At 47.0% G+C, this 142,588-nt stretch overlaps 7 protein-coding genes and 1 non-coding gene across 12 annotated transcripts; 6 read left to right on the plus strand and 2 right to left on the minus strand.

Annotated features, from left to right (window-relative positions):
* The first annotated feature begins 548 nt into the window (after window positions 1–548).
* On the plus strand, window positions 549–621 carry TRNAT-UGU (transfer RNA threonine (anticodon UGU)). Its single transcript has one exon. It is a non-coding gene; the product is annotated as a tRNA-Thr (tRNA).
* A 2,134-nt stretch (window positions 622–2,755) lies between these two features.
* Window positions 2,756–14,892, plus strand: ASTL (astacin like metalloendopeptidase). Of its 2 annotated transcripts, none has more exons than XM_032952146.2 (12): window positions 2,756–3,450; window positions 5,242–5,340; window positions 5,666–5,727; window positions 6,127–6,220; window positions 6,505–6,622; window positions 7,063–7,238; window positions 8,149–8,230; window positions 9,849–9,988; window positions 10,397–11,347; window positions 12,606–12,731; window positions 14,114–14,247; window positions 14,388–14,892. In XM_032952146.2, the coding sequence occupies exons 1-12, from the start codon at window positions 3,375–3,377 to the stop codon at window positions 14,529–14,531; spliced, it is 2,202 nt and encodes a 733-aa protein (XP_032808037.1). In that variant the 5' UTR covers window positions 2,756–3,374; the 3' UTR covers window positions 14,532–14,892. The 2 variants fall into 2 exon arrangements, with proteins under 2 accessions (XP_032808037.1, XP_032808036.1); XM_032952145.2 differs by having other exon boundaries at window positions 2,762–3,450; window positions 10,385–11,347.
* Window positions 14,893–16,039: 1,147 nt separating this feature from the next.
* Window positions 16,040–26,588, plus strand: LOC116941273 (gamma-glutamyl hydrolase-like). Its single transcript, XM_032952142.2, has 10 exons — window positions 16,040–16,222; window positions 17,890–18,007; window positions 18,769–18,880; window positions 19,493–19,543; window positions 20,060–20,144; window positions 22,105–22,243; window positions 22,853–22,959; window positions 24,423–24,516; window positions 25,177–25,314; window positions 26,194–26,588. The coding sequence occupies exons 1-10, from the start codon at window positions 16,217–16,219 to the stop codon at window positions 26,340–26,342; spliced, it is 999 nt and encodes a 332-aa protein (XP_032808033.1). The 5' UTR covers window positions 16,040–16,216; the 3' UTR covers window positions 26,343–26,588.
* Window positions 26,589–28,353: 1,765 nt separating this feature from the next.
* SFR1 (SWI5 dependent homologous recombination repair protein 1) lies at window positions 28,354–34,023 on the minus strand. Its single transcript, XM_076066344.1, has 4 exons — window positions 33,928–34,023; window positions 31,239–31,539; window positions 30,634–30,803; window positions 28,354–30,117 (listed from the first exon to the last, which is right to left on the minus strand). Exons 2-4 carry the CDS (start codon window positions 31,534–31,536, stop codon window positions 29,935–29,937), a joined length of 651 nt encoding a protein of 216 aa, XP_075922459.1. The 5' UTR covers window positions 31,537–31,539; window positions 33,928–34,023; the 3' UTR covers window positions 28,354–29,934.
* Window positions 34,024–34,497: 474 nt separating this feature from the next.
* NCAPH (non-SMC condensin I complex subunit H) lies at window positions 34,498–59,964 on the plus strand. Its single transcript, XM_032952141.2, has 18 exons — window positions 34,498–34,601; window positions 36,480–36,805; window positions 38,539–38,629; window positions 39,861–39,953; window positions 40,127–40,256; window positions 40,798–40,928; window positions 41,427–41,616; window positions 43,434–43,528; window positions 44,501–44,712; window positions 45,546–45,694; window positions 46,472–46,578; window positions 47,358–47,480; window positions 47,684–47,791; window positions 48,116–48,289; window positions 48,822–48,926; window positions 56,917–56,996; window positions 57,161–57,236; window positions 57,678–59,964. Exons 2-18 carry the CDS (start codon window positions 36,492–36,494, stop codon window positions 57,738–57,740), a joined length of 2,241 nt encoding a protein of 746 aa, XP_032808032.1. The 5' UTR covers window positions 34,498–34,601; window positions 36,480–36,491; the 3' UTR covers window positions 57,741–59,964.
* Window positions 59,965–66,816: 6,852 nt separating this feature from the next.
* Window positions 66,817–120,776, plus strand: COL17A1 (collagen type XVII alpha 1 chain). 4 transcript variants are annotated; one of them, XM_032952140.2, is made up of 54 exons: window positions 66,817–67,026; window positions 68,923–69,040; window positions 69,775–69,843; window positions 71,569–71,640; window positions 75,675–75,752; window positions 77,397–77,435; window positions 77,871–78,062; window positions 79,417–79,620; window positions 80,128–80,175; window positions 80,967–80,993; window positions 82,159–82,206; window positions 83,170–83,382; window positions 84,340–84,582; window positions 85,743–85,814; window positions 86,484–86,549; window positions 87,079–87,165; window positions 87,563–87,631; window positions 87,923–87,961; window positions 88,781–88,975; window positions 89,577–89,816; window positions 90,967–91,014; window positions 92,359–92,412; window positions 92,819–92,863; window positions 93,139–93,210; window positions 93,696–93,800; window positions 94,486–94,548; window positions 96,039–96,074; window positions 96,664–96,717; window positions 97,229–97,264; window positions 97,418–97,453; window positions 97,789–97,851; window positions 98,947–98,982; window positions 99,416–99,487; window positions 101,343–101,369; window positions 102,304–102,357; window positions 102,854–102,892; window positions 103,081–103,161; window positions 103,721–103,756; window positions 104,274–104,357; window positions 105,184–105,273; window positions 105,495–105,554; window positions 106,967–107,017; window positions 107,799–107,864; window positions 108,826–108,885; window positions 109,817–109,870; window positions 110,298–110,348; window positions 111,024–111,167; window positions 112,819–112,878; window positions 114,279–114,572; window positions 115,012–115,134; window positions 116,286–116,375; window positions 117,381–117,407; window positions 118,340–118,393; window positions 118,859–120,776. In XM_032952140.2, the coding sequence occupies exons 2-54, from the start codon at window positions 69,016–69,018 to the stop codon at window positions 118,900–118,902; spliced, it is 4,335 nt and encodes a 1,444-aa protein (XP_032808031.2). In that variant the 5' UTR covers window positions 66,817–67,026; window positions 68,923–69,015; the 3' UTR covers window positions 118,903–120,776. The 4 variants fall into 4 exon arrangements, with proteins under 4 accessions (XP_032808031.2, XP_032808028.2, XP_032808029.2 ...); XM_032952137.2 differs by having other exon boundaries at window positions 66,818–67,026; window positions 111,021–111,167; XM_032952138.2 differs by lacking the exon at window positions 66,817–67,026 and adding an exon at window positions 67,042–67,195 and having other exon boundaries at window positions 111,021–111,167.
* Window positions 120,777–122,643: 1,867 nt separating this feature from the next.
* Window positions 122,644–133,476, plus strand: LOC116941269 (retinol-binding protein 4). Its single transcript, XM_032952136.2, has 6 exons — window positions 122,644–122,800; window positions 125,280–125,401; window positions 129,093–129,226; window positions 130,280–130,386; window positions 131,760–131,972; window positions 133,075–133,476. The coding sequence occupies exons 2-6, from the start codon at window positions 125,282–125,284 to the stop codon at window positions 133,086–133,088; spliced, it is 588 nt and encodes a 195-aa protein (XP_032808027.1). The 5' UTR covers window positions 122,644–122,800; window positions 125,280–125,281; the 3' UTR covers window positions 133,089–133,476.
* On the minus strand, window positions 133,143–139,171 carry LOC116941268 (free fatty acid receptor 4-like). Its single transcript, XM_032952135.2, has 2 exons — window positions 138,977–139,171; window positions 133,143–137,014 (listed from the first exon to the last, which is right to left on the minus strand). Exons 1-2 carry the CDS (start codon window positions 139,157–139,159, stop codon window positions 136,520–136,522), a joined length of 678 nt encoding a protein of 225 aa, XP_032808026.1. The 5' UTR covers window positions 139,160–139,171; the 3' UTR covers window positions 133,143–136,519.
* Window positions 139,172–142,588: the final 3,417 nt, after the last annotated feature.

The raw sequence follows: 142,588 nt of genomic DNA on the forward strand, positions 1-142,588 counted from the left end.
GCGGACGACGGAGCAAATCAATCGTCGTCGGCTCGATCGTGCTCGGGAGCACGTGGATCGTTGCACCGCAGGGCCGTGAGAGATGACGACAGCTTTGGAGGGCCCGCCTTCATCCAGCAGTGGGTAAACCATAGCTGATGATGATTTTTTTAAGCCAAGCTCAGAGCGAGCTTGATTTCTGTAGGGGTTGCAATGCGTGTCATCTGAATGGATTTGATTGTATGGCCCCAAATTACGTTGAGATGTCAAGTGAACATTTTAACATTCCATAGTTACAGTCCCTCTATCGAGGGGCGTCCCACGCGGTATCTGCCATAGGGGTTGCTTGACCATACTTCACCACGCTGGTCAGTGCGGATTTATGAAGGGGGTGGGTGTGTGTGCCCCCCACCACCCACCGCGCTCCCCACGGGACCGATTCTGATATAATTTTGCCACTGACGTTAGCCGTGGCCCTAAAAGATAAATTATATGTATCGCTCAATGTAATGTTTTCTTTTGTGTGCTGCTGGTAGTGTGTTTTTGTAGAGGGATAAGACTCACAAGAGGGCTCCTTAGCTCAGGGGTTAGAGCACTGGTCTTGTAAACCAGGGGTCGCGAGTTCAAATCTCGCAGGGGCCTTGGGTATTTTTTTCAAATACAAACATCGCGTTCAATTAAATTTTCCATTCCGTTTAACGACTACGACCGTGTGATGTAACGGTAGAACATTGGCTGTCCGATTGAAACCCAGTATAGACATTCGACGAGGTTTAATTTGTCTGCTTTTAATACTTGCCTGAGCGTTACACAATGAACGTGAAATGATACATGCCAATTGCGCAACAGCGAACGTGTATTGTAAACCCTGTCCGTGTCATCTCTTGCGCGTTCAAGCACCGGGCTTCCGCTAGATGGCAGCATTGCACCGCTCGGTGTGGATTACCGTAATCTTAGTTTTGTTGGGGGAGGGGAGAGAGAGAAACAACGCAGACGTCCAGAATGCACGCCTCGTTTGTAGTTTAGTGTATGCTGAAGTTCTTTCGCACCGTACGTCGCCAACCATGCTCATCGATTTGATACCCCAAACATCGCAACCTCTTTGGCCTTGACACTCCGCCCCCCTCCTCGAAGAAGAAGAAGACACTGGTTTGTTTAATTTTGTTTGTTTGTTTCATTTATTAGGTATAGCCCTGTGAGCAATACGGCTCTTGACTCAGGTGCAACCGCAACAAACAAAAACATGAACAAAGAACATCTTGAGGTGACTACGCGCAACATAAAATCCAGGAAAAAACAGCAAAGTCTTTTAGAAAAAAAAAACACGCAGTGTGCAAAAATCCCAGTGGGATGCAAGTCAAACAATAACAACCATAAGACCATTTAGATTAAAGTTGTCAGGCTAACTCTGTACTTCAAACAAATTTAGCTAAACCATACGTTTTCGAATCACCAAAATAAAACTATAAAACAATGTAACAGTAATCATAGGAACTGTGATTCAAATGTAACAATAAACGATATACATAACATGTACGACCTAACTTTGTAGCCATAGCTGGTGGTGGAACCATCAACCGCATGGGGACATCGACAGGCCGATGCCCACATCTCCTTCGTGCGCGTGAATTTAAAGCCACAATCCAGTGTTGCGACTCTGGCTATTCAACCCAAGCTATTGAACCACAGTACAGCAGTGTTTACTCATTGTCAGGGGGGGGGGAAGGGGGGCCGATGAGATATCGTCAGTGTGAGTGCCGCCACACATTTGAAACCATTGGGGTTTGACAGCAGCACGCTGGTGACGGGGATGGTGTTGTCACGTGTTGTGTATTGTGGGGGGGGGGGCACGTCAGTGGCCCACGGGGCCTTGCTGCAATGAAGAACGCTGCCATTGTAAAACCACTCGACTCTGCGCTCTTTCAACGGAGGAGGAGAGACATCAAAATTGCACCAACTCTGTCTCTCCTGAAGCCCTCTCATCGCTGCTAGCAGACATCGATATTGTCATTTTGCTTTCTGAACATCTTGCCGTATTTTTCGAATTACGCAAGCTTTATTTTGATAGCGGGAACAACTTTTGTAATTCGTATTATTACTTTCGATGATGAAGGATTTGCGATTTGATTAAATAATCGATTGACAGCGGTGACCGAGAAATCGAACCCAGGTCTCCGGGTTCATAATGCAGCGCACTAATCACTGCGAAACTTCCGGGAGCGAAATATCACAATCTAGTATTGGCATCCAATTGTGCCAGTGTCTTCACTTTTCACAGATATGTGGCAAGATAGATCCTGCTATGCCAGCGTTTCCCAAAACGCCGGACCTCGCAACCCACCGCCACCACGCTCCATCTCACCAATTTATTCATCCCATTCTAATTATCTCGTTCTACGCTGCACGCGCCCGATGATTGCTAAATACGTCCCACGTGGCGCTTTAAGCAATTGACGCTGTTTGCGTCAAACTGAACACGTGTACACGCACACACCTGCAACACGTGTAAACACACACACACCTGCAACACGTGTAAACACACACACACCTGCAACACGTGTACACACACCTGCAACACGTGTACACGCACACACCTGCAACACGTGTACACACGCACACACCAATGTATCACCTTTCAAGTACAACGTAATTTTTGTACACGCTGCACACACCTCATGATTAATTCTCAAACGCGTCCTACGCGGCGTGCAGAGCGCCAACTGATAACAATCAGCACCTTCCTCGTCACACGGGGCGCACACGCACACAATGAATTTATCTGCATTCGATTCGGTGCTCATTGCATCACGTAGAACAAAGACATACACGCACAAGTATCTTAATTCGAGTTGGAGATCTCTCCGGCACGTGCAACGTGTTTAGCAAAGAACCATCAAATACGGGTGAACACGTGGCGTCGTTGAATTTGTGTATTTTTTTAGAGGAGGTAACATTAGTTTGGTTGTGAGGACTGGCGTTGGGTTGCAAGCCGCTCGCTGATATTTTTTTAAAACGACAAGAGACACAAAACACACGAACATTCTAAACGCGGATCGAGAGAGATTCCAGGAGCAGCACCACATTGCTCGCCGCCCGAACTTTGTTTGAGCTCTCATCTGCGCGCCTCCGGTGCCCGATGCATCGCACCGCCGTGGAACAAAACGCCATAAACGCCTCTTAAAAAAACGTGACGCGCGCGCGCGCGAACAAAAATCTAACTTGTAGATCGTCAGCCAAATTTCGTCTGCGAGTCCTGCATTAGGGGAGCTGTGAGCGTGGTTAACGCGGAATGCACGGTCCTGTGCCGGGCGTTTCTGAGCTTTTGGCACGTTTAATGGGGTACACCTGTTGAGACCTCCTGCGAAGCTCTCTGGATCGCCTCGTCGCCTCGGTTCATGATGACGGGCGGGAGGAGTGTGAAGGTTGCGGCGTCTCCCCTGGTGCTCGCCCTGCTCGCTCTGCTTGCACAAGGTCGGTGGCGTTAACGGATTGGCCGTTTTCTTTTGTACCGACTACGCCGAGTCCTGCTACGTTAGTTGCTGAGCAGTCGGCAATTCTTGCTTTTTTATGAAATCTTCTAACGCTGTGTAGGAAAGGAGAACGACTTTTTAAGGCAAGTTCTGGTAATGGCCCAGTCGACGAACGTTGACCCCCCCCCCCTCCGCCCGTCCAACGTTGTCGGAATAACGTTGGGCCAACGTTGGCTCGACGTCCCATGTTTACCGAAGTTGTGCTGTGGTCGATTTGATGGTTGGTTTTAATGAAATCTTTTTCAAAATCTTAGTACTGCACTGATCCGTATTGAGATGCTCGAGGTTAAATTCATTTTTATAAAATGAAGTCCTTCTGAAACGGTACATTTATTTACGCTGGAGGAATCCGATGAGCTGGAAAGGGCAGGCGCCGATCTATAATATGACCTCAAACTAAAGCCGCACTCTTGTACATAAACTCCATGAACGTTAAATTTTGATTTAAAGCTTCGTGACTGCAGTAATTCATATTCTTAGCTCTTTCGGTAAAGTCACGTTGAAGGGAAACAATAAAATAATAATATATAGAATTGTTCCATGTATTTTATTATTTTATTATATTAAATTGTTTTATGTATATTTTATTATTTTATTGTTTCCCTTCAACGTGACTTTACCGATGGAGCTAAGAATATCCATGAACGTTGTCTCAAACATCTGGGCGAAAAGCCCTCCAGACGAGCTCCGTCTATCGAGCAGTGGTTCTTCTTGACCTGGGGTGCGCGCACCCTCTGCGGGTGCGAGATGCCGTTTCTGGGGGTGCGAGACATGGCCAGGTTTGTTTTAGAATCATCAAAACACAAATTATACACGGGCACTTAAGTGTACAATAACCTTGTTTCATCAAACCTATGTATTTGTTAACAATTTTTTTGACGTATTCTTAGTTTTTTCGGTAAAGTCACGTTGAAGAGAAACAACAAAATAACAAAATATATATAAAACAATAAAAAATTCTCACGTCGTGAGAAATTCTCACGTCGTGAGAAATTCACGTCGTGAGAAATTATGAATTACTGCAGTCACGAAAGCTTTAAATCAAAATTTTTTTAACGATTGAAAACCAAAGCGATGCAAGGCTGTAGTAAAGGTTGTCAGTGTGGTCCGCGACGATCCCCCAGGTGAGTCCAAGTGGGGCTGTGATGCAAACGCATCTTGATGCGGACAATAAAGACTGGTTCTACCTTATTGTTTCGGACATTGCATTAGCATTTTACTTCTGATATTTTATTTTAAAATTAAGTTTGGTAAACTACTACCATAACCCTAAGATCTAAATTCCTGCCTCCCCCTCAAAATAGTATCGCTACGTCAAAACCCACGTTTTTTATGTTCTGGTAATATGAATAATGTAGTTCTGGTATTTAGGGAGCAGTGAATGCGTTTTGTCACCTGGGGTGAGAGGGCTGAGTGGTCCGCGGGCAAAAAATGAGAAAAACCGCTCTTCGATTTGAGGCCCTTTTTCCAAGAGTGGCGTGGCAAGCAGTTGCAGGGGCTGCGCTATTGACCTTTTGTCATACTCTGCGGAGCATTGTTTTATGTACGTTGAACTTGTTTCGCACCGTACACGGCCAGCCGTGCTAATGGGAGGCGTGTGGGAGGGTACAACACACTAAGCAGACCTAAAAAAATTGTTGCCAATGGATAAACACACACACACACACGCGCGCGTGCGCGGTACGGAAATAATGTTGTACTTGAGTATTAATCTAGCGTGGCTGCGACCTAGGACTTGCCCAGGTGCCGTCTGTAGGGAACCGGCGTCTGGAGAGAGTCCTGCACGAGAAGCGAAGCGCAGAGCTGGACACGATCTTTGAAATCAACAAACGTGAGTCCCTCGTGTGTATGGGGTGAGGATGAGGGGGGGGGGGGCAGTGAGGCCCCCCCACCCCCTCTACCCCCCCTCACCCCCGCTTGAAACTCTGACATTGGGTATGTTATTGGTATCTACCAGAAATAAATACGTGCTTGACATGTCGAGACTGCCCTGGGATCCCTTGAACGGCTCTGGATCTGCCCTTGTAATGCATAATAATGAATGGTACTGCTGGTTGAAGGCATTTTCTTAAAAAAGTAAATTAAAATGTAGTATATGTATTGCTTGCATGTACGGGGAAGACCCCTTATTGTTGAATGTTCCACTGTCGCCTCAGCGTTAATCTTCAATGAGTATTCCCGTGCAACGTTCCTGGTGGAAGCGGACATCATGAGCCCGGTAAGGACAAAGAGGGCGTCCGTGGCCTTTTAACTGCGACCTAGTGAGCTCTCCGTCGGCTTTAGCGACTTGCTCATCTTTGTAGCTGTTGGGCACTACGATAGTCTTTCTGTTCGTGATAATTGTGGCAAATCGCCTGATGAAGCTGGGTTGTAACCACCAGCGGAAACGTCGTACTGAAATTGTAAATGTTTTGCGTTTTGCTCGCCAACTCACCGGCGTGCTGAAGCAGTAACCAATTGGTACGTTTTGTTCACGTGACAAACCTGTGTCGGGTGGTCGTGGGTTAACGACACTTGTATTTACGCGATTTAGCACAAAATCCTTTATGAATAATATTTGTCGCAAATGCCTACGTGTTAAGCTGACAGTCTTTCTAATTGTGTGCGTGCGTCACAGCTCACGAGGAACGCGATCGCGAATTTAGGCTTTAAGTGGGCAAAATCGGAAGACGGAAATGTCTACATCCCTTACGAGATGTACAACCGCTACGGTGAGCGACCCTTCCGTGCGTACGGTGGTAGGGTGTCGCGGTAGTGCCCTGTGGCCCGTTCTCCGACGGTGCCATTTCGGGCCGTACCCGCGTGCCTGGCACGTTTTTGGATTCGCTATGAAGAGGCCCACTGACCCCCCCCGCCCCCCGGCACTGTCAGAAGTTCTTGATGCATGAGAGTGGTTTCTTATCCGCACGCAGGCAGCACATGCCCACGCTGTCCGTCCCAAGCTTAAATGAGTTTGAGACCTTGGTGGGGTGGTGTGCGGTCTTTCTCTGTGCAGAACCGGAGCAGCAGAGGGTAATACAAGAGGCCATGAATGAGTTTAATTATCGAACGTGCGTCAGATTTGTGCCACGTGACAATGAAGCCGACTACCTGGCATTCTATCCCGTCATGGGGTAAGTTGGTGTGTATGTGGATGTTTGATTTAAGGCTCTCACCCCCCACACCTCGTTGTGTTTTCATCTGAGTCTGTAAACCAGCTAGGCGAGTCATTCAATTTTATAGGCCGAGTTTAAGTCCAAACTCTGTGGGGAAATTACAAATGTGATCGGAGTAAAACGTGTTTAAATATTTTATTACCTCTAATGTGTACGCTTCATTGCTTATTTACGCTCTCAGTTGGCATTTGAGTCCCATATTCTGCAGCCGCAAAGATTCATCCTCGCCGGCCCATTTAGTAATTTTTTTGTACCAGTCCAAATGGGCCAATTTAGATCTCACGGTAATTTGGGCCCGTTGTGTTTTACAAATGCCTGGGCCCGATTTTCTGTTTAGTCCCAGTCCATCACTGATTTGTGGATGATCATCTGTGGACGACGTGGGTGGTGGGGGACAGATGCTACTCGCTGATGGGGCACCACAGGGGCATGCAGATCGTGTCTCTGGACGAGCGCTGCCTGCAAAAGGGCATCATCCAGCACGAACTGCTGCACTCGCTGGGCTTCTGGCACGAGCAGGCGCGCAGCGACCGCGACCAGTTCGTGTCCGTGCAGTGGGACGACATCATTCCAGGTCGGCACAACCTCGCCCATTCGTGTAGGACCCCCCCCGTTTTAGACCCGAAAAATGTGGCTGCACCGGTAACCCCCCACACACGCCTCCGAGGTGGCAACTGCTTCCACCGATGCTTTTTCTTTTTGGCATTTAATCTCCTAGGTCACAAGGTCGTGTGGTAGCAAGATCAAGGTGGTATATTTTTTTGTTAAATATATACAGCATGTAAGAATTTGTTATCGAATGGGTACCCCCATAGTACAGTGTGTAATAGAAGAAAATAATGTCATGTCATTTGAAAAACCCACGGAATATGTGTGCGTGTATATGAAATAGTTGATATGTTACACTCCACTATCTGTTGTCCATGGTGGATGGATACTGCCTGTGGGTGGGGGATACTAGCAAGTAGCATTCGTCTCCCCAGGTGGTACTCACCCAACCCCCCCCCCTCCCCCCCCGGCTCATGGGCTTCTATTTATGGCTACCTCGTCTACATACTCTTCTTGCTCCGTTTCTTCACACTGTTGTCGTCATCGGCAGCCACGTTCTAGCCACTGCTGGATGGATGTCTCCGGCAAAGTAGTTCTTCAATCCGACGATTTCCTACAGCGGCTGCCGCGTACTGTCCGATCTCATCCCACGGTGCCCACGGTGGACCCGGCCTCCTTTTAGATGCGGTCCTCTCCGTTGGGTGCAGACGCCGTCGTGGGTCACAAACCACACAACTAGCCCCTCTCACCCCCTTCTCGTGATGTGTCCCGGGCCAAGCCCCATCTGTACGATTAGTACGGTTGGCTGCGTACGGTGCGAAAGACGTTCAACATACATTTTACGTACGTTACAAAGCTTGAACGCTGTCGCGAAAATACGGGGTGCGAATCTCGCGTCGTACCCTTTTCGGCCTTCGTCGCGTGTCGTCGCGCAGGATATGAGCACAACTTCAACAAGGAGCAGACCAACAACCTGGACACGCCCTACGACTACGGCTCTCTACTCCACTACAACCGGTACGGGTGGCGGTGGCGGCGACCCCATGCTCCGTTGCCTGGTATACAGGAGGTCATTGGTTCGATCCTGACGCCTGTATGCTTAGTTTGCGTGCTCTCCCCGTGGTCACGTGGATTTTTCTCCCTGGTCCTCTACATTTCGAATCGACATGCGTTTAGAGAATTTGGCTGCTAAAAATGTAAGCCACTTTGAGCTGTCAATTGTGGCCATGTCGCTTCTGAAAATAGCTACATAGATCAGTGGGCTTTATCTCTGGTAAAATATAGGTTTCTATTTCAGTATTTAGCTCTTGCACGCAAACCTCCAGTGCCGCCCCATAAGCTCCAGCATCATGCCGCATACGATATTCGTTATTGTGGTACAATGTGTGTATTTTGCATTTTATTTGTCATACTTCTGCGTTGGGAATATATAGCTGTTTAATTTCATTGAAATGTCCGATTGGGCCAAGGGGGGTGGATTTGATTGCCTTGTTCTCTCACGAGAACAAACCTTCCCACAATGCAATGTTGCCAGCAACACTTTATAATGTACTTTTAATATGCTTAATTGGTTTGTCCATTACACCAGCTACCATTAAATAACTATGCATATGCCACTTTAAATACTGGCCATCAGAATTGTTTTTATGCAATTACTCATCAGGCCCTGTGGTATTAAGCACAGTCTCAAACACTTGTCTATCTCTACGGCCTTTCTGTACAATTTAAGAAGCGCTTTTTCCTGGACCATTGTCTATTATGTTTTTTAAGGTCGATTGATGTTTAATGATTTACTACACTGGTGCAGCTTGTACGAAATGAAGCACTCGGCACAATACTTGAAGCATTGCAGAACTTTCGGCACAGTGGTTCAACGCGCACTGCACTATGAACGTAGTTAACACAAGTTAAATTCCTGTCGGTGGCTGATATCTGTAGCGATAACCGAATCGTCTGGTCCGGGGGATCCATGTCGGGAGTTTTCGAGATTTAAATGCGTAGGGTTTTGCGGCAAGACATGTTAGAGCCTTTTGTAATAAAATGTTGCTTCCTCCTATAATTATCCTATTTCGGTGGGGTATCTATAAATGGATCCGCCTGTACACTGCAACTTTAAAATGCCCTTTTCAGACGACACTCGGAAACCTGTACAAAGGGCACTCCTCGGCCCTTGTGCATTACTGAAAACCCATGAACATTTGCTGAACTGCATTGTGGTTGCCATGGAATCAATTTGAGCAAATGTAACGCCGAGATGGACAACGGTAGAGCGGGTATCGTCCTTGTTAGGACTCGTCGGTAAGGTACCTCCGATTTAGCATGGTTGGCTTTGTACGGCGAAAAAAGTTCTACACACACACAGGAAGTCACACTAGTGTTAACGTCTGCAAAGGTTTATCTAACTGCACCATCGGTCGGTCACGATTGTTCAAATTAATTTGATGGTGACCTAAGACAGAGGACCACAATGCAGTTCTTCAGGAATTGTTTTTTGCATAATGCACAAAAGCTTTCTAGTATTCGTTTGTGTTTGACACTTATGGTTTTGTGGCCTGCACTGGGGTTTTTGTTAAGATCATGCGCTTTCTTGTCACGTACATATTTTTATTCAAATGCCATCGCTTTCCGACCGCAGATTTGCGTTCACGAAAAACAGAAGGCCAACGCTCGTACCGACCCCCGAGACGAACGTGACCCTGGGACAGCGCGAGAAGCTCAGTGACCAGGACGTCTACAAAGTGAACCGGTTTTATGCATGCAGAAAACACCTCGAAGGTACGCGGTTCTCTGTGCAGTCAAGATGTCCGGCTGCGTTCATGTAGAGTGCGTGTATGGACTGTGACCAAATCGCTTGGAATGAAAGGCCCCATCTCATCCGATCTCAAGCTTGGCAGGATTTGAGCCTGGATAGGTGCTTGTATTGGGCAACCATTGTGCATAAAAACACGTCGTAGACTCGTGCAACGAGTGTTCATCGTGTGCCACGCAAACCAAAATGTTAAAGTATCGGAGCTGGAATGTATTGTGCAGTCATTTGTGACTAGGCAGAGGGGAACCCAGTTGAGAAAATCGGTGGCTGAAACCTGGATACTAAAAATATACTCGCCTTTCAAGTGTCTGAAATTTGTGGCAGTGCCCTCTAATTCTCCTTTACTTAATTTACTCCACGAGGTGCCATTCCAGAAAACAAGATGGACAAAAACGTGACGACATCAACGTCAAATTCCTCTTCATCTCACATTGAAATAACCATTGGCAACGACAATGCCGCTCTAACCACGCCACCTCGAAACGTTTCCGATTCTACCGGCTCTTCTGTGAGCGACAGCGTTGGCTCTTCTGCACTTCCAGTGAACGTGGCGACTTCCGAATACGCTTCGCAACCTTTGAGTCCTCCTGGAGGCACTCCATCGCAAGTACTTTTGTCGTCGACCATGATTACGTCTTTAACCACGATCCCGTCTTCAGCCACAATCCCGTCGTCAACCACTGCCGGATTGGACGAGAGTGCCGCTACGGAGACTACGTGTTCTCAAGATGTCACGAGCCTCCCCGTGCCTGCTGGACACGTAACTGGAACCGCCACGGCAAAAAATACGACTGCCATGATTACATCCAGTGCCAGTAAAATATCTCTTTCAGATCCCTCTCCATCGACGAGAAGTGCCCACGATACAGCCTCGCAAAGCGCTGTGCCTCAAACTACAGAATTGCCCGGAGTGGAGGACACGGCCAAACCGGACGCTACTATGCTGCCCGTCGATAGCTTTGGGTCAACCGACTACGCAACAGGACGGACAACCTTAAAATCGCATCCGATCGCTCGCCCAGCAACAACAACGTCTGGTGATCAGCAGCCACTGACCACCAACGGTCGGACACAACCGACTACTCCGCCCGGCCATCGGGTGACCGGCAGGACCAGAAACTTCTCTCTGCGGCACTTGCTGCCAAGAAGCGCCCCGCTCGCCGTGCTGGATGAGGCTCTCTGTGAGTTCGAGACGAGCTCGCAGTGCCCGTGGGCGCAGTCCATCGCAGACGACTTCGACTGGATGCTGGCGTTGGGCAGCACTCCGTCGTGGAACACTGGGCCTCGTGCCGACCACACGCTCGGCCGGTGTGGAACCAGGACCGGTGAGGAGTGCCGACCCAGCCCTGTCGTTGCGACCCCTTTGCTTTTAACACTTTCCCGTTCCGCGACATCTGTAGGTTGCAGGATGGGTCCCGTTCACCGCTGAATCTCGGAATGCGCAAGCAGTTCAGCTTCTATTGCATTTAGAGGCAAAGCGCCGTTGTTTTTAAAGACCAATGTACTCGCCACAGAACGGTAGCGACACGACCACACTATGATAGCTGGCGCCAAACTGCCAAACCCCCTCCCACATGGGCTTGTGGTAGCCTTGGTACCGATAAAGTTATTTTATTTAAAACTGATGTACACGTACGTCATCGGAACGGGAAAGTGTTCAATGGGGCGTACAAAATCTCGGCCGGCATACGCGACAAGGTCGACATTTAAACCGGCTGTTAATGAATGTTTAAATGCCAAATTTAGATTTGAAACGATGCAATCTGCACTAGCTCTCACGCTTTTATCTATTTGGGGAAAGGCTATGATGCCCGTTGCTTTATTTGCTATCCGTTTTAAATGTACCAATATTTTGAAGCTACGGGGCTGAGGTAGATGGTTTGTGATGGCCGGTGCCAGGGTTTCTAACTACTCGCTGAATTTTTTTCCAGGTCTCCAGGTAGACTGGAAGTTGGCACGAGACTAGTAACTTTCCAGACCGGTTATTATCAAGCCGCATTTGTTCAAGCAAGTAAACTCTGAACCATTTTTGGCCTTCTCTGGGTCTTGTCATCAGAATCAAGCTTGTTAAACATACACTGCTGGGGTATCAGATGTTATTGTCGAGAGCCCTCCATGTATGTGGAGACAACTGTGGGGAGCGGTAGCACAATGGTTAGCGTGCTACGCTTCGAACCCGGCTACCCGCTTGCGGCCAACACCAGGTGACGATTATCTGAATTGATCCGGGGCCTCCCCAAGGTCGACTTGGACTCAAACGAGTAACCTGGTGCAGTGTGTAAATATCACCACTGGGGAGACAAAGGCAGCCGGACTTGGTCCTGGCGACCCACCCTCGTGTGTGTCGTGCCGGCCTTCAATAGGTGCTCGCTAACAGCACTTGCGCCCCCCTCCCCCACAGTCTGCTATGGCTATACGGGGGGGGGGGGGTCTTTGTCTTTTATATGCTTTACCCAAAATGTTCCAAGGCAAAGCAGTCGCGAGGTTTGTATAAATACATAGGACATCGATGCGGTGTTTGCACCTTTAGAATCTATTCAACGGCTTCTTCGTTCGTCTGTTCTTTCTGGCGAGTGTCATCAGGGCATTACTTGTACACGGAGGCCTCTTATCCTCGGGAAGACGGTCAGACGGCGGTACTCACGAGCCCCCTCTTCCGAGGGCCCAAGTGCATGACCTTCTGGTACCACATGAGGGGCGCGAGCATGGGTAAGTGAAACGGCAAAGGTACAAGTATAACCACAAACGCATGACAATATAACAATAGGTTTTACCCTTTCTGGCCATAAAACAGGCGTCAACATGTTACAACACCGAACAGAAACATTTTGCAAGGAATCATGACGGTTTATTGCGTGCATTTGCGTCTTTTTATGAATAAAAAAAATATGTACGTTTTATTCCAGAAATTTTTAAATTATGTTGTGTGCGTTGCGCTCCGACACTTGTTTCAATTCACCGTTCTCGTAGAGCTTCGTGCACTATCTTGTGGTGTTGTAGAATAGCCCACATAAGATGACGTTATTGAAACTTTGAGGGAGGAGTTGGGGAGGGGGGAATATTGGGAAGGCCGTCTTCCTGACGATGGTGTTAATGATGCCGTGACATCTCCAACCACTTGAGTGGGAAATAATTGATGGATTCGGATTCTGAATCATGATTTGTCGGCTTCCATTTTGGAGAAGGGGGCTGAATCCTTCCCTCCAATAGTCCATATCTGCAAATATGTTCTTGATTCACCAATTTAATGGAACAATGTGGGAGTCCAGAATAAATGCTTCAACCGAGACCCAAACAACGCTCACCCTCCTAATTTTGACATTCCTCCTCAAAGGCACAGCTGTAAAAGCATTTGCCACGTGCACATTGGCCTCGTGATGTTCTCATCTTCTTTCATGAATGGAAAATAACACATTCCTGCGGAGGGAGCTAGTAAGAACGTTGGGTTGCTCGGTCAATGGCCAGGGTCAACGGCAGCGTGGTGTATTCCGCAAATATGTCCGACTGAGGGCGGGCACAAGCTGGCGTGGGTAGGTTAAACGTTGAGTTTTATAAGGGCACCACGGGGTGACCAGCCCCTCCCCATCCTCCCCTCTCCACCCAGCCCCACCCCTCCCATTTTCGGATGCACGACGGACAGACGGACACAATAATCCCCTGTGGGCTGGTGTAACCAGAAGGTTCGTACCAGTAAAATAAAAGCCTACAGACAACTGGCCATGCAACCCAAACTATGGAACATATGTAGTCCCTGCTCCTTCAATGGATGAGGAACAGAAAAACTACAACTTTTTCTGTTCCTCATCCACACGTAGGTTTTCACAACCAATATCAACACACCCAGTGTGCTGTACTAATAACGAATTGGCATGTTTTGTTTACGTGACAAACTTTACCAATTGTCTGTCGGGTGGTGACGTGTTTAACGACACTTATATTTACGCGATCTAAACAAAACAAAAAACCTGTTATACACCAACTCTCTCTCCTGAAGCCCTCTTGTCGTGGCTAGCAGACCTCGACGGTTGGAATTTATATTTCAGCTATAAGGTGCACAAGAAATGTAATTCACCGCTTGTGTTTGTTTCCAGGAACACTGAGTGTACGTCTTGAGTCCACCGATGGCACCGATAGGCCAGTCCTGTGGTCCGCCAGCGGTGACCGCGGCAATGCATGGCTCTACGCAGAGTTGGGCATTTTTGTTCCACCACGCCAGCTGTTCAAGGTAAGCGGCCATTTGTCTATCATAGGTGCTGCTCGAAAAACGGTACCTGCCCCAAAAGTGTGTTTTAAGACTATACAGGTGGGGGTGGGGGGTTGGGAGGATCTTTGTCTGTGTGTGTTAATGAGCTTTTGTTGTTTCAGCTGCACCTGGAAGGTGTCCTCGGGAGCGGTTTCCAAGGGGACGCGGCAGTGGACGATGTGCTGGTGTCGTGCGGGAGCTGCGGCAAGGCGCGGCAGTGGCAGCAGCAGCGCCGCCCGGGTTGTGACGGTGATTCGAGGCCATAGCAGCCGCCAGGGCGAGAGCGGCCACGGAAGGAATTTCCGCAGCCAAATTGCGCGAAACCCGCTCCTGAATGGTGCCGAATGTGAGAGCGCTTTTCCAGTGCAAGGTTTTTAATAAAACGTGCGGATCTCTCTCATTGTGGTGGGCTGCGACTGATGCCACCGCACAAGAATAATAATCCGGATGAGATGGTGGATCCCCGTATAAAATGTGGTGTTTGAAGCGATCTTTTGTTTGTTTTTTACGTCCAGGTTGGATGATTTATAATGGATAGTAAATGCACGCGTGTACTTTAATTGTCCTCTTCCAAAAAAAAGTGTTTAAATGTCTTGCAGAAATCAAATAAAATTATATTGATGTGTGGATAAGCTTAATAGTGATATTTAATTCGCTCTGCTGGCAATTCTCAAACACGAAATGAAGACTATTCACTGTTTAATCTTCCTTGGCATAGTGTCCTACTGTACCTGCTCAAGTTTATAATTGCATCAAGGTCTGCCCTGCCCACTGCATTATTATCTTTGGGCGCCCTCCAGTCTCTTGTCACACAATGAGCTCGCTTCCAGAAGGTTGCGGCGAGACGTGCCGAGGAGTAAGTCGAGAGCCACATCTCCCATTGTTCAACTCATCCAGTGAGGCACGAGAAGCCCTCTTTTTATATTTCGTGCCACGCGCATAGCGGTGCTGGCCCGTGGTGAAATGGTGACCACGGCTGAACTTGCAATTCTGAGATCGCCGGTTTGATTATTTAACAAGTTGGTACAAAAGGTTAAAGGGTGATTGGCGGTGGCAGATCGCTCGTAATGGTGCGGTAAAGCGTGGGTACTCCCCCTTTATTGCAAGACGCACCACAATTCCCCTGGCTCCCAGCCCCACAAATACTCATCGTGTACTGTTTGTTGAACTTTTGCACCGTACGTAGCCAGTCGTGCTAGGTGCGGGGGAAGGACAAAATAAACGCAAAAAGCAATTTTCAAGAAATTAGTTTTGAACCGAAGAGCTTTAAAAGTGCATAGATCCAATTGCTTTCTGTGGCGAGGTGAAAGTTGACGATCACACCCCTGGCTTCCCTCCGGTGTCAGTTTTGGCTGGTGGGGAACAGTTTTAGGAGTGTATTGCATGATAGGGCTTCCTCAAAGGCAATCTACCGGCTATAAAAAGGGGGGCAACAAATAAAGGGGGGTATGGGGGCCACCGACTTGGGAAGGGGGAGAGAAGCACAGCAGGATCCAACCACCGGCAAGAAGGCCCCTGATCTACTGTCGGAGTGGAGGAACCACACCGAGTATGGCAATAGTCTCAAGCAGTGCTGCCCCAGAAGCTGCTAAAGCTGTACCCTGCCGCTGGAGGGTGGACACCACATGGAGGGAGCCACCAGTGCTCTACCTACTGCTAGACTGGGGGTGGTGGTGGTGGCGGTGTGGGTGGTGGTGGCCACGTGCCCTCGTCAACACGCCCGCGCACTGCCGGCTGCGGACGCAAGGGGGGGCTCGTGTCGCGGACATTGTTTCTCTCGCTCACGTCCGTCGAGAGAGAGAGAGACGGGGAGAGACACGGGGAAGGGGGTTGCTTTGCCGGCGACGAGCACTTAAGGGAGAAGAGACCCCGACTCTACCCACACACACAGCGAGACGCGAGACGGACGGTGTCTCATCGTCGTCGGCAGAATCGTCGGTTCTCTTGGACGATGCACGTGAGTGGAACCACGCCGAGGACGACGACGACGACGTTTGTTTGTTGGCGTCGTCGTCCAGCGACGAGCGAGCGTTGTGTGTCGGTGTTGCTCGCCGTCGGCTTCCGCGAACGCACTCCTTATCCCTTTGGCGTCAATGATTTCGTAACGCAGTCATTCTCCAGTGTATCAGTGTGTTTGTGTGTCAGTGTCAGTGTGTGTTTGTTAGTGTGTGTCAGTGTGTTTGTTAGTGTGTGTCAGTGTCAGTGTGTGTGTGTCAGTGTGTGTCTCTCACGGCCAACACCAGTGACGATTGTCTGAACCGGTCCCGGGCCTCCCCTAGGTCGACTCAGCCTCAAATCAGTACCTGGTGCGGTGTGTAAACATCGCCACTAGGGAGACAAAGGCGGTCGGGCATGGTGCTGGCCACCCACCCCCTCGTGTGCCGTTCCGGCCTTCAGCACTTGCCCCTACAGTCTGTTAAGGCTATACGGGGCATCTTTGTCTTTGTGTACGTGCAGGTGAGCGTTGTCGCACTGCGCTACGATCCCGATCAATGAGCCTCGGTTCGAATCCCGCCCACGGCGATACCGTAAGTGGGCGACTGATTATAATGCGGCACTTTGTACAATCGTACCGAAACAGCGTAGTGAAGTATGGAGCAATGAGGCCCACGACCGACGCAACGTGGACACAGATCCTCGTCCAGCAGTGGATTGGCAAGGGGCTGTGAGCTACCGTCGTAGTGGACCGATTATTTGAACCGGTCCTGGGCCTCCCCCTAGGTCGACTCAGCCTGAAAACATCGCCACCTGGGAGACAAAGGCGGCCGGGCGTGGTGCTGGCCACCCACCCCCTCGTGTACCTTTCCTGCCTTCATAGGTGCTCGCTAATAGCACTTGCCCCTACAGTCTGTTACAGGTTATGTGGGGGATGTCTCTCTCTGTTTGTGTCTGCACTGCGTCAGGAACCAGGCGAGGCATTCGATTGCTTACATCAGTGGCGAATATGTGAACCTCGCTCGACTCGGCCTTAAATAAGTATTGTGTATTATTGGCCCTATTGAGCGAGGCAGCTCTTTTCCAAGGACGATCGCATACCTGTCAAACCCCTATCAGTGCCCCACCTTGTTACAGAGCAATTCAGAGACCTAATTCATCCTACAAAGTCCCATCACAAGGGAGAAACGCAAACAAATAGACAAAACATAAATTGTGCCCGTATTGAAACGGCTGTACGCCGTATGGACCTTGAAAATTAATTTCCCTGTACAAGAATACGGGGTAAACCGTGTGGGTTGACAGATATATCCGATCGCAGCCCGAGGCCAAGTTGCTAGTTACAGGACGCTGCACGGAGAGGATGTGCAAAAACGAACACCGTTCTCACAAAGAAACTTACCGCCAACAGGATAACGAATACGAGTGCTCAAATGCATCATCAAAAACAGTATGAAAAACACACTAAGGTATAACAAATAAATGGCTGCAACAATTTTTAAAAAACGTACAAAATTACGGGGACACCTTTTATATGGCCGTGTGCGTGTACGCAAACTCGCCACGTATAATGGAACTGACGCACACCTAGGCTCACGTTGGTTCATTTAAAAAAATACACTTTGGTGCGTTCGTTTGACACAGCGTGTTTTTTTTTTGCGCACGCGTCTGTGCGTTTTGTTCACGCAGGACAAAAGCGTGGCCCGCTCTGCCGTGCTGTTCTCGGCGCTCGCCGCGCTCCTCTCGGCCGTTCTCAGCGCTCCGACTGGCCCCGCACGAAAGGGCGTCAATGACAGACCCATCATCGGCAAGTGCTTGCACTACCCATCACCATCGGCGTCAGCAGCAGCGTCGTCGTTGTCTGTCCGCTGCCGGATGGAGGATGTCATCGCCATCCCTCACGGCCCTACACAGTTAGTCGATCGCCGGATCGTACGTAGGTGGTTGGGGCAGCAGTGTGAGTGCGCCTAAACCTCTATCCGGGACGTCGAGCCAGTGTGGAAGAGTAGGCCAAATATCCTCCAGAGGGTGGACCTCGAGAGAGCTGCCTCTAGTGGAGTCCCTTCCGCCAGCAGTGGCGTGAGCGCGCAATTGCAGGGCTGCGCCTTTGCATTTTAGGTTGTACAGTTCAGCTTTAGTCACGCCGCTTGAATGCCACGTCACTTTCATTTTAGAAAACATTTTAATCTGCAAATGCCGTTGAAAGTCACCATTTCACCCAATTTATGGTTTAGCCGAGACAAAAAAAAGAATAGGAGCTTTACAGAATTGCGTATTTAACATAACTACTCCCGCTGCATTATCATATACACATAGATGACTGAGTGCATGTATGTATGTATGTTGAACTCTGTACGCGCCGTTGGGACGTCACCGACACTTCGTGGCGAATGGCGGTTGTTGCTGCTGAACTTCTTTCAGAGCATACGTACCCAACTGTGCTCATCGGAGGTGCGGGAGTGAGTGCGTGAGTGCTCGTAGCACAGTGCGCTTGAGTTTTGCACACCATTACATCTACGTGTGATTCAAAGTCGGTGAAGTCCGTCGGACTCTGTTTCTGCCGTGCAGGTGTTCTCTCTCAAGCTGTGTTCCCGGTTAGCAAGCAGTTTGGAGAGTCCTACATCGCGGCTTCATACGTCAAGTACCTAGAGTCTGCCGGCGCCCGGGTCGTGCCCATTCGGTGAGGATCTCGTTGTCGTCACCATCATCATCAGGCATGCTCTATCCATTGTTGGATGAAGAGGCCCCCACTAGAGAGGGCTCTAGACAGCCCCTCCGGCAGAGGGCATTTTTTGCCGACAAACTTGGTACTGCGTCTTGGTATCCTATCGCCGTGGTCACCACCACCATCATCAGGCATGCTCTATCCATTGTTGCATGAAGAGGCCTCCACTAGAGAGGGCCCTAGACAGCCCCTCTCTAGAAGAGGGAATTTTGGCCTATAACTGGCATTGCTGGACAGACGTCTTACTAGAGATGGTTTTGTATAATAACTCATTAGTCCATGTCCCAGGTCTGATAGCCGAAGTACAGCCTCGGGGTAAGCTGAATGAATCTCATCAGTGCCTCCGCTGAATTTCAACGAGGTACACAATGTTTTGCAATGTCCCATTCAAGTCAAGTTTATTTCTTGTAACCAGGTGAAAACTCGAGGACAGGATGAGTCTCATTATCAAGAGTGACCAGAGTCACCCTGTGGTCCATGGTCTGGTCAGGTTCTTAAACAGTCACATGCCGTTTGCTGTTTTCTTTCACATGACCTGTCAATGTTTATGTTTTTTCCCCCATCCAGGAACGACTTATCTGATGCAGAGCTGAAAACACTGTTCGGCTACCTCAACGGGTAATCATTACACTTCAGTTTTAAAGCAACTAAATTCCGGATCACGTGTGTTTCAGATTCTATCTGTAAGGTTTCTTTGGTGTTGGCAAATTCAAGGCCTGCAACAAATCATACACCAGTGATTAGATGAATCGTCACAATTAAAATCAGGAAGTGATTAGTTTCATTTCGTTTTTACGATGCCAATTGTGTTTATTATGCTTTTCTCTCTCTCTCTGTGCAGTTTAGTTTGCTCGATTAACACATATAACACGATCATATAATGAGTACAATAGTAAACAATCCGATCTTAAACGCACAGTTCACTGCGTATGTCGTGAGCGTAACATTCTGTTATTTTTGTAAGCTCTGCAGAAATTGACTCGTTTGTTACGACAGGGTAGCGTGTGTGTGGATTACAAGCAGCGCTTGGGAGTGCCGTGTCTGTGGTTTCAACCAACACATCTCAGACTCGAATAGCTTCGAGCAGTATATATAAAATAATTAATTTACCAATGTGTGATTTGCATTTCAAAGGGTGCTTTTCCCTGGTGGAGGTGTTGACCTGAAAACGTCTGGTTATGCAAAAGCTGCCAGGCTTTTATTTGATCTTGCACTCAAGGTGGGTCACGCGGTGCGCATGTGTCTTTGTGTATCACTCGGGGGAGCGGCAGTGTAGCGGTTAGCGCACTGAGCTACGAATCCAACAACCCAAGAGTTCGATTCCGGTTCATGACCACCAACAACAACCACCACTCAAGTGCAATGAAAATCCTACGAGTGCCGTAACGGCGCTCATAAAACACCCACAGTTGCCTATTCCGTGTTGTGATAAATGTTACAGACCAGATTCACGCGCTCTTGAAATGACCAAAACTCCTGCAATGACATTTGTATTTATTGCCGCTTGAACGACTTCTCGCCTGTGCCTGTAAACGAGACCGCATCACCCCCAGTAGCCAGATCCCTTCCACAGGCTCCCAACATGGTCCCGGATCAATTTCAAGATCGCAACTCGGCATCCCTTTCGCAATCTGCAACGTTGCCTCGCCCCTGTCTTAACTCTCCTCTGGAATCTCACTCAGTTCGCCTTCATGCACTCCATGCTCCGGCAACCAAAGGCTTTCTATCGAATTCCCCAGTCAACCTTCGTCCAGTGGGAGGTCACTCATTCGTCCAGTGGGAGATTGGTTAGGGGCCATCCATTTAGTACGTACACATGGAGGGGGGAGGGGGGGTTAACCCAAATGCGTACGCTTGCGTATGGGGGGGGGTCTTCTGACAATGTACGTACGCATAGGAAACGGGGGGGGGGGTGAAGCCTCGATATAAATTTGTCTACATTGGCCTTAAAATGAGCCACAGTTCAGTGTCTTCAGCTGTCAGACACGTACTACCGGGAGAAGTAGGCCCGTGGGAGAGGTGTCACTTGTATGCCACCGTACAAATCTAGATCAAATCTAGATTTCCACCGTACCCCTGACTGCGAGCTATCACGCAGCTCAGCAGTGAGTCTGACATAGTCTGGGGGCCTGCCGCATGGATGATTACACATCCTTCAATCTGGCCTCACTGCAGACTTCCGCTGGCTCCGGATTTTAGCTGCCGCGGTGTTCGTGCTGCTGCTGCTGCTGCCCCCCGGAATTCAGTACTAACACTGGTCTACTGCTACAGCAGATGTTCAGTCGACGAACTTTATATAGAGACTAGTTCACCGAGTTTTAATTGTGTCTTTAAGGTCATAATAGACTTGTTTTTGACTAACCAGTCAGGATGGATAACACAGTCAAGTATAACTGTTTGTACAAAGCTGTGCGTAAAACTAGGCCGCAAGCTAGTAAACAAGAACAACAAAAAATAATTCGGGGGGGGGGTGCGTCAAGCGTACGTACACAGGTGGGGGGGGGGGGGGGGGGTAAAAAGTACACGTGCGTACAGGAGGAGGGGGAGGGGTCAAGTTTTGATGTTTTCTGCATACGTACTAAATGGAGGGCCCCTTAAGAGTATTCGGCTACTACAAATTTCCATACGATAATCAGCCACTTTGTTGGGCACTCATTTGTGGATAGGTCGCTTCTGAAAAAGAGCTATATAGCTCAGTGGGCCTTGCCTGGTAAAATAAAAAAAAATCGTTTCTTAGTTTAGCTTATATAAGTGAAACTTTGAGCATTCTCCTCTGCTGCCCCCAATGTCTGGGACGTCCGTCCCACTCCCCATTCATGCTGCACACTCTCCCCTATTCAAGGGGCGGACTCAGAGACCTGCATTCTCTTCTCTGCATCTGACCGACTGCCTCTCTCAATAAAATAAATATACCTACTGTCCGGGACCACACTTTTCGTAAAGTATGTGACCAAACAAGGCCTCTCACTTCACAATGCTACAAACCCCCTTCCTGCACTGTACTTATATGTTTCCCACCTTAACAAACCTACACCAACCAGCATGGTGAAGCATGGTCAAAATAACTTCCGAGACGCAGGGAGGCCCTCATCCAGCGATGGATTGATGGGACTGCACGTGTAGATACTAGTCATAGTACCCGTGTGTGATTCATGTTTGTGTGGGTGTGTGTGTAACAGGCAAATGATAACAATGACTACTTTCCTATTTGGGGAACGTGCTTGGGGTTTGAGGAACTGACCGTCCTTATCAGTGGAGAAAACCTGCTGACGCACACCAACACGAGCAACATCGCCATGCCATTGGTCTTCACCAAAGGTGAGGCCCACAGACCGACACAGACAGAGATCCTCCTGTAGCCATACAGACTGTTGAGGCAAAGTACCATTTAGTGAGCACCTATTAAGCCGGGCGGCGGTGGCCCATGCCTGCAATCCAGCACGGTGGAGGCGAGGGTTGGTGGATCGCACGGATGTTGCGAACATCCCTTACCGTGGGCGTTGAGGTGCCAAACCGTGGCTCTCCAGGAGAAGAGCGGCACAGCAAAGTGTAGACTATTATCATCTGTTCCATCTTTATGAGATAGAATGTGACCCCCTTGCAGGCGTGGGTTTTCTCCTGGTGCTCCGGTTTTCTGTCAAACGTATGAACAATTATTAATTGGCTGAAAATATCTTAATTTGTCGAGGACTGCAGTGCTTGGGAAATTGTTGGCACCGACTCACCGCCTGGTTGCCTTCGCGCTTGTCTGTGGTTACTCGGTGATCGCGAGAAGCAATTTGCGTGAACGATCTAATATGGTGCCGCAGTCGCTTCGCGAATGCAACGTGGCGATGTCTGTGTATTAGCAGAACAAAGTTCGGAAGCGACGATAGCACGATGACAGTAATTGACCCGTCATTTTTTTTTTCGTACCATCTTGCACAGATGCAAAGGAGAGCCGTTTATTCCGGAATTTTCCCACGGAAGTGATGCACGCACTCAAAACGAAATCCATCACAGCCAACTTCCATAACTGGTCCCTCTCGACGAAGGTAAGTGGTGCAACATTTAGTTCCGCGTGTTTCCCAATGCGTAACTTTGCTGGCGACTCCGTGTGACGAGAATGTATGACGTCACTTCCCGTGACGCCATCAACCCCTGGGAGGCGAGCGTGACGTCATGTCCGCGACTACTCCTCTACAGAATGAAGGAAAGAAGAGAGGCGGTGCAGGATATGATGGGATGGAAAGAGAAGGAAAGGGTGGTAGCAAGGCCAGGTTCATCAGCATCATCAGCCATGTTCAGTCCACTGCTGGATGAAGGCCTCCCCAAGCCAACGCCTCCTCTCACGAACCCGCGATGTAACAACCCACCTTGCACCTGCATGCGAGCTGATTTCATTGCTCCATCACCTCCAACTTCCCCTCAGAACTCTGATTAGCACGGTTGGCTACGTGTTGTGCGGAAGAAGTTCAACATACGTACATACAGACACATTCCATTCCTGGGCCACCAATGATTTATTCTTGACCATTTCGTGGGTAAAGAATAATCATTGTAAAATCCCTTTTAGTGATGTATCCTGCCCAAGCCCACTCACATTTCTTCACGGTTTGAATGATGAAATTAACCTGCTTGTGATCTCAAATCCATGCATTCCTCTCTTTGTCTCGTGGTATAATGTCAATCATGCAAGCATTTGTTAAAATCAAGTGAATATTATTCGTTTAAACGGTTTGAATTATCTCATTAACCTATGTATATTATCCAATCCATGTGTTGCTATATGAATCAAGTCAATTTAATTCTAAGAATATTACTCATGTTACTATATTGTAAAAAAATAAGTTTTGCTGGCTGGCTCGCGAGCAGGCAGGCAAGTGCGTGGTAGTGACGTCATCACACACATCTGGGTGATGACCTTTCGCCTGCATCCCGGCAAATGCACAGGCAGTGCTAGTCACGCTGAACATGTATTATTATCCTGTCTAACTCAAAAATCTTTATTATGAATAATATTTGTCGCCAAATCCTACATGTTAAAACACATTCCTGCGGAGCGAGCTGGTAGGAACGTTGGGTTGCTCGGTCACTGGCCAGGGTCAACGGCGGCACCACGTGGTGTATTCCGCAAATATGCCCGACTGTGAGGGCGGGCACAAGCCGGCGTTAGTAGGTTAAATGTTGAGTTTTATAAGGGCACCACAGGGTGACCAGCCCCTCCCCACCCAGCCCCACCATCCCCACCCAGCCCCTCCCCCCCACCCAGCCCCTCCCCACCCTCCCCACCCAGCCCCTCCCCACTCTCCCCTCTCCACCCAGCCCCACCCCGCCCCACCCATTTTTGTATGCACGACGGACGGACACAATAATCCCCTGTGGGCTGATGTAACCAGGAGGTTCCTACCATTATTAAACAGAAGTTTTGACAAAAAAATATATCGGTACAGCAAATAACTATGTTGTTCAATATGTGTATAGGCAGCTAACCATTGTGGCATTTACTCTCATGCAGAACTTCACAGCCAATGAGAAGCTCAAGTCGTTTTACCGTGTGATCTCGGTGAACACCGATTCCACCGGTGTCGAATTTATCTCCACAATGGAAGGTAAACGTGCATCTCCGCGTGCAGCAACCGCAGGACCTGGCAGATGGCAGGAAGTGTTGTTTGTATGTGTGTATGTATGTTGGACTTCTTCCGCACCGTAAGTAGCCAACCGTGCTAATCAGATGTGCGTTGCTTGGCGAGGTATGGTGGCATCAACGGTTTTGGCCACGATGAACAATCATGGGGGATTGTTTGACCATATTTCACCACGCTGGTCATTATAGGTTGGTGAATTGGGGGTGGGAGCAGGACCGGTTCAGATATCACTCGTCGCTGATGTTAACCGTGGCTGGGAATCAAACTCAGGTCACTGGGCTCATAGCGCAGTGAGTTCATCACGTCATCACAGCACCACCGCATATCCCTATGCCTTTACAAGCCCCAGAGTGAATCATTAATACAACCAAAGGCTTCTCCATTAACCACTCATCCGTTCATCACATGCTAGGAAGCTAATGAGTGCCAGAGTTTTAGCAGCATAGGTTGTGAATGAGGAGGGTGATGAGATCCGGAGTTTAGCTGTACCGGTTGAGAAGGAGGGTAGTGATGAGTTCTTGAATTGGATGGGAAGACTTGCATCTGAATTCCAGGCTTGGGCTGCGACGTGACAGCAATGCTGCACCCACTGTGTTGCGCTGACCCCTGTTACGTTGTGTACAGCCTTCAAGTATCCGGTGTATGGAGTGCAGTGGCACCCAGAGAAAAACCCCTTTGAGTGGAGCATCAAGGTGCAGAACCCCCACTCGATAGACGCTATTCGCGCTGCCTTCTACATGGGGGACTTCTTTGTGAATGAAGGTGCGTCTGCCTGCCTTTTTCCTCCGCGTCGCTAAATTATATACGGCACTTATAGGTTGTACCAAACAACGGTGAGAATTACAGATCCATTATCCTCTTATCCCATGTAAATACATTGTTTAACGGAGATAATTGGTGAGAGAATAAGATTGTGCGTGTCAGAATTTATCATTTACAGTTTCTGCATATTTTAGTTGGTTCGTATGACACGTGCAGCCATTAGAGGTGCTACGTTCGCCAGTAAAAAATATATACTTGAGTCGAGTTCACAATGAATCGTGATCGTTAAATGCTAAGAATTGTTTGAGCTGGACAAATTAGCGTTTGAAAGCTCTTGGATCAATATGAAAGACATTTGACTTACCCTCTACTTTGAACAACCTGTTTTAGATAAGGGAGATACCTTGAGTTATTTAAAACTGCAACAAAGATGAGCTGCACGCAACTAGATGCTTGTTACAGTTTAAACGACATTTTCCCTTGGGCTGAAATGCCAGCCGAGTGTGATAACACTCAAGGCACATTGCTTGGGTTTTTTGTGTTTTCGACAATTTATCGTACAACTCACACATGAGTTGCAGCCCAGTATAAATGTCAACATGCGCCTGCAGTGCAAACTTGCTTAGCGATGAGTTGAACATTTTCCACACCCCGGCTGTATTCGAGTTGATAAAGGCAACCTCTTTTCACCATAGAATGGGTAGTTTAAAATATTAGTTGTACACGCAACCCATGATGGTAATATAGCAGTCACAATGTGATTACCTTTCTTCAATCGTTGATGATCTTTCTTTTTTGCCTCTTCAGCATCGTTTTTCTCGGGTTGACGCGGCAGTATTGGTTTAGGCTCATCGCGTGTTTTGGTTTTGAAATCTGCAGCTCGCAAGAACTTCCACAAATTCCCAACTGAGGCGATGGAATCAAAGGCTCTCATCTACAACTATAATGCTGTCTACACAGGGAACATATCCACCTTCTCGCAGAAGTATTTTTTCAATCATAGCGAACCTCACCAGCTGCTCTTGTAACAGCACACGCAGCGAAATGCAGGTGTATTTTTTTGGGTGCATTAGCATATTGTTGAGAATGGATCTTAATATAAAGAAACTGCTTCGTGTTCGTATTTTAATTATTTTAATTTCTTGAATACTTTAAATTACTTTACATGATTAAAGAATGTTACCTGATTGTCCATGACTGTATGTTCATCTTCAGTCTGTAGTTTGAAGTTCTATGTACATTTTTATTTCAAAAATAAAACACAAATAAACAGAGCCCTTGGGATGTGTATAATTATGAGTGAATTTTGTGACAACTTTCATAATCTACTTTTACCATTCGACAAAAAGAACAGTATGTTATAGAATGCTTTTGGATGCCATAAAACAGCACCACATAATGAACCCAGATGAGGCAAAGTGAAAGCTGATTTGCTGCTAGATACTAAAACTCCATAACATCATGGCTCATCATCAACTTCAGGCCAAGGGATCTTGTTTTCTCATGTGTGACCATTTCAAAACATGGACGTTTCTTCCTCGTCATGTCTTGGATATGCAAGACATTACATAGGAGAAACGTACCAAGCCCACTCCAGCACTGAAGAAGATCCAATCAGGGAATCCATCAAGCAAGGACAAGCTGTGAAGGAATGAGTCTACTGCCTGGACTGCACGTGTAGCCACATCTAGGTTGTGTTGTGTCAAAGTATCAACACTGGATTTGGCTTGCCAATACCTGACAAATAGGCTGTGGCTGAGCACACACACCAGGGCACCGGCTGTGGGTCAACTTCAACAAAGACATGGTTCTGGTAAGACCAGCAACATTTTATCAGTGTGTCATCCAGGAAGTAATAAAAAAAAGACTTCTCGCAATTTCAAGAGAGTTAAGCAATATCTGGAAAGCTGTGCTGAAGGGTTTATGAATAACGTAACCTCCTAAACCCGCAGCGCTGTAAAGTCTTGGCCAGGATATGGCAGGATAATAAGTTTGTGAATCCATCTGTTTAGCGAACGAATGTTGAGATTTCGGTTTCCTTCCAAATTAAGCATAGCATTCATTAGCCGGCCTACGTCAGAGTCGAGCCAGTCGGCATCAAGAACCGGCAACACCATGAGCAGCAGCAGGCAATGCTATATGATCGAGGGAGAAGTGAGCTGCTCAATTCAGTTCCTGAAAAAACTTTCAGCATGTGGAGTGAAATGTCAGCCATCATGCCAAACAACACACGGTACAAGCTGAAAAAACATCGGAGGACAATACAGCACAATTGTAAAAACCTACGCTGTATGCCTCAATTGGCTGGATCACCTAAATGTGAGCGGTGCATTACCCTTTATGGGTATCTTCACCAACTCGTACTCACCAATGTGGTGAATAACTGTATATCGTCCCCCAATGATAATGCAGCCTGAAGCCTGGTCCTCAATCACTTTCAAATCTAATTTCATCATTCTTGATGACAGCAGAGTAGGTGTCAGCAGTGTTGGGCATCACTAAATAACAGACCTTTTTTGATTTGACCATTGATACATTGTGCAGACTTTTATCTTAATAATGAAACCTTGTTGAATTGTGGACATTAAAATAAGTAATGGGACATAGTTGGTCTTAGCAATAAGGAAATAGAATTCCATTTATGAAGAGCGGCAACCTGTTTTATAATTTAGGGAGAGATTATGTTCATGAGGGAGTGATATTATTAGTAGACATTAAGTTTTGGAGATTCTGACCACACTGATAGAAGTAAACTCTGCCCTTGAGTATGCAAAAGGGGAAACTCCTAGAACCAGAGAGTATAGCAATAGATATCACCCAGAGCCAGATGACCCAAAACAAAGTGAATGTGTGCCGCCTATGACTAAAACCTTACAAGTAGATTTTAAAATAGGAATTCTAAGAGTCCCTGCAATATAAACTGAATTGAAATGTGCTCCACAGAGACACACATTTTGGAATATACATTTGCTTCTCAAAACACCTTATGAAAACGGTGACTCAGCGTTAACATACCTTGGTTCAACCAATCTTGGAATGGGCATTCTCATTGTTTCTTTATTGTTCTTTTCAGCAATTAAATTACAACGACAAGCATCAGATTAACTTCCAAAGTCTTTACAAATAATACATGCAATGCTCTCTTAACTCGCATATCGCCTCGAACACAGCAATAATATACAAATGTGAATTAGACTTCTAAAAGTGCAAACAAAATTTGTTTTCATCAAGAGAGCATTATCTCAATTCAATTAATGTTGGAATACCACAATACACCTCATTTTACACAATAGTTGCAGGACTCAAGTCCAATGAGATCAGCAATAAATGAAAACCTATACATTCACAATGTCACTCACAAACACAAGACCATCTTTGGATAGAACAACCTAAGCCAGGGGAACGCCAACCGGCGGCTCCGGAGCCGCATGCGGCTCATTAAAGAGTGCTTCGTGACATTATTTATTAAGGACCGCTGTCTCGTATTCACCACATGCGCAAAATTGCGGCTCTTGAAATATTATTTTTACCGAATTCGAAAAACAAGGCTCGTTGTTTTGGTTGCCGACCCCTACCCTAGTGCAATTCATCAGTTAAAATTTTTTGTTCTTTATTATGCTCGTGAAAAGTGGTATAGGTGTATATTTTTAGGTTAGGAGTAGAGTTAGAATGACTGTCTGAAATACATCTCTTAAGTTTTTGCACGATATAAATGGGGGGGGGGAAAAGCAATTCCAATTTACGAATTTTGTTTTGCACATGTTTGTTAAAGAATGCGTCCCTTTCTCAAATCGAGGTTTACCTGTACAGTATTACTTTTTTTGTCATAGCCAATAGCATCATCGCTCTCTACTGACAGACTAATGCCCACTTGCCAGCCAGTGCTGCGTCACCTTGTGCCATCAGTAAAAAAGAAATCTATAGCTGGCCTATGGAATCATTGAAATTGGGTGAAATATGAGGTGCTTTGAGATGCTGGGGCATTTAAGTACCCAATTAATGCAAATCCCCATAACCCAAATAAAGCCAGCTTCATCCACATTTCTAATACTATAACTATGCCACCATAAGCATAATAAATGTAGCCATGTTGGACACAGCCATTTGTAACCCATGACAACCGCATGAACCTGTCCAACCAATCGAATAATTTTCTGAGTGCAACAATAATTGGAAGTTGCAGATTTTGTGCAACTTCATTTCCCTAGAGTTCTGTCTCATATTAAATGGAGCAACACAAACATTGATTTATATAACATTAATAATGTAGGAATACTGAACCGTTTAAGTTCAGCCTGAAACAGGGAGAGGAATATATTGATTTGCGACTGCATTTCATGAAACTGACAAATTAATAACAGGCTGTAAATGATGATTTTCTATAAATGCAAGCATCTTAGCTGCAATAATCAGTTACTAGAGGGGAATATTTTCACCCTTGAAACACTGTTTAAATTTTTTTACATGCTCCGTCACCTGAAAGGTAAGCCGTACATATTTTCCACTTTAAAAAAATCATAGTGCAAGTTTAAATGTCAAAAACATACGCTACAGCAAATGGACTTGCAAACAAGGCATACTCTGGGTTCAGGACTCTCAGCTTGCTCTGTGCTTCACTTTTTAGGTGAAGCAGTCCTCGGTGGAGTTGTATTGCAGAAGATCAGGGTCCAGGCCCATTCCAGCAATTATCTGACCCAGGCTGTAAACTTTGTCGGACGTGGCTTCCTGCTGCAGGTCACACAGAAGGCTCTGGCAGGCGCTCCTCCACTTTAAAATCAGCCTTTGCAACTCCTCCAGGTTATTCTGAACACAATGAGAGGCTTGGATGAGCTTTGCAGTGATCAATTGGGATACCATAATTTTATTTCAAATCTTTATCTTTTCTCGGTGATATTACATTGCTTTGTGTAACAGCACTACATCCCAAACAATAGCCTCTAGAAGATAACATCACATAACTACTTGGGATGTCCCTTCATTTAATCCTCAAGGGGAAACTCATGGTGCACCTTCTCATATGCCATACTATAGTGGTTTGATACATGACAAACCAACTTGCTTTCGTCCTCACAGCGGGAATATGCGGGTTTAAGTGGCAAACCAAAAATAATGTTTTTATTATGCAATAATTGGTCAGTAGGTTCATGTCCATGTACAATCACATAATATGCACTTTAGTTTCTACCATTTAGCCTCACGAACAAATTGCAATATACTCGAATACATTGATTTTAATTTTCTGGACCACACCTAAGAAAAAACAATACTGCTCAGCTTCACAAATGGGGAAATGTAGATGGCACAGCTCCATGCAGTTACCTTACTCCTGTAGCTCGAGACCAATCGGAGTCTGCGCAACAATTCCTCTTTTGTTCCAAGCGCTCTTTTCATATCCTCAAGCTCCTTCGCCATCTGTTGGATAGTAGTGGCCTGGCTCTCCGATAGGGCTTTTCCTGATCCAGGAGTCCACATCACACCAGTGCTGCTGCCTGCAGAGGTCAATTGTATTAAAATATATTGTACAGTTTAAGAAAAAATGCTTTTCATTGTTTTAATCACATTTCTTGACGATTGTACCTCTTTTGTATATTCCAAAGTGCCGTCGATTAAGCTTTGTCAAAGGTGCTACGTAAGCTTATTATTGCTACTAATAAATATTACGAAAAAATAGCAAACTGTAATTTTCAACACATGCAGTTCCTACATCGATACGTCTCACCTTTACTAATCCGCATTGACCAGTCTGGTAAATGTAGTAAAATGCTCCCGACAACCCACATGGCATGGGGAGACCCTCATTCAGCAGAAGATTGACAAACGGCTGCACTTCGTACAAAGGTATTGTTCTAAAATGCTCAAAATTATTAACATTCATACGATCAACAATGATGTACTATAGCTGAAAATGACTCGATTAGTTTTACCTGTACTAATATTCAAGCTGGACGCAGGCGTACGCTTCAAGTCCGACTCTCCCGGTGATGTGGTTGGAGCACATCCCTCCGGTGTGCTTAACCCCAATTCGGTGTTGCGTTCAGTGGCACCACGATCGGGCGACAGCACGCGGACATCCTCCTCCAGGCCCTGGCTGGGTTGCTCAAGCGATAGGACTGTTTCAGACGCCGGCTCCTCGGTGCTGCTCGCAAAGCACCGTCTCTTGGGGTGGGTCAGTTCGAAGGACCGCCGCGACTTTATGAGTCTCTGTCGCAGCATGGAACTCATGCGCTGTTGCAAAACAATCACAGGGTTTCCACGTTTAGTTATCTGTTTGAATAAGTGATGTTTATTAAATTAAACATTGTTTGGAAGAAACAAATGGATAGGCCAGATAAAAAATATACGCCATGATTATTATCAGGAAGAAAATGTACGTGTACTCTATATACAGCATTTCAAATGAATACATTTTGGCCAGTTAGTCTGAGCTCAGACCAGATATTTAATTTGTGATTTATTTGCAACAGGGCAGGAGTTCCATGCTGCACCTGAGGTAGCATAACTTAAAGTGGTTCCAATTTTTTAAGTGACCAATGACAGTAAATTATGTAATAAACACTTGAAATTAGTGGGATATCAAATGATGCAATCTTTCATTTTTTGGCATATACAGTGAATACATTTGTATTATTAGAGTTTTTATACCTTAGGTGATACCAATCTATGTTCTGGCCCAAGGACTAAGTGAAAGAGAAAGGTATAAGGTACACAAGACTAATTCCATAGAGTCAGTGTTAATTACTATACTCTTCTACGCTGTAAACAATGCGTACGCCATATAATACCAACGCCAATGGGTTTGTGTACAATTCACTGCGAGATGGGGGCCTCCCCCACTCCGTGACAGCCGTGGCGGTTATATGATCACACTTCATCAGGCTGGGTCGTTTGGGTTGCGAAAGATCAGACCAAAGATCTGAGAGAAGAACACATTTGGTCCAACAAATTAAGTTTACTGGTCTAGCTGCTCCCTGCTGAACACAATGAAGTAGACGGTTGGGGAACAACACTTTGCTCAGTTCTGCAATTAATTTGAAAAATGGGAAGTATTCCACTTACACGAATACGTGTACAAATTTGGAACAAAATGAGTAGAAATGTTCTGCTTATGCTTTTGGTCTTTCGGTAAAGTCACGTAGATAAGTTCAAAGAAAATAACAAAAAACTACGACGTTTAGATCGCAACACAAGCGGTCGTCATCAGGAAAAGGGGGTTAGCTTCTAAAGGCAAACTGTTTATAAAGGTTTGAAATGGGCATAGGCCAAATGTCAGCAGCCAATATTAATGTAAGTGGTGGGCAGCCCACCACTTACATTAACATTTAAAACCTTTATAAGCAGTTTGTCTTTAGAAGCTAACCCCCTTTCCCTGATGACGACCACTTGTGTTGCGATCGAAACGTCGTAGTTTTTTGTTATTTTCTTTGAACCTATCTACGCGACTGTACCAAAAGACCCAAAGAATATGAATTCCTGCAGTCACGAAAGCCTTAAGTCAAGGTTCTTACTTCTTCATTGCAATTAAGTAAAAAGTGCGTTAAGAAATCATGTCTAGCTATTATACTTCAATTGCGTTACCTTTTAAGCTAAAAAGAATAAGGTCCGATGGTCTTCACGAGTAATTTAAGTAAAATAATGTACTTTAACTTCGTCGTGATATTATAATTCTGGGTACAACAAACTATATCAAATAAAGTATCAACTGAGTTACAATGTGATCTCCAACTATAAATTGTATAAGACTTCTGTTAATAATAAAATAGCCGGAAGCAACGCGCTTTTGATTCCCTTAGAATCTTAAGATGAATATTGGTCACATAAAATATAGCACGGAATATCACGGGCTAAACAAAGTTGATTAATGCAACGGTAGATAATTAACCTTACATATTCTTTGGGTCTTTGGTAAAGTCACGTAGATAGGTTCAAAGAATTTAGATTTAAAGCTTTCGTGACTGCAAGGATTCATCTTCTTGGTTGTTTCGGTAAAGTCACGTCGAATGAGAATAAAACAATAAAACAAAATAAGACAATAAACGTCGTGAGAATTGTATTGTCTTATTTTGTTTTATTGTTTCAAAGAAAATAACAAAAAATAACCTGTCTACGTGACTTTAGCGAAAGACCCAAAGAATATGAATTCCTGCAGTCACGAAAGCTTTAAGTCAAGAACTAACCTTACCACCCACAGGATAAGTCAAGTTCTGCCACCTTAAGGATTCGTGTTTTAATTCAATAACTGCAAGTATCTTTTGTGAATTTTGATACTTGGGTGGTTCAAAGTGTGATAACAATAATAATAAACAGCCCTTTGTAAGTTGTTATTTAGAATTTACAGCGAGACGTGAGGGGGGGAGATATGAAGTTGGGATTACTTCACGTGATCCCAACACGAAGTACTGGATGTGAAAAATAGCTTTTTAGCTCATCGTATTCCTCCAGTATAAACAGTGATTAATGTGATATATTTTTTTATATGGACAGAAGCCAAACGTAATCTACTTCGCATGACTAGAAACGCCCAAATGCATTTGGCATTAACCCTGCTTTACAGTCGAATTATTGGTTAAAGGAGTGCCTGGTTATCACACTGCACTCTACCAGGACACGGCTCACATCAGTGGCGAGTGAAATCGGGAACCGATCCTCAGATATCGCCTCTGCGCCTCCATTCTTCACCAACTCGCATTGACCGGGTGTGGTGAAGTATGGTCAAACAACACATTAACCGACACGGCGCGAGGGAAGCCTTCATCCCCGAGTGGAATGAGAACCGACGACTGGGGGGTTCATTTCGATTACGTTCCTGCACTGTTGTTGCTACCGCAACTGGAAATGTAATTTATTTTAAAACGCGATGCGGTGAATAATTGTTAAGATTGACGTTACGTCGGCTGGCGAAGATGCCTCAACGTTGCGCTCCGCGACCGAACGTTCGTCTCCACCGCCTGTGTTCATCGTTGCAAACGGAAGATGACATGAAGCATACCAAACAAAACAAACCAAACCCGCAAGCAATAACAACACAAAGGGACAGCGATGTCCAACGTTGGTAACGCGACAATTACAGGACCACCGCCTTATAACAAAAACATTTTTCCCGCGCTTTTCACGCATACACTTTCAAATTTCATACACCGCATTGGCGGCGCCGCCGCGTCCCCGTTGGACGGTTTCACCCACGTGACCGGCCCCGACACGGACTGTCGGCGCTGGGAAATCTAAACCCGGTAGCCGCGCATGCGCATTGCTGCCGTGCGCGATTTTCAAACTCGGATCCGTTCCGTCTGGTAAAAGACTTTTAACGCATTTATATTCACACGGATTAAACTGTATCACAAATAAGACTTTACGATCGCTCCTTAGTGGCGTGACACGTTACAAGTAATCGCGTCGTCCGTGACGGGGATAAGCCTCGCGATGTTTGCTTCGTTAACTGTCGAAGTGCGGCTCGGCCGCCAGCCTAGACGAGGCCTAACATTGTGCTGTATGAGCGTCTCTTATAATTATTTTTTTGACATTTGTACTCGGAATTTTAAATACGCAAAATACATATCTTACTAGCGTGTTTTATTTAAATTGGATATCGCTAGTCTCTGCTTTGTTATTTATCACATTAATTGTGTCATATACGTATTTATGTAGTTTATTGTAAAAATTCGGTCACAGTCCTTGTGATCACTGTTACGTTGCAATTATGGCTTTATTTTTTGGTGATTTGGAAAACGTTTTTTGGTTTGGACATGTTTGTTTTGTTGTAGTACGGAGTTAGACTGATGGCCTTAATCTAAGTTTTTGTGGTTATTGTTGTTTGACTTGCATCCCACTGGGAGTTTTTGCACACAGCGTTGGTGGACGGTGCTTTTTTTTCAGGAATATTTTGCTGTTTTTTTCCATGGATTTTCTGTTTGCACAGTCACATAGTCACTTTAAGATGTTTTTCTTGTTCGTGTTTTTTTGTTTGTTGTGGTTGCACCCGATTCAAGAGCCCGGATGGCTCACAGGGCTATACCAAAATAAACTGAACTGAACTACTCTGGGTAATACGGCCTTGCAATGGAAAAGTTAAATTCCTACTCATTTTGTCTCTTAATTCACATTAGTGCTATTAGTTTTGGTCACACCCGACATCTCATTTAATATCGTTTTTGTTTCAGGTAATGATCACACTAAGCCTGTGCTTTGTTTTACAACGGTAGTTTCCCATGACCCAATGCGCCAGATCACGAAAGCTAAGCAAATTCGAGCCTGTCTAGTTCTTGGATGGGCAACCACCATGCACAATACGTTGCTATCAGCTGCTGTGTGGCTACATTGTGGAGAGTATAGGGACAGTGCTGGAATATAATTTGCATTGTGCTATGCTCGTACGTCTGCGCTCCTTGCCTCTCACTTACCCGCACCGATTAGCGTGGTGAAATTTGGTCTAATAGCCCCCATGACCTAAACGGTATAGGGAGGCCCTCATCCAGCAGTATATTAACAAAAGGGCTGTATATCCAGTTTATTAGATATTCTATGAATTAAATTTCCCTGGAATAACAATGTGGAAAACCCACTCATTGCGTCGCATTATAATTAACGTGTGCTGTCGTTTTAATACCACCTAAATGCTCTATCCATGTTTTTGTTTTAAATTAGATTGTATTACTAGGCTACGCTTTGTTTATAAAATAACTAGTTAAAGGATAGATACATTATGGATCGACATGGGATTGTGGAATGTCCAATTTTGTGTACATTTAATATTTGTGCTGTCATTGATTTCTGTAATATTACCGAGCTGTGTTTTGTAATAATATCACAGATAAGTTCCGAATTAGGTTAATCAACAGTCAGGCCTGTTATATACACGACAATATAATTTAATTTTACCGTTATGTGAAGATACTTTATACCTACTCTTTACTGTTTATTAAAATCCTCCACATCGGTGCGAAGTTAGTTTTTATACATCGTAATATCATCTGGCAATAATTACACTCCTATATAGTATTTATACAGGTGAGAGAGCCTCATTGCTTTCCCACTAGCTGTGTCCATTGACACACAACGTGATTGTTGCACACAGTAACCTGATTTTCGTTAAATGTTTGTGTATAAGACACATTCATTTGTAATATGCAGTGTGTCTCATGAACTCACACTGGTATTTCTGAACCTTTCAGGCTTTTGCAGCCATGAGCTCTCCGCAGGTGCGCTACCGCAACCTGCTCTTGACACCGGGCAGCGGTGACATGTTCGCCACTCCCCGGCGCTCCACGGGCTCTGGCATCCATGGAGCAACGACATCCGGCGGAGGGGTCTTCCTCTCGCCAGCCACGCACCGGCAGCAGAATGTCCCCGGCTGCGACGATGGATCGGTGGCCAACTCGCCCCTGTTCCTCGGCAGCAAGAAGAGTGATGCCGACGACCGCAAGGAGAGGCGCAAGTCCCGGGTGATAGAGCTGCAACAGAAGGGAGGGGTGAGCCCCATCTCGCCTACCATAGACCGGTAAATACTGGAGTAGACGTGAATTTTAAAAAAATCTGTAGCTTTCGGATATACCAGCTAGAAATCTGCATTATTAAGGCGGATAAATGAACGAAAGAGGCAAGCAAATGCAGGTTGGAGTGCATTTTTTTATCAAATTATAAAAAGGAACATGTTTCTGAAGAAGTACGTTTTCATCAGACATCTGAACAGCCATGATCATGTATGCATCGGAACTTGGACTCTGACCAAGAACTTCGAACAAAATCTGAAAAGCCCTAAAGAAATATGAACCAATGTATGCTGTTAATTAAATTGGGACAAAGTGAAGTGCGTGCATAAGTGAATATGCAGATTACAGAATATTATTGACTTTTAGGACCAGAAAGTGGGCTTGGGCAGGATATCTTAAAAAGGAATTAAAGCTGAAGGTCTACCCTGGTTCGTGGCAGCCAAAGAAGGAAACATGCCTGAGAGGATGACCATTGTGGAGGTGAAGTTGTTACCATGCCACATGGTTCCATATAAATAATATATCGATTTTACCCAGGTATATTCCGTTTTGTATGTCTGGAGTGACAAAGAATGGCCCTCAGAATTTGTAGCACGACTTGTTAAGTAATTTTACAAGGACAAGGTACTTGTCCTGGTGCACCTTGTTATTTACCCTGCCAAAAGTGTCCATCGCAGGACAATGAAACTGGAATATTTAATCTTTATAGCAGAATATTTAAACTTAAATGACAAACAAATGTTTGTGCTGTCATTGGTGCCTGGTTTGAGATCAAAAGTTTCTTGTACTTGAGAGTATGATGTCATCACTGGCAGCTAACAGTTTTGGAACCCAGGATTTCAGTACTGCTGGTTCAGGACTGACATACATTTAGCCATCAAGTCACTGAGCCATTGTTTTTAAACTTGTTGTCTATTTAATTTTTTAACATTCAGCCCTAAGCTGCTTGAAAGAAAAGGCCCTCCACGGGTCATTCTTCGAAATCATCTTGAGACAGAATATTTCTTACACACTTAAATAAAATCAGCCAATTAAAACATCCCAATATGATTTAGTCGATGTCCCATTTTGGACATATCTATGATTGGATAATAAAGTTTTTAATGACTGCTGTGTTGAAGTGTGCTTGGTTATGCTTCTATTTGTGTATATTTGTATATATTGAGTCTTAACATGTATTAATTTATATATTTTATGCACTGTAATGTCAACAAAAAGTGTGCTTCATATTCTTGGTTCTTTCGGTAAAGTCACGTTGAAGGGAAACAATAAAATAATAAAATGTATATAAAACAATGTTTTATATATATTTTGTGAGAATTTTATTGTTTTATATATTTTATTATTTTATTGTTTCCCTTCAACATGACTTTACCGAAAGAACCAAGAATATGAATCACTGCAGTCACGAAAGCTTTAAATCAAAAATTACAAAGTGTGCTGTTAATTTGTCAAATTTAAGTTTGTGTGCTGACTTGGGATCCATATGATGGCAGTGCGGAAACTATAACGTCAGTGTTAAGTGCATCCTAATTCATTCGTAAAATATTAGCCAGTTTTAACTCACAATGTTTATAATTCACAAATGAGCCAGGATTGTATTTTTATTGATCTAGTTGATATGTATAATAACCACATTAGGCTTTTATTATGGTTGGATTTTCCAGTTGCAATAACATAAGCAACTTCATAATGTGATGTTGCATTGAAATATTCTGTTATTTTTATATCTGTTGTGCAGGCGCAGATCTCTATTGACCTTGCCTGGTGGGATGACCAACGCTCAGCTATCTGAGCATTATTCCACGTGCATCAAACTATCAACTGAAAATGTTAGTGTACAATGCACTGGTGTCGAGAATGTCTCTGACATATTCAAGTATATATCCTTTAGCTGATGATCAAATTGTCAGGAATGTGCATGATCTCATATCTCAGAAGCTAAGCAGGGCTGTGCTTCACTCGTGCTTAGATGGGTCACCATCTTGCGTAAAACAGGTGATGTAGGCTACATTGTCAATCTGCATTAACCAGCATGGTGAAATTAAATCAAATAACCCCCACGACCCACACGGCATGGGGAGGCCCTCATCTAGCAGTGGATTTATAAAAGGACTATGTACGTAACAATTTAATGCACCCTATAATTGTACTTTCCCTTGACCATTCAATTCTAGACTTAATTTTTGTTTCATCTTGATATATTTACTTGATCTGTGGACACTTGCATATGTCCTATATGACATGAAAGTGTGAGCTTACAAAGTTAGAAAATATCCAAGTGAATGTGATGAGATACGCAACTGGTCTTGCTCCACCAGGCCATAATAAGTGGTCCGCAAAAATGTTTTAAGATATGATTTTTATCCACAAAACGTTGTAATTTTTACTTGTACACAAACATTTTGAGAGTTCACAGTGGTCCACGGGTCCAGAAAATTTGGGAACCACTGCTGTAGAGGAACATGTTTGTGCGAGTTAGTGCTGTATGATACCAAGGATTGCCATGAGATGGCGGTACTATGATACATGATCCACGATAAATATGCCTTCCATTTGTTTACTTTTCCAATAATTAAAGTCCACAATAGTTAAAATAAAAAAAGTAGTGTTTTGTTAAATGTTTTCCGGAGTAATTGAATGCATGATGGTTATATGATGTCCTCATTCTCGAACGTAATTTCATCGATTAATAAAATCTTGTGTAACTGACATCCCACATGCATTATAAGCATTATATATTATAAAGTTAAAATGATGAGAAGACTTATGGTAGGCTTGCTTTGAGTGAATTTCATATGAATAACTTTTAGTTTGCCAATTCATACTAAAAATACACAAAAAACAAGTTGATAAAAATGTGAAATTCAATTACAAACTTAAGAGAAGCTGATATCGTGATAATTATCCGCGTGAAATTTTATATAGTTTTGTAAAAATATATATGATGGTAACTAAGTTCCCGATCATCATGCGCAAATTCAATCATCATAGTCGTTGACTGCATTATGTTGCAATATTTCACAATTAATGATTGACTGTGCTTTGTATTTTTTTCTTCAGAAAATCACAACCAAGAATGCTTTTGGCCTGCATTTGATCGATTACATGGCCGACTTGTGTAAACAAAAAGGAACTGAAATGACCAACTTTCAGGTATACGATGGCATTTTACGGTCAACTATATTCCAGCCATATGTTTTTGTTGTCGGTGATGATTTTGGTATTGACTTGTTCACAGACATTGTTTTTTGTTTGAAAGTTTTCTGGAAGCTCTGCATGTTACATATTTCAATTGACACCAAAAACTTCCGTATGTGCCATTGCAGATGGCAGCAGGGACACTGGATGCCAGCACCAAAATTTACGCAGTGCGAGTAGATTCCGTGCACGCCGATGCTTACAAGATGCTGGGAGACATAGCTGGAAATTCTCAAACCTCAAATGAGCAGCAAACAGGTGAACTCCCATGTCATAATCCCCATTGTTAAGGTGTTGGATGTACATAGGGAAATGTGTGTCACTTTAGATAAAATCATTTCTAAGCTTGCGTAAAGTGAAATGCTTTACTAGTCAATGTGTACTGTATATTTGCCTCTGAACAAACGAATGTGACGTTACGCAGGGTTGAATCGGGGTAGGGTTTTTGATGGTTGATCACCTTGCCAAACCACATATGTTTTTTGGCATTATGGGCTGCAGAGGGCAATGCAGCAGCATCTCATTTTGATACTATAATTTTATGCTTTCTTCCACAACTCACACTGACCAGTGGGAAAATTATGCTCAAATAACTCCCACACAACCCCATGCCTAGGGAGGCCCTCATTCAGCAACAGGCAGAAAAAAGGGAATTTTGCTACAGTACATTGCAAAGGATATCCGTTGTCTGATTTGATTAATTGTAGTTTTGCTTAGAGAGTGTTTATTAATCTTGTACTGTTTGTATATGATTACAAATAAGACCATCTTGAGTTCATAAACTGTATCCTCTGTATAGGTGATGGAGAAGAAAACCCAGAAAACGGCGTACAAAAGGGCAAGCAGAAGCAGAGGAAGAAGAATTCGGTGAAGAATATCGAAACGAATTTGGACAAAATCACAAACAGCAAATTTGATGTGGAGGAAAAGGTGGGATTGCATTTGCACACATACAAGTTCACATAGATGCACATATATTGAGCATTTGAGCACTGTTTGGACCATGGAATTGAGCCAACAAGTTTTCTACTACAATGAACTATTGACCAGTGAGTGCTGGGTTATTGGACCAACGTGTTGATGGTGCATACTGATAATACATTTTAAACTTAAATATATTTTCAATGGCATCTTTAATGATAACACAAATGCATCGCTAATTCTGTTTAAGTGGCAATTGCTTAAAATTCTAAAAGTATATTCTCTGTTTTAGACATTTGGGTAATGGAAAACCCCAGGAGTTATGAGTGCACAACTTTGTGTAAAATTTTAATGATTCGATTTCAAACGACAAGTACTGACCGAGGTCTTCTTTGCCCTACACCCTCTAATGTATTTTACAGCTGCAAACACCATGTTTCGTGAATTATTGCTCCCGTTCCTCCGTGCTCAACTCATGTAGCCCTCCTGCCCACCCCCACTTTTCAGTGTGAGCCGTTGTTGAAGACTGGTACCTCGTACGACGAGTGTGGAACGATGGGCCTCCTCCTGAATAACCTCAAGTGTTCGGACTACAGCTGTAATCTTCTGTTCGACTGCGACCTGGTGCCGCTACGAGTAAACTCCAAGTCCACGCCGCCCACCATTAGCTCTCTCACCGACTTCTCTGAGCTACGCGGTGTGTATATCGGTGCCACATCAATGTAATTTTACAGCATTGCAGGCTTGTTCTATCACCAAATTGCATGGCATGAGCCCGATCTCAATAGAGCTTGGAAGCTAAGCAAGGTTAAGGTTGGGTAAAACAGGTATTACACGTGGTGCTGTGGGGCGATGTTGTCAGCAGAGAGCAGTGCAGGTAAACCGATTATTGTACTATACTACACTCCCTTCCGTCACCAATACGTATTGCTCCAGCATGGTAAATTATGGTCAAATAACCCACACGACCTGGATAGTGTAGGGAGGCCTTCACCCAGAAGTGGACTTAAAACAGGGCTTCCATGTACATGCATGCATACTTGTTGGAGGCAAGATTAGAGTAGGATTAAGGTTTAATTGATAGGCCTGTTATTAGAAATAATTGTTGAGTGTTTTCAAGTCAAAAAATGAGTTTTGTTAATTCAAAAATGACTAATCGGCTGTTAGGAATTGTGCCTGTCCGGTCCTGCATAAGCGGACGAAATTGTGCGGTTTCTATTGGATTTGTCCGATTTCTTCTCTGGCCATAGACAGCCACTGTTATTACCGTCTGCGGTGCCAGGGTGTGCCTCATGGCATACAGTACATTCCAGGACTGGCCTTTTTGTCTAGGAGGGTCCACGTACACCCAGTTGCATGGAATACCATAACCTTACATTTTTTATTAAATGTAACACCTTGAGAAACTTTTGATATGAATCATCTCATCATAGGTGTTCTGGGGTAATAATGCAAAAACCTATTCACCTATAATGTTTTACTGCTTTGTCTTCCATAACTAAGGACTCATTTTAAGAAAATGTGAACTTGTTTTTTCCCATTTTTATCTTTTAAATATTATCCATATGGACACTTAATTATCTCTTTCCTGCAGTATTTAGTACCTTAAAGTAGATGTGTTGTACACAGCCTATTAAAGCAACCACCTAAAATACCCAGCATGTGACAATTCACCTCCTATCCCCCTGCAATTCCAAGCATTGTGATGATTCTGGATTATCATTTTATTCAAGAACCTTTGTTGTTGCTGTTTTACTGACTTTTTTTGACCCTCATATGTTGTCTCATTTGTTCTATTAGCATTGGTCAATATTGCATGCAATATACAGTCTTCGTTTATTATTATTTTATCATGTTTTTTTCCATTTGCGCTTTTGGTGTCATGTCTAACAACATGGCACTGTACTTTTGCAGACCACTGCATCACCCTGTTATAAAATGTCCCACAGAAGGTGGCATCACAAAAATACTTGAGCTCCCTTAAAGTGACCTCTAATGCACACTATATTTACTGTGTTTCCTGCTATCGAGATGTTTGTTGGAGGCAAGATTATTTATTTTATATTTGTCAAAGTTAAGTGAAAAATCTAATCTTATGTAAAAATAATTATGCACTCCGGGCTGAGCCCATTAAGTTAATAATAAGCAGTTTATCATTATATGAAATGTCTTGTTGATCACTTGTATTGCCCAGTGCAAAAACAGGGCTGTTTTTTTACGAAACAGTCATCGACCATAAAATGTGCCGCTGGCAATGGTGTCTAATACAGTTAATGTAATTCAAATCAGTCGTACATCTAGAAGGGGGAACACATTTTGGAATTCTGTCTGCAGCGTGTACTTGTTTTAGCAAGTTGAAACATTTTTGGAATTTAACCTACTCTGAATTGAACCAGCAATACATATTTTGTTGTACAAATTCATTTATGTTACCCATACAGTGTTTGGATTTAAATGGTGACCTTTTGAAAGGGTGGCTTCTTTCCTAATTTTAACTAGTGCTTTACATTACAGGGATTCTGCAGCAGTCTTCATTTGAGGACAAGATGATTTGTCCTTCCATGGCCTCTTTCTTGTTCAATCAGTGTGATAATGATACTTCAAAACTGGTACGTGCTTGCAGTTAAAAGTTACTTCTCAAAACCCTGACCCTGGTGGTAATCAGCTGGGCCTTTCATCTCTGATTCATGTAGATGTGTTTTATGCTTCATATGACATCACATTACATTACATGACATCACATGAAGTCAGCGTATGGCCGCCCTTGAGACATTGATGTTGGAGGTTTCTCCAGAATAGAATAGTGATTTTATTGTTTTCTCACGATGTAAGTATATAATTTATGTGTCAAGGAAGGTTTAACTGGAATCTTAGAGTTATATAAATCTGTGTTCCACCAACCCTTGTCTCCAAAGTACAGGATTATAGGCATGCCCCAGCATGCTGACTAAAATTACAGTGGGTCATTTAAAACACCTAGATATAACTTATGCTGTATCTTTGTTAAAATATTGATATGCTACAGTACAAATTTTGATTTAAAGCTTTCGCGACTGCAGTAATTCATATTCTTAGCTCTTTTGGTAAAGTCACGTTGAAGGGAAACAATAAAATGTTTCTTGCCGTTGGTTTTTTCACACCTGATGATGACTGTTTGCGTTATGGTCGAAACGTCGTGAAAATTTTTATTGTTTTATATATATATTTTATTGTTTCCCTTCAACGTGACTTTACCGAAAGAGCTAAGAATATGCTACAGTACATTACTGCTTTCATCAAAATTAACATCTGCAGCTCTTTGATAAGGGTGAGGTGTTTCATAACCCTTCAGCTCAGCCTTGTGGTCACGTGGATTTTTCTCCGGGTCCTCCGGGTTTCTCCCTCTGCATTTAGAAACATGCGCTTCAAGTATTTGGCTGCTATAAACCTCTACATGATAAGCCACTTCGTTGAGCGATCATTTGTGGCCAGGTTGCTTTTGAAAAATAGCTACATAGCTCAGTGGGCCTTACCTGGTAAAATAAAATAAAATTCAGTATAGTTTTCTGGGAAGTGTCGCTTACGCATGTGGTTTCACACAGGATGCCATGGCCATGCTAGAAAAGCTCAAAGGCGGCCGTCTGGCCTTTGATATGGATGCGGAGCCTCAACCCCTAGAAGATGACTACGAAGATGACGACAACGATGGCGGCGGCGACTTCGGGGTCGTGGGAGACGATTTCAATGGTGACAACGGCGAGGGCGGGACGATCAACGAATTCAGGAGCGGTTGCGTTGCCGTGGCTGGGAAGAGGTGTGAAACATCGAAACCGTCGCGACCACACAACAGCGGGAGGAACCACCACATTCCTGTGTTATTACCGAGAATGGGAGAGCATAGTCACTTGGACAAACAACATTAGGGGCTTTAGTTCTTAAAATCCCAGTAATTTGAAGAATTTTCATAATTATGCGTCACGATTTGTTATGGTCTTTCACGTGTCATTTGTACTCCCCATCTCTATGCTGTCTTTTTATCTTGTTTGTACTTTGTGATCCTACTTATACTCTAATTTGTATTGTTTGATTTGTCCTTTCTTTGCTGTCTCATAATATCTCAGTCTGTCTTGATTGTGCTGATCATGACAAATAAAATTAAAAAAATTGCACGAATTGGACATAATTTATACATACTCATTTTTGTGTATCTAATTGTGTGAATAGTAGAGGTTTTTTGGGTTAGATCGCATAAATATGTGTCGTTAAAACCCTCCAACAACCCGACACAGGCAACTAGTAATGGTTGTCGCGTAAATAGAACATGCCAATTCGTCACTAGTACAGCATACCGGTGTGTTGGAGAGCCAAGCCACAACATTTACAATCTGAGTACGACGTTTTGCCAGTAATTACAACTAGCTTCATCAATTACTTCATGTAATGGTGAGCAATACTTTCTTGGACTTCACAGGACTCTGTTAAACATTTGGCTCCTAAGGTCTTTAGTTAAAGGACCGATTGCAGGTTTTTAGTGGGAAAAAAACAACTGTCATTGATTTCACTGATGGGAGTCAGACTAATTTTATTTAAGTATTGAATGTCCGTTTACGTTTTCCTTTGAGAGTAATAATTAGCTGTATTTTGCAGCAATGCTGTCATGAGGATTGAGAATGCTGGCATTGAGGCAATGCGAGGACAGCTGTCTCTCCAGCCCAGCGAATACTCTTACTTTGATCCCAAGTTACTGTCAACCTGGGCAGGCCCTGACCATTGGAGGCTTAAGCCCACATGTAAAGGTGAGTGGCCATGTGTAATGTACTGATGAGTGAATCACTGATATGTTATGGCAAAAACAACTCTCCACTTGCATCTGATGGCCTCAACTGTGGTTACTTTTTCTGTAATAGTAGTGCATCTCATCTATATTCTTCACATCCCATTATTGTTAAAGTAGATATTCTTGTGTATGTATGTATATATTAGCTGTTAATATTGATTCTGCAGTTTTCTAGAGGTTGAACCAATTAATGAGTGGGAAAACTGGTAGTTTGGGGAATTGTGTGTATAGTTTTTACAAAATGTATTCATAGTAGACTGCAGAAGTAGTTGTATATGTAAGAAATTGAGGACTCCTTTCTGGAGTGACATGCATTTCAAAATATTGAATGATTGTGCTGTGCACATATACTGTACACCGAAAGATAGTTTGTAGATTTAAAGCTTTCGTGACTGCAAGGATTAATCTTCTTTGGTTATTTCGGTAAAGTCACGTAGAATGAGAATAAAATAATAAATTGATAAAATAAAATAATAATATTCTCACGACGTTTTGGACAGCGCTGTCCTCCAGACAGTCTCGTCCCTTCACCTGATGAAGGCCGCTTGTGTTGTGGCCGAAACGTCGTGAGAATATTATTGTGTTATTTTATTTTATCAATTTATTATTTTATTCTCATTCTACGTGACTTTACCGAAAGAACCAAAGAAGATAGTTTGTAGAGTTTTAACTTAATTGCTGCGGTGATATTTGCGTGGGCTTTTTAATGTCACGTGTGGTTTTTTGTCCATTACAGTTTCTTTATTGACTGACAAAAATGGAACTAAAATACCTAAAGTGAAGAAGACGTTCAGTCTCGACTTTGACCAAGAAATCAATTTGAATGAATTCAAGCAGTCAAAGGTTTGTGTGCAGTTTTATTGTTAGATTTTATTTACAGTGCTTTGTATTAAATGAAACTTTGTTAAACATGTGTTTTTCAGTGGTTCAAAGTAGATCACTTGTTTTTGCTTTTCAATATGCTTTCTTTGCAGACAAATAGAGAAGAGTGTATATTGGATTTTTTTTTTTAGTAAATGGAAGTTTTTAGTTATGCAATACAATGTTCATATTTAAAACTACATGAGAGCTTTCAACTGAACCAGTATGATCAATTCAATTATTGTTTCAACCATTATCCAGAAATACATAATTTCCATTTATTGAGCGTTTTTATTATAAAAGTCCAGCGTTCTGTTTGTCCGGCAACACATAAGAGCCTTTCAGGAGGCTTGAATGATTTTTTTAATAGAAAGTGCCCCCCCCCAAATGTGGGCATAAAAAGTTGATCCAACAGGTTTACAACAATTGTCAACCACCCCCCCCAAAAAAATATTATTTCACCCCCCCTTCCCCCAAAAAAAGAAATTACTTTTGCAGGCATATATGCCAACACACCCAACATACAATAGAGTCAGTAGTATCTTCAAGAGAACATCAGTGGGGGCGATGGGCGAGGCGAGAAGCACAAAGAAGTCCTCCGCAAGAGCTAGAATAAGTTGGCCACAAGCCGCCGAAATTCTAGTGTTTTACAAATGTGCATAAATTATGCACCTGTAAACAATGTAACCAAATAATTTAAGGCTACTGCCCTTGATAAAATATACTTGTGATGTATGTGCATGCGTGTATGTACATTGCAGGCAGCTACAACCATCACAAAGACAACTGTGGAAAGATATAACATGAAATCAACGACCCTTCCGGATGACTTTCACTACGACCCGGAAAACCTTATCCGTGCGTTCCTCAGACCTTCGCTCAAGGTGAGTGTCCCTCCTTTATCCAATAATCATAGTTCAATAATGATAGGTCACTGGGGTAGTTAAGAGTATTGTACTTGCATTCTGCTTCACCTTGGCATCAATCATCATTACGGTCATAAAAATACTTCGGCCATGGTTGATCCATTCCTCACAGTCTTGTGAATGAGTTGTTCCATTCCCAAACGGTTGTTCTGTTGCTGCAGCTGATGCGGGTCGTGCGAGCCGACATGGGCAGCAATCATGACGACGACATCGCTGCGTACAACTACAATAACGCTAACGACGCCGCCAATTACTGCCCCGCGTTGCCGGTAAGTCACGGTTTACGCTTGGTGGGCGGCGGGGTCCTTGAATGGCCAGCAGGTGGTGACTTCGATGTGAGAGGATTTGACAGGCAAACTTCATCAATCGCACATCTCCACTTTTGTGATTAATATCTGTCGACCGATTCCTAGTCCAAGTTAAGCATCTAATTATGGCGTGTACATAATTACAGGTTTCTCAATTAAAATAAGCAAACGTGACAATTTGTTTCAAACAGTGCTGTTAATACAGAAACACAAATGGCAGTAAATGAAATGTGTCCATTGTAAGAAGTTTATGTACTCAGGCTAATGTACACGTGTTGTGTTCAGGCTGCTGATGATGACGACGACGACAACGATGCGGGACCTGCATACGAGCCTGGACAATTTAACACCACAGACCAGATCCAGAACTTCAGCCAAACCATGTGCTTATACTCAGACTCCATGAACAACAACGCCACCCCCTACGGGGGAGACAATCTGGTTGCCGAGCCTCACAAGGTTAGAGTCTGCTATCTCCTCCCTTGGGTGTCCAACTTTACATTAATGCCCACAACTAATGCCACATTCCCACTATGGCAGACCCCTGTAACAACTATTTTTTTCTAGTGGGCAGCATTTATGGATACATGCACATTGTCTATAAGAGAACATATAAGCTATGCCCAAGAAATATATATTTTTGTGTGATAACGTTTTGTGTTTTAACTTAACTGCAAAACCCCTAAACCAGTCACTACTAAGCTACCATACAGTGAATGAGTACCGCTACCCAGATTTTATGATTCTTAGACAAGATTTGCACTCAAACTTTTCATAAAGCATTTTTAATATGGTAAAATACACTTTGTTGCATATCTGCGAGATGTAACGTGTGCGTTAACAATATATCCATGTGTGTTTGCTTGTTACTAAGCACAAATTTGATTGTCATGTTGAATCCCCTAACAAAAGGAAGGCTTCTGTAAAAAAAACTGGCTTTCCGAACTTGCTTTAATGAGCACGTTTGTTTGTGTGTGACGGACCTGGGCAGGTTAACAAGATTCAACTTGATTATGCGAAAACGGCAAAGAAAATGGATGTCAAGAGACTGAAGCAGAACATTTGGAATATGCTGACGATGCAGGAGGGAGACATGGTATGAACAACCTTTAATGCAATGGTACCTGGATTATATAGCGTGAAGAGGTGCCGCATTCAAATATTTTAATAATGCGGCCGTAATACTAGAAAACCCCACTGCTAATTAAGTATCGCTTTTGGTGATGTGATTAGCACACTGCACAATACACCTGGCAACGTACGTTTGAATCTCAGCCACGACTGTTTGATATTACTCATCATTTTTGGTGAGTAATATCAAACAGTCATCATCCTACACTGACCAGTGTCGTGAAGTATGATCAAACCATATCCCAAGGTGTGTTGGGGGAGATCTTCATCCAGTCGTGGATTGTCAAAGGGATGTAAATTATTTATACACTTTTAAACTACTATATATTTACTGTATCCCTGTCAAACCAGTCCTGTGACTTAGTCTGTTAGGCGCGTGAAGGTGAAAGATACTGCAATGTGTGTGTGTGTTACGGAGGATGTGTTGGTGGGGGTACAGACAGATGACAAGCCATGGGGGGGTGGCTGTCTCATGTGTCTGGCTGGTGTGCCCGAGCGCAGGTTGTTATGTCCAGGTGCTGAGCCTCGTGAAGAATAAGACCCTCCCTTGAGCACTGACTTGCTCACATCCCTAGGGACATACGCCTGAATTTTCAAATATTGTTGAAAGTGTTTGATGTATTTTTATATATATATTTAAAACATTGGGGCATTCCTGATTTTTTTTTTACATTATTATGTTTATGCTTATAAAAATGTTAAAACGTATATACTTTTTTCTCGACATATATTGGTGTGTGTACCTATCTTAGCACACGTCTACAACATATTTTTCTTTTTGCATTGTTCCCACTCATGTGGTGTTCTGCCTTGGTGATTTCCTTTCTCCACTCATTCCTGTCCACGTAAACTCCACAGTCCTTCATGTCCTCATTCACCACTTGGAACCCACCTATTTCTAGGCCTGCCTCTCAGTCTCCATCTTGAGTCTTCCATGTTCATCACATCTTTCTGACGTGGTTTCCTTGTCGTATCATGGTATGTCCTACTCATCTGAGTAAATTTTATTTAAGCTTGTCCGAGAAGGGGGTTACCACTCTTGCCTTCCTCATCTATGCATTTTTGAGCCAGTTAAGTATTGTAATCCCCGAGATCCATCTGGTCATCTTTGATTTCTGTGGAGCACATCTGTTCTGCTGTGGTTTTTAGCCTAACGTTCAGACCCTATGTTAATACTGGTCTTATCACTTTTATATACTCTCCGCTCATCCAAATGAGAGTCGTCTCGCAAAACTCCACCTATTTATCTGCAGTACTGCCATGCCTTTGGATCCTTGCTTTGATTTATTTATTCACAGATATCTGTATCTCTTTGTTACTTCATCTGTAGATTTGTGTCTCTACATTTGTTTGAAAATTAACTTCGGCCTTCTAGAAGGGGATCAATTAAAGAGCTAACTACTGTTGATTTAATTACACTAATTTAGCTCTGCTGTGTAGTAAGTACACGTGGAGATGATCACAACCGAGTGTGGATTGGTTGTCATTGCAGGAAAGTTCACATCGTCAGGCACGATATGTTTTTGTTAGATTTTTATACTTTTACAGTGAGGGAAAAAAGTATTTGATCCCCTGCTGATTTTGTACGTTTGCCCACTGACAAAGAAATGATCAGTCTATCATTTTAATGGTAGGTTTATTTGAACAGTGAGAGACAGAATAACAACAAAAAAATCCAGACAAACGCATGTCAAAAATGTTATAAATGGATTTGCATTTTAATGAGGGGAATAAGTATTTGACCCCCTCTCAATCAGAAAGATTTATGGCTCCCAGGTGTCTTTTATACAGGTAACGAGCTGAGATGAGGAGCACACTCTAAAAGGGAGTGCTTCTAATCGCAGCTTTTTACCTGTATAAAAGACACCTGTCCACAGAAGCAATCAATCAGATTCCAAACTCTCCACCATGGCCAAGACCAAAGAGCTTTCCAAGGATGTCAGGGACAAGATTGTAGACCTACACAAGGGTGGAATGGGCTACAAGACCATTTCCAAGCAGCTTAGTGAGAAGGTGACAACAGTTGGTGCGATTATTCGCAAATGGAAGAAACACAAAAGAACTGTCAATCTCCCTCGGCCTGGGGCTCCATGCAAGATCTCACCTCGTGGAGTTGCAATGATCATGAGAACGGTGAGGAATCAGCCCAGAACTACACGGGAGGATATTGTCAATGATCTCTAGGCAGCTGGGACCATAGTCACCAAGAAAACAATTGGTAACACACTACGCCGTGAAGGACTGAAATCCTGCAGCGCCCGCAAGGTCCCCCTGCTCAAGAAAGCATATATTACGTCTTGGAATCCATGCCCGTCTGAAGTTTGCCAATGAACATCTGAATGATTCAGAGGACAACTGGGTGAAAGTGTTGTGGTCAGATGAGACCAAAATGAAGCTCTTTGGCATCAACTCAACTCGCCGTGTTTGGAGGAGGAGGAATGCTGCCTATAACACCATCCCCACCGTCAAACATGGAGGTGGAAACATTATGCTTTGGGGGTGTTTTTCTGCTAAGGGGACAGGACAACTTCACCGCATCAAAGGGACGATGGACGGGGCCATGTACCGTCAAATCTTGGGTGAGAACCTCCTTCCCTCAGCCAAGGCATTGAAAATGGGTCGTGGATGGGTATTCCAGCATGACAATGACCCAAAACACACGGCCAAGGCAACAAAGGAGTGGCTGAAGAATAAGCACATTAAGGTCCTGAAGTGGCCTAGCCAGTCTCCAGACCTTAATCCCATAGAAAATCTGTGGAGGGAGCTGAAGGTTCGAGTTGCCATACGTCAGCCTCGAAACCTTAATGACTTGGAGAAGATCTGCAAAGAGGAGTGGGACAAAATCCCTCCTGAGATGTGTGCAAACCTGGTGGCCAACTACAAGAAACGTCTGACCTCTGATTGCCAACAAGGGTTTTGCCACCAAGTACTAAGTCATGTTTTGCAGAGGGTCAAATGCTTATTTCCCTCATTAAAATGCAAATCAATTTATAACATTTTTGACATGCGTTTTTCTGGATTTTGTTGTTTTTATTCTGTCTCTCACAGTTCAAATAAACCTACCATTAAAATTATAGACTGATCATTTCTTTGTCAGTGGGCAAACGTACAAAATCAGCAGGGGATCAAATACTTTTTTCCCTCACTGTAACTTTATACTCGCAATGGGTTTTATTTATGTGTGGATTCTCAGAAGCTTGGCGTTTTGTCAAGATTTTTTTTTATACGTTAAATTATCAGCTGCTTGAGAGATTACCAGTTTAAACCAAACTGAATCGATTTATCCCTAACAGCCCCATCATCTCCCTACTTGCTATTGTGTACGAGGTATTTTCTGTGACTTGTCGGCATTTGGTTTCCAGGCCAATGTATTTAGATTGTCCGTTAGACTTGGCAGTGCAGAACAGCGTAAGATGAGCCAAAGGGAGCGGCCCATGCCAGAGTACATACGACACGTTTTAACAAAATGTACGATGTCCCCGTGTCATCTCATCATGGAAAAGTCATTGACAGCAAAGTTTAGCCTACCCTGGACAGTTTTAATGAACATGCTTTATTCTTGTTTTGTGAATGTAGAAGCAGTGTTTTAAAATGTGTTTCACCAAAAGTAAAATAAATAAAATATTGTGTTTAACACAATACTTTGGTTTAAATAATTATTTTCCCACCTGCAAATCCAGTGCTTTGTAAGGCAAGAATTTTTCAGTCATGCAAATGTATTCACTGTGCTGTGATGTGGCCAGGGGATGGCAGTGCAGCAAATTGACTACAGGTAGTCCTATACTTACGATGGAGATGCGTTACGATGACCCCATCGTAATTCAAATATATCGTGTCGAAGATGGCCTAGTCTACCCAGGAGTCTTAAAGAATTGTGATAATTTAGCAAAACAGAGCAATTTACAGTACCGTACTGTATAAACTATATACTGTATGTCTTTATTAATTACAATACTGTATTACACAGTAAAATGTAAAGTAAAAAAACAAGGTAAATTCTTAGCCTACCTATATGAACTGCAATTTCATAGAAAGTTTTTTCAGACAACAATCCCGGCAGCTTACCAACGTACAGTGTCGTACCTCGTATGCTGCTGCGTTTGCCTGCTGCGCGAAATTTCAAATATTTTACAATTTTGTCGTATCGCCATCGTAAGATTTAAATATCGTAATTCGGGGACTATCTGTATTTCATCTATTTGCATGGAGCTTTGAGTGTTATTCCCTTTGTAGGCATGGAATTTCTCTGGGATTCTCTGATTTCCTTCCACACGAAACAATTAATGGAATTGTAATTGGCCAACTCTCCTTAAAAAAAGTTAAAAGTAGGCACAATTATTATTGATAATGCGTTGATATATAATACGTTTGTGTGGTGTGTTTTATTGTATATTATGCAGCTGGCAAAAATTTCATAACTCAGCTGGAGCTGTGCTCGATTCCTCTACTCTAACCCACCTTGGCATTTTACCAATAGTTTTACAGTCTTGGTTTCAAGGCAAGCTTATATTAAAGGCAAGGGCGATAAAAATGTCTTTGTCTCACCATTAATGCCATTGCGTTTCATTCATAACCTGTGTAGATTAGTAGGCAATTTCAAGATTTGGTTTGCATGGAAAAAAAACTTCCCCAACAGCTGCGCTTAAAAACTTTTAATAGTTACCGCAGTGCACATTTACAATTTTAAATGTATTATTTAACACTCAGATCAGGGGAGACTGCATTCCTCTAACACGTTGTTATTCTGCCTTGGTGCTTCATGAAGTTTTGTCTTTGTGTGGGTTTTATATTGTATTCAGCCATGCTTTGTGCAAATACAAATGTACAGCTATAAATAAGAGTTCAACAGTGCATTACGTCTTCAGTGTGGGAACAGAAGCAGCGTTTGTGCTCTCTTTTATTGAATTAGTTTTCAAGGAGGACTTTTTGCAGAATTGCTGGTGGGGGCTGGGTGTTTTTTTGTTTGTTACCCTTTAAGCAGAACAAAGAGTGAACTCTCATTGGCGCTTTTTCTTTGCCAGTGAAGATGGCTCCCCGAGTCATTAGGACGGTCAGGATGATGATAACCTGTCGAACTTGAACCGTTTAAATTTACACTTAGACAGGAACAAATAAACAATGCTTGCTTTATCTGACTGAGCTTGGCTGCAGTATACAATCGATGTCAACCTGTGGCTTTTGAGAAAAAGATTGTTCCATCTAGCTGAGCTGGATTGTGTTTACATCCAATACAGAGAGACAAGCCATCATTCAAAGACAGTGTGGCGAAAGCACGTGGTTTATTGTTTGCCAACACCACCAATGAAAAGTTCTCAACCTCACTTTGAAAGGGGACAGTTTAAAGAAAACGTAAAATAAATATATAAAATCCCAGGGATTCAAATGTTCATAGAGAAGCTGTTGGATATGGGGAGGGGGGTGAGGGGTGGTGCGGGCGGGAGCCTTCTGCTGATTAATCATACCCAGTGAGACGCAACATTGTTATTTGCCTTAGGTTTCATGGAAGAGGATATATCATGTTATCTTAGGCCTGTTGCAACTCGTCGATGGAGAGAGCCTTGAGGTTTTCTTGAAACTCTTTTAAGCTTTGTAAATTTTCAGTAATGGCAATATTGTACTGTACTAAACTCGCACAATATCCCAACCACAACAAAGCCATTGTGTTAACGATGCAGTAATGATTGATGCATTCAGCCCTTTCATTGCCCCAATATTGAAAATACAGCTTCATTTAATGCATACCTAGGAACATTACAAATGTTTAATAAACTGTTATAAACTTAACGTAAATATTGTGGTGGATTGCACAATTTCCATATGAAAGTTGTCAACATCATTTTTCATTGTAAGACCGAATACACGGGTTACAAATAATGCTACACCCAAGCCCACGGCCAAACCTCAGGCTGGCATGACTAAAAACCACTTTTCATTTTTGGTTCGAACATAAATCACTTGTCATGAAGTTAGTCAATTATGGGGTACCCGTCTAAATGTTCTGTGAATTCTACAAGCTGTTGCTATTATTTCTACCGTTCATGAGAAGTAATTCAACGTGTTATTTTACTTTGTCAAACCATCCATTTTCACATTAAGGAAGTGCCTATGACTTTTTCATAACATTCTTAAGTTGGCTATTTATAGAATTAGCAATATGAGATTGCAAATGGTCAGATCGAAATTTCAAGTTTTATTCTTCAGTCAATGTGGCTTTTCTACCGATGTTTTCAAGCAGCATTTGTTTTTTTAAGTATGCAAACCCTGGATTAGCAATGTCAATTTCTGAGTATCATCAGTAGATGACTTGGCCTCAGCATTGATTAATATTGTTGAAATCCCAGCCAACAAACTGTTTACCAATTTTTAGGTTTTAAAACAGTTTTTTTATCACTGGAAATGGTTTAAGATAGAGGATTTGCCTTCTTTTTTCTTTAAAATCATCATCAGCCTTGATATGTTTACTGCTAGATGAAGGCCTTCCAAAGCCTTCATACCTCAATCATGGAATGATGCCTCGGCCATTGTGATATTCAAAACATGATAAAACTGACGTGAAAAATTACAAACCTATTTTCCTTTTATTGCACATATATTTGTTACGTAAATAAAATCAATATTTAGTTTATGATGACAAGTACATTAAAATGAATAGTTTTATTTTTCAAGATGCCTCTTACAAAGTACGTTATAAACTTGATTCGAAGCTATCGTGACTGCATAAATTACTCTTTGGTTCTTTCTATTACTTAATTTCTTTTATTTCTACTTGACTTTTCCGAAAGAACCAAAGAGTAAAGTACGTTATGATTAATTTAATGGTCTAATTGTAAATGAATCATTCATTTGTTTTGTAATCCTGAAAATGTGAACATGGGCCAGCACACTACGTTCTCTATTCATCCCCCTGGTGTCATCAGAAGTTGACGTTTTGCTGTGACTCAACCTCAAGAGAGAGGTTTTCACACAAAAAAAATCGCAGCTTGTGCACTCTCAGTGTGTGTGTGTATGTATGCATTTGAGCTTCACATAGAGGTTGGATGCGATGTGTCGAGGTGGGGGTGGTCGAACGTTTTGCTGCAGTTAAAGGAGTTTGTCAAAACTTGCCCGAATGCGGTGCATGTGGTCGACCCCACCTAAACCCCCTTGAGCTGTTTTCTGTGCCGCTAACGCAACAGTCACCCCATTTCAAAAAGCCACACGGAGCATTCCTGGAGGGGTTTTGTGGCTGCTTATGTCTGCAGCTCACGAAGACTGGTTGTGACACCAGAGTCTGCTCTTGTTGACTTGTAGATCTAAATAGGATCCATTGCTGTTATCATGTGGAGCCAATCTTAATTTATTCTCTCCCCATTCTTTACACTGAAGGACACGTGTGTCTTGATATTTGTTTTATTAAAATGCAAGAGAAAATGTGCCATTTGAACATTGTGTTCTGACTATGCTACACTTTGTGAGTGTGTGTATATAATGCTACAATATGGGGAGCAGTGGCTTAGTGGTTAGCGCACTGCGCTATAAATCCTGACCACAACTAAAATTTGTTGCGAAATGATATTGGAAACGGTTCTAGGATTCTCCATAATTGAACTCGGCTGTGAATGTATACACAGTGTGTTGTATAACATTATGCACTGGAAAACAAATGGTTGGCCAGGTGTGCCATTCCATCCTTAATAATTATAAGTGTTCGAGAACAACGTTTAAACCAATAGTCTCTTAATGGCTATGTGAGGGATATTTCTACGTGTTACAATGTGTTTCATGTATATTATTTAGTGTATGGAAGACTGGCTTAATGTATTAAGTCCCAGTAACTGCAGTTCAGTTTAGGCTCATCAAAATCTATACATTATTCAGAAACCAGCAGTTCAAATGTTTAAATCTAAAAACCGCAAATCAAGTTGAATAAACATTTTTTTATTTGTTTTTGTAATCAATGTTTATATCTTTTTTAGAATAATACGAATGAAAATGAAGATGCAAAAGTCTCCAAAGAAATTCTCTTTTCAGAAATGTACAAAAAACTACCTGCTAGGTGAGAATGAACCCACTTTTTCACAAATACATTCAATTGTCCATATAATGCCATGTTTTTTATAGTTACACTATATCAGTTATGATTGTTACTTACATTCTATAGTAATTCCCGTGGCTTGTGAACTGCTTTGTATTATGACGTGTGGATATTGCTTCCCCAAGGTTACCCATCTCCATGTCTAAGAACCTGTCGGTGCCCATGGCGTTTGTCTGTCTCCTGCACCTGGCCAATGAAAAGGTACATGTTTTACACAGTACCAAACTTTGTAATTCTGTTCATACGGCTATTAATTAGAAATCATAGGATGCAATTTCAACGATGAGTAAGGGAAGGTAGGTCACCGAGTATTTAGGACTGATGTATGTGTCTAGGGCCTGACACCAAATCACCCGGAATGCCCCAGGTAATTTTGATCTCTGTTCTAAGCAGGGTTGAACCTGGATTGTGCTTTGATGGGTGATCACAATGCGCGTCATGTTGTTATAAGTTGGCTACGCTTCCATATCTGCTAGCCATCTTCATGAACGCGCGGTAACCAGCGTGGTGGAGTATGATTATATAGCCCCCAGAACCTGCGCAGCATGGGGAAGATTGACAAAAGAGGCTGTGTCTCGGGGGTGGGGGGGGAACAGTCCTGTGTACGTATTTCTCATGATGTTTGCTTTTTTCTCTCCAAAGAACCTGGTGATCTCTGGACAAGAAGACCTGTTGGACCTGAAAATAAATCAGGACCTTAGCTAATATCCGACGTACAACTATGTTACGTCTGCTTGTACAGTCTCCCAGCTTTGCTGTTCAATGCATTTCTATTGTAATACAGAATATACTTGGGGTCATCGTTTTAAAATCTCTATTTGATGGGCTTTAGGCAAAATTATTCTGAACAGCCAATATCTTTGTTATCTTCTTTGGTTCTTTCGGTAAAGTCACGTAGAATGAGAATAAAATAATAAATTGATAAAATAAAATAACACAATAATATTCTCATGTTATATTTTTGATTTACAGCTTTCGTGACTGCAGTAATTCATATTCTTAGCTCTTTCGGTAAAGTCACGTTGAAGGGAAACAATAAAATAATAAAATATATATGAAACGATAAACATTCTGACGACGTTTAGACCATAACACAAACGGTCGTCATCAGGTGTGTCGGTTTGCATAAATTTATTTATTTTTAAACGGTGTATTTATTTATAAAAAAAAACGTCAGCGCCACGCGCAGCGATTTGGCAGTTTATTTAGAAGGACTAGTCCATCTATGTTCTGAAAAGAGGAGGGGGGAGACGAAAAATTGGAAAGATTTGATAAACCATTTCAGGTCTTAATTGATTGTTCACGCTTACAGTGGCTTTCAGACAGCATACATTAAATTTTCGTCTCCCCCCTCCTCTTTTCAGAACATAGATGGACTAGTCCTTCTAAATAAACTGCCAAATCGCTGCGCTTGGCGCTGACGTTTTTTTTTATAAATAAATACACCGTTTAAAAATAAATAAATGTATGCCAACCGACACCTGATGACGACCGTTTGTGTTATGGTCGAAACGTGAGAATTTTTATTGTTTCATATATATTTTATTATTTTATTGTTTCCCTTCAACGTGACTTTACCGAAAGAGCTAAGAATATTCTCATGTTATGTTCAACTTTTTAAGCTAAATGACCATTGGAAGTAATTTTTATAAGAAACATCGCTAGTACTGTTTTTATATAAACATAGAGAGTAAGTTGTAATTGACTTTAACTATATACAGTCGTTTAATTAGAAAATGTGAATACTGCAATGTAAATGGCAGGAATTTATTTTTTTAATGTATGACCTGTTTTCACTAGTTTGAGTCGTATGCATTTTTTTATTTGTCAATATATCCACCTTCAATCTATCACAACTTTACATGCGATGTCTGAAATGCTTTGGCACAAATATTTATCGACGTCAGTACACCCCGGATATCCAACCATGACATTGAAGGAAAAGGCTTACTCAGTGGGGAAGTGAGATGGCCTAGCGGTAGCGCGTTCACCACTTGTTGCGGTTCGAATCTGACAGCTGCCTTAATTATTCCAGTGGGTATCATCATTCGCAGTGGACATTAAAGACCCCCACCCCCCCATCATTCGCAAAAATAGACTATTGTGTACCTGCGTCTTTGGTAAAATTTGAAAAAAAAATCGAAACTTATCCACAACTTGCTCAATTAAGATTCTACATAGCAAATCATTGCCTCCTACTGGCAGACTAATTCCCGTTTTCGGGCAGGTCAGATACCGAGTCACCCGCATGGACAACTGCCACTAGGGGTGGCCTTTGAAATGTGTGAGATATGATGTAAATCGCCATGAGAAACCCAAGCGTATAGGGCATGAATGAATGAGCTTTATTACATACCCCATTTCAGTGTTCTTGTTCTCGTGCACTGAACTTGATTGGTCTGGCCTGCCTATGGCTACTGGGGTCTTTGTTATGGTGATTACACAAGCAGCTTTACAATACTTTAGCTTGTCTTAAATCATGTGAAAATATCTCCTTTGGTTGTAGATGTTGGAAACATTCATGGTCTGTGTGGCACTGCGCCAATGCGTGCTGCCTGCCATACTGTCCCAGGGTCGAATTCCTCCTTGTGCTTTTTGTTGAAGCCTGCATTCAATTACACCTTCATGTGGTATCTGCGTAGAATAGCCAGTCTCAATAGTGCCTTGTGCCAAGAGAGCACAATTGTTTTACTTAAATATATAGCCTTGTATTTATAGACTGCTGTGATAGGTGCAAGATTGGAGGGTATCTTTTTATAAAAATGGTTTGAATGATTGCATGCTCACAAGTAGGCATTTGAATGCATTTTTCTTCGTATATTCCTTCCACTCTTTCCCACCAATACAGCTCCAACATCACAGGTAACTAGGTTTGTGACTGTTCCCGTTCATACTTTTAAAAGTAAACTTTTATCCAAGTGGGCCTGGGGCTGGGTCTCATGTCAATGTTTTATTTGATCACTTTTTTTCTTTTTGGTTCTTTCGGTAAGTCACGTAGAATGGAAATAAAATAATAAAAGTAAAACATAATAAAATGAGATTCTCACGACGTTTCGGCCACAACACAAGTAGCCTTCTTCAGGTGAATAAACAGGACTGTCCAGAAGACAGCGCTTGAGTGAATGAATAAACAGGACTGTCCAGAAGACAGCGCTTGAGTGAACATTGCCCAGCATGGACCACGTCTTTTAAGCTGTGTGGGCGGAATGAACATTTGAATTAGCATGTTACCCAGCACCACCACCGGATCGGAGGAGGGTGGCGGCTGGGCACACAGAAAAAGAAAGAAAAAGAACAGCCACGGTGCGCTGCTCTGTCCTGTGTTCCGTTATAACTATGCTATAAACTGGACTACTATACAATACAATATTATACCTTCCAATCTAAACTACATGGTATAATATATCCATAGACAAACGTCCACCTTTGAATTATACAATGCGTTACTATACACTACCCTATACTTTAGACTAAAATATTAGACTTGCAATTTTACACTGTCTTATTCTATCAACCCTACTATATACCACACTGCTGTATATTCACTATACAATTTCAATGTTATACTATTTATTATTATACCAGATGCTATATACCATTGACCGTCGTGTGAAAGGTATAAAGAGGCAGTGCCAGTGAATGGACTGGTCTGAAGGTCACCGTAAAATACAATCAATTAAGAACCGAAATGGTTTATAACATCTTTCCAATGGTTACTAAGCCAGAATCCATCTTCTCGGTTTAAATTGTCTCTGTTTGTATATGTGGTTGGCCTCATGAACGAATCTCTCATGGTAGCCGGATGGCTTGCAGAGAACCTCCGTCTTGGAGAAGTCAATGTCATGTGAGCCTACTGAATTATAACAGTGATCTGCCACGGCTGAGGAGTTCGTCCTACCGCGTTTCAAGTCTGCTTTATGTTCACGGATGCGGTCCGAGATATGTCGTTTGGTTTCTCCAATGTAGCTGCTACCACAGAGGCAACTTAGTTTGTAAATACCCGGGTACTGTATGTAGTACTGTATGTAGTACCCGGGCGTTTACAAACTAAGTTGCCTCTGTAGTAGCTACATTGGAGAAACCAAACGACATCTCAGACCGCATCCGTGAACATAAAGCAGACTTGAAACACGCTAGGACGAACTCCTCAGCCGTGGCAGATCACTGTTATAATTCAGTGGGCTCACATGACATTGACTTCTCCAAGACGGAGGTTCTCTGCAAGCCATCTGGCTACCATGAGAGATTCGTTCATGAGGCCATCCACATATACAAACACAGAGACAATTTCAACCGAGAAGATGGATTCTGGCTTAGTAACTATTGGAAAGATGTTATAAACCATTTCAGTTCTTAATTGATTGTATTTTACGGTGACCTTCAGACCGCAGTCCATTCGCTGGCACTGCCTCTTAATACCTTTCACACGATGGTCAATGGTATATAGCATCTGGCTAATAATAAATAGTATAACATTGTAATGTTTAACATAATTCATAAGGCAATATATAGTATCATAATTCTATAGTGAATATACAGCAGTGTGGTATATAGTAGGGTTGATAGAATAAGACAGTGTAAAGTTACAAGTCTAATATTTTATAGTCTAAAAGTATAGGGTAGTGTATAGTAACGCATTGTATAATTCAAAAGTGGAAGTTTGTCTATGGATATGATGTTATACCATGTAGTTTAGATTGAAAGGTATAATATTGTATTGTATAGTAGTCCAGTTTATAGCATAGTTATAACGCAATACAGGACAGAGCAGAGCACCGTGGCTGTTCTTTTCTTTCTTTTTCTGTGTGCCCAGCCGCCACCCTCCTCCGATCCGGTGGTGGTGCTGGGTAACATGCTAAGTCATATGTTAATCCCGCCCACACAGCTTAAAAGACGTGGTCCATGCTTGGCAATGTTCACTCAAGCGCTGTCTTCTGGACAGTCCTGTTTATTCACCTGAAGAAGGCTACTTGTGTTGTGGCCGAAACGTCGTGAGAATCTTATTTTATTATGTTTTATATTATTTTATTTCCATTCTACCTGACTTTACCAAAAGAACCAAGAAGATGAATCCCTGCAGTCACGAAAGCTTCAAATCACTATTTTTTTGTAATAAAATAAGTGCGAAAATGAAAGATCTTGACCCTTGAGTTCTGAGTTTAGTAACGCTGTAGTTGGAAGTTATATGCAGTCATGTCCATGTCAACCAGTGACTTTCTGAAGTGGACGATTCTGCGTAATTTGTTTACATGGAGGGCTGAAAGATCAAAGCACTAGAAATGGATGGCCTCCTGTGTTTATTTACATGGGAACTATCAGAAAGTTTTGAATGGCAAGCACTTGCAAAGAACATGTTTTATTTCGATTTAAAGCTTTCGTGACTGCAAGGATTCATCTTCTTTGGTTCTTTCGGTAAAGTCACGTAGAATGAGAATAAAATAATAAATTGATAAGATAAAATAACACTAAAATTATCACAACGTTTCGGCCACAACACAAGCGGCCTTCATCAGGTGAAGGGACGAGACTGTCTGGAGCTCCAGCGCTGTCCTCCAGACAATCTCGTCCCTTCACCTGATGAAGGCCGCTTGTGTTGTGGCCGGAACGTCGTGAGAATTTTATTGAGTTATTTTATCAATTTATTGAATTCTCATTCTACGTGACTTTACCGAAAGAACCAAAGAAGATGAACATGTTTTATCTTCCAGACATCGATTTGGTAGCTTGACCTCTGGAAGTTCAATGTGCTGACCAGTACACCATGGCAGCATTCCCTCACCACTGCATATATTGGTCCTTAAAGTTCAACCGAACGACCATGTGTGGTCCGGTCATCATGAAGCCGCCCCACCCCGACTGACCCCACCCACGACTGCCACTGCCGTGCCCCCTGCCCCCCTTCCACCACCCACAAGGCCCACCCTGTGTCTGGAGGAAGGGCTCAGGGACTAAAGGAGGTGGGGCCATAAAAGGAGAGGAGTGGAGCCCAAAGTGTAAGGTGTGGGGCTTAAGGAGTATAGGAGTGGGGCAAGAGGCAGGGATGGGGCCGACAGAAGTTTAACGACCCTGTTGTAAGGTTATAATAAAAGCATATAATCAAATGAGTACAGCGGCATAGCTATAGTGCGACAGGTGCGGCCACAGGCTGAATAGTTATTCAGTGTTCCACGTGTTGTGTGTGAACCGGGCCTCTACGGTTTGCTGAGTTGCACTTGCAACCAAGATTAATTCAACCTTTCTTTTGAAAATCGTGCCCAACTAAATATTTGTTCAATAAGACACTTAATATCAGTGAGGAGCTTTTTTTTATGTATTTACTCCCAGCCTCCCTGTTCAAGTCCCAGGCTCAAGACATGTCCTTTTTATTCCTTCACTTCTGACTGAATACCCCGAAAATGTTCAATATGCACACGGTTTCTGTACAGGATCGTGAGCTGCAGTGACATTTTAGACTTTATATGAATTCAAATTGTATTGTTAAGGTTTTAACGTGTAAGATGTTTGTTGCTTAAAGATAACTTTTGGGTTAAGCGCATTGTGAGGTCTTGATCCTGGACGGCGTTGTATAAATGTAAAAGCTACGGCGGTTGACTGCGTGCACAATCCTCGCACCCCTCTATCCACATTTCGGAAGGATGATAAATCACGAATAGCAATGTCCCTTCTTCATAGCACTTACATTGAGATTTCAGTGAGATATATTACTAATATGTATCAAGAATGTGTGTGTTCCGCGCGTGACGTCACTCCACATGAGGCCTACCCCCCCTCATTAATATTCATGAGTGGATTTTTACACCAACGCAGAGGAAGATCGAGCAGACTGAAATGATTTATTACGCAAAGTCGCTTCGAATATGACGTTTCTTTACAGAAAGTGACAGTAAAAAATCAATCTAAGCAAGCGCTACATCCGTGTGTGACGTCACCGCAAAAGAGTCCCCCCCCCCCCTTCATTAATATTCATGCCCGCGTGGAAATTTACACAAACGCACAAGAAGGTCGCCCACTCTACACGCCGCACCCCTCCCCAATAACCATTAGCGGGTGACGTCACTCCACATGCCGCACCCCTCCCCAATAACCATTAGCGGGTGACGTCACTTCACATGGGGCAACCCCCCCCCCCCCCCCCTTATTAATAATCATGAGCTGAACAATTTTTCTATTGAATATTTCAGATTTACTGCAATATACACCCGCACTTGGACGGGAAAAAAGCTAGTAATAATATAAGCCAAGAATGTGTGTCTCCCGCGCGTGACGTCACTCCACATGCCGCAGCCATCAATAATCATGAGCGGGTAACGTCACTCCACATGGGGCAACCACCCCCATTAATAATGAGCGGATGATGTGGGGCACCCCCCCCCCCCTCATTCATAATCATGATCGGGTGACGTCACTCCACATAGGGCACCCCTCCTCATTCATAATCATGAGCGGATGACGTCACTGCACATGGAGCTCCCCCTCATCAATAATCATGAGCTGATGGCGTCACTCATGTGGATCACGCCCTCAATAATAATCATGAGCGGATCATTATTTTCGATTGAATATTTCAGATTAAGTGCAATACACACCCGTCCTTGGACGGGCTATAGGCTCGTTGGAGACTGCACTTTGCACCATGAGCACTACGCTTAAAAACAATTCTGATGACCAGTTTTTCAGTTTACGTGAATAGTTACACTCAGTAGCTATTAGTTTTCAGTTTCATTTATTTGGTATAGCCCTGTTAGCCATTCGGCTTTTGAATCGGGTGCAACCGCAACAAACACAAACATGAATAAGAAAACATCTTAAAGTGACTACGCGCAAACAGAAAAATCCAGGAAAAAACTGCAAAAACTTCCAGAAAAAGCACCGTACACCAACGCTGTGTGCAAAAATCCCAGTGGGATGCAAGTCAAACAACAACAACCACAAGACAACTTATATTAAAGCCATTAGTTTAACTCCGTACTACAACAAACAAACATGGCCAAACAAAAAAACTTCTTGAAATCACCAAAATAAAGCCATAAAAGCAATGTAACAGTTATCATAGGAACTGTGACCGAAATTTCACAATTAACAACATCAACATGTACCACCAAAACCTGTAGCCATAGCTGGCTGCATGAGTCACTCCACAACAGCAGGGGCATCAGTAGGAGTATCAAACATTTTCAATGTACCTTTAAAGATCAGCACACTAAATCAAAACACAAGATCATACTTTGCAGCGGTCATCCGGAGCGAAACATTTGATTTTAGGCCACTGAATAGCAGTGGCAGCTAGGGGTGTACAACTCCTCTAGAGCAGTTTTGAGTGAAGATCTCACAGGTATATTCCGATCAACCGTTTTCTTCTTACACCATCTGTCCTGATTATGGCACGCAATTGGTTAGAGTCACCCACGTGCTGTTTATTTCCATTTGAAACGTATTAACTGCATCCAGTATTCACTTATTCGACAATATATTAAAACTATGATATGCACTTTTATATTCTGTTGCCAATTCTCAGCATGTATCTCGCTACATTTAAACGCAGAAAGAAACGCATGGATTACAGCACCTTCGCAGGGTTGAAGATTTCATTCAAACTGTGAAGAAAAGTCAATGGGGCTTGGGCAGGGCACGTCACGGCCAGAAGGGATGTTGATAGCCAACGGTCAAGTCGAGAATAGTAACGCAAGTGGCAGCGATGGAATGGAACGCGTATGAGACGGCGGTGTCTGCCAGGAAATCAGAATTAAAAAATCATCTTTATTCTGGAGAAATCCGATGAGCTATGAACCTCTTTTTTTATTCACATGTCCGGTCGAGTCGGGTCATAAAGTTACAACAAACAATACAAAACAAAGATTGAAGTGCAAAGTAAAATGCACGGTATGCAAATCACGATAAATACATAAATAAACGGTTACTAAACTTTTTCTTTTACAGTACTTGATAAATCGCACAGAGCAACTATTTGTATTTCAGAAGCGACCTGGCCACAAATTATAGCTCAACGAAGTTGCTTATTCCGTGGATATTTCTTGCAGCCAAATAATCTAAATAGTCTGAATGCACGTACGTTTACTAAATGTAGAGGGAAAACCCGGAGGACCCAGAGTAAAATGCGCGCGACGACGACGGGAATAGCACGCAAACTCCAAATATCCAGCAGGCGTCGGTCAGGATGGGACCCACGACCTCTTCCATACCAGGTGAGGTAGTTAACATTTCGCCATTGTGTCGGTGCTGGATGGATTGTTACATCGCAGGATCGTGAGAGGCGGTGGTGGCGGCTTCAGAGTCCTTCGTCCAGCAGCGGATTGACCATGGCTGATGCTGTTGTTGATATGCTATTCGTAAAATACACATCTTGATTCCACGTAATTAATGTTTAATTTGAATCAACGGCACTTATTCAAATTAAACAAAGTAAACTGGAAATCCGGTAAACATATTGGGAATGAAATTAATCCTGATCTCTTACATTTTCACCTGGTTCAAGAATGGTTTGTTTTTATCTTGCTGGCATTGACAGGAATTGTGATCAAATCGATAACGGTAATATTTGGCCCAAAGTGATACATGTCCTCACTGAAACTTGGCCTCTTTAAAAAAAAACAACCAAAGAACAGACTCTACGTGTTTGGCTCCGTCGTTGCCACGCGAACCGATTTCAAACAAAAACAACATCTCCATCAAACGCAGTGGGAAGGTCACCGAGGTTTTTGAGCCCAATTCCAGAGAAGAGACCTGCCACTCCCTTTCTCACTCGTCCATTCACAGCCACCCACAGCCACCCCCGGCCCACGCCACCCCCATTAACCCCAGCCCAGCCCAACGGCAACTTGACATCTCCCCTCGGTGCGCACACAAATTCAAATTCGCCACACAAGTCCTTATTTGTGCACTTTCCCTTTTCCGGTGAGAGGGGGTGTACCACCTGTGCCTCCGCCAACCTTGCCCCACGTACCTGCCCGGGCAGCTCCTGTGGAAAGCTCAGGTGCGTACCTGTGGCTGCCCCCCCCCCCCCCCCCACCTGTGCGACACGCGTGCATTCCTCCGCGCTGACTGTGCGGCAGCGTCAGTCGCACGAAGTCTTAAGTGCGGGGCGGTTTGCTCTCAGCTGCCAGAACACGCGTTGCGCGCTGGGCAGGTGCGACGGAGATTTCGTGAGTACAGCTTGAGAGACGGGGGTGGGTGGTGGTACCCCGTGTGTGTGACGGGATTGATCGCTGGGTTCGGGTTTGCATAGATCTCTCGCTCGGTTCGCTGCCCGTGCAGGTGCGACGGAGATTTCGTGAGTACAGCTTGAGAGACGGGGGTGGGTGGTGGAACCCCGTGTGTGTGACGGGATTGATCGGTGGGTTCGGGTTTGCATAGATCTCTCGCTCGGTTCGCTGCCCGTGTGTGTGTGGACACTTTATTGCAGGTTAGGTCTTTGTTTTGTTAAATGCCCATCGGCTCTAACGTGGGGGGATTTTAATCCAGCATGGAATGCACTCGATTAGAGGCGTGCACTTTGGACAACTGTTACATGTGTCTAAAATATTTCGGATTAACATTTAAAGTATATTCAAAGTTTATTTACTATTATTTGTGCGTTTAAAGACATTTGTTGAAACTTTTTTCCACGAATATTCTTCGTGAATTCATACGGTTGCATAACTGTGCTATTTGTGTTAAGAAGGCAATAGAGGAATTGTGAAATATTTAGATGAGAGTTTTGATTTTGAATTAGTTCTTTTTATTTGACTTGTCCAGTGTCAAGGAATGCCGAATGTTAGCCTGTTAAGTTAAGCTGCGCTTATGTAGCATACACAAAATACTAAATCCTAAATTTATCATTTTACAGTTAAGAAATGGATACCAAAAATTTGAGCAATTGTTCATCATCGTGCGTTAATGTAATGAGTGGTATATATTCACTACATTCGTCTGGGCAGATTGAATTGTGGAGTTGAATCCTCGCCATCTTATACTCTGCTATGCTGCATGCATGAACCATCGATATATTGTTGTGGCCACATTCCCGTGGATGTTATCCAGTTTACTACATACATGCAAGTATGTATGTTGAACTTCTTTCGCACCGTACATAGCCATGTATTACCCAACCGTGCTCATACGTGCTCGCATGTGCTGAGTAGCAAAAATTTCTATCACAAGAAGCCCAAGTGTTTACCTTCATCAGACTTGTACTGACATGACTATATTGGACAATATTGTATCGTAGTTATTAATTTCGTGTATGCTGTGAGTGTAGTTAATATTGCTCTTATCAGATTTGATTGTATTTCGTTTGGAATGTGTTCATATTTGTGGATCTAGTTTTTTGCGCGGCGCTTTGAGACTCGGGTAAGAAAGGTGCTTTACATTTTTTATAGAAAAAAAATTGTATTACTATTATTAATTAGTTTCTGTTAAAATCGCACGACTGTGTTTGACTGACCGGGTCACTGCGCACGCCGTGTTTATTTGGTTTAACATCAACGCGAGCAACGCTCGCTGTTGTCGAGTGGCAGACGCATCAGTTGAACTAAAATCGCGTATCCATCTGCATGCATGTTGAACTTCCTTCGCACCGTACGTAGCCGAACCGTGCTGATCGGACGCGCTGGGGAAGGACAACAAACTGCGAACACGCAAATCCGTTCTGAAGGAATGAGTTTTCAATCTAGATTTAAAAGGGCATAGCATCGGTGGCTTCCTAATATCGGAATGAAGAGACGTTCCAGACGGCCGCAGGAGCGCAATCTGAAAGCGTCACGACGCAGTGACCACCGTCTTTGTTCGATGGCCAGCCACAAGCCGCCGCTTGCGAGGATGACCGGAGTTTGCGTGATGCTCTTATGCCCCTTGACTGACCTAACTTGCTTACTTTACCTCTTTTTTTCAGATCTTGCGATTGCCTTAGAGCTTTTGGGAGTCGCACGAAGCAAGGGAGAGTTGTTCTGACAGCCACAAGCGAGAGGCCGATCGCTGCGCGGACATGGCAGATCTGGAAAGAGTTTTAGGTACGGCATGGCGAGCGAGGGCGTGGGGAACAGGGTTCGTTTGACCACACTCCTTAGTCCATTTTATTGAGGGATTGCTGCTGCGTGGTATTATCTTGGTGTGGTCTGGGACTGTGTTGTTGTTACTGTGTTTGCTGCCTTGCCCAAGCTTGATAAATGTGACTTGTAGAATGAATGTATTTATATTGAGTAACTTACGGTACTAAGCTTTATTTCTCTTTCTCTTTTGCACTCCTATCGGGTTTTTTTGGATCGTTTGCTGTTGTAACTTGCCGACGCTCCCGTACTGGACATCTGCCAAAAAGAGCTTCATAGCTCATCGGATTCCTCCTTGCAGGCTAAATAAAGATTCTTATTCGGACACTTCACTCACGCGCTGCTCGCTGCGGGTTTGTGAATTTCCGTGGCGTGAATTGATCGCAGGTCGCTGGATTCGGTCCATCGCTGCCCTAAACCACCGAGCCGCCGCTTATCCGCCCCGTAAAATAAAAATACCGTCGAGAATTCAGCGACATGCAGGAAGCGTAAACTCTAACGCAACCTACCGCATGTCGCAGACACGGAACTTCCGTTTAACTTACAACGTGAAATGTGACAACGCTTGGGACAAAATCAGGTTGCGCAATTCAAATTTGTTTTAAATTAAAATAAATCACATGTTGCATTATTTAACTGTTTGGCGCTTTGTTGGTAATAATACTGACAGGATAACGTATTGTCACTTTGTCCAACAGAATCATTGCTAAATCCAAGCCCAGTCAAGACCGACCACACCATAGACCTGGGCTATGGCTCCGGTGAAGGTAAAGCGCTCAACACTTTACCGTTCACACATTCACAAACACGCGAGCAGGCACGTCAACGCTCGGCAATTGGACGACAACACCTTGACATTGATAGAGGACCGCAGAGCTTGGGGAACGTGAAGAAGGGAGTGGCATTTGGCGCCGGCTCATCGTATGGCTGCGACTGCTGCCTTTCCCGCGCGCCTCTGCACTTTTTAAAATCCAGATTGAAAACTCATTCCCTTAGGAGGGCTCTTTTTGTGTTCGTAGTTTGCTGTCCTTCCTCCGGCACCTCCGATTATCACGGTTGGCTACGTACGGTGCGAAAGAAGTTCAAAGTAGATACATCCTCGCTCTCTCTCTCTCCGCGAGAGTGAACGGATATTGTGCGGTGGTGCAGTATTACAAAGTGCACATTATTGTTGTTGTGACTCGCCACTATTATTTTGCACTTTCTTCCCTGAGATGGGTGGTGGAGGGGGATGTGTGTTGTTATTCACTACTTTGTATGCGACGCCCAGATATGCTGTCGAACCATGTACGCGACACTTGGCGTGACTTAAGCAAACATCGCTTCCACTCAAGCTGACTGATCTGTGCGTTCGCTTATTAAGCACCCCGGTGTAAACTCGGTTGTCGCTTGTCTGGGAAACGTGAACTTCCCGACAAGGTTTACATCCCGGAAGTATTGTTCCGGGATGTAAATCGTGGCACGCCACTCGCCAACATCCCATCTCTGGTGGTGGCGGTGGCCATGCACGTGGCTGGCTGTCATCCAGCACTGTGGAGGCAGCAGCGAGGGGTTGGTGGATCACCACACAGATGGGCTGTGGAACTCTCTTCCCCATGGGCGTCGATGCGGTACCACACCCTCCCTCGCCAGGATAAGGCAATACAAGACGCGGGCGAGAATCGCGATTTCAGATGCGCTTCTGCGGCCGTCTGGAACGCTCTTCCTTCCGAAATTAGGAAGCCACTGGAGCGATGCACTTTTAAATTTCGATTGAAAACTCATTTCTTTAGAACTGCTTGTTGTGTTTAGTTTGGTGTCATTTTCCCGCACCTCCAATTGGCACGATTGGCTACGTACGATGCGAAATCAGTTCAACATGCAGTACATACAGTACATATTTTTGACATCCGTTTTGGGATAGAGTGTTGCCCCCTTGCGTGCACGTGGATTTTCTCCGGGTGCTCCGGTTTCCTTCCACTTATATAATAAACACTCACCATGACTTGCCTGAAAACATCTTGAAATTAAAAACCCATTGGAGCAGCCAGACCCTCCTGACAACGGGTACTACAACTCAGCGTGACTCTCGCGGATAATCTAGTGGAGTAAACCTCACCCACCTTTAAATGTGTCCTCCATTGTACCCGACATTTATTTAAAAAAAAAACACTTGTTCACTTGGGAAACAATCATGTAGGATTGTTGTGGACAGCCGTACCTTTGTCCTCGAGTTATCGCCTCCGATTCCTAGGGAGCCGAGATCATTGTGAAGTCGCCCCTCGGAAAACGTTGAGCGGCAACTGAAACCTCGCGCTTCTTAATCCCCGTGGGCGCTCCGGGGACCTGTTTTTGGTCACCTGCGTTCGGCGCTACATCAAGCAACAACGATGGTCAACAAATTTCGCGATCCCGCGTTGTCATCATGGATGCGGCGTCGGTGGTGTTACCCTCGCTTAACCCCCCGCCCCCCCTCCCTCCCTCTCCATGTTTCGCTCTCGTCCTTTGCGCAGGCGACCTGTCTCAGCTGCCCCAGCAGAAGACCGTCATTAAAAAGATGACTTACACCAGCCAGTCGGGAGGCGGTGAGTCCACGCGCTTTATTTGCACAGGGCACGTACGTATCAAATACGGAGAGGACCCGCGAGTCGCCCCCCCCCCCCCCAGTGTGGCTCATTCTCACGGTCGCGACGTCGGCCTGCGTCACGACGCTGTCGGGAACTTCGTCCGTGCAGTATCCTGCGCTTGGACGCGGGTGGCGAGATGCCAACTGCCTCGTCTGGTATGCAGGACGTGGCGGGTTCGATCCCGACGCTGACGCCTGCTCTGTGTTTGGAGTTTGCGGTGTCTCTCTCTCTCTCTCGCTGCCCGTGGTCACGTTTATTTTTCTCCGGGTCCTCCGGTTTTTCCCTCCACGTTTTGAATCGACGTCACGCGTTTAGAGACTTTGGCTGCTATAAATGTCCACGTGATAAGCGACTTCGTTGAGCTATCACTTGTGGACAGGTCGTTTTTGAAAGAGAGCTATGTAGCTCAGTAAGCCTTAGTTGGTAAAATACAAATTATTTGGTTTAGTTTTATGTCTATTGATTTCTTGTTCAAATCTTAGTTGCTGGACGTGGGCGCGGTGGGCTGTAACACAGAGTAGTTGGCAACCTAGAGCATTCATAAGGGTACAGCAGACAGCAGATCAAAAACGAATGCCTTTTTCTTGCATTGAGCAAGGTTGCAGGCCCTGCCGCTAGAAGGGACCTTGACCGATGGTCAGGAATAATGGTGCGTGTCAGTCGAGGGATCGAACTCGGCCGAGGAGACGAGCAATTAAATCAGCTCGTGTGCGAGTGCTTAGGTGATTATTACATCGCTGGACTGAGAGGGATGGGTGATGGCTTAGGGAGGGTTACATCGATGGTCGGCGGTGATGATGATGACGACGATAGGAATGTTCAAACAGACGATGGCAGGTGTGCTCCGAAGCCATGAAATCAGAGCACGGATGCAAGTGGAGCCGATAAGAACGTGTTTCTCTAATTGAACGAGGTTATAGGAGAAAGATCGTAGGGGAAAAGGGACGATGGGAGGGACGATGGGAGTTCCAAGTCGAGCAGAGCGAGCGGTTGGAGGAGGAAGTGAAATTATTTGTTCCGTGATGTGGTGGAGGCAACACGGCTGGTTGAGACGTGAAGGTCAACCCGGTAGAGTGAAACCTTAGTGTGACTGATGAGCACGGTTGGCTACGTACGGTGCGAAAGAATTTCAACATACCTACATATGACTGGAGATATCAAGGTGTGAAGTTCACGAGAATAATGACCATGGTAGTTACGATAAAAGTGTCATCAAATCTGAACTGGTCACACGAGGTGTACTTTGGGGTTCGTGAAACCAAAGCCTCCTGTGTACGCGTGTAATGGGGGGGGGGGCGGGGGGGTAATTGATGTCTTCTGTTTACCGAAGAAAGCGTCACTGAGTTTCAAGAGTGTTTTTTTTTCAGGAGAGACCTGCATTGAGATGTTTGGCCAATTCCATTCGTCAATGTTTGGCATGTGGGAAAATTTGACAGAGAAAAGGCACGCATTGCGCGAGGATCACAGTCAAAGCTACACATGAGATCGCTTCGAGAATCCATTGGTGTCCCGTACTCTCCAGGCCCTCCTCTGGCAGCCCAGCGGGTTTGAGAGTTTCACAAATATCCATGTCAGTTTAACACGTAGGCTTTCGCCAACCAAAATTATCCATAACAAAACAAAAAACTTGGATAAGTTCGCGTCAATATAAATATGTCGTTAACCCACCAACCACCCGAGTAAGATTTTGTCGCGGGAGAACAAAACGCGCCAATGAGTTAACTACGTCCACGTGATCCACCAACCCACGCCTCCAACGCGACGGGTTTGCATACCTGTCAACCCACACGGCTTACCCACGTATTCTTGTCCAAAGAAATTGAGTTTTTAGGTCCATACGACGTACAGCCGTTTCAATCGGGGCACATTTTTTTGTCGATTTGTTTGTGTTTCTCCCTTGCGATGGGACTTTGTAGGATGAACGTTGAGATTTATATGGGCACGGGGTGAGACTAATTAGGTGTGTCATAAGATAGGGCACTGATAAGGGGGTGACAGGTATATGGGTTTGCGGACACCCAAGTCGGGACCACCTGGGTGAGGAAACCCTCGCCTTGTCAAACGCGTTCTGAAATGGGGGGGGGCGCTCACTAAATTTTCGCGAGTCCACCACGCCTGTCCAACTACTCGCGTTCGGTTGTGCTCATGCGTGAAAAAAAAGTCTTGCGTTGGAAAGGGAAGCCTCCAGCGACGACGGGCTTGCCAAGTGATGACGGAAACAATCAAGTTTGGTAGGTGTTCGTAATTTGTATCCAATAATAAGCCACATTTGTTGGGCGGCAAAAATGTTTAATGTCATTAAACTGTCACGAACAAAGTTGGCACAAAGAGTGAGCTAAAATGTTGGTAAAATGATCGTTATTTCAGAGATGCAATCTAAGTCAGTCGGCCATTAGTTAATAACTTGGTAAGAGATAATTGAAGGCACAATTTTTTGTTATAAAGAAAGAGGACCGTTGCTGAAAATGTTAGCATTTGATTTGCCCGATCTCATCAGATCTCCGAAGCTAAGCAGGCCTGAGCCTGGACAATGAAACCAGTGTCCATGGCCGCAGGGATGCTTCGTGTTGGGACAGCAGGGTGTAGCACAACAGCAACATTAAATTGTACTGTACTTCTGTGCTCCTACGGCTATGCCCCCCCACCCCGCCGCCACCCACCTTCACAAACCCACGCTGACCATCGTGGTGCAGCACGGTCAAATAACCCTCATGACCCGCACGGCAGAGGCAGGCCCTCTTGTCCAGCAGCGGATTGACAAAAGAGTGCCGTACACTCATTTGGGCGCGATACATACATATATATAAAACATAAATATTTTTTTTTTTATCATAACTATTATCTTAAATGGCGACGCTGGTATAAACTATGTTCGGAATGTGTTTAAACATCATTACTGCCAGCTGCACCGCGGGCTATGTTTACAATAGAACCACTCATGCCCAGCGCCGGATTATGCTCGTAGAAAAAATAGCTACATATGTAGTAGCTACGGGCCTCGCGCTGAACGCTCTCAAGCTATCAATTCCGATTCAGTGATTCTGCACTTGCTCCATTACTATAGTACTATACCGCCTTCAACTTTTGTGAACAACTGGGTGTTTAAGGTTAGCGATTTGTCGTATTGTCTGGCTGTATAAGCAAATTAAAAAAATACAATTACTTTACTATGCAAGTAAAAAATTGTTTTAATATTTAGGTGTTTTTTTTTTAAGTTTAGGGCCCCTATATAACATATGTTTCAGGCCCCGCACTAGCTTAGTCCAGCATTGCTCCTTCCCCCACTTCACGCGCGGCAATGCTTGGGCTCACACTCGCGTGTTAGGGGTGGTGGTAGTGACGGACGAATATTTTAACACTTACTGAAGTCGGGCAACGGTAACAACAACAAAAAAATTGGTCGCATTTTTTTCTCTTTCTAACACTCTTCGATTCGACACACACACACAATAAAAACACCCGTGTACGCTGCCATAGCTACCCGCATCAGACCTCGCGATGGGTTTTTTGTTTAAAAGAACCATGCAAATGACACCACAGTTAAGATTGTCAGGAACAGTTCATCGCACGTTAAATTCCTCGTGCCCTAAGGCCCACATCCACTGCTGGATGAGGGCCTCGACGAGCCATGCGCGTCCCACTCGGTTGTTATTTGACCATACTCCACCGCGCTGGTTCGTCGTGTGGTGGCTTGGTGAAAGTGGGGGAGCGTGGACGAGGCTTATAAGCACAGCACAACATTGGATTATTCTGCCCTATGCTGCCCGCCATGGTCGCCGCTGCAGCCTGTAGAACCCCTTCTTGGCATCGGCCGTGGCAAGCATAAAGCGCCGTCCACGCTCGGACCCCTGCGCATCGTGAAACGAGAGCAGTTGCATCCCTTTGCCAGTGGGGCAATACTTTGGGGGCGACCCTCGCAGGCGTATTCCGTCTCCGTCCACCATCGTCGTGACGTTGTGTGATTTATTTTCTTTCCCACCGCTCTCCCACAGGCATCCACGGCGACTTGCCAATGGGGTTCCAGGCCACCGGACCCCAAATGCACGGCGGGCCGAGCTACACGCGCGACGGTGAGTCTCAGCGGCCTCCGCACGTTCAAAATTCAACAAAGATCTCCATTAGCCCCCCGCCCCCCCCGCCGCCGCCCCCCACCGCCACCCCGTATAGCCTTCACAGACTGTTGGGGCAAGTGCCGTTTTTTTTTGCGAGCGCCTGTGAAGTTCACAAGCCAACAAAGACATAAACAGATAGATTGCGAGTGTCTTTATGAGCGGCTGAGGGGCTCATTGAGATGACGGGTCTCTTTGTCAAAGGACAGCTGTGTTAGATAAGCAGGTACAGCAAAACACGCGGTACTGCACAACACTGCAATCGCAAAGGCGGAGAGAGATGGCGACGGCTTGGGAAGGCATTCATCCAGCAGTGGATAGATCGTGGCTGAAAATGAAAGCATCACTTTTAACCTTTTGAGTGAGTGTGTGAGTTAAATAAAGATGCTCGCCCACATACCAACTCGATTTAGTTTTGTATTCATCCAGCAGTGGATTGATCATGGCCGATGATGACGAGGGTTATATGTAAAAGTGACGTCAAATAAACATTAAATTTTAAGTTTATTAACACCTTGTAAGATGGGTAAAAAAATAGCACAATTCCAGTACGACTTACTGCACTAAAGAGATGAGTCAGAAATAAACTTAACAAAAATACTTAATTGCACTTGAATTTCCTGACCATTAGACCGAGCTTACTGTGGAACAACATAGCGGGATCTCTGTGTGTGTCCCGTGGATTGATTATCAATAACTCCAGGTGTAGCTAGGTGACGTGAGATGAGGAACGCACATAAAATCCCAGGTTTTCACGTGGTCCCAATTTTCCGCAACTAGCACGAGTGGCAAATAAGACACGGGACAGATCGAGTTGTCCCTGGCCTGGACTCGAGTTTCACTCGTTCTATGTAAACCTGCTCTCTAAAGATGCTCACACGATACGTGGTTCGAGTCCAGCGGTTGCCCTGATTAATACTGCGGTGGTGTGTAAATGAGCATGCTCGTAAGCGCCGTCGGCTTCACAGTGTTTCGGCAAAGGTTTAACGATACCTCGTGACATCGTTCACAAAAAAGAGACAGGTTCCGAAATTGGCAGAAATTCGGAAATGACACTGCAAAATTACTCCCATGGGATTCCACGCACAGCAGCAATCCTTGCCAACCTACTGGCAGACTAAAGCAAATGAGGCTCATCCTGGTCTCTGGAGTTCTCACCTGGTTAACAAAAATATATTAGACTTAATATATAATTGACTTAAACGTGCATTAATGAATGCATTTGTGAGAATCGATTGTTTTAAATGAATTTTGTTCTGCAGGTAATGGTATATCACCTGATCCATTTGGCTGCTGGAGAGCGCTACTTAAATTAAGGGGGAATCATTCAATAAATTGTGCCACCATCTGTGGGGAGATTATGCGATAAAAACTATCAAAAGTGCACTGTAAAATGTGATAATGAAGCTATCTTGCAAATGAAGAGTAATATATGGTAAATACAGTTTCGCATGTACGTACGTTGAACCGTTTTCGCACCGCATGTCCTGGACACGCCTCCGTTTTTTTCGTACGAAAAACACAAACGTGCATTTCATTCTTGACAATACATCACTTACTTTGGCATGCGAATCTAATGCGTTGTGATGGGTCTCCTTTCTGCAGGTGACTTCAGCAGCACCAGTCTGGCCTCGTTGCCCCCACGTAAGCGTGATGTTGGTTGGGATCTACAATTCACATTTGTGGCTGAGTGGTGGTGACATGCCCCGTAAATTGTGTGCTCATAGTTCCGCTAGAGCAAAGGGAAACGGTGTGATAAACCGTCCCTTAAATTCCCACAAGAACCAGGAATACCCATCAGCCCAAGGCAATTTCTAGATACGAACTGGGGTGGCAAATGCTACCAGTGCCCACAAATGGGCAATGTCCACCATAAGCGCACGTACTGTCCGGTCTACAGGCACAAACTTCCGCACGCACCTGTTCAGGTCCCCGAATCGTCGGGGTTTTTTGTTGTTGCTTGCGCGATAGAAAAAAAATCCACGGACGCACACGTAAATATAAATAGAGCGAGCGAGCGAGCGAGATGAGAGAAGTCAACCGACGCCGCGCGCCGCCTCTCACGTTGTCCTCCCGCAGGGTCCGGCGGCCTCGGCGGCTCCGCGCACCGCAAAGTGTCGACGACGAGCAGCATGGAGCGGCGCCTGGGGCCCTCGCGCGTGCCCGCCATGCCCGGCGCGCCGCTCCACTCGCTGAACGTGCCGCTCAGCCCCGGCGCGCACTCCTACCAGGTCGGCCCCAGCCAGGGCACGGCGTGGGGAGGGGCAGGAGGTGGGTGGCGCGACGATGCGGAGGGGCGAGGCCGAGCCGGGGCTGCTCCGTTTTTCTATTCTTTGTTTTGGGCGCCGCGGGTGGCGAGATGTGGACTACCTCGCCTGGTGTGCTGGAGGTCGTGGGTTCGATACCGACCCTGACGATGCCGCCCGTGTATTTGGAGTTTGCGGTGTTTCTCCCCCACCCCCCCCCCCCCCCCCCGCGCGCGCGTGGATTTTTCTCCGGGTTTTGCCTCCACATTTAGGACCAACGTGCATTTGGAGTATTTGGCTGCTGGAAATGCCCATATGTTTGAAATGCCTTCATCGTTTGAAATGCCTTTATCTGCACCAGAACCACAGAATATTCTGGCATTCCTCGTTTACCTCAGGGTAAACAGGCACTGCCGTATGTGAATCCTTGCCTGGTATGTCGGAGGTCGCGGTGTTCGAAGCCAACCCTGACGCCTGTATATCTGGAGTTTGGATTTTCTCTCTCACCGCGGTCGCGTGGATTTTGTCCGGCTCCTCCGGTTTTTCCCATTACATTTAGCATCGGCATCACGTATTTAGAGTATTTGGCTGATATCAATTTCCACACGGTAAGCCACTTCGTTGAGCTATCATTTGTGGCCAGGTCGCTTCTGAAAAAGAGCCTTATAGCTCAGTGGGCCTGAACTGCTAAAAAATAAAAAATAGTGTAGTTTACTAGTTTAAATCGTTTTTTTAATTTACTGCCATTCATCGCTGCAACAAACCACAAATTTAGAGCGTGCCCCCCCCAATCCACCTCCACCGTCATTGGTGCCAACTGCTAAAGGTGGGGGGCTGCCAATTGAACTGCGCAGCATTGCTAGGACGTTGCCGGGACGTTGTTGGAACGTTGCTGGGACGTTGCTGGGCAGGCCTCGTCACTCCACAATTTACCGGCTACTAAAGGTGGTTAACTCACGGCGGGGTCCTTAACGCGTGCCTGGGAATACCTCCTCCAATCAGCGTAATATCCGCGTCCAGGAAAGTCGCCATATATTTTATTGCAGGTCGTTTTGACAACATCTCGTCAATCATGAAAACCCCAAAAAAGACACAATAATCCTGTGGCGAAATTAACTGATTTGCTATTCATGGTTCTTTTGGTAAAGTCACGTAGATAGAAAAAAATAATAATTTAATTTTAAGAAATTTTAATAATTTAATTTTCATTTATTTTTTATTTGCTATCTACGTGACTTTACCGAAAAACCAAGAATATGAATTCCTGCAGTCACGAAAGTTTTAAGTCAAAAATCAACTGAGTTGACACGACCCTCGCCTCGTCTCTCTCTCTCTCTCCGTCCGCCGACCCGTCCTCGCTGGCACCCCCGCGTCCGCAGGCGCCCGCCCGCCCGGCATGACGGTCATCACGACCACGGAGACACGGCGCGCTCGCTCCCCGGCCGCCCCCCGCGGCCGCTCTCCCACCAGGGGCCCGACCGGCGGCACCACCATGACCAGCACCACCACCGTCACCAGCAACTCCACGACGGCGGAACGCCGCTTCGGCTCGCCGGGGGCCACCGCGTTCGACTTCAGCAGCGGTGAGGGTCGACGCGTGGCGTCGTCGCGTGGGGTCGTGTGAGGTCACGTCGGGGGTCACGCGGGGTCACGTGAGCTCGTGCACTGTCGTGGCATGGACGGAGGAGTGAAGGGTCACACAGACCGGGACGCGTCATGGCGAGTGGAACTTCTCACGGTGTGTGCAACTATTGTCGTGATTATTGTTGGTGCGCAACATACTGTTGGCAAATACGGGGACTTATGACGTCTCGAGAAAACACCGACACAAGTTTCTCCAGGAGAGCTGATTCACAAAGAGAACGTCCTGGGAATCCGAGGGGGGGAGGTGGCGGCGCTTAGACGCGTGCGATTTTTTGAGACGGCAGCTTTGAGCCTCGGTGATGTTGTGGGGTAGTTTTGTGTGTGCTGTCTTCAAGCCCCCAGCCACTCGTGCTGTTGGCTGCCTGCCCCAGTTCGAATCCAGACTCAAGACCTACCTTTTCCCCCTCTACCTACGACTGATTTTTCGACTCGATGTTTCTTTGCAGACACCTCCAGTCGCCCATCATCTCCAGAGCCAGCTCGTAAAAATCTTGGTACGAACTTCTTACTTTACAAACGACAAGCCTAAATAGATCTCGATTCGGTAGTTGTTGTTGTGTATCCTTAGCTTAAGGTGAGCACAGGTGGAGTGACAGACGGCAGTTTGGATTTTGTGTGAGTGTGGTTTACAGCTGCTGCTCATGGCGAGTGGTAGCGCAACGCTCCAAAATCCCGACGACCCCAGTTCGATTCCTGCTCACGGTCAACACCGGTGACGATTATCTGAACTGGGCCTGGGCCTCCCTTAGGTCGACTCAGCCTCAAATGAGTATCTGGTGCGGCGTGTAAACATAGCCACTGGGCAGACAACGGCGGCCGGGCGTGGTGCTGTGCCACCCACCCCCTCGTGTGCCGTGCCGGCCTTCATAGGTGCTGCTCGCTAACGGCACTGGCCCCAACATCCTGTTAAGGCTGCGCGGGGGTGATCTTTGCCTTGTGGTTGTGCGGCTCGCCGCGATGGTGCCCTGATTGAGCTCAGAGCGCACACACATCACACTGCGCGTGCGGGAATCGGTTACGCGTACGCTACGTGTGAACATTACGCGCGGGCCCTCCCCCCGAGGGTGACGGCCCGCGAGGCGCCGGACACGCGAGCGGCTCGCCGGCCTAGCGGCTGCAGCGGCTGCTCACGGAGAGCAACTTAGCGGACAGCGCGTGGCGGAGACAAAGGGGGGGGGGGGGGGGGGCGACCCTCAATGTTTGTGCGCGCGGTTTTATTGACGCTGCGCCCCGCCTTCACCATCGCCACTCACCTCGCCGCGCGTGCCTTTGTGTGGTGTTGCAGAGACGCGCGGGCGCAGCCAGTCTCGAGGTGAGGCGCGCCGCGGTGAACGGACACCCACCTGGGTTTGATTGTCATGGGTTGCCGTCGGTCGTCTCAACAGGGCTACGTCGATTCAAACGACCCCCCCCCCACGTGCCGCACGCGGCCCCACGGCTTTCACTTTGCTCAGGCTCCAGGGCACCACATGAGACTCACCGCTCCTGTGCCTCCCGCGGACGTCATTTTGGTCATCGCTGCGGGCGTCTCAGCCGCACTAATCGGGTGCTGGAGGGGGAATGGTTTTCGAACCTGGCATAAAATAAATAAAAAAACGCGCGTGTGATTTTCAGCGCGTTCGTCCACTCCCGTCACCGACGGACGCGGCCGCTTGCAGGTCATAGAGGGGCCTGGGCTGTGTGCGGTCATGTGTGGGTCGCCAAGGGTGCTTGAAAGTCCTACTTGTACGTGTGTACGTTGAACTCCGTTTGCACCATACGTAGCCAACCGTGCTGGCCGGAGGTGCGGGGGAAGGACGCCAAACTCAACACAAAAAAAGCAGTTCAAAAGGAATGCGTTTTCAATCTGTATTTAAAAGTGCAGAGGCACGCTTGGGAGACACAGCTAATGCGTGGAAGGGAGCAGCAGCCACACGATGAGTCAGTGCCAAATTCCACCCCCCCCCTTCCCCAAGCTCTGCGGTCCTCTATATATTAGGGTCTTATCATAAATGTGTTATGTATGTTGAACTTAAATATTGATTTAAAGCTTTCGTGACTGCAGTAATTCATTTTCTTAGTTTTTTGGTAAAGTCACGTTGAAGGGAAACAACAAAATAATAAAATATATATAAACAATAAAAAAAAATTCTCACGACGTTTCGACCATAACTCAAACGGTCGTCTCAGCCGCTTTGAGTTATGGTCGAAACGTCGTGAGAATTTTTTATTGGTTTATATATTTTTTTATTATTTTGTTGTTTCCCTTCAACGTGACTTTACCGAAAAAACTAAGATTATGTTGAACTTCTTTCGGACCTACGTAGCCAACCGTGGTAATGGGAGGTGTGGGGGGGGGGCGACAACAACCTAAACACACAAAAAAACAGGTCTAAAGAAATGCGTTTTCAATTGACCATCGGTAATGAAAAGGTTTCCCAACGATGATTTGAACGTTGCACTAACAGCAGCGTGACCCCACTGCCTTCTCTCAACAGAGAGCCAGATCCGCCAAAGGCTGCAGAGTACTTCACCGTCACCCAGATGTGAGTTGCTCACCACACTCATGCACTGCCTGACCAATGGTGCTCCATAATCTAAACAAGACTTTTATTTTTATTTTACCAGGTTAGTACCACTGAGCTATGCAGCTCTTTTTTAGAAGTGACCTGGCTATCACAAATGATAACTCAACGAAGTGGCTTATCACGTGGATATTTACAACAGCCAAATACCCTAAATGCGTGATGGTGATTCTAAATGTGGAGGGAAAAACCCGGAGAACCCGGAGAAAATTCCACGCGACCACGGACAGAGAGACACGCAAACTCCAAATACAGAGCAGGCGTTAGGGTCGGGATCAAGCCCACGCCCTCCTGTATACCAGGCGAGGTAGTTAATATCTCATAGCCACCATGGTGATGATGATGAGAGAGAGACACCGCTAACTCCAAATATACAGCAGGAGTCAGGGTCGGGATCAAGCCCACGCCCTCCTGTATACCAGGCGAGGTAGTTAACATCTCATAGCCACCGTGATGATGATGAGAGAGAGACACGCAAACTCCAAATACAGAGCAGGCGTTAGGGTCGAGATCAAGCCCACGCCCTCCTGTATACCAGGCGAGGTAGTTAACATCTCATAGCCACCGTGATGATGATGAGATAGAGACACCGCTAACTCCAAATATACAGCAGGCGTCAGGGTCGGGATCAAGCCCACGCCCTCCTGTATACCAGGCGAGGTAGTTAACATCTCATAGCCACCGTGATGATGAGAGAGAGACACCGCTAACTCTAAATATACAGCAGGCGTCAGGGTCGGGATCAAGCCCACGCCCTCCTGTATACCAGGCGAGGTAGTTAACATCTCACAGCCACCGTGGCACCCACGGTGCGCCCGACGTCAGACGAAAAAAACTCCGAACCCTCAGTCAAAAACTCCCCCCCCCCCACCTCCCACCGGCCCTACCCTCTCCGCCAACCCCCCCCCCCCCCCCCACCCCCAGGGACCGAGCTGGACGACGTGAAGCGCCTGGTGAAGGGCACGCGCTCGGCCAGCGTGAGCCCCACGCGCAGCCGCTCGGTCTCCCGCAGCGCGATGGGGACACTGCCCATCCCGCGCAAGCCCAGCCTGGAGCGCAAGCCCAGCCTCGAGGGCAGGAGCGGCTACCGCTCGGACGACGAGACCTGGGTCAAGATCGACAACAGCGTCAAACCAGGTGGTTTCACGTTTGCTCTCTCAACGGCCACTTCCAAAGATAAGGGGACATGGTGGTGAGATGTTGACTACCCCGCCTGGTGTACAGGAGGTCGTGGGATCGATCCCCACCCTCACTGACACCTGTATATTTGGAGTTTGCATGCTCTCCCCCGTGGTCGTGTAAATTTGTCTTCGGGTCCCGCGGTGTTTCCCCCAACGTTTGGAAATAACGTGCGTTTAAGAGAATTTGGCTGTGATGAATTTCCACGTGATAAGCCGCTTCGTTTGAGCTGCCATTTGTGGCCAGGTCGCTGAAAAAGGAGCGACGTAGCTCAGTGGGCCTTACTTAGTAAAATTAAAATATGTCCGCCGATAGTTTGTTAGTTGTTGTGTCATAACGCGTGGCTTACCCGCCATTCTTACACGACTTCTTCTACGGTATCGCGATAGCCGGGCCGGGTTGTGGCTGCGCTGCACGTGGGCCGCCTGTAATGCAGCACTGTGGAGGCAGCAGCGGGGGTTGATGGGTCGCACACATGTCGTGAAACTCTCCCCCCCCACCGTGGGTGTCGAGGAGGTGCCATACGTACCTTGGCTCGACAGGAGACGGCGGTACAGCGGAGATGTGGACTCCACCTGTTCTGTCTGTTTGGGATGGAGTGGTTTTTCTCCAGGTGCCCCGGTTTTCTCGCGCGAATATTGGCCGGTAACACCTCAATATACATAGGGGGCTGCAGAGCTTGGGCAATTGTCGGCGCCCGACCACCGCGTGGCTGCTGCCGTCCCCGCACGTCCGCGGCTCCTCCTCGAGCCTCCGAGTCGTTCTCTCTCCCTCTCTCTACGAGAGCGACGAGCGAGCGAACGCGGCGGTGGAGGTGTTACAAGTCGACGTCGTTGTTACGATCACCTCCACGACGATACGCCGGCCCCCGCTGAGCGGCCTCCTGACTCTGCCGTCTGCCGCCCTCTTCCGCAGTGGTGCTGCCCCACTACGACGTGGACCTTCGCCTGCGCTCCGCTCAGGACCTCTCCTACTTCCCGCCCGAGCCGCTGCGCGTCGCCGACCCCAAGCTGTCGGCGTTCGCCCTGCAGGCGACGCTGCCCGGCGGAGCGCCCATGATGCCCACGCACTCGTCCACGTCACGCTCCATCGCCTCCTACGCCGTGACCACGCAGCAGCGCCAGCCGGCACAGCCACCCACCTACAACACCGTCGACCGTACGGCTCGCTCGCTCGCTCGCTCGTTCGCTCGTTCGTTCGCTCGCTCGCTCGTTCATTCGTTCGCTCTCGCACCGCTTAACGGCCCGCTCGCTCTCTCGCTCCAGCGCAGGGGTCGACAGCCGAAGTAATAATAAGAAGTGCCATTTTTTTAAAATAGAATTCCGTAAAAAAAACCCCCTCTATATTTCAAGAGCCGCAGTTCACGCGAATGCGAGGCGGCTCTTCATAAACGACGTCACGAGGCGGTCCTTAGAGAGCCGCGTGCGGATCTGGAGCCGCAGGTCGCCGACCCCCGCTCTAGCGGAACGGCCTCCTCGAGAGCCCCCCCCCGCCCCCCTCTCGTTCTATTCTCGCGAACGACGGCAGCCAATGGCGAGTTCTGCTGCTGCTGCTGCTGCTGCTGCCCGCAACGAGAGCGGCTGCAGCAGAGAGAGTTTGCGTCGTTTTTGCCGTTCCTCCGCTGAAGGAGTGCAGACTACAGCGCTTTATTGGACTGTCGAGTCCTGCCACGGCGGATCACCTGCCGCGTGTTCGCTTAATCGCAACGAACGCCGTCATCTGGGGCGAAATCGACGCCGTTAATTCGAAGCCAGATACGATCGGTAGAGGCCCCCTTTGTGGGAAGCCTGGGGGTTATCCCCTCATACGCGCGGACGTTCTCCGGGTAGTTTAACACGTAGGCTTTCGCGACCAATATTATTCATAATAACGGTTTTTGGGTTAGATCGCGTTTATTTATAAATGTGTCGTAACCCTCCACCACCCGACACGGCCAATCAGCAAAAAAAGTGTCACGTTGACAAAAGACAAATAATTCACTACTTTAGCCCACCGGTGTGTTGAAGAGTGAATCCACATTTACAGTTTGAGTACGACGTTTCGCTGGTAAATACTTCCAGCATCATCGGGTTTCCACCTAAGCGCAATCAAAAAAAAGTTGTTTTTTTACCATTGTTGTTGCCTAGTAGGTAGTCGTCTTTGTGCTGAGCATATTTTTTGTCGCCAAATGTTAAAAGCAAAAATGCAATCGGCTCGTGTACAACTCATCGCGCACGAGCGCTTCTCAGTTTCTTCGCTTTCCAAGCGCGACTATTACTCGGCCTTGCTTGCGACGTCGCTCACGACGGGCGCGTGTTTTGTTTTTACTGTCACCGCAGTGAACGCCTTCAGCGAGGATTACTCCACTCAGAAGCACAGCACGTTCGCCGAGCGGCCAAAGGCGGCCAGCGGTAAAAAAAAAAAGCGAACACGGCTTTAATTGACGACCACGAAACACCTCGTCACGCGAGCGACAATACCTTCCGTTTGGAATCTCCCTTCCCCCCTGCCGTGCGTGCTGTCGACTCCTCACCCCTGCTCAAGTTGATTTTTTACCTCTGCGTTTCAATAATGTATTCACCCCCCCCCCCCCCCGTTTCTGTACCGCGTCTTGACACGCGGTCACATTTAGACGCCGTTTAATGCCACATCGTATGCTCACCCGTGAAGCGAGGGGCATGTGCGTGATTATAGCAGCGGCATTTTAATCCGCTTTTACTATGGTGGGCGGTGGTGGATTTTGCACGTGGCCCATAACCCGGCACTGTGGAGGCAGCAAGGGTTGGTGAATCGCCGCACAGGTGGTGTGAAATTCCCTTCCCGTTGGTGTCGAGGAGGTTCCATACCCTGTCTCGCCACGAGAAGGCAGTACAGCAAGTGGGCTCGTTGTCGTCTGTTTACATCTCTCCGGGGATAGAGCGTTGCCCCCTCGCGTGCGTGGGTTTTCTCCCGTTGCTCCAGTTTCCTCATTAGTTGGCTTAAAAAAATAGAATGCAGGAGCCTTCTGAGTCCTACAATTCAGTATGGCTCTCCTGGATAAGAAAAACTAAGTTACTTATTATTATTCCTGTGTCCGCTAGGATCTGTAAATACTCGCATTGAAAACATCGCCATCAAGAAACAGAGTTCCGACACTGCTGCAGGTGGTGAGTGCTCGCATATCTGCAATATAACATTAAACATTTCAGCTAGGCTATCATCATCATCATTTTAAATGGTAGAGGCAAATGTAAGGAATCTGATTTAAGGTCTCGCATTTCTCATAACATGTGTCTTTGGAGAGCGATTGCTAAATCTCTCATTGTGTACGTATTTTTTTTACTGTTTCTGATCGCATGAAAGTACGTCACATTTCTCCAGGTACTCTTCTTTCTTCCCACAAAGAGCCAAACACTCTTGAACGCTATTGGTCAAACGTGCCAATTGCAGGACCCTCCTGAAATGGAGTCTTGAGACTCAGCGAGGCTCCTGCATAAAATAAAGGACTCGCATTAATAAGATCTCTTTGTGCCCTCTAGAAATGGGTAAATAAAACCCAACGCAGCATTTCCACCGTGGTTGCTCCGACGATTAATCCTGTTGTCTGCGAACCGTGTGCTTATTCTGCGAGCCGTCTGCGTATTCGGCGAGCTCTTCGTGTCATTGCGCCGCTGCTCTGCTTTGTCATCATCACAGCCGCAACTAAACTCTACAGCGAGGATGAAAGCGCCAACAGCTCCGACGTAAAGATTCTCACTTCCAGTGGCCAGGGAGCAAGGAAAGGTAACGGGCGCAGGTCACCGGCACGCGACGGGTTCAATATCCACGAAGTCGACTTTGTAACCATGAGAGCTGTCGTGTATCGTGACCTGTAAACCCAGCGAGCCGGAACGGTCCGGGACGCTGAATGCTCTTGGCACACGCCACACCTCCACTTTGCCCAATGTTGTCCACGTGATTGTGAATCACCTGTTTATAGGATTATAGGAGTGTAGGGTGTACGATAACAATGTATGCTTATTACAGACAGGTGCGCCTCGTACTGTGGTTGTAGTGCCTTACTCCGACAATCTTTTTTCTAAAACAGCCAGCCCAGCAGCGTTCCGTGAATATCGAGTGAAAATTTCAGCGGTGCCAGTATCTGATAACCTTTTCCCCTCTGCCGGTGTGCACCACACAGAGATGTATCTGTCTGAAGAGCCTCCCAAGAAGGACGTCTTGGTCATTCAATCCTCCAGGGACAAATCTGGTAAATTACGAGGGGTTTCTTTTTTATCTCCACGTTTTTCCGCCATGCGGGTTATATCCACCCGCTGCGTCGTAGTCATTTCGCAACTGCGATTGATCCAGCGATGATGATTTAACATTCCCCACGGTCGATCGCTTCCGTCCGCGCAGTTGCGTTTCGTTCAGCGGCATCTGCGCCATCCCGTGACTATTTTCTTACCCTGAATCCAAATGAAATGTCAAAATTACATTTTGTTACGTTCATTAAAAAAAAAGTAAAATGTATTTACTCGCGCACTTGATTCCCCTCCAGGCACCCGCACGTATGTGAAGGACAAAGCGACACTCATCGGTACGTCCCATTGCGCTGTCCCTCCCCCCGCACCTCCGATTTCTACGGTTGGCTACATACGGTGCCAAAGAAGTTCAACATGCACGCACGCACGTACATGCATGCTCGCGTGCACGCACGCACGCACGCGCTTTTCGTTTGTAGCACCGCTATAACAGGTGGCATTTCTTGACAATTTCCGCGAGGGGTGGTCATAGTAGCGCTTCGATCCCTCTCTGCGAATGGCAGCGAGTGATTGAACTGCGCGCTGGGCTTCCGATTGGAGAGTTTGGGAAATCCACTCCATTTTCGTGGAGCACAAAGCAATCCCACGTATTTATATCTCGCTCCAACGCTGATTAATTTAGTTTTTAAATAATCGAGGGTGTTTTAATCAACAGCGCGTCCTTGTTTTCAGTGGGATTTTAGTTTTTTTTTAAGTAGGTATATGTAGATATAAATATATGTTTATGAATCCACCATATCGATTATCTCATATACTTGGAAAATCGGTACTTATTGACAAACCCTTGGTAGTTGATGACGGAATTGACGATGATTACCACGGCAACAATAAATATGTCATCATCGTCATGCAACTAATGTTCATCATACTGACTCAGGCACAAATTAGTTATTCACAATCCGAATTATAAATAATGGTGACTTTCATGATGACATGGAATTAGTTAATGATAATGATGAGATACAAACGTAAAAGACGTTCATCACGTCGTTGACGCGCTGCAGCTGCAGCAGCAGCAGCAACAAAGTTGACCTTTGTTACCATATTTTTTTTCATTGTCATTATCATCATCATCATTATTATTCCTTCCGCAGAGACCCAAATGGACGACGAGCCGTGGTTCGCCAGCAAGAGGGGCGGCCTGGGCGGCTCGGGCACGGGCGGTGGCGGCAAGGGCGGCGGTTTCTGCAGCCCCTGCTGCGGTGGCTGCCCCTGGTGGCTCTGGCTCCTGGGGCTGCTGCTCACGTGGCTCTTGCTGCTGGGACTCCTGGCCGGACTCCTCGCGCAGGGTACGGCAACGCCACCACCACCACCCCCCCCCGCCCCCCGCCCCCCCGCAGCAGTTGCGTATCATTCAGCGGCAACTGCACCAACCCGTGACTCCTTTCTTACTTGAAGTAAAAAATATTTGGTTGGCACGGACCACCCCCCGTGCGTGGAATGGAATTGGACTCCCTGCGTAATTTCCTCCCCTGCCTGGAATTCATTTTGGTGAACCAGGTCACTGTTGAAGAAAATGAGACTCACATCCTGCTCTCACCGCGGTGAAACTAAATTAATTTCAACTTGGCCTATACACGAGAACGAGCAAGAGAGCGAGTGAGCGAGCGCAAGAGACAGAGAGAGCGAGCGCAAGAGAGAGAGTGAGCGCAAGAGAGAGAGTGAGCGCAAGAGAGAGGGCGAGCGAGTGAAAGAGAGAGAGAGGGCGAGCGAGCGAGTGAGCGAGAGAGAGAGAGCGAGCGAGTGAGTGAGCACAAGAGAGAGCTAGCGAGAGAGAGAGAGAGGGCGAGCGAGTGAAAGAGCGCAAGAGAGACACAGAGAGCGCACTCGCAGCACCAAGCACGGCGATCGTCACGCGGCGACGTCCTCCTTTCCACCTCCCCCCACCAGGGAGCGAGCTGAGCTCCGTGAAGTCGCGCGTCGACCAGCTGGAGCGCATGATGCAGGGCGGCGTGGGCCAGAGTTCGCGCTACGTGGCACCCGCAGCCGGCGTGAACCTCGGGAGGGCGCAGGTCGTGGAAAGCCTCAACCCCGGAGTGGACGCCGGCGCCCGGACGGCCACGGACGCGGAGCTCAGCACCAGGCTCCGCGTCATGCTCGAGCAGCACCTGGCGTCGACGGAGATGAGAGGTGGGTGACCGCCTGCCCCCCCCCCCCTTCCCCCTCCGTGGCAGCTCCCCTCGTTGATGTTCTTGGAGGCAAGCGGTCCCGTTGTCGCGTCGCACCGGCCTCTTCCGAGTGTTTCCACGAATAGTAGCTGGGGTGATGCGCTTGGCGGGGGGGGGGGATGAGGAGCGGGCGCGCGATGCGAATGCAACACGAACGACGGAAATATTTAATGGACCTATGCAGATTTTCGCCGATGGCAACGGATTTTCATTCGATCGTGCGCCGGCCGTTCCTCGTTTACCTGAGCGCAAGAGAGAGGGTGAGCGAGTGAGCGAGGCGCTGGCAAACGTGAATCCTCGCCTGGTATGCAGGAGGTCGTGGGTTCGATCCCGACCCTGACGATATCTGTATATTTGGAATTTGCATGGTGGTGTGGATTTTTCTCCGGGCCCTCTGGTCTTTCCCCTCCACATTTAGAATCGACATCACGCGTTTAGAGTGTTTGGCTGCGAAAAATTTCCAAGTGATGAGCTACTTCGTTGAGCTATTATTTGTGGCCAGGTCGCTTTATGAAAAAAAATAGCTATATTGCTCAGTGGTCCTTACCTGGCAAAATATAAAAAAAGATTAGTAAGTTTTAGTTTAGTATAATCCAGACCTTTTACCGAAGGTGTCTCTGATACACGTGTGCCACTGGGTGGCGCACTCCGGTCGAGTTGCTCAACTGTTCTTCCAAAAGCCCTTCGCTGCTGCTGCTGCTTCTGCTGCCAGACGAACCACTGTGCACCGGTTCCAGCTGTTGTTGCGTTGACACGGGGAGCGGTGGCGTAGTGTTATAGCGCACTGCACTACGAACCTGGGTTCGATCCCCGGCCGCGGCTAAAATCAGTTGCGAACATCCGAACCGGTCCTGGGCCTCTCGTGGGTACGACTCAGCCTTCTGATGCAGCGTGTAAAAAGAAAAGAACAAAAAATCACAACTGGGGAGACAAAGGCGGTCGGGGCGTGGTGCTGGCCACACCATGCGCCCTCGTGTGCTCGCTGCCAGCACTTTCCCGAACAGGTCTGTACGGCTATCGGGGTGTTCGTCCGGTGCCTTGCATTACTTTCACATGAAATGGACTCTCACGCTTTCTCGTTTCGTTCCCGCTTTCTCGTTTCGTTCCCACAGATCGGTTCCGCGGTCCGAAGGGAGAAGCGGGAGAAGCCGGCCTGCGAGGTTTGATGAATCCCCACGCGAGTGACGTGCGAACAGACGTGCCGCGTCCTCACACAACCGCTCATCGTCGTTTCGCGATTGCTTTCAGCCGGGAGACGTTCCTCTCGGAGGATCTTGGGGAATAGGAACCTTCGAATGAGACCCGGATGGAGTAGCAGTAGTTTAATATGTAGCAGGCTTTCGCGACCAATATTATTAATGAATAAAGGTTTTTGGGTGAGATGGCGTAAGGATAAAATGTGTCGTAACCCTCCACCACCCGGCACAGCCAGTAAGGACCGCTTGTGTTGCGATCGAAACGTCGTAGTTGTTTGTTATTTTCGTTGAACCTATCCACGTGACTTTGCCGAAAGACCCAAAGAACAGTAAAGTTTGTCACGTAAGCAACGCGACAATTAGTTACAACTTCAGCCCACCGGTGTGTTATGGAGTGGCGGTAGTTTATAATCTCGTGTTGTTTAAACAAAACAAAAGGTGGTCCAATGCCTTTCAATAAGGCGATGAAGTCGATTCAACCAAAATTCCTGTTTATATCTTGGTGATTAATTATCGATCGATGGCTGCGCCAACTCTCGGAAACTGCTTCTGTGAGTCCCGTGCGTTCACACTGAACCGCAGGAATCCTAGCGGTGCTTTGGTGCTGGCTCTCCGATCCTGCTGTCAACAATGTGCGCTGTGCTTTCCTTTCTCTTACTTGAAAAAAAACGGTTCTCAAGTTGAGAATCTCTTGCGAGTTGACGATAATGACATTGACGATGATCACCAACGATAAATTATATCATCGGCAACGATACGTTATATCAATATTGATTCTCCTAATTGATGCGCAATTAGTTGAATAATAATGCACATCATAAATGATGGTGAATCTGATAATAATATGGAATTAGTTAATCATAATAGTAATGATGAAGGTTGTCTGGTGTAGGCCAATCCGTTTCAAGGACAATGCATATATTATCTGAGCGTGATTGTTTGCATGTTTAACCACAGATATGCGTGGTTAATGCAGACATGGTTCCTTGCAAAAGGTATCTATTTAGTGTTTGAACATCTTAACACCTGTTCTGTTTACGTGACAAACCTTGATAATTGGCTGTGCCGGGTGGTGGCGGGTTTAACGACACATTAATATATTTACGAGCTCTCACCCAAAAGCCTCTATTATGGATAATATTGGTCGCGAAAGTCTACTGCCTATTAAACTGAAAAAAAAAATGTCATCAATAATGATGACGACTATGATTAAATTTACAGAGATGCACATTGACTTCCTCGGCAGCAGACGGTAGTTGACACGTGTTTACGCGTTGATTCACGCTCGTTCCGAACGCTTTGTTTCAGGTGTTAAAGGTGAAGCTGGGGACCGGGGCATGCCCGGAATCCCCGGAAGCAGGGGTAGGTGTCTCTCTTCTTTTTTTATTTCTTGACGCGTACGGCCCTTGTTGTCAATCCACTGCTGGATGAGGGCCTCCTCACGCCGTTGCGGCTCGTGGGAGTTATTCGACCGTGCTGCCCAGCGCACCGTGCGGCCGCTGCGTACCTGGCGACATAAGTTAGATTCCCCGCCCCCATTCTTGGCTAATATCGGTGGCGAGTGACGTCGGAACGGATTCCCCCTTTCCCCAACCCGCACGAACCCAGCGTGGTGAAGTATGGTCAAGACGACCGCGACGTCTGACGGGATGTGGCGAGGCCTTCGTACGGCAGCGGGTTGACAACGCTTCTGTTGAGACTGGTGCTCGTGATGCGCTCACGTGTTTGATGAGTCACGTTAACACAAATTGTTCACCTTCTTTAACAGGTGATCAGGGCCAGCAAGGCTCGCCAGGATCTCCAGGACCCATGGGTAAGATATCATTGCACGTCTGTACACGATCGTATTCTTCTGCTTGTGATAGTCTTCGTCGCCGTAGTCATCTGCCTCGTGTTGATGAGAGGGCCGATACGGATTCCTCCCAGTATAAATACATATTCCGATTCTGTATTTTTATCACAGTTGTCATCACCTCCCGCGATTACAATCATCATCATTGTCATTGGTCAACAATGTTAGCCCGTCACCTGGTAGTAAAGGGCCACTGATCGAATCAAGTTCCTCTCTTCCACCTCCCACACTCGTAGGCATTCAGGGACCCCCCGGACTGCAGGGACCTCAAGGATTTGACGGGACCGTCGCACAGAAAGGAGCTCGGGGTGAGTTGGCAATGACGGGCCGTAGGTGGCTCTTGTCACGCTCCTTCATTGCTATTTTGCCGTCCTCACTGATTTATATTCGCTTCTTTGGTGCGTGTTGTATGATGCGATTGCTTTTGGTCATGTTGATGCCATCACGTCCCTCTTTGTTAAAGAGACTCATCCTGGTCACTCATTGCAGCATTACATTATGTACATTTTAAAAAAAATAACTAATATCAATATTCGAACGGCGTCTTCAAATGTCAAATTTCGACCTGTGTCTGTGTCCATGTTTAATGAGTACACCTGTGCTGTGAGCATGTGGGTGTATGTGTTAGGTGTTAACATCAATACTCACGATAGAAAGGCGGACAGGCATGGTGCTGGCTACCCACCCCCTCGTGTGCCATGCCGACCTTCTTGGGTGCTTGCTAACAGCACTTGCCCCAACATTCTGCCCAGGCTATAAGGGGGATCTTTGTCTGTGTGTCTGCGCTGTTTAGGAGACGTTGGACCAGAGGGACCACCTGGCCAGAAAGGCCGTGACGGAATTCCCGGCATTCGAGGGGAACCCGGAGCTCCAGGTAGTGGACAGAAGGGCGACCGAGGTGAGAGTCACTCCCGACACTTCCAAAAACACAAAGATCACCAACTCTTAACTATTATTTTTATTGGACCAGGTAAAGCCCTCTGAGCGATATAGGTCTTTTTCAGAAGCGACCAGGCCACAAATGATAGCTCAGCGAAGTGGCTTATCGCGTGTAAATTTATAGCAGCACAAATACTCTAAACGCGTGGAGGGAAAACCCCGGAGAAAAATCCACGCGCCCACGGGGAAAACACGCAATCTCCAAATATACGGGCGTCAGGGTCGGGATTTAACCCTACGACCTCCTGTATACCAGGCGAGGTGGTTAACATCTCGCCACCGTGGCGCCCCAAAATAATACTTGTGTCAGAAGTGGACGTGCGGCACAGCTGGGGGGGTTCCTTTGGGCGTCAAGTCGGCCGCAGCGGTTACACTTGCGCCTCGCCACAAGACATGATCCTAATCATCTGCATTATTATATTCAGTATTATCATAATATTCATCACTTATACAATCATTAAAATTGTCGTTGTCATCATCATCATGATCATTCCGCACCTCTGATTGGTACGGTTGGCTACGTTACGGTGCGAAAGAAGTTCAGCGTACATACATCATCATCATCATCGTCACCGCCGTGGCTGCTGTTTTTGATGTCTAGCTTGAATTCAGCCGACACGATTTTGCTCCACATGTCTGGCCAGGTGCATCCGGAGAGCAAGGATTTCCAGGTCTTCAGGGCCCTCCTGGTGTCCCCGGACAAAAAGGTACCAGTGGGGGAGGATTAAAAAAAAAGTTTATTTTTTTTATTTTCACGAGCGTCGTGCGCTGGAGGGATTCGCATTTTGCGCGACTCTCCGGGTTTTCACTCACGCGGCGCCAGCGCAGCTCTGATTGGCCGGTGTGATATCAGCTTCCTTGGGAAACTTTTAGAGGGCATCTGTGCATCATTCCTCTGTGTGGACTAATACCATGGCCAAATGATGCACCCACATCAATAATGAATGAAAATTATATTAATTTGTCAATAAGAGTATATAATTGGTGATATATTTTTATTAGTTTTTTAATCAAATCATTTATGTATCTATTAATTTTAAAATGTTTCTACTTATCTGCTTATTTATTTGGGCAAAGGCAGCTTATTCACAGCGCCAAGCGAGGCCGGAGGGGTCGGGTGGTGATCACGTGACCTCTCTCTGTGCTCTGAAGAAGGGACATTGCCCAAAACGTTGCCGATTTTAGACCTTTTCTTTTTTAGGATACAGTGTTATTGACCAATGTATTGAGTTTTGGTTTGTTAGTAATTGTTTGTTTGTTAGTATGTGTGCTTATGCACCACTGCAATCGCAGCGTCACCAAATCATTTGTTTCGCCGTTAAATTCGTTCCTCGGGAAGTGAGCCGGAAACACCGCGGAATTCATAACCCGTACGGAACAACGAGCCTGCAACGTTCCTTAACGCGCCTGTCTTCTACGAATTCAAGTGAACGTGCGATTGTAATGTTTGCACGCACCTAATGTATCGCACGCACGTATTCCTACGTATTCCCATGTGCGTGTAATGCTTATTAATAATACTGAAGATGGACATTGGCAGGGTGGCACAGTGGTCACGCTTGTGTTACAACTCGTGAGCCTTTCGACGCGGAGTTTCTTGTTCCCCCACCCCCCGTGTTCTGCGTGGGTTTCTCCTCCGGCTGCAGTGAAAGTGCTATTGGCCAACCCATACGAAATATGCTAAAAACTACGCTGCAAATGACTAATTTGGGACGACACACAACCAGCGACGTCGCCCCTTCATGCGAACAAAAAAATTAACTTAGCAGGACCGTCCTGAAGAAAAAAAAAGAGTCTTGAGAACTCGATGTGAACAAGGGTAATAATACATGTAAAAATACAATTAGAATTGAGGCCTTCATCCAACAGCGGATAGATCATGGGTGATTGACGATGGTGGTGAGATGTTAACGCCCTCGCCTGGTATGCAGGAGGTCGTGGGTTCGATCCTGACCCTGGTCGCGAGGATTTTTTTCTCCGGGTCCTCCAGTTTTTCCCCTCCACGTTTTGAATCAACATCGCGCTTTTCGAGTGTCTGGCCGCTATAAATGTGCACGCGATAAGCCACTTCGTTGAGCTATCATTCGTAACCAGGTCGCTGCTGATAAAAGAGCCGCATAGCTCAGTGGGCCTTACCTGGTAAAATAAAAGTGCTGAGCGTTAGTTGAATCACTCTGTGCTCGTGTGCCTGTTACAGGCTCTGCCGGAGACAAAGGCTCCACGGGATTTGACGGTGAGGACTCTTGACCCTACCCCCTGCACCCCCCCCCCCCCCCCCCGCGACTGAGGCCACCCTCCTTGCCCCCCGCGCTGCACCCGTCACGACGGAGATGCACGGTGGGGTGGGGGACGGAGGCAGCACAGCGTCAGCGCTAGAGTGCCGGCGCTGACGAAGCTGCGCGCACGGCACGTCACTCCTCTCGCTCACCACCACCCCCCCGTCATCTCGTCCAGTGCCGGATGAAGCTAGTGCGGGGCCTGTAGCAAATGGTATAAAGGGGCCCTATATACAAAAAAAAAAACACGTAAAGATTAAAACACGTAAAGTTTTAATTTGCATAGTAAAGTCATTGTATTTTTTCATTTGCTATATAGCCAGATAATACGACAAATTGCTAAACGTAAACGCTCAGTCGTTCGTAAAAGTTGAAGGCGGTATAGTACTATAGTAATAGAGCAAGTGCAGAGTCACTGAACCGTAATCGATAGCTTGGAAGCATTTAGCGCGAGGCCCTTGAAAGTGCGGGGCCCGTAGCCACATATGTAGCTACTTGTGCTACTGGGATAATCCGGCACTCATCCCGTCTTGTCTTGTGCCGCAGGTTTGCCAGGAGCGTCCGGACAGAGAGGCGAGCCCGGACAAAAAGGATCAAAGGGTACGGAACCTGTTTTGGAAGATTTAACGCGCAAAACTTTAACTTGAATGTCGATTTGCCTCGAAGGTGTCCTGGCTTGGTCGGGAAGTTGGGGTCGTGGTCTGTGATGTGTGAACAATTTGATCTGTTGTGATCACTTTTTTGGTGTTTGTGCTGCTTTTTGTTTCGGTGCAAATTTTTGGGAATTGTTTATACATGTTTTTATTTTGGTTGGGTTTTAATTTGCACTGTAGTAGCTTAATATAGGATTTGGTCCTTGTATATCATGAAAGTTCAGCATGAATGATGCTATATAAAATGCAATTATTATTGAGCCCCATGAGTTAAATAATCACTGGTAGAGTTCGGGTCTCATGTTTTGCTAAGTTACATTAAACTTCGAGCCAAAACACTCTGGCGTATATGTGCCCACCCCACCCCCCATATCCCACCCCCCGCCCCGTCGGTTGAAATGAACGAATTTATCGTAAACGTGAATGGTGATTACCGATGCGTTGTGCTTCGTTTGCAGGTGACAGGGGTGATAATGGCAGTCCTGGTGTTAAAGGTGAGTCAGACTGCGCTTAAAGGACTGGACGTAAATGAGCTTATAAAGTCATTGTTCCATGGCTATATTTTTTTTCAAAATCAGTCGGCTATGCTGCTTTGGCCGTGTGTCTCACTGTGTGTTGTTTGTTGTCATTTTATTTCTGATCGTTAGGCAATGCAGGTGAAGCAGGGCTGCGTGGTTTGGCAGGTGAGCACTTCTTTTACGTAGGCACTGTTGATTTTCCTCTGAAATGCTGCTCTTGAAAAAGCGTCGACCGCATCGCCCGTGAAAATGCGCACGCTTGCGCGCGTGAATATAACCAGACGAGCAACCATTTAAAATGGTCGCGAGCGAGCCGTGTTTAACCCTTGCAGCGAGAAGCAAAATAAACAAATATATATATGAGATGGGACGAAGCCTGAATTGTTGAACGCGCCGCGTTTTTTGTCGCATTCAACGCGAAAATGTTTGCGTGCGCGGTTTCCCCGTGGCCTCTGCGGTCTCTCCGTCCTCAAACGGGCCCTCGCTTGATCTCGTTTCAGGCGAGATCGGACTTCGTGGGCCCATAGGCCCTGCAGGCTCAGCAGGAATAAAAGGCGACAAAGGTGATTCAGAGTTGTTTTTATTGTGACGATTTTTTGTTTTCTCTCAATATTTTCACACGTTGTCGCACACTAGAGGATGTGCTGCGTTTGGCCACCTGGCGGCTCTTTAATCCACCGCACGCGGCTCTATGGAGGGGGCATAACGTAGAACACGCTATCACAGTAGTGGCAAAGAGATAATTAATGTCTCCCGTGCTGTGCCGAAAACTCTAAATATGTATACACTTGGCTCTTTGCAGAACTCACGGATACTTTTTTGCTCTCAGTCTGTTACAGGGTGGCCACCCTCGGTACTATAGGAACCCAGCGAACGTGCAACGTTGGGCCGACGTTGGCATGTGGTTGAAACTGTTGGCCCAAATTTCGATTTAAAGCTTTCGTGACTGCAATGATTCATCTTCTTTGGTTCTTTCGGTAAAGTCACGTAGAATGATAATAAAATAATAAATTGATAAAATAAAATAACACAATAATATTCTCACGACGTTTCGGCCACAACACAAGCGGCCTTCATCAGGTGAAGTGGGCGAGACTGTCTGGTATTTTATTATCATTCTACGTGACTTTACCGAAAGAACCAAAGAAGATGTTGGCCCAAAGTCGGCCCAACGTTCCGCGTTTACCGGGAATTATGCAAACAATATTTGCATCGGAGTTAATTGCTAAGGATGTGACGATGCTGTGATTCATCGATGAAAATCGATCCAATAGGAGAAAAAGTGTATACAAAAACATATAAAACGGATGGTACAGAATTGCAACGAATATCGTCGATTCTCGAACTGAGTCGTAACCCTGAATCGTGGCAGTTTATCCAGTTTCCGTGTGGTAGCAGGTTGTGACATGCTTCCAAATCAATGATTCATAGCACCCTTATAATTTCAAACAATGTAATGTCACATGTTATCAATAGAATTGCCACAGTACTCAAATGCGTATTTTCTACATGTACATGTGGAACATGTATTTAGTGCTTCACTGATTTCGGATGCTACTGTTACCGCAAGCACACATAGAGAAAGTACTTATTGCTCTGGAGTCGAAAGAAAGCTGAATTTCACTCGATCTCTCATGAGCTGGCCGTGCCTCCCACAGGCGAGCCTGGAACGGCGGGTCGTCCCGGACCACAAGGTACTTTCCACGACTTACGCGTTAAAATGCGTGCGCGTTGTCTTCCGTTGCTATTCTGCGTACGCGAACGGTCGGTCAGTTCCACGGTAAAAGTGATGACAGTACGTGGCGAGGAACCTGATGATCGCAAAATTGATCGTTCGCGTCAAACGTGGACTGTATAAGCCTCTAAATGTTCTTACACGGCATGTCACTGCCCCGCGTAGAAGATCGCACTCCATCCCCGTGTCTGATAATGCTCGCATGGGGCTTTGTAACTCCTTTACTTGGGAATCACCCATGCTTTTGAAATTTGCTCATTTTTATTTCACATCTTGAAAAAAATCACACGCGTTTACCGGCGGCATGCAAAGCACAGCGAACTACATTTCCTTGGGTTAAAAACTGAATCTTGTTATTTACTTAGACATTATTCCTCACATTGTTCCCGCAGGAGAGGTTGGCAACCCGGGCAGTGCTGGAAAGCGTGGGGCGGATGGACAGCCAGGGGAACCCGGACCCAAAGGTAAGAGACATCACCGGCAGCCAGTGCCGGATTATCCTCGTAGCAAAAGTAGATACATATGCTACGGGCCCCGCACTTTCAAGGGCCTCGCATTAAATGCTTTCAAGCTATCGATTCTGCACTTGCTCTATTACTATAGTACTATATTGCCTTCAACTTTTATGAACGACAGGGTGTTTAAGGTTAACGATTTGTCATTATCTGGCTGTATATCAAATAAAAAAAATGCAATTACTTTACTATGCAAGTACAATTTTTATATATATTTACGTGTTTTTTTAAATTTAGGGCCATTTTGTAATATATGCTACAGGCCCCACACTAGCTTAAACCAGCACTGCCAGAAACACGACTCCACACACACACAACACCCTCCTCCTGTCTCTTCCCTCTGTGTCTATTCACACCCTCCTCTCCCAGGCCACCGCGTCATTGACAAATGCGTTGCGTTGTTTTGTTTGTTGCCCTGAATTGGTGTTTCTCAACTCCATTCCTCGCGACCTTCACCCAGTTTGCCTCTTCCTGGTTGCCGCTATTGCGCAACACAAGGCCGTGTGTGTACCACTGCTTGCTCTCTAAAACAATTTCAACAAAAGTATTTTTTTTATCTTACCAGGTAAGGCCCACTGAGCTATACAGCTCTTTTACAGAAGCGACTTGGCCACAAATAATAGCTCAACGAAGTGGCTCATCACGTGGAAATGTATCGCGGTCAAATACTCTAAACGCACGTTTCTAAATGTGGAGGGAAAACCGGTGGATCCAGAGAAAAATCCACGTGACCACGGGGAGAGAGAGTGAGACACGCAAACTCCAAATATACAGCAGGCATCAGGGTTGGGATCGAACCCACGACCACCTGCATAGCGGGCGAGGTAGTTAACATCTCGCTACCGTGGTGCCCCTCTCGATGTCTGGTAATCAGAAAAAGCTGTCCCGTGGTTGGCCGTCGCGAGGACTGTCATTGAGCAATGCTGCTCTGTGTTCCTGTTTTGCACGGAGCGGTGGCACAGTGGTTAGCACACCACGCTATGAATCCATGGCCTACATGAGTGGCGATTGACATCGAAGCATGTCCTGGGTCACCCTCACCCCCTTCTCCATCCATTACTCACCAGCAGGGTGAAGTATGGTCAAACCATCTCTTTGACCACTATAGCTCACTCACCACTCCGCCTCTGGCCCAGCTCTTATCACCGTAAAATTCTTCTTAGTCTATTTGGGGCGGCGTGAACGTGAATAGCGGCGGCACCTGGGCAGGGCCGGGTTGAGGTATCATCTAAGTAAGCTATGGGTTTAGGGCCTCGCGTTATGAGAGGCCTCTAAATACCATCACACGAACTCCAGTGATCCTCTCAGCAGCGGCTTTTGGCTGGCCATTGAAACAAAGACGATCACCTCATCACGCTCTTTCAGATTTTCTTCTGCGGCCGTCTGGAACACTCTTCTTTCCGATATGAGGAAGCCACTGGAGCTATGCACTTTTAAATCTGAAATAAGTAAAAACTAGTTTCTTTAAAACTGCTTTTTTTGTTTTGTTTGCTGTCCTTCCCCCGCACCTACGTACGCTGCGAAAGAAGTTCAACATACGTATACATAAAATACGAACAAATAATAATAATGATACGAAGTTTCAAGTTTTATGACAAGAGTTCGTTGAAAAATAGAGGCGATAGGGAAAAAAAGACTTGATCTAAAACGGTTATTTTCATTCCGATCTAACAATATGCAGGCATGCCTCGATTTACGAAGCCTTCGCTTGACACAGCTAAGGGTTGCCAGCGATGCCATAATCCGGCCCTGCACCTGGGCCTTGCCAAGGACCGATATGATGCTGTTTTTGTTTTCTCTGTAGGACCGCCAGGAGTGGCCGGACCGCCAGGTATTTTGCGCACTTCGGAAAATTAATCAACAGCAGTTGTATCGCCCATAAGGGGTGTAAGCCATACTTCGATTCATCGATCGATAACGATCATTAAATAACAACGCACGCATCGAATTGCGCGCGTGAGAATCGATGTGCTTTGTTTCGTGTTTATCTTTGCACGTACGGAATGGCTTCGGCGTGACCCCTGCAGCCACTCGTGGCCGCTACAGGGCAGGACCCCCACGCCACTTTTTTCAAATTTTTCTTGCTGTGGTTTTCACGCCTGATGATGATTGCTGCTTGTGTTGCAGTCGAAACGTCGTGAGAATTTTATTGTTTTATATTTTTATTATTTTATTGTTTCCCTTCTCACGTGACTTTACCGAAAGAACCAAGAATATAATCACCATAGTGTTAATTTTAAAAATCATCCCATTATCGAATCGAATCGTGACTATTCATCAATTCCTTGGCCGGGGGTGCATCCTTACACATCTTTTGTAAACGTGACAAATAAATTATAATTCATTTTGCATCCAAATATTTTCTTAAATATGTGTTTGGTGATGTATAGTGTTCACTTTCACGTGGCTAAACACACGTTTTTAAATATGAAGCTACATTGTTTTTTAAATTCACTATTTCATAATTCTAATTTCATTTGTCATTTATATTTTCACTTCTGACGTTTTCAGTACACAATTTCTATCGAGTACAGTCCAACGTATGCAATGACAATAACAACTTACACCCAACAAAATATAATGGATTTTACATTGACGTCTTACTTTTTTGAATAACTATATTTTTCTTGCTGTGTATTTTTTGCTCGGCTCTGTTCGTCACGTCTAACAGCATTCGCTAAACAGATAAAACTGATATCAGGTAGCGCTGCCGCTGCTGGCTGCTAAGTGTGCATCATTAACCCTTTGCTCTTCAAACATCGCAGGCCTCGCAGGAGAACCGGGAAGGCCTGGAGTGCAGGGAGAGCCTGGATTCAGAGGTATGCACACACACAAATAATCTCAATCACCATATTTAGGCACGGTCTATCCGCTGTTGAACGACGACCTCCCCCAAGTCACCGCCATTCATCACGGTCCTGCGATGAAGCAATCCATCAATTTCCCTGCACACAGATGGGTTTCATCACTCCATCCCTTCTGGGGGAGGCATCCTCTCGAGCGCGTTTTTTCTCCTTTGGCTGTCACTCTGTCGTTAGTCTCGACCACCGACCATCGTCCGCCCCTTCTGGCGACGTGTCCCACCCAAACCCAACGTACTTTTCTCAAAGTCAATCTGACGTCTGTGTTCCTCTTGTCTTTTTTTCTCTGTCGCTCATCGTGATCCCGCGCGTGTGTTAAGCATTGCACCCCTTCGTGCTCGAGAGTCTATTGATGCATGTGCACTTCCGAGCCTGTGCCCACGGGTGCCAGGAACGCATTGAGAGAGAGAAGAGCAGGTGTCCTCGAACTTAATTTTCTCTCTACACTTCGCAGGAGAACCTGGCAGCCCTGGCAGCGTTATCAGTGAAGGAGGTACGAGAACTTTGTACGATTTTGCACGCGATTTCTGCAAACCGATCGCTTCCTTTTATGGTCATCATCATCACCAGCCATTGTCTATCTACTGATGGTTGCGCGACGGACGTGCAGATTACGTCGACAGCGCGAACCGAGAAAAAAAATCATCGTGATTTCACCCTGTTAATGGTTGTGAATTGCAGGAAATGCTCAGACGATCACGATTCCCGGGCCCCCAGGTCCACCAGGGTCGCCAGGTCTGCCCGGCATGCAAGGATTCCCAGGTATGGTGTGACCTGCTCTCTCCACTGGTAGATGGAGCCTTGTAAAATGAAAATAAAACACAAAGTCTACGTGGTTTTTCTGCTAAAATGAGCACGGGGGCAGCACTCGTCTACTGTATACAGGCCCCAATCCAGTGCTGGAAACTCCACATTCCTATGGGTGGGGGCCATAGGAATGTGGAATTTCCATACGACAATCACTGCTGACCTCTCCACAAACATTTGAACAACTGGGATTCGAGCTCGCAACTTTATGACTAAAGTTATGATCACGTGGTACATGCCCTGTCCACCGTAACGAAAACCAGCCAACGGCGTTTATGTCTTCGCAGTAAAAAAAAAAGCCATTTAGCCGAGTCCAAGAACACTAGGATTAGAATTATCATGAAGCGATTGGCTACAAGGCCAGACTTTGAACGTGTTAACGTTACAAACTTGCAATGTATTTCGAGGATGCCTCCTCTGTCGTTGCTGAATGCTGGTTAATATTGTTCGAACGTGGTTATTAGCCGTTTGTGTGATTTTCACAGAAGTTGCAAAATGCTGCTCTGCTTTTCAGGTCCCATCGGTCCTCCTGGCAGCCAGGGTATCCAAGGTAAGCGGATTTACAATTGCGCGGTCATTTATTATCAAACCTAAGGAAAACATACCTGAAAAATTCTGGCTCACTATTTCCAATACAAGAAACTCTACATTTTGAGTTACCTGTTTGCCTTCAGCCTATGACCAAATCACCATCAAGTCAGAACTCGGAAGGTAAGCAGGTTTGAGCCTGGATAGTGCAAGAATGGGCAACCATCGTGCATAATAGCAGGTGCTACAGGCTCCTGCTGCTGCTTTTGTTGCTTTGGGGCTATGTTGTGAGCATAGTACAGTGCGGTAAAATCCGTGGTTGTACTGTGCCGCGGCGCACACCTCTATGCTCAACGCCTTCACCGACCCTCCCTGTCACCTGGGTGGTGAAGTATGGTCAGATTACCCCCCCCTATGAGCCACACAGCGTGGGGGGAGGCCCTCACCCACAAATAGGGGCTGCTGCTGCTGCTGCACGTTAGACACGTGTGAGTCTGCGCGGTGAGGTCACAACCCGGCCGCACCTGTGCTCCCTGCAGGTGAGAAGGGCGAGAAGGGCGACCGTGGATTCAAAGGCGAAATGGGCGAGCAAGGAGAGAGAGGCGCGACGGGCCGCTCTGCAGGTAAAATCACGAGTCGGAAGTTTTCTCACGCGCAACAGAATCATAATGTTTATTTATACCGGAGGAATCCGATGAGATATAGAGCTCTTTTTCATCCGCGTTCAGTAAGGGGGTCGGGTCAGAAAGTTACAAGAACAACAACCAATGCAAAAACACGATAGGAGTGCAAAGTATATGAAAGATAAGCGAATCACTAAAACAATACATTTTACCAGGTAAAGCGCACTGAGCGATTAGCTTCTCTTTTTTTAGAAGCGACCTGGCCACAAATGACAGCTCAATGAAGTGGCTTATCACGTGGAAATTTACATCAGCCAAATAATAATAATGATAATTTACACTTCTTAAGGATTTTTGACCCAGAGGTCACAAAAAAAGACGCACACACATGCAGTTAGACAGCAATAGAAATCCAACCACAAAACAATTCAATAATTTTTTTTTAAAACACACCACGTGAAATTTGGTCCTTTACACAATTTGGGTTATTTTCAAGCGACAAACGCCGCCCTCTGGCAGGTTGGCTGACGAAGTGCTGAAGTGCTGGTCTCAGCCGTAGCTCCTTGAGCTACCGCTGAGAGACGCTCTTCCTTAGTAAGCCTGTGGAGCTATGCACTTTTACATCTAGATTGAAAAAGTCATTCCTTCAGGACGGATTTTCGTGTTTGTAGTTTGTTGTCCTTAAGAGTACAAATCTTGATTTAAAGCTTTCGTGACTGCAGGAATTCATACTCTTGAGTCTTTCGGTCAAGTCACAATTAGGGATAAAAATGGGGACAAGGACAACGACAAAAATCTAAATCCGTGTGCATTTTTCCCTTCTCAGCTTCCAGTTCAGTTTCGTACGAGCAGGGACCGGCCGGGCCTCCCGGGCCTCCCGGGCCTCCCGGACAGCCAGGCTACTCCTCGGACACCAGTAAGGCATCGTCTTCAATCCAACAACTCTCATGAAACAGCTTTAAAATGTCACATCGAGGCATGGACTCTTCTCCGTTCGATATGGGTCCTGGTTCGACGCGTAACTGGGTAACGCATAAACGCAACGAAACGACGAGCGGGCTTGTTTCCGTACAGCTCAATGTCGGCCGACATTCATCCGTGTCCCCTTAACGACGGCGCGTGTCCGTGCATTCGCAGGCATTACACGCGACGGCCCAATGGGTCCTCCGGGCAGACCAGGGCCGCCAGGTCCCCCGGGTAAGACGATCGTCTCGTAGATCCGCACCTTTGCACCCCGCGTATCCGGAGGATGAACTCTGCAAAGGCGTACGGCAAGCATAGTTGCGTTGCGCTCACCCTAGCTGCCAGCTGAAAGGCGATGGTGTGCCGTGATGGTGTGCCGCGATGGTGTGCTGTGATGGTGTGCTGCGATGGTGTGCTGCGATGGTGTGCTGTGATGGTGTGCTGTGATGGTGTGCTGTGATGGTGTGCTGTGATGGTGTGCTGTGATGGTGTGCTGTGATGGTGTGCTGCGATGGTGTGCTGCGATGGTGTGCTGTGATGGTGTGCTGTGATGGTGTGCTGTGATGGTGTGCTGTGACGGTGTGCTGCGACGGTGTGCTGCGACGGTGTGCTGCGACGGTGTGCTGTGACGGTGTGCTGCGACGGTGTGCTGCGACGGTGTGCTGCGATGGTGTGCTGCGCCGGGTGGGCGCGCGATGGCACCATTCCCCCGGGGGTGGCAATTACTTTCAAGCATGCATTGAATTTTGTTTCATTTCTGTCGTCTCGTTTGTATTGTTTTCCTTTCTCGCTTTTGTGTCATCCGTACGTTTTTCGCTTTTTTGTTTTCGTGCCGTAAGCCTTCAGGTAACAATCGCACGTTATGAACGTACATTGTATGTCATTGATTCCTTCACGCGTGTATAACGGGTGCACACAGACAAAGATCCCCTGCATAGCCTAAGTAGACTTTTGGCCAAGGCTACAGAGGTAATGGCCGCGTGTGTCAGAGATTTGGCCGTGACAACAAATTTCTTTCGGACGATTTTTTGTGCTTAGTTTGTTGTCTTTCCCCCGCACCTCCGATTAGCGCGGTTGACTACGTACGGTGCGAAAGAAGTTTAACACACACGCGTGCATACATATACACTACACTATGCACTGCTATACAAAACAAAGACAAAGATCCCCCGCGTAGCCTGACCTTTGGGGTCAAGTGCTGTTAGCGAGCACCCACGAAGGCCGGCGCAGCAGCACGAGACGGGGCTGGATGGCCGCTCACCACGGCTCTGTTTGGAGAGACGCGCCGTGGCCGTTCGCCCCGTCACCGTGAGCCGACTCTGGGCCTGCCCGCGGAAAGAACAGAAAAGAACCGCGAGCGGACACTGCCCCGACGCGTTTGGGGGCATTGCAGCGAGCTCCGGTTCGGAGCGCCGTTGGACGTTTCCGCTCTGCTGAACCCGGGAGGTTCGGTGCCGGGAGAAGTTCCCAAAGGAGGTCTCGGCAACAAAAAAACCGTCGGGCATCGCGCCCGACGGTTTCTCATCGGAGAGCTGCGGGGCAACGTAGAACCACGCGGTTCGCTCGCTCGCCCCCGTTTGCTCCGCTCGCGCTGGCTAACCGAGTGAGTGAAGGTGTTTGACGTTTTGTTTCTCCCCCTCCTCCAGGTGAGACCATCGTGGGACCTCCAGGCCCTCCAGGACTTCCCGGATTTTCATGTGAGTAACGTTGTGCCGAAAGGCGACGCGCAAACACACGGAAGGCAAAGGTGCTCAGAGTTACGGACCGTTTGGGGCGAGTGCTCGTAAGCGAGCACCGATTGAGCCCGGCGCTGCGCACAAATCACTTTAAGATGTTTCCTTGTTCGTGTTTTTTTTTGTTTGTTGCGGTTGCACCCGATTCAAGAGCCGAATGGCTCACAGGGCTATACCAAATAAATGGAACTCTGAACTATAAAGGGGTGGTGTGGTGAGCACCGCGGTGCTGATGTTTAATACAACACACCAGATACGCATTTAAGGCTGAGTGGACCTAGCGGTGGCCCAGGATGGGTTTGTTGGAGGGGGGGGGGGGGGGACTGTGACTAAATGGTGTAAAATAAACGGGAAAATGCGTGCAGGTTGGAAACAGATGCTGCTCACAGACATCAGGGAAGGCACGATTCCCATCATGCCTTGCATGCATGTTGTCACGTGACCACCACACTTACCTTTCCTACACTTTTCACACTTTGCACTCCGATGTTTTTTGTCCGCATTGGTTGTTGTTGTAACTTTCTGACCCCCCCCCCCACCCCTACTGGACATCTGTGAAAAAGAGTTTTACATAGCTCATCGGATTCCTCCAGCATAAATATCGAGTCCGATTTTGATCTGCGTGCGCAACGCCGTTGGGATGGCCGCGTTTACAACCCCTGTCCTGAGTCGCCGGCCTGAGCAAAATCTACGGCCCGTCCGCGGTTGACTCCCGTGCCGGTGTTCTCGTGCTTTTACCCCGCAGCGAGTGAAAACTGGCAGCAGGTGCAGCAGCAGATCCCAGGTCCCCCCGGTCCACCCGGCCCACCAGGTGAGCGAGTCGGTTTAGGATCGTGTCGGTTGCTCGTTCCCGAGAGGGCCGCGTCGGCTGAGGGGGAGAACTCTCACCAAGAACGAGCGGCTCGTAAAACGTCAGCGTTTGCTGGACGAGCGTCGCTCTGCCGATGAGGCCCAGATGGGCGAAACCCGGTCCAGAGTAAAACAAACGTTTGCCGGTTAATCATAAGTCTGTAAAGGCAAATAGGCTGATTTGACTAAAACGTACGTTTTTATTTTCATGTGAAGATACAGAAGGGAAGTAAATGTATTTATTTAAGGGGTATGTAATGGTAGTTATGAATTATAAGTTCACGTCAACCAGGAGAGAACCCATTGAGACAACCTAGACCACTGTTTCACAGAGGCATCAGATTGCAAAAAACGCTTTTCGATATAAATGAACTGACGCACCATTAAACACCTGCAGAACATGCGATATAATATATACGTGCAAACAGTGCCACACGAATGGAATATTAATCTAGAAATTTGGGAAGGGAGGAGGAATTGGCCAAACGATGCAATCCAGGAACCTCCTAAAATCAATCAAACTTTATTATTTAATTCAGCGCCCTTCACAATAAAATAATCACCGAGCGCTTCCCATCATAAAAATTTGAGATACACAAAATTGTAAAAAGTTACAGTTTGAAATGCATGAGAGATTATTAATACATATTTAGACTGATTAAAAAAACCGCAGCACCTTCCTTATATCAGACACTCGGACTAAGATCCCACAAACCCAGCCTGTGAACCTATGAAGCTGGACTACGACCCACAAACCGGAATAAGCCTCCAGCGAGGCTCCCCTTGATGCGTCACTTGGCTTGAGTATGCAACGCATCCCAACAGTGACGATCCGAGTGGATCACCACCGTCAAGGTTTTGCGGTAAAGAGCTGCCATGTGACAGCCCCCCGGTAACGACCGTGCGTGTCCGTGCCTTCGCAGGAATTTCTCGCGAAGGCCCGATGGGCCCTCCAGGCAACCGCGGCTCGCCGGGACCATCAGGTGAGATGGCCGCCCTAAAGATGCCTGCGCCCATAACTCAGCGCGGCTGACAGATCGAGCCCTTGAACGCGCGCGTCATCAAGTTGTCAGCCCGATTTGACACACGCGCGAGCACAAATAAATACTGCAGAAATGTGCTGCTGCTGCCGCCGCCGCCGCTACCGCTGCTGCTACTTCTTCTGCTGATGGGCTGGAAACTCGATTTCGCACTCGGGGTTTTGTTTTGTACCTCGTGAATGTGGAGTCTAGGGGGGTCATGAATGATTTTGTGGTCGCTCTCTCTCCGTTGCGTGGATGTGACTAGAGTAGCGACACTAAATTGATATCTAAGTTGTAAATCCAGCGACCGGTTTAGTATGACGCTCGCTGTGGGCTGGGTAATTTCTTCGCTTGACATCTTGAATGTGAACTTAGAATGGCATAAATCATCAAATCAAAGTAAATCTGCACAGAAACTGATTATCATCATCATCGCCTCCAATCAGCGTGGTTGGCTTTGTACGACACGAAAGAAGTTCAACATAAATACATATAGCAATGTCATCATCATCGCTTTAAACGTTAGTATCGCGTTTACACGTGTGATTGTATCTCACACAGCAGCACAAGCCAACACAGAGTTTGATTCATAGTTAGGTAGCGCTTAACACATGCAATTGTTATGTAGTATTCGCCGACCAAGTAATTTCTGTGTTATGTAAGCTGCTAAATTAGTAACCTAATGTGTTTTTCTCTCTCTTCTGTCGTGTTTTTGTAACGTGGCATAAAGCAGTTATTATACAACTTTAAAAAAATCACTCTGTAGCAAGGTCATAATTCTAGTGCGTTGAAAATCCCCCAGCGAAATCAAACTTCGAGACACGTTCGTACGAAAGGAAGTACACCATGTCCTTGTACAAATAAACATTGGCGTGTTGATGTTGCTCTGCAGGACAAATGGGACTACCAGGAATGCCTGGGAGTCCAGGCCAGACTGGAGAGAAAGGTACGTACCAGCCAGCCAGACAGAGAGACAGCGGCCCCAAACCTCTCCCTCGCTCATTCACTTGTTGCCGATCGCCTCACTTGTTGAGCCTGTGGCCAAACCACCCGAGACGCGCCCAATCTCGTCACATCGCAACGGCCGAGCGAGGATGGAGTCTCGATGGACGACCACCACGCACGTGACAGCGCCATAGGCCGCTGCTCCTGCGGAGCGATGCGCTGTTCAGCAGAGGGCAGCGCAGCAAAACCGTTTGTCGTACTCTACTATGGCCCAACGTCTATGCTCCCCGCCTTCGCTGAGCCGCGGTGAACCGGCGTGGAGAAGTGTGGTCAAGACGCGCCACCGCTGGGGCGTGCTACCACCCACTAGTGCAAACGCAAGCATTGTGTCACGGTGCCTGACTGGTGACGGTTTTGTCTCTCTGCAGGAGAAGCCGGTGTCCCAGGGGCTCCAGGATTTGCTGGCCAAGGCTACAGAGGTATGGGCCGCGTGGTGTGTCAGAGATTTGGCCGTGACAACTCATTTATATTGGATTGATTTTTGTGTTTAAGTTTGTTGTCCTTCCCCCTCACCTCCGATTAGCACGGTTGGCTACGTACGGTGCAAAATAAGTTTAACACACACACGTACATACATATAGACTACAATATATTATACACTACTATACAAAACAAAGACAAATATCCCCCACATAGCCTTAACAGACTTGGGGCAAGTGCTGTTAGCGAGCACCTATGAAGGCCCGGAACGGCACACAAGGGGGTGGGTGGCCAACACCATGCCCGTCCACCTTTTGTCTCCCCAGTGGCGGTGTTTACGCACTGCACCAGGTACTAATTTAAGGCTGAGTTGACCTAGGAGAGGCCCATGTCCCCTTCAGATAATTCTCATTGGCCGTGAGCGGGGAATCGAACTCGGGTCGACGGGTTTTGTAGTGCAGTGCGCTAACCGCTACACTACCGCTCCCCCACTGCCACTACTAGACACTATACAGCTATACATAATACATCAACTCCCTACACTTGAGAATCACGGGCGGACTGAAGCTCATGTTCCTCCCCTGCCGAATGACCGTGGGCAGCACCACGACTCGTGGGCCACCCGGCCCCCCGCACGTTGATCCGTTGACGTCGCCGTTTTTTTATCGCAGCAGAGCAAGGGCCCCCGGGGCCACCAGGGCCTCCGGGCACTCCGGGCATCCCGGGCCCCAAGGGAGACACGGGGGCCCCCGGCCTGGGCGGACATTACGCTGGCGTGCAGGGACCCCCAGGCCCCGCCGGGCCTGCAGGAGACAAAGGTACTCGAGGCATTCCGCTCGGAACGACTCAGCGTGATGTGGGGTGGAGCAGGGGCGCAGTGGTTGGCACACTCAGAGCTGTAGCTAGGCACGTTGGCAAGGGGTAGGCATGTGGGCACCCGTGGTAAGGTAGGCATGTGGGCACCTGTGGTAAGCTAGGCATGTGGGCACCCGTGGTAAGGTAGGCATGTTGGCACCCGTGGTAAGCTAGGCATGTTGGCACCCGTGGTAAGGTAGACATGTTGGCACCAGTGGTAAGGTAGGCATGTTGGCACCAGTGGTATTGGCACCCGTGGTAAGGTAGGCATGTTGGTACCCGTGGTAAGGTAGGCATGTGGGCACTCGTGGTAAGGTAGGCATGTGGGCACTCGTGGTGAGGTAGGCATGTGGGCACTCGTGGTAAGGTAGGCATGTTGGCACCAGTGGTAAGGTAGACATGTTGGCAACAGTGGTAAGGTAGGCATGTTGGCACCCGTGGTAAGGTAGGCATGTTGGCACCCGTGGTAAGGTAGGCATGTTGGCACCAGTGGTAAGGTAGGCATGTTGGCATCCGTGGTAAGGTAGGCATGTGGGCACTCGTGGTAAGGTAGGCATGTTGGCACCCGTGGCAAGGAGCCATACTCTAGCCCCACACCTCCCCCCCCAGCTTCTGTGATGCCTGCACCGGCCCCACCGAATGTATCAGCCACCAAGCCACAGCTTCGTTTGCAACAATCCTGCCACGCATTGGCGGAGCCAGTGGGGGCGGGCGGGTGGGGGTGTCACGTGCCCCCCCCCCCTCAATGATCCGATCGAAATCCCTAATTTCGATCGGATCATAATAATTGGCAATAAGTAACGGCAAAGCAGTTATAAGTGACTCACATAATTGTGCGCAGTTGCGTATACAGTACACGACTTCCTTGAAGGCATCGACACCTTCAGCGAGTGCGATGCCGATCACACAACGCGGTTCTTGCTTCCTAACAACTCCTCTATCATTTTTTATTGCTGGAGGGGTTGCCCCCCCCCCACCTGAAAATCCTGGCTCTGCCATTGCTGCCACGCATCCGGACGACGGCGTGCGGTCGTCCTCTGTCCCCCTCCCCCTGCTCCTGTACTCGCCGCACCCGCGCTATGAATCCAACCATAATATAGTGGTGACCACACAGCTGCGCTCTTGCACAACGTGGGGGGGTGGGGGGGGGTATCACCCCCCGCCCCCCCCCCCCCCCACCACATCTACGCCTCTATATAAGGAACGAAACAGGAGGACTTCTCAACAAATCTGGCTGTCGCCTGATGAAGCTAGTTGTAATTACTGGCGAGACGTCGTACTCCGATTGTAAATGTTGTGGCTCGGCTCTCCAACACACCGGTGTGCTGTACTAGTGACGAATTGGCCACGTTCTGTTTACGTGACAACCCTTACTAGTTGGCCGTGTCGGGTGGTGGCGGGTTTTAACGACACATTTATATATTTACACGATCTAACCCAGAAAGCCAATGTGTTAAACTGTCTGTTTGCCAACCACGGCTTGAACGGCACGGATTAGCTTCAGGTGTCTAGAGAGTCGTTGAATGCACAACAACGTAGCCGCCCACCTAACGAAACCAAGACGTGTGTGTGTGTGCACTTGATGAAAATATACCTTTCTGTTTGTTCCTTCAGGAGACGTTGGCTCTCCCGGGGTACCCGGTGCTCCAGGAATTCCTGGCCGCCCTGGCAGAGGTAATTCATTATGAACCCCCTCGCCACACGGACACTGAACCAACTCCAGAGATCACGTTACTGCTGCTTTAAGTCAAGCGAGCCCCCTTCACAATGAACCCTGCCCACCCCCCCTCCCTCCTCCAGGCCACAATAACAACAACACGATCTGCTGTCCGATCTCTCCATGTAATATAAGCGCATGTTGTAATTATGAGAGCTGTATGGCGGTAAGTGGAGGTGCAGTGGTGAGCACCCGGCCACCTGAGTTTAGATTCCCGGCCTCCGTTAACGTCAGCAGTGAGTGGTATCTAAATCGTTCTCAGGCCTCACCTTCACTATTTATTTTTTTGTTACTATTTTACATTTTTACAAGGTAAAGCCCCCTGAGCTATACAGCTCTTTTTTTCAGACGCGACCTGGCCACAAATGATAGCTCAACGAAGTGGCTTATCGTGTGGACATTTATAGCGCGTGATGTAGATTCTAAATGTGGAGGGAAAAACCGGACGACCCGGAGCAAAATCCACACGACCGAGGGGGAGAGACACTGCAAACTCCAAATATACAGCAGGCGTCAGGGTCGGGATCGAACCCACGACATCCTGTAGACCAGGCGAGGTAGTTAACATCTCACCACCGTGGCACCCCAATCCACAAGGACCAGCGTGGTGGTGGTGGTGAAGTATGTTCGAACAAACCCCTACGACTGGCACTGCATGGGGCTCAACCAGCAGAGGGTTGGCAAAGGTGATGAATATAATTGTTAAATTTTCTCTTAAACACACTCAAGTTTCGTTTTCGGAATAACTCATTTATATCGATGAAATAATGATTATAGTTATATCTCGAGAGTAATGTTTGGCAAATGAAATGCCAAGCAATCGCCCACGTTAAAAGCAACCGCACCGAATGTGGGATGATTTTACTCGAGGGCACGAAACCAAACACCGGAGACTCATCACCCACGCAGAACGGATGAAATGAAATCATCTGGTCGCAGTACGTCCGACACCGTGGTATTTCACGACCATTTCTTCTCGCTCAAAAACTACAGTCCCAGTCGGCTGCAATACCGTAGCCGAGCACTACCCACGTCTCTCGCATATCTCTAAAGCAGTGGCTCTGAAGCTTCACTGCAGTCTGCACCCCTTTGGTTCTCAGAAAGGGCATCTCGCACCCCCAGGGGCTGCGTGCACCCCAGGTTAAGAATCACTGCTCGAAATTGATACCCGCATCCAAATGTACGTACGTCTGATCTCGCGGAATGGCGCATAACTTGTTCCTTCCCGTCCGTGTCCCCCAACTCCCCTCCCCCCCCCCGTGCCCACCCCCTTCCCGTGCCCCCCACACCCCGTGCCCACCCCCTCCCGTGCCCCCCCCCGTGCCCACCCCCTCCCGTGCCCCCCACACGCTCGCAGACGCCACTCACGGCGCTCAGCCGGACGAGGACATTTCCATCATGGTCGGCGTGGGAGAGCTCGAGCAGCAGCAGAGCTGGTCGGTGTCTCAGAGAGAGATCAGTAGCAGCAGCAGCAGCAGCAATGGAGGCGGTGGCAGGAACGGCGGTGGTGGCGGCGGTGGCGGCAGCTTCTCGAGTGGTTCCTCCAATCGTGGCTCACAGCAGTCGTCTGTGCAGTACATCCCAGGGCCGCCCGGCCCGCCCGGCCCACCCGGACCACCTGGCTCTGGCGGTGGAAGCAGCTGGAGTACAGGTAGCTGCTGGGGGTTGTGCTGCACATCGCGATAGTCGGGACGCGCCTGCTGACGCTACACCGCTGCCTCCGACTCGTCCATTGGTCTTCTCCGACCTCTCGCTACTCCCGCCTGGTCCGTTAGTTTGATGACGCTTTGCCAGCGGACGCGCGGTACTGCCCCGACCTCTCGAGCCCTCTGCTCATCCTTCGAGCACCGAACATTGGCTTATCTAACGAAAGAAGCTCGGCATACGTACATACATACATCTATACCGGACGCATTATATCTCAGTTGGTGTAAATGTTTCCGTTCGCATTTGTGATTTATTGCACTTGTTTACCCAGGAAAGCCTCAAGACTTGTTTCAGGAGGGTCCTGCCAATTATCCCCTATGTTAAACATGGCTGTTGTTTTGTTCTTTAAAAACACCACCCCCCTCCCCCCCCCCCCCCCACAGACTACCAGGGCTACGGGGGAATTCAAGGACCCCATGGGCCCCGTGGGCGTCCAGGGGTGCCTGGCTCCCCTGGTGTGCCTGGCACGATCCACAACATCGTCGAGATACAGGAGTACCTGAGATGTGAGTCACGGGGACCCTGCGCCGAACGTAACACACACACACACACACACCTTGACTGTCGCCGCTGTCCCTGCAAAGAGGCCCGTGCGGTGACAGAATTGACTGAGCGTGGCGCGCAGATAAGAAACGTACTGCTGTCGTCGAAAATGTTGCCCGATTAGTGCGGCCGAGATGCTTGCACTGACAAGACACATGTTATAATGGGGTTTATGATGAAGACACCTGTTGTTTGAGGGTTTATGATGAAGACGCATGTTGTTTGAGGGTCGTTTCAATGTGGAAGGGCCTCGCATCGCCACAGGCGGTGTGAAATGAAGTTGCACGCCATATCAAGCCCATGGGCCGTCGGTTCTCCATCGCTGTTTTAGAGACTACATCTCATTGGATGGCTCATTCACAAACTTCATGATCATTGAGCTAAATATTGGCGGCCAGACGATGATTGTTTTTTATATTACACGATCATATTTTTGCTGAAAATCCTTTATTACAGTGGTTACCAACCACATCCCACGTTTCCATCTCCGGATGAAATAAAGATTGAATTGGATTGGAAAAATTGGCTGAGAAAAGACTGGGCTTTTTTTTCAACAACTTAAAAGAGATGAAATATTAGATCTTGCGGCTCATTTGGTGACACTGCCGCGTCAGCAGCGGTGCAAAAATCGCAAATAAACAAAACATAAACAACACCTGTGGCCTTAAACGGGGAAGACATCACGATCGGGTGCATTTTGGGGCAATGGCCAAGCTTCTTCATAGCGCATTCAATGTGAAATTTACAGCATTAATCACTGAATCTCTGTCATCCCCTACAGCCTCTAATTCTTTGCTCGGCCGCGATATCGAATCTGAACGTACAGTTTGCCAGTTTCCCGTGTGCCATTCTGTACGTCCAGGGGCGGAGCCAGGATTTCAGGCCGGGGTGACATTCAACAAATGTTAATTTCAAGAATGATTTAGAGAGTCAGGCTGTTGAACTAGACGCCATCGGTTGGCGACACACTCTGACGATGCAGTTGCACGGAGTCCGCCAGACCGAGTGTCGTACAATTATAACGCAGAATGTCACCCCTGTCACCCCCCCTGGCTCCGCTCCTATGTACGTCGCCGGTGTGACCCCTCTACCCGGTTCGTTGTTTTTGTCACAGCTATCCGGAGCATCAATGGGGCGCCGGGAGCACCAGGAGAGAAAGGCGACCAGGGGGAGCCTGGGCTGTCGGGACCCAGTGGATCGCGCGGTATGTTTCTTCATTGTAATTGTCATCATTATCATCGTCAAGGAGCGTAAATCATCATCACGCGGATTCCGGTCATCCTCGCAGCAGCAGCAGCCGCTTTTGGCTGGGCCATCGAACAAAGACGGTCAGCGCATCGCGCGCTTTCAGATGCGCTCCTGCAGCCGCCTGGAATGCGCTTCCTTCCGATATTAGGAAGCCACTGGAGCTATGCCCCCTTCAAATCTAGATTGAAAACGTATTTCTTTGGAACTGCTTTTTTGTGTTTAGTTTGTTGTCCTTCCCCCGCACCTCCGATTAGCACGATTGGCTACTGCCGAGGTCACTTCATGTGGCCTCTCTTTCTACACCAGGGGGTACGCTTTTTAAGTCTACGAAAAGAAAGAGTGCTTCCACGGATGTAAAAAAAGATGCAAAGTCTCATCGCCGGAAGTTTTGTATAGCGCGATGAACTTGGGGACCCGAGCATGAGTTCTGGCTGCGGCCAACTTCAGGGATAAGTTCTGGGTGCTTCCACACCCCTTCACCGACACGCACTGACCCGCGTGGTGAAATATGGTCAGCAACCCTTACGACCGACACAGCATAGGGGGAGGGGGGGGGGCAGCCTTCGTCCAGACGTGGACTGACCAAGTGTTGTCAATTATTTGGTATATTATGAATTGAAAAACTCAATATTTTTGTTCAGAGTTATTGGTTGACCAAGCTGAGGCCATCAACTCACTGCACTTGAGCACCACCCATTTTGTGGGCGCTCAAGCGGAGGGTCATACGTGAGAGTCTCACGGGCAGTGGGCAGGCAAAGCTGAGCATCCAGATTTCAAAATCAATTTAAATTATTGTATAAAGGTGTCAGCTTTGGTGCCAGATAAAAGGGTAAAAACCTATTATTATATCAACTTAAATGTTTATTATTTTACAAAAGGCCGACTTTGCTTGGTGGGAGAATATGAATGAACAAGCAAACTTTTGTCAACTTAATGATTTTGTTTTTGAACTTTTTTTTAGGTGAGCAAGGATTCCCAGGCACGCCTGGTAAGTCTGATTATTGTCTCTCGAATTGTGTATTTAAATCCCCCATGGACACGTTAAACTCCACATGTACCCAGGTCACTCTTTGCAAATAATGAGACTCATCCTGGTCTGTTGATTTCTCTCCTGGTTCAACTCAAAAAACCTTGAGTAGTAGCATTGATTCTAAGTTTAAGATATATTCCTACACTCATGATACGTGCATCAAATCGTGCAATGTAATAATCAGGCAGTTCGGTTTTTTTTTATTATTCAAATATGTCAACGTTACATGTATGATAATGGAGAATATAAAACTACTGTACACAAACGAGACCAACAAACCCCAAGAGATGTTTTTTTTCCTGCTCGAATGAGCACTGAGGCAGTGCTCATCTCCTGTTTATAGCCCTGAGCCAGTGGTGGAAACTCCACGTTCATATGACGGGGCCGAGTTTATCCATAGAACAACCACTGTTGACTTCCGCACAAAATGGTACTCGTTTTTTTAGGACTCCAGAAAGATGATGGGCTGAGTCAACCAGCGATCAGGAGTTGAACTCGCAAACCTTCCGATCGCGAGACACTCGCTCCCACCCGCTGAGCCACCTGAATGATCGATCCATCGCTTCGTAACCACGATCACAATCGAGCATCAATTGTTCTGTCTAACCTTGTGGCGGATGTAGCGGTGGCTAAAGTAGTAATTTGGCCCCACTACGTGTGATGTAAATAGATAGAAAAACGTTGATTACACAAACGCAATTCGAGTATAAAGAATCGGTGATTGCTCGCTACGAATCAATGTGTCGTCATGTTTTGACTGTAAACCCACGGATGGAAGCTGGAGCCTGTTTGCTGTGTATGTTTATATACTTCGCAGGGTTAATATCAAGTGAACGTTTCTTCTTCTTCATTCTTATTATGCTGATTCCAAATTATGTTTGACATTTCAGGACCAGAAGGGCCCCCCGGTTCTCCTGGCTTTGACGGCCAGAAGGGTCAGAAAGGTATGCACTCTTGTCTTCCTATTGAAATCCAAAGACAGATTTCCCCCATATAACCTGAGCAGACCGTAGGGACGAGTGTTGTTAGCGAGCACCTACGAAGGCCGGCACGGCACACGAGGGGGTGGGGTGGCCAGCACCACTCACGCCCGGGCGTGGTGCTGGCCAACCGCCCACTCGTGTGCCGTGCCGGCCTTCATAGGCACTCGCTAACAGCACTTGCCCCAATAATCTGTTGAGGTTATAAGGGGGATCTTTGTCGAAATATCGCATCTATTTTTAGAGAAGAGGCAGTCATGGGCAAGAAGGGTTTAGACAGGGGCAGTAAATTGTCAAGACTGTTTAACTTATTTGTTACAGGAATTGAAATGTCTATCACCAACACTTGTCCAGCCATATGGATTCTAAGTTGGCACACAAATTTATGATGGCTCTGTAACCGTACCCATCTTCATTTGCCTCCCGCAGGCGAGGCAGGATTCTCAAGAAGAAACCGCAGGGCAGCGGCATGAGACTGAGAAGACGCTGCCCACACACACACAGAAAGTGTTGTTAATTGAAAATTAGCAACGTCCCTCCATGTGATTGTGCGGTCAGTGTGGGGAGACCTGTACAAGTGACACTGCCATTTCCAACTCTATGCATTCCACTGCCTCTTAGTTTGAAGAAAGAAAGGACAGCTAGCACTTAGCGGATAGTTATCCTTAGAGTTTTCAGAAGGAAATGCCTTTGTGTCATTGCGATAGAGTTGAATTTGCGATGAAAATAATTAACTACGACAGAGCTAAAACAACCTCGCATTTTGTGAAGAGCAAGAATTCCAATGTTGTTTATCTGATCACCACACACAGCCACATGCTCTCACAGCCCTATAATAAAATGAGTTAATTTTTACTGAGACCTTGTTAAGGGTGGTTGGATCTCGGTATAAAGTATATTTGTTCTACAAGATTATCTCATTTCACGAGTTACAGACGGAATATCCACGGCTAAATATGCAACGATCCCATCGATTCATCGACTAAAAATTATTCTCGCTCTCGCGCTCACGATGCATGCCGAACACAGCGCCGTGTTCGAACCAGTTTTTTTATATTTCACGCAAATTGAATACAAACAATAAGCTAAAGTTGCGTTTTTAACTAATGGATTGACAACAAACTTGTACGACCCGAGGTTTAAAAAAACACAACACAATACAAATGACAGTTAAGATGAGACACACAACAAAAGCTATTTTTTTTTAAATCGTATCGTGACGCATAACGTTTTAGGAAATCACTGTGGGGCGGTGAGGGAGAGAAATCATTGCAGCGCCTTCAGCCACGCAAAACAGGGCCACGTCGGCATAACACCGCTGCGCAGATGAACGTGTGCCCCTTGTCGTTGTGAACTGCCAAGATGGTTACACGTGCGAACGAACGGGTGTCTTATTCCTTTCGCGCTGCCTCTACACCTGGCCACTTGTCTTGCCCTCGGTCCTGTATTTTTTTTTTTAACCGGTGACTTGTTTTATGATTGGGAGACGCAAAGCCCCCCCCCCCCAGTTTGCTTCAAAGTATGGTTAAGTAAGTACATAAATAAAACTTGGTTTAAGAGCAGAAGGTGTGGAGGTGATCGGGCAACTTCGAGGTCAAAGTTACGAGAGATTCCGGGTTCGATTCCTGGCAACGGTTAAATTAAAGTTCTCAAGTGGAGCCAGACCATCAAGCGAGTCGATGGTCTCGGGCCCAATCACCAATGAATGCACTACAAAACGCCGTAAAAATGTAATTTGGTTTCGCACTTAATTTAGCGAACTATTTATTTGACCGTCATGTGACAAACACTAAACTCGTAGTAGAGTGTGCGCAGGTATGTGCGCCCCCTGATCGTGTAACGATAGAAGGCGACTAAATGTTGGTTCGTTTTTTTTTTAATACGGAGCTACGTGAAAATAAAAAAAAGATACGTGAAAATAAGTTGCGTTCCAAATTCGCGGACATCGGCGGCGCATCGGTCGCACTGCCCCCGTGAGATTTTTTTTGACGGACGGATTGTTTTTTTGTCGCACGATTCCCCCGATACTGCAAGCGGGAAAAGTACCAAAAATATTTTCCGGAGAAAACGAGCACAGGGTGGGAAATGTCCCGCGCGCTTGTGTAACAGCGACGTTAAGCGCTGTGCTCGTTGAGAAGGGGAGCAATTTTTCTTTGTTTTAAAGCACAACGCAATTAGCTCTACGTCTTTAAAATGTCCGACACTTGTTCCTCTTTCACCACGCGTCTTAATTTAATCCTTAGTATTACTCAACGTAAACCGCTTCAATGCACTTTCTCTTGCATTTTTTTTTATTTTGTAGTCGTTTGTATTAAAAAAATGAAAATAAACCGTTGTGTGAAACAAATGCGTCGTCTCCGCGCGTCATTTACGTTCACGCCGCCTGCGCTCCCCCCCAAACGGCGCGTTCGCCGTTCGTGTGCAGAGGTTGGCGCTTCGAATCCAGCGGCCGCCCCGGTTAATAGCGCGCGGTGTAATCGTCTGCTACGCCAGGGGACGTTGAAGATCCCCCTCCCCTTGGGCGTCGTGTGCGAGACGAGGCCGTTGTGTGCTGCCGTCACGGTCCAAATTGGCCAACTTCGAGTATTGCCCACACATTTACTCCATTTGAAATTTAACGTAGCCATTGTCGCTCCCTGCTGGCAGCAGAACGATGCCCTCGGTTGCCCTTGCAAATGAGACTCATCCTGGTATCTACGAGTTCTCCACCCGGTTAAACAATCAACCCGGAACTAGAATGTTTCGTATCGTTCATGGATGACGGGTGTGCAACTCCATAGGATTAGTGGGTGCATTGTTCAGGTAGGAAACAGAAGCAATACTACCAATCGCAATTCATTGTGAGGTCCTATGCCAGCCAAGAGGCCACAGTTAATGACATGTAACATTAAACTCGCGAGGCACCGTTGTTGAGCATTATGGGTAATTACATAAAATATGCTTCTGTCTACGGGACCGTATTTGCCAGTATCAAGATGACGAAAACAGAATAGGCTTTACTCTTTGGTTCTTTCGGTAAAGTCACGTAGGTAGAAATAAAAGAATACCTACGTGACTTTTACCGAAAGAACCAAAGAGTATGGATTCCTGCAGTCACGAAAGCTTCAAATCAAGATAGAATAGGCTTTACCCATTCCGGCAAGAATACAGGTGGCTCTTGAAGTGCCATGGCATGCCTCGGTTGTACGGTGGAAATGAGCTACAACTTGGAGACACAAGTCATTGCTCTAAGTGTGTGTCTAAGGCGACGGACGTTTCACCATTGTGATCAATGCAGCAGACAGGAGGGAGCTCACACAGCTCGTGGACTTTGATGCTAAGAGAGCAGTGGTTCTTCACATTTACTGCAGCCTTGCACCTATTTGGTTCTCATTTGTGGGAGAGAAAAAAAAGGTTTGATGTTAATATATACATGGGTGTGATGAAACAAAGTGAGTTGGACGTACGTGCTTAATTTGTGTTTGGATGATTTACCTTCTAAAAAAATCTGGCCACGTCTCGCACACTCAGAAAGGGCATCTGGCACCCCCAGAGGGTGCGTGCACCCCAGATTCTGAACCACCGATCGAGAGAAAGAAGACAAATTGTGCACCCCCCGTGGACAAACGGCAAGAAGAACGAGCGAAGGTGGTCTGCGATAGATTGGCGTGAAGCGCTAAACTGTACACCGTGACAGGAACTCACAGTAGTTTGAAACACGTCGATAGGTACGGGGGGGGGAGGGACGTGGAGAAAATGTCCACGTTTCGTAAAGTGCGATGAACAAAGGAACAGAGGTAGGGAGAGACTAAGACGGACAGATAATGTAACATTAACGGTGAGCATCAACGTTCGCCTATCGGGGGGGGGGGGGGGGGGCAATGTGAGAGCGATTGGCTCGGATAAAACAAACAACGCGTAATACAACAACAATAACAACAACACAGCGAAGAGGAGAATAGGGGAGAAAAAATACAAAATTATAGGGCGCTCCGAAATGCCCGGCGTGAACGAGCTTCAGGGGAGACTTTAAAGCAGAGGGAGTCACAAAGGGGCGGGGGGGGGGCATCGTGAGCAACGCGGAGAACGACAGAGACAGAGAGCCCTGACGGTGACCCGGTGTTTTGACAGCTTTTGCGCACACACGCGCCTGAGTCGAATGTCCCACACAGGGTCCCTTGGCTGTTATACCCCCCCCCCCCGCAACTTGCCTGACATGTTGAAGCAATTCATTCTGCAGGCACGTGCGGCATCGTTGCCACGTGCTGCGCAGGAGCCAATGGTTGCGATGACCTTGGGAAGTTAAGGCTGGAGGTCTCTGCCCAGAAGCCCCACATTGCGTTAATTTTTTTTCCGATCGAGGGCGAGAGCAAGAGCCCAGGCAACTTTCGGGTAAAATCGTGTTGCCTTGTGCAGATATCGTTTACTTTGCCGTGTTTCTCTTTGGATTTTCACTGACTTGTCTGTCTTTCGTTGTGGATTTTCTGATATAATTTGTATTGCTCTGTCGCTGTGGATTTCCAGATATAATTTGTATTGCTCTGTGTGTCGCTGTTGATTTTCAGATATGAATTAGATTGCTGCGTTTGGCTGTTTATTTTTAGATACTTTAATTGTCGAGTTTCGCCGTGAATTTTAGATGAGAGTTCATTTCCGCTCGTGGATATTTTATTTTTAAGATGTATTCATGTTTGCATGAACGTATATTTGGGTGCTGCGTTGTCTGTTTTATCGCCTTGTGGCAGTTTAGCCTGCGAGTTAGATGGCACGTAACACGTGAAAGCGACGGCTTTTGGAGAAGTCTGAACTATATATTTTTCAGATTTGTATGGATTTGTTCACACACATTTTCGTGATATTGTGTGTAGCGATTGTTGTTGTGTGTTGATGCAGTGTGTGTGTGTTGTGTCTATGTGTATGTAGTGTATGGGGAACGATAATGTAGCGGTTAGCGCTACGCTGCGCTATGAACCTTGCGACCCGGGTTCGATTCCCGCTCACGGCCAACACCACCAGTGACGATTATCTGAACCGGTCCCGCGCCTCCCCTAGGTCGACTCAGCCTCAAATGAGTACCTGTTGCGATGTGTAAACATCGTCACTAGGGAGACAAAGGCGGCCGGGCGTGGTGTTGGCCACCCACCCCCTCGTGTGCCGTGCCGGCCTTTATAGATGCTCGCTAACAACACTTGCCCCTACAGTCTGTTAAGGCTTTACGGGGGGTCTTTGTAGTGTATGGGGCATGTGTGGTGTATATTGAACTTCTTTCGCTCCGCACGAAGCCAACCGTGCGAATCGGAGGTGTGGGGGAAGGACAACAAACTGAACACAAGAAGCAGTTCTCAAGAAATTAGTTTTCAAGTTAGATGATTTAAAAAGTGCACAGCTTCAGGTGCTTTATAATGTCGGAAGGAAGAGACGTTCCAGACGGCCGCAGAAGCGCATCTGAAAGCGCTCGATGCGGTGACCGCCGTCTTTGTCCGGTGGCCAGCCATAGTCGTTGACGTGTGTGCTGTGTGGATCCAGTATGTAAGAATAGGTTTTTACCCTTTCTGGCGATAAAACAGTTTGTGTTAAAGATGTTAAAACACCAAACTGAAACCTTTTGCAAGGAATCATGTCTGCATTAACCACATGTAATCGTGGTGAACATGCAAACAAAAAAAACATGCTCTGATTAGTATATGATGATGCATTGTCTTTGAGAACTGTCTGGTCCGCACCAGAGACAGCTTTCTTTAGAGCCAAGTCACAACCCAGTGTTAGGGCAGAGGACGCCCAAAGGCGACCAGCACCAAGACAATGCCACTATCAGGACATTGACAGCTCGGGGTTGAGCAGCTACATCATGGTACCACCCTTGCCACTATCAAAATATAATAATAGGATTTACCCTTTCTGGGAATAAAACAGGAGGCTCGCATGATATCCAGTATGTGTATGCAGTGTGTGTGTGTGTGTGCAGTATGTGTATGCAGTGTGTGTGTGTGCTGTTTATCCAGCATATGCTATGTTTGTAGTGTGTATGCTGTATGTATGCAGTGTGTGTGTGCAGTGTGTTTGTGTGTGTGCTGTTTATCCAGCATATGCTATGTTTGTAGTGTGTATGCTGTATGTATGCAGTGTGTGTGTGCAGTGTGTATGCAGTGTTTGTGTGTGCTGTTTATCCAGCATATGCTATGATTGTAGTGTGTATGCTGTATGTATGCAATGTGTGTGTGCAGTGTGTGTGTGTGCAGTGTGTGTATTGCTGTGTATATACAGTGTGTGTATCCTGTGTGTGTATGCTCTGTGTATGCAATGTGTGTATGCTGTGTTTATGCAGTGTGTGTGTGCGGTGTGTGTATGCTGTGTGTGTATGCTGTGTGTGTATGCTGTGTGTGCAATGTGTATGCTGTGTGTATGCAGTGTGTGTATGCTGTGTGTATGCAGTGTGTGTATGCTGAGTGTATGCAGTGTGTGTGTATGTATTGCTGTGTGGGTATGCAGTGTTCTTGATCTTTGTGTGTGTGTGGGTGGTGCGGTTGTGTAGCGGTTTAGCAATGCGGTAAGAACCCGGCGACCCGAGTTCGATTCCCGCTCACGGCCAACACCAGTGACGATTATCTGAACCGGTCCTGGGCCTCCCGTAGATCGACTTAGCCTAAAATGAGTACCTGGTGCGATGTGTAAACATCGCCAATAGGGAGACAAAGGCAGCCGGGCGTGGTGCTGGCCACCCCCCACCCCCTCCCTCGTGTGCCGTGCCGGCCAAGTGCTACTCGCTAACAGCACTTGCCACTACCGTCTGTTAAAGGCTATGCGGTGGGGGGAGATATCTTCGTCTTTGATGTGTGTACACTCCATGCGTGGTTGCTTTGATATTCGTCAGGAATGGCCTCGACTCCTCTCCTAGCCACGCTGTTGGCCCTCGCGTCTGCTCTGGGCTGCTGCTGGGCAGTCGACTGCCAAGTGGACAGCATTCCTGTGATGAAGGACTTTGATAAAGCCAGGGTAAATGCCACCCCCACCCACCCCCCGCCATTCACTGACGGCTACCTCGCGGGCCAGGAAAGATTGAACCACGTGTTAGCAAATGTCCCATCATCGTCCGAATTGGGAATCAGAATATTAATTTGTACTGAAGGAATCCGATGAGCAAAGCTATAATTTTTCACAGATGTACAGTAAAATTGTGCCCGTGCTCGGCCTGTATATAGATAGAAGCGATATTGCTGTGTTTTTTTTAATAATATAACTGCTCAACTTGCCTTCGTATTATTTGCCTTTTGGCATTCTGTGGTCTAACACTGGGTCAGACACGGCCATAATGAAGACTTTCTCTGGTGAAGGCCAATCCGTTTCATATATTATATTCAGAGCATGTTTGTTTGCATGTTTTTCCACATGAATGTGTGGTTAATGCAGACTTGATGCCTTGCATTACGTATCTATTTGCTGTTCAAACATATTAACGCCTGTTTTATTGCCAAAAAGCGTAAAGCCTATTATTGGTTTTTAATCAATGCGCAATTTAATAAAAACATAAATAAAGCAACGAAGGGCCCGCATAATTTGTTACTTACATTATTGGATGCATTGACTCAACTATTTACTCACCTTGGCCAGGAATCGAGTACATAATTTAATATGAATAATAACGTTAACCTGTAACACCGCACCAGTGCACAGTAGTCGAGCATTGTGGGAGGAAACCAGAGCATCCGGAGAAAACATGCGTGTGAGGGGGAAACACTCGATGACAGTATTCTTCACTGTAATTCCCGCGGGCCACTGACGGCTCCTGGTGGCCTTTATACTGGTAGTAGGAAACGTAGTGGACTGGAAGCCCAACCGGGATTATCACAGGAGGCAGGGGATTAATTGTGTATGTCTGTGGATGTCTGTCCACGTGTATTCGGACACCCGGATGAAATGGGAGGGATGGGGCTGGGTGGGGAGGGGAGGGTGGGGAAGGGCTGGGTGGGGAGGGGAGGGTGGGGAGGGGCTGGGGAGGGTGGGGAGGGGAGGGTGGGGAGGGGCTGGGTGGGGAGGGGCTGGATGGGGAGGGAGGGGTTGGGTGGGGAGGGGCTGGGTGGGGAGGGGCTGGGTGGGGAGGGTGGGGCTGGGTGGGGGGTGGGAGGGGTGGGGCTGGGTGGGGAGGGGCTGGTCACCCCGTGGTGCCCTTATAAAACTCAACGTTTCACCTACTCACGCCGGCTTGTGCCCGCCCTCACAGTCGGGCATATTTGCGGAATACACCACGTGGTGGTGCCGCCGTTGACCCTGGCCATTGACCGAGCAACCCAACGTTCCTACCAGCTCCCTCCGCAGGAATGTGTTTGCGGCCCCCGACAACAGACAACACGTGAACACACCCACCCCATCATCATCATCGTGCTGCTCTCGAACCCCAATGGTTTCAAATGTGTCACAGCCCTCACATTGACGATGTCTCATCGGCGAAAGTAGCCCCCCTCTGAAAATAAGTGAAGGCCGCTGTTCTATGTGATACAGATGGAACAGGTGGGGGTCCACTTATTTTTGTTGATGTATCGCCATCTCCTGGCGAGCCACGGTAGGACATCTCCACGAGGCCCACGGGATGGGGGTTTCACACAACATTTGTGCGAAATAATAATGAAGCATAATTATTGAACACGTTCAGGATTGCACAGTTAAAATTAAACTTTGTCCCATTTTGTTATATATATGCCTTCTCGTTATGATGATGACACCCGTGTCACCTCATTCTGGCACGTCCGATTCGCACGGTTGGCTACGTACGGTGCGAAATAAGTTTAACACACATACGTACATTGACTGCCCTGTTGCGTGTGTCACGTTAAACATTCAAAAGAGTTGTTGAACAAATTTGCTTTGAGTCGCTACAGCAACAACAATCACAAGTTGCATTTGCCTCTGAATGCACTCGTATCTCAAGGCAATTTTCAAACATGATAGAAAAATATGATAATAGGTTTTCCCCTTTTTTCTGGAAACAAAACAGGTGTTGAAATGTTAAAACACCAAACTGAAAGGCGCCTTTTCGCGTCCTCTTGAGACGAGGCTCAAAAGAAAGCTATCTCTGGTGTGGACCAATCAGTTTCAAGGACAATGCATATATTGAATTTGGAGCTTTCGTGACTGCAGGAATTACTCTTTGTTTTTTTCGGTAAAGTCACGTAGAAATAAGAAGTAATAATATTACATAATAGTGTACGACGTTTCGATTGCAACACAAGCAATCATCATCAGGTACAGAAGAGCTAAATTTACGAGAGAGAGGAAACACATAACCGCAGATATATATACAGACACAGATACAACAGGGGATACAGAGAGAGAGAGAGAGACGGAGGGGCACACTAAATCAAACAGGGTTTAGCAAAATTTGGAAACCACATAACGCAACACAGACGGTCGGTGAAAACACAACGCATGGTCTGGTTGACTACGCTATTTCATAGATTGCTAAATTGCAAGTTAAGTGTGAAATTTAAAGAATACAGACCGCATACACATACATAGACATCCAAGCAGAACGAGTTAACACAGAGACACATGGAGAGAGACACACTTAACTTGCAATTTAGCAATCTTTGAAATAGCGTAATGAACCAGACCATGCGTTAATTGTGTTTTGACCGACCGTCTGTGTTGCGTTATGTGGTTTCCAAATTTTGCTAAACCCTGTTTGATTTAGTGTGCCCCTCCGTCTCTCTCTCTCTGTATCCCCTCTTGTATCTGTGTCTGTATATATATCTGCGGTTATGTGTTTCCTCTCTCTCGTAAATTTAGCTCTTCTGTACCTGATGATGATTGCTTGTGTTGCATTGCGAAACGTCGTACGCTATTATGTAATTTCATTATTTCTTATTTCTACGTGACTTTACCGAAAAAAACTAATAATAATGCATATATTATCAGAGGTTTTTTTTTGTTTGCATTCTGACCACAAGCATTGTGGTTAATGCAGACATGATTCCTTGTAAAAGGTTTCAGTTTGGTGTCTTAACATCTTAACACCTGTTTTGTTGCCAGAAAAAAGGGGGAAACCTATTCTCATAACGTCATAGAAAAATATCCTGCAGAAGTTGGAGCACAGAGCGCAGTGGGAGGTGGGGGCGGTGGGGCACAGGGTGACACGTGAGAGGTCAGGGAAACACGCAGAGAGAGAGAGCAACATCAGGGCACAACCTGGGACAAAGGCATTGCAGCCCAACATCAACAACAACAACAGTGATGACATCACCTTTACTCTATTTAAGACCGAAACGGGAAGCCTTCTTCACAATTCTGGCAAATTTTGCCTGATGAAGCTAGTTGTAATCGCCAGCGAAACGTCCTACTCATATTGTAAATGTTGTGGGTTTACTCTCCAACATACCGGTGTGTCGTAACTAATTGGCACGTTTGGTTCACGTGACAAACCTTACCCATCGGCTGTGTCGGGTGGCGGCGGGTTAACGACGCGTTAATTTTTTTTTTACTCAACCTAACCCAAAACAAAACAAAAAACGTCGTCACGGATCGACATCGACAACACTGAGACCTCAGAGCCAGCCGGGGCAGCCCGGACAGCCTCCCCACTTGCAGACGTTTTCACCCCCCTGCTCCCCCATCGCCGCAATTGCAGCGACGGCGGCGGCACGAGAAAGTAGCACGCGCGGTGACTCCCCCGCCCGGCGGTGCCCTCGTGCAGTTTGCAGGACAGTGGTTCGCCGTGGCCAAGAAGAACCCAGACGGCGTCTTCCTCCAGGACAACATCCACGCCAAGTTCACCGTCAAGGATGGGTGCATGATGGCCTCTGCCCGTGGGCGCGTCACCATATTTAGGTAAAATCGATCGCCGTGAGTCGCCGTCTTCGCCGTCGGTCAGGATCTATCCACTGTGCGATGAAGGCCTCGCCGATCCCGTCGCCGGCCGTCGCGAAGATCCGCCCGGCTCCTGCGCGCCGCGCCCTTTCCTTTCTGCACGGCTTACGCAGATGCGGAGCAGCGACTGCAATTTGACGTTCGGCTGGTCGAGCCAGATAGCCGCGTCAGGAGCGGCGGAGTGGAATCGCCGCGCCTCTGGCGCGCGCGTGAGGCGATCCATCTTCAGGGCGCGGGCGTCCTGTCGGGAGCGTTCCACCCTTTGGGAGTGAATACGCCGTTAGTCTCCACCGCCGGCCATCGCAATCCCCGCTGTGTGACGTGTCCTGCTTGAGCATGGCACGGTATCGGTTGTCTGGTCCACGTGTTCCTCCTCGGAATTATCCACTGTAATACTGCGTATGTGCTGCTCGGTGCTTTGACTGCAGGGTATTGTCGTTATATACCAGGGACATCTTTCGTCGTTCACAGCCCTTTAGTCCGAGCAGTTATCGTCGTTCAGAGTTGCGTAAGGACTCATTTTGCAGCGGAAGAAACCGGGCACCTCTGGTGGTGGTGATGATCGATGTATGGCTCATGACCTTTGACCTCGGTAAAAAATGTTGAAACGTTTCGTGATTGCTAATATTACGGGGCTTTAAACATTTCTAAAACCGTTTTTGTAAAAAATTAAGAAAACCTCAGGACGCTTGAGGTCACTCGCGAGCCACGTCGCTCTCATTCGCTGGGAAAAAACTATCGGACAAACTTCGCACGCAGCTCCCAGTTAATACGGAAACTTTGGGCCAACGTCGCTTCCAACCACGTGCCAACGTCGACCCAACATTGCGGCACCTTCTCCGGGCTATAGGATGGACCCTTACCTCTCAAGTGAACCGACAGAAACGTTCCGCGTCCACCATCGGCAGGCCAGCGAGCGAATCGGCCCGCGAGATGGAATGGAAACTCCTCCGCACGTCTTAGCCACACGGTCGCCGCCACCACCCCCCCACCACCTTTTTTCTCCTCCTGCAGCCACTGGGTGATATGCGCCGACATGGTGGGCACGTTCACCGACACCGACAACCCGGCCAAGTTGAAGCTCAAGTACTGGGGGCTTGCCAACTACCTCGCCACAGGACGTACGCTCACCACACACCGTCAAAATAAATCGAATGCCCGTTGGCTCAACTTTGAGAAACGAATGCCCCCCTCCCCGCTCCCCCAAAATCTTGCCAGGGTGATGAGATGTTAACTACCTCGCATGGTATACAGGAGTTCGTGGGTCCGATCCCGATCCTGACGCCTGTATTTTTGGAGTTTGCGTGTCTCTGTCCCCGTGGTCACATGGATTTTTCTTCGGGTCCTCCGGTTTTTCCTTTCAGATTTAGAATCAACGCGCATTTAGAGTATTTGGCTGCTCTACATTTCCATGTCATAAGCCACTTCGTTGAGTTATCATTTGTGGCCAGGTCGCTTCTGAAAAAGAGCTGTATAGCTCAGTGGGCCTTACCTGGTAAATAAAAAGTTTAATCTAGATTTGAAGTTTTCGTGACTGCAGGGATGAAGTGGGCCCACTTCAGCAATTGCTTCTTACTGTGGTTGTCCCACCTGATGACGGACGCTTGTGTTGCGCCTGAAACGTCGTGATTGAATTTATTTTATTTTATATCTACGTGACTTTACCGAAAGAACCAAAGAGTATACAAAGTTTAGTTTATAAGGCTTGCTTGCAATGAGGGTTTTTCAGGCTACCCAATCTCTGGGAAATCCACTTTCCTCATTAGAAAACGCCCACCTGAGTTGAATTCCCAGCCACGGCTAACATCAGTGGCAAGTGACAGCTGAACCGGTTATACACATCCCCCCCCACCCCACCCTGCCTTCACCAAGCCGCACTGACCAGTGTGGTAAAGTATAGTCAAACAAACCCCATGACCGAAACGGCATGGGCAGCCCTTCAGCCTCATAGCGGATTGACACAAGAGCTGTCCATTGTGAATAGTTCCTATGCCCTCGTGGACACGTGTGATGCGCCCGTTCATGTCACACCTGAGAAGCTAAGCAGGCTTGAGCCTTGATAGCGCTGGGGCAGGCAGCCACCATGCGTGCCGTGTTGCCGCCGGTGACTGCGGGCTTACGTGATGCGGGCAGCAGAGCACGGTGCAGCATGATCAACTGTTGTCCTGTACCCTCTGCGCTCCAAAACATATTCGCTGCCTGCCTTGAAGCAACCCTCAGTGACCGGCGCGGCGAAGTACAGCCAAGGCAAACGCCCCGCGACCGAAACGGCATGCGCCTATCTGCTTTGGTTCTTTCGGTAAAGTCACGTAGAATGAGAATAAAATAATAAATTGATAAAATAAAATGACGCAATAATATTCTCACGACGTTTCGGCCACAACACAAGCGGCCTTCATCAGGTGAAGGGGACGAGACTGTCTGGAGGACAGCGCCTAGTTTGAAAACTGCCCAGCAAAAACGCTGGGCTAACGCTTGGGTCACGCGTTTGCAGAAGACGACTTCTGGGTGGTGGACACGGACTACGACTCGTACGCCATCATGTACTCGTGCCGCGAGCGTGCGGACGACGGGACGTGCGCCAACAACTACTCCATCGTGTTCCTGCGTCAGCTCAAGGGCATGACCCCGAGCATGCAGCGCAGCATCCGCCTCAAGCAGGAGTCGCTGTGCCTGGCGGGGAAGTACCACATCGTGGAGCACTCGAGTGAGCGCGACAAACGCACACACACACACACGACAGCAACAACAACCGGCATTCGCCGCCAAGTGGTGGTGACGTCTTCACGACGCTTATGCCAGGCTATGTGCACGTTAAGGCCACGTGAAGTGTCAAACGCCCGCTGGCAAGGAGGTCACGGGTCAGACCCCAGGTGCCACGGGTTGCTTGATTGATATTACACGCACGCACAACGACCCCCCGTATAGACTTAACAGACTATAGGGGCAAGTGCTGTTAGCGAGCACCTATGAAGGCCGGAACGGTACACGAGGGGGTGGGTGGCCAGCACCACGCCCGACCGCCTTTGTCTCCCCAGTGGCGATGTTTACACACCGCACCAGGTACTCATTTGAGGCCGAGTCGATCTATATAATCATATAATCGTCACTAGTGGCCGTGAGCAGGAATCAATCTCGCGTCACCGGGATCGTAGCGCAGCGCGCTAACCGCTACACACTACCAATCATGCATGCACGTACGCTTGTGCACGCACACTCACGTATACGCACGTGTACGATCGTTGATGCACACTCGTATGGCTCATGTAAGCATACTCGTGCGGGCATGTGTGATCATTCACGCACGAGTGTGCCTACATCAACGATCGTGCACGTGCGTATACGTGAGTGTGCGTGCATGATTGCGTGCGTGTGCATGTACGAGTGTGCGTGCATACACACGTAGAGATCCCCCATACAGACTGTTGGGGCAAGCGTTCTGAGTGTGCACCAAGTAAGGCCAGCACGGCTACTTCTGTCTCCCCAGTACCGACGGTTACACACTGCACCCGGTTCTCATTTCAAGCCGAGTCAACCTCGGCGAGGTGGTTTAGATGTAACTTACCAAAGATGTTAGCCGTGGCTGACAAATGAACTCAGGTGAACGGGTTTGTAGCGTAGCGCATAAAGCATCGCACCACTACAAGCGACGACATACGACACATCAAAACACACACACACGGCTGAAAAAAAAACTTTATCCTTCCGTAAAATGTTATCAAGTTTATTGTAAAGTTTGGCACTTCTGAGTCAGCGATCAATGCTGTGCTTGTTTTAACACTCGTATATTTTCTCCTTTTTTCCCGCAGATCTGTGTCCTTAATCAGGAATGGATGTGGATTGATTGTGAGTGAATTTCCACATTTTGAAACCACAACGCTGTTCATTGTATTTGAATTCGGTAAAGAGCACATCCATATGCGTAACGTGAGTTTAAAAAAATAAACAACCCAATGTATTCTTCTATACCGCTGTAATAATTTGTTCGCACAGCTGTCTGTTTGACATGCTTCACACTGCATTATACTGATAGTTTTGATTATTCTATGCTAATGACAAGTGTATCGTATGTCATGTTCTTATTTTAGCTATGGACTTTAATAACTGTTATATAAACGAAGCATTTGTAGATTGTAATTCCGCATACGATTAGTTTGTAATTGTGAAAATATTGCAATTCATGAAACAATAAAACCAATGACAAAATTCAATACCACTCTTGTTTGCATTGCAGTAGACAAATAATCGTGAGTACACATATATAATAATCGGGCATCTGAAAATACCATGTTTGTGTATTGCATTGTGTCCATCATTAGTAAGTGTCTCACTGGCTTAGCTTGATTGGCGTGAGCCCTGGTGCAAGAGATAGGAGTCGGCGGCGGGGGGGGGGGCTCCTGAAGGGGGGGGGGGCGTATGCCCTGTTGCAGTTGCACCGTTGCAGTTACACCGCCTGCACACTTTGACAGCTATAACTACTGAGCTGTCGGCTCACGTACTCGAGAAAAAATAAACATCGCCGCTTTAATTTCCGCCGGACGCCCGTAAAGCTCTGCACGACGATTCATCGTGACACCCCATTTTCAGAAAAATAAAATTGACACTTTGGACAAAGCCCATGTATAGACACCAATCAAATGGGGAACCAGTGTTATGAATTCTCTTCAAATTATCTCTCCGCTGTGTTTTTTTTCGGGGGCTGCGCCGCGTGCGTTTTTTGTTGTTGCCATGGTTGTCTGACGATTCATTCCCAGCGCATGGAGCGAAACGTCGGACGTAATGCCAAGCAGCACGCGGCAGCAGGACGGCGGAATAAACATGCAGCCAAGCCTGAATTTGTTCCCAAAAACATTGCTTAGACGACAACTCAAATGGTGAGGCGGCCGGGAACATCACCATTCACGACGACATGATGGGGAACACCAGCCTACAGCTTTACAAACGAGACGTTGTGTCCACAACGACGGAAATTGTAGTTTGCACTAAAAGAAAAAAAAACTACGATCCCATCACTTGCTGCCATAGGTCAACAGCAAGATTTATGGAATGGCGGTGCAGTGGTCAGCGCACTGAGACATAAACCCGGTCACGTGTTTTTTTTTTTCTCTAGGCCACGGTTTGCATCAGTGGCGGACGATATTTGAACTGGTTCTGGATACCCCCTTCATCAACCGGATTTTCGCCTGCATGGTGGATTAAGGTCAAACGACCTCGACGAACAGAAAGGGCGTCGGGAGGTCCTCATCCAGCAGTGGATTGACAAAGGGCTGTGAGTTATTAAAGGGGACGGAAGTATTCATCAGGTGGATAAAGACTACCATCATCTTACTTGCTGTCACGAGGTCAGCCGCAATATGTAATTTGAAAGTATATGGGACATTTATAAAATTGGGCATTTAACCTATAATTCCGTGCATATGTTATGTGACCATAAAGAACAATGCACGTTCAACCAGGAAAGCCTGGCCGAACCTCAAGCCTCATTTTCAGCGGGTTACTTGTTTTTGCAATGTTTGGCCCAGTACCTGTTTTGAGTTCACTCAGAACGCCTGGAGAAAACCCACAAACACGAGAACTCAACACAAATCGGACAACAACCCTACTCTCTGCAGTGCCTTCAACAGACACCACGACCTGCCGTACAGGCGGATGTGTCCCGCTATTGCCCGCCTCAGAGAAAGATAAAGTGCTTCTTCGATGTAACACCAGCTCACAGACATGGCCCACGAATTTTGAATGAGCCCTACTCACCATAACTAGCAATAAGTGCCTCAGTGTGCGCGCATGCACATCCCTTTTGCCAATCCACTGCTGGAGGAGGGCCTCCCCGCAGAGCGCGGGGTCGCGGGGTCACGGGGCTTAATTTGAGCGTACTGCACCGCGCTGGCGCGTGCGGTTTGCTGAAGGTGGGTAGCTTTACAAGAGTACAATTTAATGCCGCTGTTGTGCTACCCTCTGCTGCCCGCCGCGTATCCCCGCTGCGGCCTACGACACCGATTTTATGAGTGGGGGTTGCCCTCGCCAAGTGCTATCCAGGCTCAGGCCTGCTTAGCTTCCGATAGCCTTGGGAGATGAGGCGCATTCCAGGTGATTTAGCTCGCAGGCGTAGCACGGTGTTTATTTCGTGCTTGGTTTTGATTAAATGAACATGCAATTAATGTAACTTTTTGTACGGATCATAGCTTTAAAAAAATAAAGTGCATCTGTCATGGTTCGCGGTGGTGTGAAACGCCTACGTGGTTGGCGGCTAAGACGATTTTTCACCGCCCCCCCCCCCCCCTCTATATGGACGCAAAGGTGTAGAATTCCATCGTGCCGCTATTTAAATCGTTAACATTTCACGCCCTGCTGCATTGCACTCCGCTGGTTCTTTTTGTTGTCAAATGAAGCAATTGGCGGGACCCCGGGGTCCCATCACTGCCCCGGGGTGGGAAAAACCGCGTAGCGACACGAGCCTTGTTGCCTTACCGACAACAAAACTCTAGTGGTCAATCGATTGGCCTCGTCGAGAGCTACTCGGGGCACTAAGTTTCGTAAAAAGTTGAAAAATTACATAAACACGTTAAATTCAAAGAAGCTGAGGATCGACGGCTGACCGGAGGGCGTCGTCGCCGCGTGCGACTGCGGCGGACGCCCCCCCGGGGCTTGCGTTTGGCCGGTGGGGTGGCGCCCATCGTGTCGATCGCCGCCTGCTGCTGCTGCTGCTGGCGCTTGTTGTTGGTGCGAGTCTGGGCGGGCGGCGCGTTGCTGTCGGGATCACGAGTGGGCGGACTGAAAAATAATAATTATTATTGACCTGATTTTTGCGGGACCCCGGGGTCCCGCCAAATGATTCAAATGTAAATTTGATGATTGAAAGCAGCGCACCGCGACAAAGCAAAGATTTAATTCAGCGGATGTTGCCGACTTGGCCGTGGATTAGAAGACATCGACACCGACAGACGAAACGGAACCACGGCGAGAGATGCGTCCTGTGAATTGCACCGAGAGACGTAAATAGGAACAAGTGGATGAGATAACAAACACACATCGGAAACAGCATACTGACTGTTAAGAATATTGAGCCTTGGCAGGACGCATTACGAGAAAGGATGGGTGACAGAATGGCAGCCAAAGGTTGGCAAACACCTATGATGATGATCATGATGACCGTCGTGCGGACAGAGCAATGAGCTCAGTTGACGCCACCCCGACGGCACGATGGGGACGACGATCACAGCCGCGACCGCCTCATCTCAAACTTCCCTCCTCGCCTCACGTTTCCTCGATCTGCGAGTAGTCTTCGTTCGAGTCCTCGATGTAGCTGACCGTCGCCTGCACCCGCCCGGATCCGTTCCGCTTCCGCCACTGCTGCCTCCCGTCGCCACCGTCCCTTTGCTCGCCGCCCGGGTCGACGCGGTTGGCGGGGACGCCCCAGGTCGGGCAGCTCCTGGCCAGCAGGGCCCGGATGCGGCGGTTGGAGAAGCCGTAGAGCAGCGGGTTGAGGCACGTGTTGGTAAACGCGAGGATGGCGACCCAGGTGAAGACCGGCGTGCTGAGCTTCTCCATGCGGCTACTGGCGGCCCTGTCCAGGTACATCAGCCACACGGTGATGAACAGGGGCAGCCAGAAGATGAAGAACGACGTCACCAGGAGCATGAGGGAGCGGAGGAGCTTCCGAAGGGACCGGCTCGCTCTGTGCTGCTGCTTCGGCTGGAGACCCAGGTTCAGGCCGTTCCTCCAGGTGCGGTCTCTGCTCTGCCTAACGGTCTGCGGATGGCACGGCAAACAAACCAAAAATTAATGGAGACGTTTGGTGACAATCAGCCTGAGGCAAGCCTTACGGAGAGATCAAAACTTTTTATTTTACCAGGTAAGGCCCACTAAAGCTATATAGCTCTTTTTAGAAGCAACCTGCCCACGAATCATTTCACGTGGAAATGTATAGCAGTCAAACACTCCACAAATGCATTTTCTAAATGTGGAGGGAAAAACCGGAGGAGCCGGAAAAAAATCCTACGCCACCATGGAGAGCCACGCAAACTCCAAATGTGCAGCAGGCGTCAGGGTCGGGATCGAACCCACGACCTCCTGCATACCAGGCGAGGGAGCTAACATCTCGTCACCGCGGCGCCCATGCTGCAGCCCTGCAATTTCTTTCTCACGCCACTGCTGGCAGATCGGCCTTTATAGAGCCCCTTAAGGGGCATTTTGGTGTTCTCTTCCATGCTAACCACACACCTTAGAAGAGATGGGATTACCCAAGTCGTACCCCACCACGCGCGATCGTGCCAATCGCCATTAGTGCGGTGCACCCGTGCACACCGCGGCTGGGTGGACAAAGGTTGGGCGGCTGGGATTTCAGTAACTTTGCACCGCTGTTTCACCTTCCGCTCTCCGGGAGACGTAACCGCCGACGCCTGCACTGCAGGGCGAGTGCTGCTCATCGTTACACTACGCGGGGAATGGCGAGTGCTGCTCATCGTTACACTACGCGGGGAATGGAATGGGATGCCTCGTCATTTTGACGTGGTTACGAGCTCTGCTGGGATGCCAGGTGTCGTAGGGCTTTATGATGCAAAGGTGCCCATGAGATTGCGGGGCAGAGATGGCCTCCTGAATCCATCTGCGCTGAGCTTTGAACATGAAACCCTGTTGGGCGGGGAGGTTGTTTTTTTTTGGTCTGGGTAAACCGGTATGAATAATGAATACCTCATACTGCCTGGGCTCTTTGGGCAGTACGGCCATAGGCATTTATTTATTTTCCCTTCGTTCCTGTCAGCCATCCAGGCACAATTATGTGCCCTATTTGGTGTCAAGAGAGTTTCATTTCAATGAGTATGTCGTTACTGTTCTAGATTCATGTTCCGACCACACTCTGTGGCCCTCGGTTCACTTCCATGAACCTGGAATGGCCGGAAAAGCGGAGCAGACGCCTCCCCGGTCTCCGTTCTGCATTCTCATGCGATGGTACAACACTCCGCCACTCTGTCACTAAAGGTTTGCTGCGCACGCTGCAGACACCAGTTGGGAAGGTTGGAGAGTGTTGCACAATGACACGAATTTAACTTAATACTTAAGACACCGTGGGTGGTAGCCTAAAACACCTTGAGTTAAAATTGACACCCGAATTGACATTGACTTACATCGAAAACTAAGAGACATTTTCATGTTTTATGCAACCAGGCACAGGTCTCAACAATTAAGACACACAGGTCTCAATGCTTAAGACTGATCAATGTGAGTTATATTTAACAATTCATTAGGGCTTAACTCCAAAGCATATTTCCACTATTAATTTTCAACTTGAGTGACATTTATCCTTACGTTTCCTGCCTGCAAGTGCTTTAATGCAGTATCACATAAGTCTATTAACAACAACAAGGACGCACCTTTATAATGCGCCCGTGATATGACAGACATCTTTGAGCACTGAATTACCAAGGGGGAAATGGACAATTATCGAGGCCGAGCGAGGGCGGAGACGACAAAAGAAAGCAAATAAGGCGATCCGAAATCAACGGCTTTAAAAGTTCGGGTGGTAATGCATGTTGTAAGCCACGATGTCCGACGTTTCGCCCCGAAAACTCAGGAATAGAATTCACCGAACAACTGAGCTGAACTCGCCGAATTAATTTCCTGTAAGGAGTTCCCGGCACGCGGTGCAAAACGTCGGACACCGTGCCGGACAGCACGCGGGCTCCTGTGCTCCGATGCGTCGCATCATCCCACCTTGAAGATCCTGCAGTAGTTGACGACCATGAGCAGCAGCGGCACGAGGAAGGCGAGGATGGAGAGCGGCGCGAACCACGCGTAGGAGACGGACGCGGGCGACACGAACGTGCAGATGTTGACCGTCTGATGAGACACGGGGACGTCGCGACGTGCTGTTACTACACCCTTAGAGGTCACCATAATGGGGGAGAAAGGCCTATCATGGTCTCAAAGACAAAGATTCCCCGTATAGCCTGTAACAGACTGTAGGGGCAAGTGCTGTTAGTGAGCACCTATGAAGGCCACAACGGTACACGAGGGGGTTGGTTGCCAGCACCACGCCCGGCCGCCTTTGCCTTCCCAGTGGCGATGTTTACACACCGCACCAGGTACTCATTTGAGGCTGAGTCGACCTAGGGGAGGCCCAGGACCGGTTCAGATAATCGTCACTGGTGTTGGCCGTGAGCGGGAATCGAACCCGGGTGATCGGGTTCATAGCGCAGCGCGCTAACCGCTACACCACCGCTCCCCAGACACACAGAGAGACACACAGAGACACACACAGGAGACACACATGCACGCACGCCTGAATGTGAAATTGCAGCTGACGCTCTCCATCTGCATCACCCGCACGAACTAAGAAGGTAGGTGGGTCGCGAGGCAATGCGGCCGCGTGGAAGGAATCGCCTACATGGTTCTTGACCTGCACGGTCACCACCTGGAAGTACATGGCAACGGGCACGGTGCCGGCTGCGGACAGCGCGACGATGGCCAGCGACACGGCCACGACGAGCCCCTTGGTGCCGCCGGGGAATCGAACGGCGAGCGCACGACCGGGCGCCTGGTTCACGCACAGCTGCCGGCACACGCTGATGGCAGGGAGCACGTAGAGCATGGACGAGATGCCCAAGCCCAGCGTGTACATGACCCCCTTGCAGACGGGCACCCCGAAATTCCACGAGTCCCTCCAGCGGCCCAGCATCACGGTGGGCACCGCGGACACGAAGAGGAGGTCGGCGAGTGTCAGGTGAAGCACCAGGCACGCCGTGGGGCTCAAGGAGCGCGCGTTCTTGAGGAGGACGACGGCTAGCAGGGCGTTGGTGGACACGGCGGTGAGGAAGATGAGAGCCAGCACCAGGGTCTGGGCCACGAGGTGTTCCGTGTGCCTGTGGGTCGACGCCTGCCCCACCTCGGTGAAGTAGGAGAAGAGCTGCTGCTGCTGCTGCTGGCTGTCGTTGCTGTGCATTTGGACGAACGCCGATCGGTCGTTGTGGGAGGCTCGAGCCACCACGCTCATCGTGGTGGCGCTGGTGGTGGTGGTGGTTGGTGGTGGTGGTTGGTGGTGGCGCTGGTGGTTGGTGGTGGTGGTGGTGGCGGTTCCACAACGCGAACACTTCGTCCGAAGGGTCGCGGTAAAGATGCGAGGTTGAAGGCGCAGTCCTCAAATTGCTTGTTGATGCCACTGCGGGTGGAAGGATCTCGCCAAGAGTTCCCTCTCTGGGACTCAGAAACCCGTATATCGGGTGTTTTGGCACGGGTCAGATCGTCTTGGTCACGATGTCAGACGTACAGCGACACAGACGGAATCTGCCTGCAATTGTGATGTGCGGCTTAGAGTTGCAGCACGCTGGAGTGATGACGCCCGCGAAGAGCCGCGAGCCCAGGCCACCTGGAGCGGAGCTGGGCTGGCTGAGCGCTGCTGGCTGTTGCGCGGCTGGGTCACCCGGCGTGACGGGTCTGATAAATAATGAATTGACGGTGATGAGCGTTGCTACAACAAAGCATGCACGGCCAAGTGTGTGAGTGTGAGAGCGGCTGAGATGCTGCTGGTGTGTGTGTGGGGGTGCGGGTCTGTGTGGAGGGCTTTAGGGGGGGGGAGTGGATAACGCGCTGCGCTCTGAGCCCTGCGACCCCGGTTTGATTCGCCGCTCGCGGCCCAATACCAGAGGCGATTATCCGAATCGGTCCTGGGGCCTCCCCTAGTTCGACTCAGCCTCGAGTGAGTACCTGGTGTGGGTGCGTACATATCGCCACCGGGGAGACAAAGGCGGCCCGGTGTGGTGCTGGGCCAGCCAACCCCTCGTGTGCCGTGCCGGCCTTCATTGGTGCTTGCTAACAGCACTTGCCTCAATAATCTGTTTCGACTATGGGGGGGAGGGGGGCGGGAGTCTTTGCCTTTGTGTGTGGTGGCAGGGGAGCGGCAGGGTCGTGGTTAGCGATTAGCCGCTCACGATGAATATCAGCGGGCGAACATTTGAACCGTCGACATTATTCCTTCCCGTAGAACGACTCGGCCTTAAACGAGTGCCCGGCGCAGTACGTGTATAAATATATCAGCACTGGGGAGACAAAGGCGGTCGGGCGCGACAAATTCCGGCCACACCAAATCCCAGTGTGCTCCGCGAACAGGAGGCCCATCAGTGCCGGATGAAGCTCGTGCGGGGCCTGTAGCACATGTTATAAAGGGGCCTATATACAAAAAAACACATGAATATTAAAAACATAAATGTTTCATATTCTTGGTTATTTCGGTAAAGTCACGTAGAAGGGAAACAAGAAAATAAAAAAATAAAAAAATATATAAAACAATAACATTCTCACGACGTTTCAACTGGTAAATGTTTCCCTTCTACGTGACTTTACCGAAAGAACCAAGAATATGAATCCCTGCAGTCACGAAAGCTTTAAATAATAATAAAAAATGTTTCACTTGCATAGTAAAGTAATTGTATTTTTTCATTTGCTATACAGCCAGATAATCCGACAAATCGTTAACCTTAAACACTCAGTCGTTCGTAAAAGTTGAAGGCGGTATAGTACTATAGTAATAGAGCTAGTGCAGAGTCACTGAACCGGAATTGATAACTTGAAAGCATTTAGCGCGGGGCCCTTTAAAGTGCGGGGCCCGTAGCTACATATGTGGCTACTTTTGCTACTGGGATAATCCGGAACTGAGGCCCATACTGGGGGCACCTTTGTCTTGGTTTTAAACGTCCCTTGCCCCTTCCCCCAACACGCGCACTGAGGCTGGGGGAAGGCGCTGTTCCAATTCAGGCATGCGCGCCTATGACCACAGAAGCATTTGCGAGAGAAGTTTACGTAACATTGCTCTTGACCCATTCCTCACCCAACCCTATTGGATTCATCGTCATCGGTATATAATTTTTTTCCGGATCCTACGGCGCTCTGGAAATTAAGATGTGCCCAAAAGGTTTTCCAGGTTAAAAGAAAAAAAAGTAAAAAATATATATATATTGTCGCACGGTCACACACACCGGATTGTAAGACGCAATCCCAACGTTTTCTTTAAATGAATGGAGGGAAAGTGCGGTTTAATAGGGCGAATGTGCACCGTATTGTTCGTGTTTATCATTTAAAAAAATATATAATCGCACAGCCCTTTGTCAATCCACTGCGTCGCTCGTACGAGTTGTACATACGTCACCACGCTGCTCAGTGCGGGTTGATGTTAGTCGTGGCAGGGAATCGGATCCGGCCGCCTTTGTCTCCCCAGTGCTGATGTTTGCACATCACATCAGGTACTCATTTGAGGCTGGGTCGACCTATAGGAGGGCCAGGAACGGTTCAGCAGATGCCACTCGTCACTGAGTGTTGACCGTTAGGCAGCCG

This window comes from Petromyzon marinus, chromosome 11, assembly GCF_048934315.1.
Source record: "Petromyzon marinus isolate PM22_M1 ecotype Great Lakes invasive population chromosome 11, UKy_Petmar_22M1.pri1.0, whole genome shotgun sequence".
NCBI classification, from domain to species: domain Eukaryota; kingdom Metazoa; phylum Chordata; class Hyperoartia; order Petromyzontiformes; family Petromyzontidae; genus Petromyzon; species Petromyzon marinus.

Bases quoted from the DNA above. Each gene is read 5' to 3' on its own strand.
- ASTL (XM_032952145.2), top strand. From the start codon at position 3,375: ATGATGACGGGCGGGAGGAGTGTGAAGGTTGCGGCGTCTCCCCTGGTG. The intron at 6,623-7,062 runs GTAAGTTGGTGT...GGTGGGGGACAG, and splicing joins GCATTCTATCCCGTCATGGG to ATGCTACTCGCTGATGGGGC. The intron at 8,231-9,848 runs GTACGGGTGGCG...TTCCGACCGCAG, and splicing joins TCTCTACTCCACTACAACCG to ATTTGCGTTCACGAAAAACA.
- LOC116941273 (XM_032952142.2), top strand. The intron at 20,145-22,104 runs GTGGGTCACGCG...TGTGTGTAACAG, and splicing joins TATTTGATCTTGCACTCAAG to GCAAATGATAACAATGACTA. The intron at 22,244-22,852 runs GTGAGGCCCACA...CATCTTGCACAG, and splicing joins GCCATTGGTCTTCACCAAAG to ATGCAAAGGAGAGCCGTTTA.
- SFR1 (XM_076066344.1), bottom strand. From the start codon at position 31,536: ATGAGTTCCATGCTGCGACAGAGACTCATAAAGTCGCGGCGGTCCTTC. The intron at 30,804-31,238 runs GTAAAACTAATC...TGACCTCTGCAG, and splicing joins CAGCTTGAATATTAGTACAG to GCAGCAGCACTGGTGTGATG. The intron at 30,118-30,633 runs GTAACTGCATGG...CATTGTGTTCAG, and splicing joins TCTCGAGCTACAGGAGTAAG to AATAACCTGGAGGAGTTGCA.
- NCAPH (XM_032952141.2), top strand. From the start codon at position 36,492: ATGAGCTCTCCGCAGGTGCGCTACCGCAACCTGCTCTTGACACCGGGC. The intron at 47,481-47,683 runs GTGAGTGTCCCT...CTGTTGCTGCAG, and splicing joins TCCTCAGACCTTCGCTCAAG to CTGATGCGGGTCGTGCGAGC. The intron at 47,792-48,115 runs GTAAGTCACGGT...TGTTGTGTTCAG, and splicing joins ATTACTGCCCCGCGTTGCCG to GCTGCTGATGATGACGACGA.
- COL17A1 (XM_032952137.2), top strand. From the start codon at position 69,016: ATGGCAGATCTGGAAAGAGTTTTAG. The intron at 104,358-105,183 runs GTAAAATCACGA...TTCCCTTCTCAG, and splicing joins CGCGACGGGCCGCTCTGCAG to CTTCCAGTTCAGTTTCGTAC. The intron at 116,376-117,380 runs GTATGTTTCTTC...ACTTTTTTTTAG, and splicing joins GGGACCCAGTGGATCGCGCG to GTGAGCAAGGATTCCCAGGC.
- LOC116941269 (XM_032952136.2), top strand. From the start codon at position 125,282: ATGGCCTCGACTCCTCTCCTAGCCACGCTGTTGGCCCTCGCGTCTGCT. The intron at 129,227-130,279 runs GTAAAATCGATC...CTCCTCCTGCAG, and splicing joins GGGCGCGTCACCATATTTAG to CCACTGGGTGATATGCGCCG. The intron at 130,387-131,759 runs GTACGCTCACCA...ACGCGTTTGCAG, and splicing joins CAACTACCTCGCCACAGGAC to AAGACGACTTCTGGGTGGTG.
- LOC116941268 (XM_032952135.2), bottom strand. From the start codon at position 139,159: ATGGTGACCTCTAAGGGTGTAGTAACAGCACGTCGCGACGTCCCCGTG. The intron at 137,015-138,976 runs GTGGGATGATGC...TGCCATCCGCAG, and splicing joins ACTACTGCAGGATCTTCAAG to ACCGTTAGGCAGAGCAGAGA.